Raw genomic sequence first — 144179 nt, 5'->3', positions numbered from 1 at the left:
AGAATAAAACACACAGGAACAACAAAGAAGAGATGAATACTACATAAAACTTGAATACTACACTGGACGACTAGATCACACTGTATAGAAGCAAGGACAATTAGCTGTGGGAATAATAATTAGATTTGTGCCGTGTGGTTGGTTTTGTTTTTAAATATAGTAATATTTAATTTAGACAAAAATTTTAAAGCACAAGAGGTACATAACATTAAATGAGAAATTTTGAAAACATCTTATGTGTAATCCTCACTTTTAAAATACCTATATGCTGTTACATATTGTTGGAAAATAGCAATACTCTGATGTCATTATTTTGTTTGAAAACAAAATGATTTGGTAATTTTTGTATACCTTTAGCACAGTATATAATCCTCATATAAAAGAAATGGATTTACCAACAGACCACTATAATTATTTTTTTATGGAAAAAATACACAGAAAATTAACATGATACAACTATCATATAACTACATAAGTTTACAGAGACTGAATATTTTTCTTTAGAAATTTCATGACTGGAGACTTATGTCATGAGGACCTAAAAGCATCAAAAGCAAAAACAAAGCTCACAGTTATTTACAAGAAAAATGTGCGTAGATAACTATTCTATGATATAATCAAATCAATGACAGCTACTTGCTTCCTGAAAGACAGCCAATCAGAGGTGAAAGCAGTTCCAATAAACGTGCCTCCAGTGCCCAGGTACTGGAAGAAAACCGAAACAGAAAAGTGGAAAATTTTTCATGTCTTGCAGGTAACAGGTGCTGGAAATCTGAGTTAGGATGACCAGGAGAGGCATTGCTGAGAAAGTAGCTTTTAAGTAAAGAACTGTAGGTGTAGGAGGAGCAACCAGGAAGCTGTCTAATAGAAAAGCTGCAAGTATAGAAGTGTGCATGGAGAACATAAGAAAAAGTGAGTGATTCTGTATGGCTGCAGTACAGCGAACGTGATGGAAAACACAAGTCCAATTCTGCGTTATAACAGGGGTCAGATCATGTATTGCCTAGAGGTGTTAGGAAACACTTTGGCATGTACTCAGTAAACAGGAGACCATTGAAGGTTCTGAACACAGGAATAACACCAGGTTCACATTGTTTGGGGCAGTAGTGGACTTTGAACTCAGGCCTTCTTGCTCACTAGGCAACTACTCTAGCATTTGAGGCATGTTTGGACTACAACAGCCAGAGACTTTATGGTCCACAAAGCCTAAAATATTTATTCTGGGTCCTTTGAAGAAAAGTTAGCTAATTACTGATTCAGCATATCATAGATCCTGTGAAGAAATTTTAATGGAGTTTACCCAATATATTGCAAAACAAATGGAACAGGGCAACCCATGTGAAATCACTTAATAATGCCCTAATTAATTTGGGTCCAAAATTTCAGCAGTCATACATTTGGCACAAAAACCAAGTGCTAGTAATTTTTTTGGTCATGATTAACAAGGTATTAGAGCAAATAGGTTCCTTTTATATCTCACCAGGTGTTACAAATATTAGGACAAAATTTGCTTAAGATGTGTCATCAAACCTCATGCTTAAATAGTTTTAAGTAGTGAGAAAATCAGTACATTGTAGCTCCAACTTCAGATGAAGTGTTTGCATACTACATTATTTTATGGATATAATAATTTATCTACTTGCTATTGATGACTACTTGTACTATATATAACTTCATGATACAACAATGCCATAATAAATGTTCTCAACAAATATGTACATGCCAAAATTATCTATATAAGTACCCTCAACATATATTACATATCCTTGATTACATTTTATATACCTTGAAGTATATTTATAAACATTTTCTTATAGTAAATATGTACATTAACTATTTTATGTTTTACACAATCATGATAAATCTATGTGACATGTATATATATGTGTGCAAGTCAGGTTTTCTGATTCAGAATGATCCAGTCCTGCCTCACTGGTGGGAATGATATATTTGACTTTTTAATACATGCTATAGAACTATCATTCAAAAGCATTTACCAATTTTATTTACTAATGGTGCACAGAATGTCCTTTTCCCTCACATTCACCAGCCCGCTTCAGTATTTTTCATAAAAAATTATCAATACAATTGCAAATGATGATATGTTACTCTTTATTTACATTTGTTGATATCCATGAAAGCATAAAAATTGTGAGTCATCAATATTAGAGCAAACTATAACTTATTTCACAAGATGAGAGTGATTATCTATTGTTAGAGATCACCATGGTTTTACCTGTCGTGTTCTTCACATTTGTTTACAGGAGCTTGCTGGTTATGGCCTTCCCAGCTCTGTCTTTGTGCAGTTAGTCCATCTTCAGCAGCAACAGCAACAGTGGCACCATCATGTGGGTTTTCTGCCACTTCCATTCCATATCCTTTGTGCCTCATTTTCTCTGCAAACTGTAACAAAATTTTGATGCCAAGGATAGATGATACTTTTTAATAAAAAGAACTTTATGGCTTTCTTTGACTGTCATTTGATTCAGTTCTACTTTCATGATTTTAGTTTGCAATATCTATTTTTTGCTTAGTTTAATTTTGTCATTACAGGTCATGGGAATTTTTGTAAATTGTGCTTCATTTTTGTTCAAGTGAAAGAAACGGTTTTCAAAATTTCTGAAATTTTGAAATTTCTGAAAAACTGAAGAGAACACCCACAGAGTGGGAGAAAATATTTGCCAACTATACATCAGACAAAGGACTGATAACCAGAATATACAGGGAACTTAAAAAACTAAATTCTCCCAAAACTAATGAACCAATAAAGAAATGGGCAAGTGAACTAAACAGAACTTTCTCAAAAGAAGAAATTCAAATGGCCAAAAAACACATGAAAAAATGCTCACCATCTCTAGCAATATAGGAAATGCAAATTAAAACCACGCTAAGATTCCACCTCACCCCTGTTAGAATAGCCATCATCAGCAACACCATCAACAACAGGTGTTGGCGAGGATTCGGGGAAAAAGGAACCCTCTTACACTGTTGGTGGGAATGTAGACTAGTACAACCACTCTGGAAAAAAATTTGGAGGCTACTTAAAAAGCTGGACATCGATCTACCATTTGATCCAGCAATACCACTCTTGGGGATATACCCAAAAGACTGTTACTCCAGAGGCACCTGCACATCCATGTTTATTGCAGCACTATTGACAATAGCCAAGTTATGGAAATAGCCAAGATGCCCCAGCACTGACGAATGGATTAAGAAAATGTGGTATCTATACACAATGGAATTTTATGCAGCCATGAAGAAGAATGAAATGTTATCATTCGCTGGTAAATGGATGGAATTGGAGAACATCATTCTGAGTGAGGTTAGCCTGACCCAAAAGACCAAAAATCGTATGTTCTCCCTCATATGTGGACATTAGATCAAGGGCAAACACAACAATGGGATTGGATTATGAGCACATGATAAAAGCGAGAGCACACAAGGAAGGGGTGAGGATAGGTAAGACACCTAAAAAACTAGCTAGCATTTGTTGTCCTTAACGCAGAGAAACTAAAGCAGATACCTTAAAAGCAACTGAGGCCAATAGGAAAAGGGGAACAAGTACTAGAGAAAAGGTTAGATCAAAAAGAATTAACCTAGAAGGTAACACCCACGCACAGGAAATCAATGTGAGTCAATGCCCTGTATAGCTATCCTTATCTCAACCAGCAAAAACCCTTGTCCCTTCCTATTATTGCTTATACTCTCTCTACAACAAAATTAGAAATAAGGGCAAAATAGTTTCTGCTGGGTATTGGGGGGGGGAGAGGGAGGGGGCGGAGTGGGTGGTAAGGGAGGGGGTGGGGGCAGGGGGGGAGAAATGAACCAAGCCTAGTATGCACATATGAATAATAAAAGAAAAATGAAAAAAAAAATTAAAAAAAAACAAAAAAATAAATAAAAATTACTTTTCATTCTACACCTTTCTTTCCATTCACTCCTTACTACCTATCATTGTCACTCGCTGTATGACTAGCAAAAATAAAAAGACACAAAGATGTCCTCTTCTGTCTTTACTACTGGATTTTACACTAAACAGCCAGAGTTAGAGAGGTGATATTGTGGATAGGAGGAGTTCCCCTTTCTGCACACTGCCTTTTCTGCTACTGCCTTTTCCAATCATTTTTCATATGAATACTGAGCTATCAGAAAAGTAAGGCACTCACTGAAATGTATGGACCAAATGATTGCTTCTTAACATAAAAGTCCCTTTCCAGAGAGTAACATTTTCTTCCAATGTGCAGTAGAGTTAGTTTGGTGACACTATTCTCTTCCTCAGCATACACACAGAAATCAGTAAAAGATCAGAGGAAAAAACTAAACCTTTAACATTAGCATCACTGCATGGTAATATGAAACCACAAATTTGAGCCATGAGGAGTGATCACTATTCAACAAGAGTACAACTCAGTGGCCATCACTGTTTTATTGTTCAAATTTCAATCACTCAACCATAAGACACATATTTGAACTGACTTTTTTTTATCATGTAAGGAGGCTATGCCAGGGGAAGTACAAGCAATATTCAGAAAAGAAATTGCCTCAATTCCATGGAAAAATTTAGCTGTTTGTTACTGCAAAATATAAAATATTTTGTTTTGTAGTTCGTTAAAACTTAGACTTATAGATTTAAATTATGCAGTCTACAATTAAAAATGTAGAGCTAAACATTTAAATTATGATCTATTGGCACAAAGGGCTAGACTGAAAGGTGATTAGATTTGACCTAGTAATGTTATCAAAGCAAAGAACACAATGTTAAAGCAGAAGAAATTTACATTAAAGTTTTACATACCTGCAGCTCATTATTTTCAGGTCTTTTCTGATCTTTCCCTGATACCACTCCTATGTCTGTTTCTGCTGACAAATTCATATATTTAGTTAAAATATGTAACTTGGAATGTTTTTATAAAAGTGATAGTTTCTATAGAAATAGATAACAATAAAAATGGCAAAATAATTTGTTTGTATTACCAGAATTAAGCACTTAAATGAAATTTAGTCTTTTCATCCCTGTATATTTCTTGAAAAAACACTTTTAATTACTCAAAACTTCAGCAACTCACTTGGAAAGACCCTAGATGTCACCAGGTGCAAGGTAAACAAAGAACCTACAGGCTGATGCACTAAATCATGCACTGAAAAGAAATGAACAGACCTTCAGAAACAAAATCCTGAAATACCGTAGAAATTCATAGTTTCAATGATTTTCTACCTCCTAATGATAAAATTTTAACAACCAAGTTCCCTGTTTATCATTAACGTTTCCAAAATCACTGTTACTTTTGTACCTTTACCTCTGAACACTGTGTATCTTTAATCTGAAATGTTCCTGTCCACTGCCCTGACAAAGCTGTTTTCTCCTTTTAAGACTAAGTCTGTTGTGTGAGGTTTCCCTTGCCTATGAATTTGCATAGAAAACTAGAGAAAGAGGTGTCTCTCTTTGGCGCTCTTAACAATTTTTCTTTTGTAACTTTAATACTTGAGCTGTGTATTATTTTTATATGTCCAATTATTCTCCTGGACTGAAGGGGACAATATTTTAAATTATCATTGTTCAATCAGTTATTATTTCTTTTACTTAGTAATCACTTACTGAGTTTCAGCTAAATGCTAGGCAGTGGGACTGAAAAAGTGCGAATGAAACTTGTCAGGAATGGCTTTTCTAGAACTGATGCCCAAGGTGACACTTGAGGAGTAAGTTTAGCCAGATTAGAGTAGAAAGGGTGAAGGACCGTAAGGAAGTAGGGTAAGATAGAGGGAAAAGCATTAGGTGGTGTATGAGTCAGTCTACAAACATGGGGAGTTATGAAGAGGACATCACCAGCAGTTTATTAATGACAGAGAAATGGGCAGACAGAGGAAAGGACTGAAGATGGAAGTCAGATTGTAAATGTTTTCTATGCAATTGTAAGGTGCTTGAACATAAATGTCTTAAAGAGTGACTCGCGTGCATGTTTGCAAAGGAGGTAGATCACTTGGCTTGTGCAAGGATGAATGTGAGGGCATATGAATAAATGCAGGACGTTGTTTAGTAGACAGCAACAATGCATAATAAAGCTGATGGAGGCTTAAGGTAAGCAAATGATTAAAGAAATGTTTAGGACATAAACTGTTCAGTATAGAAAGACTTTTTCTCAAATGAGTAATTGTAAAGATCGGGAACCCTGCAGAACTAGGCTGTGCTGATCATGTGACAAAAGATACAAAACGAGATATGAGTTGAAATACATGCAGTGTGTTTCAAGTTCCTTGAATTTATTTTGTCAGTTCTCTGCTTCACATCTTCCTAACTTGAGAAAACCATTTAGCTGTTTTCTTTGAAATGCACCATTTCTCACATGTGCCAAGCTCATGAAGAAATACAGCAGGGCAGAGGTGCAAGGTAGTGGTGGAGCATGTGATTAGCGTGTGCAAGGATGGCTGTAATCCCCACACCCACAAAGGAAAAGAAGGAGAGTCAGGAAGAGGAGGAAGAGGAGGAGGAGGAGGAAAGAGAGGAAGTAAGATTAGAGACAAACAAATGAAAAAGAGAGGAGAGAGAGAGAAACAGAGACACAGAGACACAGAGAGAGAAAGAGAGGAAAAAGCAAAATAACAGTAAAAAGTTACTAAAGTAACATTGGATTCAAATCCTGAAAGCATTTTAAAGGCAATGTACAATACTCGATTAAATACAATGTTAACTCTACATGTAAAAACGTACTAGGCTACGGTATGCCATGTTATATTATATCATAGTGCATTGTATGACATTTCATTACATTGTATCATATATCATATCAGCACATTTACTGTTTGGCTTCTTGCTAACACCTAACTATATTGGTGCTTAGCACTGAGTTAATTAACTGATAAAAATTAAAAGTAATGTGCTGGGTGTGGCAACTCACGCCCAGATCCTCACCGCTCAGGAGGCAGAGATTGGGAAGATTGCTGTTTGAGGCCAGAATGGGCAAAATTTTTGCAAGATCGTATCTTAACCAAAAACTGGATGTAGTGGTATATACTTTTCATCCCACCAAGGTAGGAAACGTAAATAGGAGAATCATGGTCGAGGCTTACCCAAGAATAAACACGAGACTGTATTAAGAAAACACCTACAGTAGACAGGGCTGTGGAGAGGCTCAATGGCAGACAGCTGGCTTGGCAAGCACAAGGCCCTGAGGACACACCCCAGTACCGCCAAAAATTTAAACACATTCTAGATGCAGGTAATTAATAGAATGGGTGTCTTAGAAGAATAAATATACATATTCTGTTCTTTTATTAGACACAGTGTCTTGCTATGTCACTCAGGAAAATGCCAAACTCCTGGGATAAAAGGATCCACAGGTGTGGATCACTATGCTTAACTCTCTGATACATAAATTTTACACCTCTGAAATACTTTATAGTTTCACTAATAACTTCTGGAAATCTCTAACATGTGTGGGACTCCAAACCTAGAAACCTAGAGTATTTAATCATGAAGACAGAAACATCTGAGTTAACGCTTACATTAAAATCTTTTCAGTAAACCTATAAATAACATTTTTTGAAATATCAGTATCAACAGGAATCAGAGATGATGAGCATCTCAGTTATTTAAAGTATTGCTTAGCAGAGTAAATCATATGGAAAAATTTACCTGATTTGAATGTCCGTGCATCCTTCTTTGCTAATGACTTAGCTGGAATAGAGCCTTCCCTTTCAATGGTAGGCTGGATGGAATTTGAAAGAAGATAATTAATAATTATTGTGTATTTCATATAACATGATGTTACTGATCTGGGATAAACATATTAAAGGTATTACCTTTACATGAGGTGTTTCTTAGGAGATTCCAAGAGGCCAAAGAGAGACATATAATCAATTGTGCATACACAGACAAAACCAACTACACATTCACGCACAGTGAATGTGGAAATGAATTATCATGGATAGCTTTGAAAATGTTTACTCAAGGTTTTGGTTTGGGGGTATTTTTAGTTTGATTTCCTGTTTGGTTTGGTTTTATGATTAGGACAGCTTTGTGAAAGAATCCTAGTGAAGTCAGGCTCTGGTGACTCATGCCTGTCATCCTAGCTACTTGCGAGACTGAGTTTGAGAGAATTGTGGTTCAAGGCCAGCCCTGGGCAAATAATTTTTGAGGCCCCATCTCCAAAATAAGGAGACCAAAATGGACTGGAGATGTGCCTCAAGTGGAAAAGGGCCTGCTTTTCAAGAGTAAGGTCCTGAGTTCAAATCCAATTCCACCCCCTCCATAAAAAAAGAAAAAGAAAAATGTAACTGAATGAAGAAAAATAAGACTAAGTAAAATTAAAGTGAGCATTTCCAACATAAGAGTCTGTTTCCAAATAACTTAGCTAAAATACAAAAGGCACACATACCAATGTGAACATGCTGATGGATAGAGAAAAACTGACCACAGATCAGTGGAGAATACCATAACCCTGAGAGGATATTTGAACTGTCAAATATCATGACAGAATGGAAAACTATACCTTTTATGGAATACTTCAGAATAATTTATGCCACTACAAAACAAGAATTTGTCATTCTCGCCATTTCAGTCTATGAATTTGGAAGTGCATGGTGCTGATAACAATTCAGTGAGATGTACAGTGCATTTCTTTGAAAAGTATTTTCCCTTTGGAATACCTATGTGGGGTACTGGTACATGTACACTTCATTCTTTCTCTGATTTAGCCATCTTAAATGTTCCTAGTCCACAAATGTGAGAAGGTATATGAACCATATCCATGAAATAATGTGCAGCAAGCTTTTGGTATCAAAATACCATTATCAACACAAAAAATAAACTGCATTTTCTGATAACTATTGCATTTAACAACTTACTTTGCTCCCTGTTTTGGTGGTCCTGGGGATTTGAACTCTGGAACTCACACTTACAAGGTAAGTGCCCTACCACTTAGACATGCTCCCAGCCGTCTTAGCTGTCGCTACTTTTTGGATAGGGTCTCACACTTTTGCTTAGATCTTGCCTAGGACCACAGTCCCTGACCTATGCTTCCCGTGCAACAAGGATTACATGCCTGATCCACCACATCCAGTTTGCTATTTGAGATGCAATCTTGCTAATTTTTGCCTGGGCTGGCAACAAACTCCAATCACCTCAGATCTCTGCCTCCCAAGTAGCTTGTGCCCAGCCTGTGCTACATTCCAAATCAGTGTAATTTTTATTGTAAGTAAAAGTTTGGGTACTCAAATAATGTCATCTCTTACAATGTGTTTTGTTTGCAAAATTACATTGGTTTGGTATATTATTATTATCATCGTCATTATTATTAGGTCCTGAGTTCAAACTATAGTGTGATTAAACAAAAAACCCAACAACAGTGTTGTGGAAATTTTCTTCTTTTAAGACCCATTCTAGTATGTGAAATCTTCCTTAATGATGGGTTTCTTTCCCTAGATAAGCAAGTCTAACTTTCTTTGGGGCTACCTTAGTACTTCTAGTTATCTAGAACTTCAGGATATCCCTTGGACAGACTCTACACGTCACCAGGTCCAAGACATAAAATGCCTCAAGCATTCATCCACAAACCCACCCACTCCATATGAGTGAACATTCAATCAGAAATAAAAATTTTAAGTGCCACAGAAATGAATGAATTCATATAGCACTCAGTCCTCTACTTCATAATTGTAACTTTTATACAGCCTGATATAAGCAATTTTTACATGAAAATTACTGCTACATTTTTACAGCTTGACTTGAGAACACTATGTTCCTTACATCTAAATGCTTCTGTCAAATTTATTTTCTTATTAGACTCAGTGTACTATGTCTAGTCTTTCCTCATTGTGGCTCTCTTTCCCTAAGCAAGACTTGCTTTTCTTGAGGCTACCTTAATATTTTATTTTTCACCTCTATATTTATCACTTGAACTGTAAATTACTTAAGTGTTTATCCTGTTTGCTCCTAGAATGGAACAAGCAATCATTTTACTGAATGTCTAACTATATACTGTATTCCCGATATGCACTGGCACTGGAATTTACTGTAAATAAAAGGTGTCAAAGTGACTTTTCCCTTTCTAATGCTAATCCAACTTGACCTTAGGTAGATAATGAGAAAGAAATTGTGAGGGCATGAAAGGCAGTAGCAAGAGAGGAAGAGAAGTATTAAATAGTGAATGTGTTTGTCAAGAATGCAGTGGTTGGTAAAGAGGACATCACCAGCAGTTTAGTAGTGTCAGATAGAAGAGCAAACTGGGGAAAGGGCTAGAGATGGAGAGTTGCACAGAAGTCAGGTTATGATAGCCCTCTGTCTCTATGATGCAGTGGTTCATGTTCGTATTTATCTCAGAGATAGGTTACTCTAAATGTGGTGGTAGGTGAATGTGGTGGGGAATGTATAAATGGAAGGTGAATTAGTAGAAGGCAACAGTGAGACTAAGATTGATTGAGGACTGAAGTGAGGAAATGTTTTCAGGAACGGTAGGCCATAAAGTAGTCAGTGCCCATTTAACTTTTGTTAAATGAAACGTGTTCTCAGAGAACTAGACTCTGGTTATTATGTGACCAAAGGTATCAAATAAGACATGAAAGTAATTTCCCAAACTTTTACTTGCATGTGTGTATTTGTTCATTTTCTATTTCACACTTCAAAGTCTATGTAACTAATTTTGATGTTTTAAATGTTTGCCTTCTTGTTATTTTGTGACCAAAGAGATCAAATAACATGTGAAAGAAACTACCAAAGCTCTTAGTTGTTTGTATGTATTCATAGATATTTTATTTCAACTATTTAAAAATGAGGAATCTCACTTAGATGTTTGAACTTCTGGTTTCTTGTTTCTATTTACCTCATGAAGAACTAAGCGTAGGCCCAGGGTGGGGGTGCTGAGTGGAAGTGTTTTTTCGTTAGTGTGAGCAAACCAAATGACTCTGGGCTCTATTCCAAAACCATATGAAAGAAAGAAAAAAACAATGAAAAAGGAGGAAAAAAGGAAAAGAAAGAAGAGCAAACTAAGTACTTTTACTTGCAAATAACAGTAATTATAACTTATATTTACTATGTGCTATCTTCATTGATTTACTCTTACACATTAGATTCATGCCTGATTAACATCACTGAATTAAATGGTACATGGAATAGGAAAAAGTGGCCCTCTGTGGCCTAGTGTAGTACATAGAATATTTTTAAAAGGTTGGTTCTTGTTATGTGTGCAGGCTAGTCCAGACTTCCTGTACTCATGGAGCCTATTGCGTTAGCCTCCCATGTACTAGGGATTACACTTGTGTTCCTTGGCATCCAGAAATCCAAAAAGCATTTTAAACTTCAGCACATTCTCACAAGTTTCATCACTGTCTTGTATAAATCCCCAACTGGGATGTTGAGGATGCTGAGCATCTCATTTGAACCTGACACTCAAAAATTTTTTTTTCATGTGCTTATGAGTAACTTTTTGAAACACGGATGATAACATTGACATTGGCATTGTGGCCTTATTTATGTCAAACCACAATCAAATTTGGGAATAAAGAATAGGGAACTGGAGGACTAGAATTTCAAATATTTTAATGCCCTTCTTTTCAGAGTACTTTCATTGCAATTTTACCTGGGATGAATGGTTGCACCTCTGCCATTTGTTCTGTGGAATCAATTGTGTCCACGGTAGGCTGGATGGATTTTGAAACAAGATATTTAATAAATGTAAAACTCAAACAATATGTACTTAATAATCCAAGAATAAACATGAAAGTTTTGCCTTCAAATGAGGACATTCTTCAGCACATAAAAAGCAAAAGGGAATAAAATCAATGCCCTGTATGACAATGCAAATAACACATTCATAAATAGGTAGGACGGAGCTGAATTCTCACTCTTAGATTTCAAAATCATCACTTCAGGTTTGAGGTTTTGGGTTTTTATTCTTACTAGTAGGACAGCATCAAGACAGAAATATATTGATGAAACAATGATAAAGAGTAAATAAAACATGAAGTTAAAATTTCAAAAGTAAGGTGATATTCCCAATGACTGTCACTAAAATAGAAAAGTGTTAATTAATATGCCAAGGTAAACATGTTAATTTACAGAGATAAAAAGTGATGTCCAATCAAAGGAGAAAATCATGACCCCAACAAGATTAAGAGTCAAAGGTGATAGAATGAAGCAGCATACATCTTTAGTAGAACACATCAGAATCATTCATACCATTATAACAGAAGAATTCATCACATTCTTCTCTTTGTCCAGAACTAATTAAAGACAAGACCTAGTAGAATGGAATTTATAATTCACTTTTCATCAAAGAAAGATTTCTGAGTTAATCAGCTTTGATATATACTCAGAAAAATAGTTCATAAAATATTAATTTTTTACATAGCCATTTGTGTGTCCATATTTCTGGTAAACTCTCTTTTTAGCACCAATACTTATTTGCTTAGTTGAATACAAATATTCTGAAGCCTTCTATAAAAAATTCTCTCAATTCTTCTCATCATTAACTCAACAATTACCTACTGAAGGATATCTTCTTTCCTCTTTTTGCTAAAATTGTGCTCTTCTTTTCAAAAGTAATCTCTAGACCTGTAATCTTCAATTACATTTTCTATTTATTTTTCTCTGCTTCTTCCACTCTTCTAGAAAGATGCACATGAATGAACCAGAATTTATGCTTTTCATAGTCCTCTTTTGTATCAAACAATTATCCAACAGCTTTTGCCTGGATGTCTCTAAAAGTATCAAATTGGTACATAGAGGGTGATCCTAGGCTTTACCATTGCCTGAGAATTTGTTAGAAATGCAGAGTCCTTGACCCATAGTCTTCCAAATTCCTATACCTTATCTTCTTGGATTCTAGCCTCAAATCCCTCCTTTTCATGTCTCTCAAGTTGAAATGTCATTAGAAGCCATAACATTTCTGATAAACTTTTTATCTAGCACTGGCATTCCTCACTACTCCATTACTCATCCTATGATGTTCTTCTTTCCAATTCTCTTATTTTTGCCTATATGTGATATGATCCTGTGAAGAAACATGTTTTATATGACATTAACTTATATGCATATTGTGCTGACCATGTATGTTTTTTACTATGGTAAAGAAAACATAGCTCTGCATAATCAGGAACTTCCAACCTTAATGTTTTCCTAACAGTGAGGAAGATAGGAAGCATGGAAACATTTTGCCCTACTTCTCAAGATGGCTTTGGTACTGGAAGCAAACTTTATCTTTTTTCAACTATGCTAAAACCCTGTCCTTTCTTTTTATAAGGACTTTGTTTTCTCACTCTCCACTACACAGAACTGTCTCCTTTTCCTTCATTTATCTCTGTTCTCTTTCCCTTTCTTTTTCTCCATCCTCTATTCTATTCTTTCTCCTTGCTTATTGTCTAACTTTCCTGGGTCTGGGAATATCTTGAAATGGCACTCAGCTCCTTTACTGACACTCTGTTTAACATGTTGGTGAAAGTTAAAGGATAGACACCTTAATAGCATTTCACTTCTCATTTCCATTAGGGTACGTCTAACACATGGGTTTTTGTCTGTTAGAATAGAGCAGTGATGCTGTTGTAAAGACACTCAGTCAAATAACTTTTAAAAATAGAATATAGTCATTACCTTCCATTTATCCATTTATTGAATTTTCTGTGTGACCTGCTGTTCCAGGTAAATGATCAACACTCTTTTCTGAAATATTCTCAGACAGTATCTATAAAATTATTATCAATAATGAGTTGGACATAGTTTCCCTTTTTCTAAATTTTCTATCTTGAAATCAAGTAAACTTAAAAAGAAGGATGTGTTAAAAATCAGAATATTGCAATAACGAACCTCACACATGCTCTCTAGATCAAGCCAATATTTTCATTTCATGTGGTACTGAGTCTATAAACCAATGAGGATGTTAACAAGAAACATATCCATCAACAAAATAGAAATGTGCATATTTCAACAAAGAAACTAACAAAATCATTACTTATATACCAAAATTGTGAAGATATCTTTCTGTAAAAATACATACTTAAACAAATTCTTAAAAATACATTTGGCACAATAAATCATTAGTCATTTGTAATATTTCCAAAGATTCAAATTGCTTTAGAGTGAAATGGGAAGAGAATTCATAGTTGTTCATAGGTAAGTTAAACTGAACATGTTAGAAACTGCTTCATTTAGATAAACAAGAGCTTAGAAAAACTCATATTTTTTGAAAAAAATTACTGATAGGAAAAATGTTTGAAAAAATAATAAACTTTAAGAAAACATTTTCTTTTGATTGTGTATAAATCAGAGCATGAAACTGGCACTGGTGGCTCACCCCCATAATTCCCTATCTGGTCTGAGATAGGGAGGATCATGGTTCCAAACCAACACAGTGAAAAGGTTTATAAACCCCATTTCTCAACAGAAAAGCTTCACATTGTGGCACTTACCCTAGGTATGACAGGATGCATAACTGGGAGAATCACAGTCCAGGTAACAAAAAGCAAGACACTATCTCAAAAGTAAACAGAAACTCTCCATAAGAAAAATGCGAATGAAAAGACTATATATGGTGGGTAACTCTTTCCTAATTAGGAGAGAACTACATCAGTGTTTAACAGGCCATAATAAGAAGGGGAACATACAAACATTAATTTATTTTTGATCTGAAATGCACCAGGCACTTTATACGCATATTGTCAGTACATTGCAAGAAGAAGGATGAGCCTGGTAATCAGCATCTTGCTTCCTGCTTCCTGGTCATTGCAGGACATTAAAAGTAAAATTGAGAACACAAATAATCCACTCTTCTTTCTTTTCAGAATGTGTTCCTCCTAGACTTCCATATGGCTCACTTCTGAATTATACTCAGAAATTGTTCTCTGACTAGATTCTACATCTATTCCCACAAACATCCTACTATAAACTCACTCCATAGTCTTTAAATATTCCCATATTCTGTTTATATTAATCACCTATAGTGATTTATTATTATTTACAGTCTACTTCTTTTCTTTCTGTTTGAAAACTATACCATAAACCTTAATCTGGTTTTTTGTTTCTTGAAGTCTAGTTAATCCTGCTCACAGAGTGTATTCAACACCAGAAAATTATTTGAGTCCAGGTATTTAAAATCTCATTAGCAATGTTCAAGTACTAAGGCACTATATTCCTGGAGGATATTTCCATGAGTAGGTTAGTGAAATCTGCCCCAATCCAAATTAGAAATCTCATATTAAGAAAAACAGGTCAAACAATAAAAATAAAGACAAATGCAAATAGTTGGAAACTGAATAATTCATTGCTTAATGAACAATGAGTCATTGGTGAAATAAAACAGGAAATTAAAAAGTTCCTAGAAGTCAATGAAAATGAAAACGCAACCTACCGGAACCTATGAGACACAGCAAAGGCAGTCCTGAGAGGAAAGTGTATAGCCATGAGTGCATATACTAAAAACACTGAAAGATCTCAAATCAATGACCTAATGATACATCTCAAACTCCTAGAAAAACAAGAACAAACAAATACCAAAACAAATAGAAGGAGAGAAATAATAAAAATAAGAGCTGAAATCAATGAAATAGAAACCAAAAAAAATACAAAGAATTAATGAAACAAAAAGCTCATTCTTGGAAAAAATAAACAAGATTGATAGACCCCTGGCAAACCTGACTGAAATGAGGAGAGAAAAAAACCCAAATTAGTAGAATCAGGAATGCAAAGGGGGAGATAACAACAAACACCATGAAAGTTCAGGAAATCATCAGAGACTACTTTGAGAACCTATATTCAAATAAATTTTAAAATCTTAAAGAAATGGACAGATTTCTAGATACTTATGACCATCCAAAACTGAACCAAGAGGAAATTAGACACCTGAATAGATCTATAACACAAAATGAAACTGAAGCAGCAATCAAGAGTCTCCCCAAAAAGAAAAGTCCAGGACCTGATGGATTCTCTGCTGAATTCTATCAGACCTTTAAAGAAGAACTGATACCAACACTCCTTAAACTGTTCCACAAAATAGAAAGGGATGGAAAACTGCCTAACACATTTTATGAAGTCAGTATTACACTTATCCCAAAACCAGGCAAATACACCTCCAAAAAGGATAACAATAGGCCAATCTCTTTAATGAACATTGATGCAAAAATCCTCAACAAAATAATGGCAAACCGAATTCAACAACACATCAAAAAGATTGTTCACCACGACAAAGTAATCTTCATCTCAGGAATGCAGGGGTGGTTCAACATACAAAAATCAATAAATGTAATAAAACACATTAACAGAAGCAAAGACAAAAGCCACTTGATCATCTCAATAGATGCAGAAAAAGCCTTTGATAAGATCCAACACCATTTCATGATAAAAGCTCTAAGAAAATTAGGAATAGAAGGAAAGTACCTCAACATTATAAAAGCTATATATGACAAACCTACAGACAGCATTATACTTAATGGAGAAAAACTGAAACCATTCCCTCTAAAATCAGGAACTAGACAACAATGCCCACTATCCACTCCTTTCAACATAGTACTAGAATTCCTAGCCAGAGCAATTAGGCAAGAAGAAGGAATAAAAGGAATACAAATAGGTAAAGAAACTGTCAAAATATCCCTATTTGCAGACTACATGATCCTATACCTTAAAGACCCAAAAAACTCTACCCAGAAGCTCCTAGACACCATCAATAGCTACAGCAAGGTAGCAGGATATAAAATCAACATAGAAAAATCATAAGCATTTCTATACACTAATAATGAACAAACTGAAAAAGAATATATGAAAACAATTCTATTTACAATAGCCTCAAAAAATTCAAATACCTAGGTGTAAACCTAACAAAAGATGTGAATGACTTCTACAAGGAAAACTATACACTTCTGAAGAAAGAGATTGAGGAAGACTGTAGAAAGTGGAGAGATCTCCCATGCTCATGGATTGGTAGAATCAACATAGTAAAAATGTCGATACTCCCCAAAGTAATCTACATGTTTAATGCAATTCCCACCAAAATTCCAATGACATTCATTAAAGAGATTGTAAAATCTACCATTAAATTTATATGGAAACACAAGTGGCCACAAATAACCAAGGCAATACTCAGTCAAAAAACAATGCTGGAGGTATCACAATACCTGACTTCAAACTATATTACAAAGCAATAACATTTCATGATTAAAAACTCTTAGAAAACCAGGAATAGAAGGAAAGTACCTCAACATTATAATAGCTATATATGACAAAGCTACAGCCAGCATTATACTTAATGGAGAAAAACTGAAACTATTCCTTCTAAAATCAGGAACTAGACAAGGATGTCCACTATCTCTACTCCTATTCAACATAGTTGGAATTCCTAGCCAGAGCAATTAGGAAAAAGAAGGAATAAAAGGAATACAAATAGGTAAAGAAACTGTCAAAATATCCCTATTTGCAGATGATATGATCCTATACCTTAAAGAACCAAAAAACTCTACTCAAAAGCTCCTAGACACCATCAACAGCTATAGCAAGGTAGCAGGATATAAAATGAACAAAGAAAAATCATTAGCATTTCTACACACTAATAATGAACAAACTGAGAAAGAATATATGAAAACAATTCCATTTACAATAGTCTCAAAAAAAATCAAATACCTAGGTGTAAACCTAACAAAAGATGTGAATGACCTCTACAAGGAAAACTATAAACATCTGAAGAGATTGAGGAAGACTATAGAAAGTGGAGAGATCTCCCATGCTCTCTAGAATTAGTAATAACTAGTTCTAGCAACAGAGACTCTCAATAGTCATACTTTGAGAAATTTAACTACTGAAGTCTCTGGATTCTTGTTTCAAAAAGTCTCCTCAGATTCCTTGTACCATATTTTAACGTTTCAAATTTTAGGAGATTCTGTACTAACTATTTTAAATATTCATTTGAAGCTCCTGCATCATTATGAGTTACAGGAGGTTAGAAACCTGTTTGTGAGCTCCTAGATAAAGGTTTTCCATGTCTAAAGGATTTAATAAGTTTGAATGTAAGTGAATAGATAAATGGAGTGCTATAATGGATACTATGCGTAACACAACACGCTTGATACATCTAGTAGTTAAGTCTATTGAATTTCTAAAATTATGGCTTAAATTTATATTACTTTTTAATATTTGGGATACACAAATTCAGATGAGTTATCCTAAAGAAATAAATCATAATTAGGTAGAAAAATGTCATAAGTAGGAAAAGATTTACACTATATTCCCAGTATCTTCCAACTATGGTCACAGGTTTTTAGACGTAAATTTCTGAAACTTTAGTCTTAGCTGATGTTTTTTTAAACATGTTTTCAAGCTACAAATCACCCTTTACAATTCTGATTACTGATTCTTTTTCCAAGCAGAGATTAGAGGGAACATTTCTCTTACTATTTTTCTTTCTCAGTATTAATAACATTACAGCTTTCTTGTAGTAGTAAATAAAATTAAAGTTTAGTAATATTTACAAAAATGTTTGTAGCACAGTAAAACCAGTCTTAAGGATAAGCTAGGAGGAAAAGCCACTGTTATATTCCTTTGCATATCTATATTTGTTCTGTTGGGATTCAAACCCAGAGCCATATCCACTATGGGCAAATACTCTACCTTTGAGTACTAACCCACCCTTGTCCAGATTCTTCAATTCGGTCCACCAATCAAGAAAGTAAATTACAAACTTTCACATTCTTAAAGAAAATGTGTAGAAATTATTTGTTTCTGGAACGATTCTGATTTACTTTTTTTCTAGTAGTATTTGCAGTCAATGGACATACATATAGGCAAGGAATGAAGTCACAATTTGTGATTTGTGATTTTTTTCTGATATTACCTGTTTACATAAAATCATATGGAAGGAAAAATTTCCAGTGGAGTATTCAAGCTTTTCTACTTTTTAAAGTATCTCCAACAATGAAGACATTTCATATTGTTCTTAGGTTACTTTAGTAAATTAATTACTCACAACTGCTTTGTTGTTAGAGGGGTTTTTGAAAACATTTCCTTGTTATGGTCCTAGGGATTGATCCCAGGGCTGAATATATTCAAGATAAGCTCTCCGACACACCTAACCCCCAATGCCAATATTCACAGTGCTAAATCCAACACATGAATACTTAAATATTGGAAACTAGTCATTCTGTTGATAGAGATCTTTAGTCCCCTTTGTCATGTGAGTATTGGGTTCAGATGGACAGGCTTTACAACTATTGAAAAATGTTTGAAGAATTTACATTTTCTGCTTGGATTATGGTAGTTTTATATTTTTATTCTAGATATTAGCCCCAATTTTAACTGCCATTCTACTTGACATAAATAGGAAATTAGAACTATTTGTATGCCATTTATAGGGAATAGGAAATTCATATGGATTTTAAAATAAGGTTTTACATTTCCTTATTATATCATATGAATAATTTTAAATGCCTAATTCCATATTCTCATTAGAATTTCTCTGCTACAACTTTTTTTTTCAAGCAGTCTTGATATGTTGCTGAGGCTACCCTCCAATTCCTGGGCTTAAATGTTCCTCTCTCCTCAGCAAACCCAGTGGCTATGACTATGAGCATGTGCCACAAATCCTGACATGTAATTTAAAACTTTTGAGAACGGTTTTTACTCTGAGTGTGCGGGAAGCTGTGGCAGGATTACAAGTTTGAAACTGGCTTGGGTGACCTAGTGAAAGACTTTCTCAAAATCCCAACGGAATTATTTCTGGAAAGGAATCTTCTTGTAAGTTCCGGAGCTATTGCTTTTGAACTAAATCTTTTCATTTAGTGTTAAAATGCATACTACATTTTTAATAGAAAGAATAGGATCCTATTATGTATGGAGGTATTATTATATTTGGGTTGCTAAGTACCAGTCTGCAAGGATGTTTTGGGAAAAGTAAAGTGAGGAATTTCAACTCTGTGGAATGAAAATAATAATTTGGTTTCATGGTGTTTTATTAAATAGAAATCAACTTCACAAAAGAAAAGCATTCAAAACCTCTATGGCATCCATGCCTGCAGTTCTGTAAATACAAATAAAAATGACCAATTAAAATGGTCTCTGTGCAAGGACAGAGGCAGGACCTTAACTCTTAAGAATACTGAACTGCAACTCAGGAGTATCAGCACATTAGTTGAAGGTGAAAATCTTATTAGAATACTGGTAATATCATTTAATGTATATGGAAACACGGAACATTATTTAACCTGTTTGAATGTTATGGACATATATAATACATATATGTATTATAACCAGAATTAGTTCATCCCCTAGTTGACCCACAGTCAAACCAAACCTTGGAATGGGCATTGCTTTCCAATGTTAACTTTCCAGTCATTATTACATTTTTTCAAGGGCTCTTTTTCAAGAGCTATTAATGAAGGTGACAGTGAATAAGGTCAACATCTCAGAAAATCTGATTAAGTAATTGCAGAAACAAAATTTAAAAAGAGCATCTGACCAGGCACAGGTGACTCATGTCGCTAATCCTAGCTACTTAGGGTCGTGGTTTGAGGCCAGTCTGAGCAGATAGTTACAAGGCCCCATCTCTAAAATAACAGAGCAAAATGGACTGAAGGAGTGTATCAAGAAGCAGTGCAGTTGGCAAAACAAACATTAGTTGTTTGATTTGTTTCCCAAAGCCTGGATGAGGGAATGCTGTAGATTTCATTAATTTATTTTGATTTAGTTCAATGCCTTCTGGGAAGCTAAAGAGGGGAACGGTACTGGGTGACAAAAGCGATTGACCAAAGTTCTTAGAATTAACATTTAAGTTTTGTTTTTGTTTTTTGAGACTGGGTCTCACTTTGTAGCCCAGGTTGGCCTCAACTAAAAATCCTCCTGCCTCAGCCTCCAAGGTGCTGGGATTATGACATGTGCCATCATGCCCAGGTTAGCATTTTTTCCACCTGAAATTGATGATATTTGGCATTACTTAATACTTTACCAATACTTACTAATTTGTCAACCTATAAGACAGGATCTATTATTGTCATTCTCATTTTACAGATGAGGAGATTGGTACATGAGAAGGTTAACACCTATGTAAGAATGTCAGTTGGTAAGCAGCCCAGCCAAGACCCAAGTCCAGACTTGCATCCTGTACTTAACTTCTGTACTATGCTGCTTGGTTAAGATCACAGAATTTCATTATAACAAGTGTAGCTACCCAAGGTCAGCAGATTATAAAGTAGTTCCCTAAATAGATGCAGCAAAGTCTCCTATACTCAAAATAATTCACAGGCTCTTTTTGTTTGTACAATTCTACATTAGGACAAGATGCTATTTATCATTTGCAATACCTCTGAGCCATTAAGGGGATTTCTAACCTCTCCAGCTGCCAGATAGTCATAATAACAGTGGTTACACTGTACAACGTGGAAGAACTTTGAAAATATTATGTTAAGAGAGAGAAGCCAGACAAAAAAGACCAATGTATATGGTTCAATATATATGAGTTTGCTAAAATAGGCAAATCTATAGGAACAAGAAGTAGATTAGTGACTGGTGAGAGGGGAATGGGTAGTGTGTAATGGAGCGATGAAAATGTCCTGGAATTATGACTATTGCAACTCTTTGTGAATATATTAAAACCCACTGAATTCTATATTCTTAAAATGGTAAAGCTTATGGTATGTGGAATGATATCTCAATTTAAAAATATGTTTAGGACTGGGGACATGACTCAAGTGGTACAGTGCTGGTTTAGCAAGTGTGAAGTTCTGAGTTCAATTCCCAATACTGCTAATATGTATCCATATATACGTACACAAACATACATACAGATGTATGTTTTTAAATATAGTCTGGGACCACTGGGGAGCCTGAGCTCAAAACTTCTTTGTTATAATACTGAGACACCATATGCCTTTCTGGTAGTACTGAGGTTTGAACTCAGAGCTTCATGCTTGAGAGGCAGGTGCTCTACTGCTTGAACCACACCTCCAGTTTGCCTTTCTTGTTCTTATTTGTTCATGAGCATATAGTAAAGCTTTCCAGAGGTCTTCACAGGATCCTGTAGCAGATTATGAATATAGAAATAGATATGAAAATCTACCTTTTTAAAATTAAGCTAAGCATTACAGAGACCAGCAAAAAAAAAGTAAAGCCATGCTACTAGTCTAATTTTTTAAAAAATATGGCTACTTTTCAAAAAACCTATAACCTATGTTAACATGTTGTAGCCATTGTTATTAGTGAATGCATAAGTCTTTTAAATTTGTCTGAGTACTCATCTCTAATACTAATGTAAATAAAATGCATATGGTCAAAGGTCTCTGGAATCTGGAGTCGTTTCCAAGAGTGTAAGTGGGCCAAGCATGAGAGGCTGAGTCAGAAGGATTAGGAGTGCAAGTCCAGACCAGGATACCTGAGCAAGACCCTGTCTCAAAAAAGAAAAAGAAGAAAGTGTAAAGGGTCCCTGAGACCAATAAGTTTGAGGATGGTGAACTAGGGTACTAGCAATAGAATTGACCACAGTGGTTGGATTCAACATCCATTTTGAGCAGAGACTCCATTGCTGGGGTCTACATTTTTTAAACAAAATGTTTAAAATAAAATACTTTCTTCATCTATCTATCTATTTGCAGTACTGGGGATGAACTTGAGGCCTCACACTTGTTAGGTAAGTGCTCTACCACTTGAGTCAGTCTTCAGTCCAGGGACCTACCATCTTGAAAGTAAACAATCAAGAATGACCTGTGGCTCAAGCAGTAAAGTGCCTGCTTTGCAAGTGTAAAGTCCTGAGTTAAAACCCAGTCCCTCTCTCTCTCCCTCCCTCCTTCTTTCCTTTCTTCCTTCCTTCCTTCCTTCCACAGTGTTTAGGATCCAACCCACAACCTTGCCCATCTAGACAAGCTCTCTACCACTAAGCTACACACCAGCCCTCCTTTTTTTAAATTGACTCCTAAAAGCCAACACATATTTTTTACTACGTGATGTTTCATATATTACATATTGTTCAAATCAGTGTAAGTATGTCTGTTTTCTCACATATCATTTCTTTGTGGGGAGAAGTTATTTTCAAAAGCAGAGATGCTGGCACCCAGGTTAGTGGTTCACACCGTAATCCCAGCTACTACAGAGGCTAAGCAGGAAAACCTCAAGTTCAAGGCCAGCCTGGGCAACTTAGCCAGACTGTCTCAAAACAAAATTTAAAAAGCTCTGGGTATGTAGCTCAGTGGTAGAGAGCTCACCTCCCACACACCAGGCCCTGGATTCCACCCCCAGTTCTAGAAGAAAAAATGCACAGAGAAGCTGGATTTCAGTTTTGCTGTTTCTTATCCTGCAAACAATCCATTTGCTATATCTGTAGTCCCATAAAATCAGCAAGTTACCAGACATGTGAGTCTGAGTTTAAGGTATCAGATATTCATTTTAATGAAATTTCAACAAAACAGAATAACTTGGTATCACATGGAAAATATTAAATACCAGAATTCCAATTCCTATAGAAATTAATCTGAAAATGATATGTATTACTGCTAAACATTACCTAAGCTCTGTAACTATAAGATTTTTATTATTACTGACTGTATATTAGATTATATTAAAGTATTTTCTTGTAGGTTTGACACTGACTTTATAATTGTGCTTTGAAAAACAGTCTAAATCTCTTAGATGAACATACTTCAGTGATTTCTGGTGAAATGATTTGCTATGATATCCAACAATTGATTTTTAATTTTTTTTCTAAGTCTATTAACCTAAGAGTATTTCGTCCCTTATTTTTTTGTGATACTGGGCCCTGAACCCAGGGCCTCATGCATGCTAGGTAAGCACTGTACCACTGAGCTACATCCCAGGCCCCAGCAGTTGATTTTAAATAATCAGGTATGGAGGGAGTGGGACTGTGTGTAAATGAAATAGAACGGATAAATGTTAACAAACACTGTATCTGTGTAATAGGTACATGGGGCCTCATTCTATCCTATTTCGTGTATTGTGGAAATTTCCAGAATAGAAAGCTAAAGTAAAGAGTTTAATATTTAGCCAATGTTTGGAGCCGATGGCTGCTGTTCAAAATCACACAGGATACAAGATTATAAATTGTTTTCCATATTTCACTTGCTTTGGGGGTGACTTTTCTTAAAAGGATTTTGTTAAATTGAACATTTCAAGATGAATATAAAAAGTAGTGTGTATTTAACCATAATCTCCTCTAGCTGGTGCTTTCTATATGCTCCCAATCTTTGCAACAAGAGTAAATAATTTACCATAATTTGGCCTTAACACTTAACTGCTGTGGCACTAATTGCTATCTTTGAGTAGTTGCTGCCTGCCTGAAGCCTATGATCACATTTTAAAGTATGTTACAAGACAGGCAACATTTTAGTGTCTAAATTCAATATTAGTTTAGCAAGCTTTCCACTTTTCAGTAACATTTTTAGTAAAATGTTTAATAGAATTTAGTAAATTTCTGTTATTGACTTAGTTCCTTATCCTTCCATAGATTGCTTTATAAGGGTCTCTAGAACTCACTTTTACCCAACAATGTTGAAAAGGGTAGTTCTGCAATATTTTAAAATTTCTAGCTATAAATTATATGGTACATGTCCCTAAGATAGCACTAATTCTTTTCACTGGTAATTATAGTTACAAAATGGATTCAGTTTATTAATAACTAATGGATTTATAGAAAGGGAATTTATTAAAAGACTTAAATGAATATCCTAAGCTTAAATTTTTATGTTCTTGACAATTAAAAACTTCAAAGCATGTATGTCTGAGAGTTACTTTTTCTTTTCTGTACTCATTTTTTTTTTCACTGCTGGGAATTGAACCTGGGGCCTCAAATAGGCTAGGCAAGCACTCTACCAGTGAACTACACTCCCAATGACCTTTACCTTTTCTGTATGTGTGTGTGGGATTGGGCTTTGAACTCAGGGCCTCAAGCACCACTTGAGCCATTCCACCAGTCCTTTTTTGTATGTTGGATATTTTTGAAATAGGATATCACTTTTGGCCCAGGCTGGCCTTGAACCTGGATCCTCCTGATCTCTGCCTCCTGAGTAGCTAGGAATATAGGTATGAGCCACCCAGGGCCCCCTTTACTTATTTTAAAAGCTGAAATACACTATTCTTTTTGTTATTTCTTATGACACATATACTAATGTTATTTTTATGACATATATAATAAGAATTTAATCACAAAGTGCTACACATTTAAAGACATTTATTAAATCTGAGGAGATTAGCAAAGATGTCTGAAATGCGTTTTAACTTTCTCCAGTCCTTTCAACCTGGTGTTTACTAGTGGAAGAAAAGAATTAAAATGTATAATCTGAATGATAAGTTACCTTTGAGAATAAGATTTCATGTTTGAAATGTATAGTTGCCCCAATTTTGAGACCTACAATATCAATTTAAATTGAAACTACATTTTTGTGAAGGGTCCTTTATTTTACAAACCAATCTCTTAGTGTTTTATAATAAGTAGTCAACAACTTTGTGAAGTGATCAAAAGTTTGCTTATAATTTAAGGACAGAAAAGCTAAATGCAGGGAGATAAAGTCATTTTACACATTTCAAACCTTGAAGAAATGAAAGTATAGATAAAAAATAGTTGATTCATGTTCCTGACTATTCCCTGCTAGATAATGCCCACTCCTACTCTTTTAACTGTTTTCTTTTTTGATTTTTTTTTTATGTTACTGGGGTTTGAACCCAAGCTTCACGTTTGCTAAGTATATCCAAAATTAAGCATCTTATGTTGCCCTGGATTGTTACTTTAAATAAGCACCCACTAGATTATAATTTTTACTTGTTTGAAGATTGTTAGAGTCTAATCTTAATTTTTTCCTTCTTCCCCCGCCAAAAGAATCACAATGGGCAAGCTGGAAGTCAAACAATTACTCAGGATAGTACAGTTAACTTGGCTTTTCTACAGACATTTTTATTGTTCCTTCAATTATTGTTTGAGTCTAAAGTTAAAGGAAATTGTCATAGGAAAAGAATTCACAAGAGAGAGAGAGAGAGATATGAATTTATAGTTTCCTTAAAAAAGAATGATGTACTTTTCAAAATGTTTTCCAAAAACTATTATATAAGCTAAAATTGCTCCTTAGAAATAACGCCTGTGGAAGAGCTGTGAACTTGGAAGAGGATGATTGCTTAGGAACTAGCTAAAGAAAATAACCATCCTCAAATTTCACTGTAAGATTTCAAGTCTAATTCAATGATGGAGTTGTGGTTAAATTGCTAAACTTCAAATAATTGCTTCATGAATAGTGATATTGATTATGACTGAAAAGCACAGAGAGAGGTTGTGTGTTCTATTTTTAGTTTAGATATATGCTCTTTGTTGAGGAAGCCAAGATGAATTTGGTCAATCAATTCTCTGAAAGTATAAACTGTGTGGTGTGTGGATGTGAGGAAAGAGAGAATAGTCCTGGCCTTTGGAGGCCAGGAAAAAAAATAATGTTATAATCTGAGAGTTTAAGTCCTTCTAAAATTCATATGTTGAAATCCTGCGCCCACTACACCCCAAGGTGATGGTATTTGCGAGGTGAGGCCTTTGGGAGGTGACTGGGATTCTTTCCTAATGGGATTAGTTCCGTTATAAAAGAGGCCCCAGAGGAGTAGTTGGTCCCTTCTCACATGTGAGGACACAGCAAGAACACATAGCCTATAACTAGAAGGCAGACCTCACCACATAGAATCTCCTTGTGCCTAATCTTAGACTTCACAGTCCCCAGATTGTGAGAGGTGAAATCCTGGAGTTTGCAAGCCATCTAGTTTATGGTATTTTGTTGTCACAGCCTAAACAAACTAAGACAATTCATATTCTTGGAATAATTAATAATATAATCCTAAACTACATGGGACTAATTATAAGTGCCTATGAATTTAGAGTGGGAGAGAATAGATGAGTTGAGCATTCTATGATTGATTTAAAAGAGTTGTTAAAAGCTGGGTGTGGTGGTGTACACCTGAATCCCAGCTATGTCAGACACTGGAGATATATATATATATATATATGGAGAGAGAGAGAGAGAGAGAGAGAGATTGTTAGAAGTTGTATGGCAAAATCTGGAACAGAGAACTCAGGTCCAATGACTTCCTGTAATTTTTATTTAATAGATATTTAATACTCTCTTTTTGTGGCCCTGGGGTTTAAACTCAGGTTATCACACTTGTTAAATAGGTGCTCTACCATATGAGCTACTCCACCAGCACTTTTTTGTGTTGAGTATTTTTGAGATAAGGTCTGAGCTGGCCTTGAACACAACCCTCCTGAACTCTGCCTCCCTAGTAGTTAGGATTACAAGCATGAGTCACCAGTGCCTGGCATTTATACTCACGAGACTATTTTGGACCTATATATGTATCTATAGGACTTTCATTTACTTATGACATATAGTAGGCTTCAATAAGACATGTTGAGGTCATGCACTGGTGGCTCAGGCCTATAATCTTAGCTATTTGGGAGGCAGGGATCAAGAAAACTGTGTTTGAGGCCAGCCCAGGCAAAAAGTAAGACTCTCTCTCAAAAATATTCAACTCAAAAAAGGGCTGATGGAGTGGCTTGGGTGGTAGGCTACCTGCCTAGCAAGTGTGAGACCCTGAATTCAAAACCCCAGTACCACCCTCCCAAAAAAAAGAAAGAGAAAGAAATTGAATAGAGAATGAATTTTCATACGTATGAGGAATGTACATGTAGCCATTCAAAATAGTCCTAGGAATGTCCTTATAATAGCTGAAGTTTAAATTATATGTAAGAATAACCATGATTTACAATGCTAATCATCTCTTCTCACAGAAAAACATGCACACTTAAAAAAGAAAAATTTTTAGGGGGGTGAATTTTATCAAGGTGCATTATATGCATGTGTGGAAATAGCACAATGAAACACCTTGTACAATTAATATGTGCTAATAAAAAGAAAGGAAAAGCAGGTTTTGAATTACAGAGCAATAGATGTCTATTGTAAAATTTTAATAATATAGAATACAAAAAACAAAAAGTGAGAACCTTTCAGGAATTTTTATATATGAACATATGTATTCAATTTACTTTTAACACAAAAATAGGATCATATTATAGATATTACATATATTGTATGTGTGTATATTTTATATATATATTATATATGTTGTATATATATTATATATATCTCTACTCTTTAAATATCATATATATATATATACATACACACATATATAATCTCCTTTGCTTGTGTATTTCTGTACAAGAGGCTCTAAAGAAGAAGAATTGATTAATCGGAGGTGTGAGTATTCTGAATTTTTGTAGGAAAATTTGTATTCTAATTGCTTTTCCTAGATTCTTTTTGTTGTTGGTGGTGGTGGTAGTGGTGGTGGTGGTGGTGATGGTATGAACTCAAAGCCTCCTACTTGATAGACAGGTGCTCTACCACTTGAGCCACTCTGCCAGCCCTATTTTGTTTTGGGTATTTTCAAGATAGGATCTTGCTTTTCTTGCCCAGGCTGGCCTTGAACCTAATCCTCCTGATCTCTGCCTCCCAATTAACTAGGATTACAAATGTGAGCCACTGGCACCCAGCTTTCTAGATTCTTGACTTAGGTTTAACAAGAAAGGGCCTGGCCATTCCATAAAAATAAATACCTTCTTCAAAAGACTGCTAAGATTCCTTCCTTCCTCCCTCCCTCCCTCCCTTCCTCCCTTCAATTTTGTTGTTGTTGTTGTTGTTTGTTTGTTGTTTGAGCCAGAGTCTCACTATATTGCCCAGCTGGCCAGCAATTCCTGAGTTCAAGCAATCCTCTTGCCTGAGCTTCCAGACTAGGTGGGATTACATACAAGCATGTGCTCTCTTCATGTGATAGGCCCTGATTCCCAGAGAAACCTACCCTGATTACCTGAAGCTCTAGTGATATAACATTGTCACATCCTTAAGAAGAAAAAGCACCAAGACTTTCTTGAGAATACAGAATTATGTATTTCTTTCTCTTTTTTTTAAAGATGTAAAACATGCAGTCATGTATTTTTTTTTCCTGGAAGGAAACTTTGAGATCAAGTATTACCCTTATTTTAGGGGAATACTTCAGTTTTGAGGTAAAGAAAATAACTCAAAGTACCTGAAACAATAAAAGGAAGGTATTGGCTCACATTAACTGACACATTCCAGATAATGGACAGGCTTCCTGTATGATTTGATCCGTTCGTGACACAATTTACTTTTCTATGTGCTGGCTTTATCCTTGGGGTGGATTTCCTTGTGAAATTATTAGTAATTCTCAGGACTGTAACCCCCTTATTTTCATCCAAGATGACAAAGCAATGATGCTTTCTCCAACTGTCACCAAAAGTCCTGAACCTCTCACCAGCTAGACCAGCTTGGGACAGTTGTCCGCCTGAATCAATAACTCTTTCAAGAGGCACAGGGTACAAAGCCTCACTTCTAGAGCTAGCAAAATAAATGAAATTCCACTCAAACAATATGAATGCTAGTCGATGAAGGAATGGATAGTCAGGTACTCTACCACTTGAGCCTCTCTACCAGTCCTGTTCTGTGGTGGGTATTTTCGAGATAGGATTTCTTGAACTATTTGCCTTGGTGGCTTTGAATTGTGATCTTCCTGATCTCTGCCTCCTGAGTAGCTAGTATTATAGACATGAGCCACCAGCACCTGTCTCTCTTTCTCTGTCTCTGTCTCTTGTCTCTCTCTCTCTCTCTCTGTCTCTCTCTCTCCCTTTCTCTCTCGATATATATATATTTTTGGAGGTAATGATGTTTGAACTCAGGGCCTTGCACTTGCTGGGCAGGTGCTCTACCACTTGAGCCATGCCCCCAGCCCTCCTTTCCTTTCTCTTATAAGACATCAGTCATTGGATTTAGGGCTCACCCTAAATAAAAGGCATTTCATATCTAGCTCTTTAACTTAGTTGCATCCAAAAACACCCTATTGCAAATAAGGTCACATTTACAAGAACAGTGATTAGGACTTGGACATAATTTTGAGGGGGACACAATTTAATCCAATATGCCCTCTCCACAGTGCCCTCCTTGTCTACTACTTCTCTTCCTTCTCCTCCTCCTCTTCCTCCTCCTCCTCCTCCTCTTCCTCCTTCTCCTCTTCCTCCTCCTCCTCCTTTTCCTCTTCGTTCTCTTCCTTCTCTTGTGCAGTGCTGGGTATGGAACCCAGGACAAGTGCTCTTCCACTGAGCTACACCCCCAGCCCCCCACTTGACTTCTTATAGACTTCCTGAGGCTATTTGCCCAGACTTCTGAATGCCACCTGCATTGGATTCTTCCTTTGGTCACAATTTTTATTTGCTTTTGTTTTGAGACAGGGTCTCACTATGTAGCCCCAGCTGGCATCAAACTAGTGATCCTCCCACCTCAGCCCCTCTGAGTGCTGGGAATGATTACAGGCACGCCCACACCTGGGCTTCTTCTGCCACTTTTTGCAACAACAAAAGTTTATGACCACTTTGATGACGATTGTGGCCTACTTTGGATGCCAAGCTGACTGGCACATTCAGCTTTGCTGTCAGCACCAGCACAGGTGCTCTCTGACTCACCCTACTCTCCAGTATTTATCACATCTCACTGAGTGGCTCCCTGGCTAGGGTCTGGATAATCTCTACTAGTCCTGTACTCTGAAGTGCTACCCAAGAAGTTCCTTAACCTTTTGGACTATTCACTAACAATTTCAAATATTTATAATATCCTACACTTATTTTTAGATACTATAACTTCTGGTAAAAGTTGAAAAATGAGATACTGTATGTTAAAATATTTAGTTCAGTGGCTGGCACATAGAAATAATAACTTAAACATATTGAACACTTTCTGCATGTCAGGTACTGGGCTGAGCACTCTATAATCTTTTTTTTTTTTTTGGTGGTACTGGGGTTTGAACTCAGGGCTACAAGCTTAGTAGGCAGGTAGGCACTCTAGCAGTTGAGCCACACCTCCAGCCTTGTATCCTCTGATCTCACAACAACCCTATTTTTATCTCTGTTGTTAAGATAAGGGAATTAGAGCTCCAGTGACATTAAGCAAGTTGTCTAATAGATTCTAAAGGAGGAAATGAGAGTTGAACCCAAGTAGTGTGATTCAGGAGGCTGTCCCCTCCATCAGCATAATGCCTCAAAACCTGCCAGCTAGCCAGGTGTCAGTGGCTCACACCTGCAATCCTAGCTACTTAGGAGTCTGAGATCAGGAGGATCAGGATTCAAGGCCAATCAGGGCGAAGAGTTTGAGAAACTCCCATCTCCAAAATAACCACAGCAAAAATGATCTGGAGGTGTGGCTCAAATGGTAGAGTGCCTGCTTTGCGAAGCCCTGCGTTCACAACCTTGTCCCACCAAAATAAATAAATAGGTAAATAAAACCTGTTAGCTGAAAGAAAACTAAGAATTTTCTAAGAATTTGAGTCAGACCTTTGTTAATCAGCTAAAATGAGTTAGAACCTTAGGAAATGTGAAGTTTTGAAACACAGGATGCAATTAAAAATTGATATAAATCTTTTGGTTGTCTCATTATAAATACACATTTTGAAAGATATTGTATGGTAAAATGCACTTATTTTAAGAGCACAATTGAATAGGTTTTGACAAATGTATCCATCTATAAAATCACCATCACAATCAAGAAATAAATTTTCCATCACTCCAGAAATTTCCTTTTTTTCCCCTTTGGTGGTACTGGGGTTTGAACTCAGAGCCTCGTACTTGGTAGGCAAGTGCTTTACTGCTTGAGCCACATCCCCAGTCCCAGAATGCTCCTTTTGATCACTTTTGCAGGCAATTACTCCCATATACCCACACACTCTCCTGCCTGGCCCCAAACAACCACTGATCTGCATCTGGCTAATTAGAATTTCATATAAGCAGAATATCACACTGTGGACTCTTGTGTTTCGCATCTTTGGTCAGCATTATTTTGACAGTCATCTACCTTGTTACACACATCAGCAATCTGTTCTTTACTGTTAAGTAGTATTCCAGGGTCTGAGTAGACCAATTTACCTCTCCATTCTCTGTGATAGACATTTGGTTACACGTCAGTACTGAGACAGAAACCAGTAATTTGAACAGAAAGTTTAACATAGGAGTTAGCTAGTACAAGGTGGTTAGTAACAACAAAGGATAAAAGGGGACTCTAAGATGTCTAGAAGTAACAGATAGAATGGGGGAAGGTGAGCCCTGAAGGAACTGAGGACTTGAGAGAGGATACTATAAAAGGGCATGGGCTATCATAGGCATGCACAGCCTGCTTGTGTCAGTGGGACACAGCTGTCTTGCCAAAGGACATAGGCTGGGCTGGCCCACAGGCGGCTTGTGGTTTCCAAATGATTTAGGTTGGTTTGGTCTATAATCACAGCCTGAGTAGGAAGGGTGAGGTCTCAGACTGTGGCTAAGCTTGTCAGCGAACACTGTAGAGGTGAGCACCTGCACTGAATGCAAATGTGGGAGAAGGAACAGAACCTGGAAGGCAAGTACTTTCCCATCAGTATGGATTTACAGGGTCCTCCAGCACTTTCAATTTGACAGAGAAGTGTTTAGAGTCTGGTTCCCGTATCACAAAGCAAGGCAAAGAAGGGTGAATCTGAATCCAAGAAACAATAAATCAGTAGCTAGCATAAGTCATTTCTACTTGGAGACTGTTCATCCAGAAGCTGTTATGACTATGGGCGGTAACAAGTCTTTTTGTGGTCACATGCTTCCATTTCTCTCAGAAATATATGAGTGAAGTTTTCTGGGACATAAGGTAAAATGGATGTTTAACATTATAAGAAACCTTCATCTGTTTTCCAAATTGTGTATTTTGTTGTTGTTGTTCCAGTGCTGGGGATCAAATCCAGCTTGTGCTCTACTACTGAGATTCATCCCTAGTCCTTAGTCTTTTCAGACAGGGTCTTGATATGTAGTCCAGGATGGCCTTGAACTCTCAATCTTCCTGCCTCAGCCTTCTGAGCACTGGGAATAAAGTCGGGTACCACCATCCCCAGCTCAAGTTACATCATTTTGTATTTTCACCAACTATGTATAAATCTTTCCTAATACTTAGTATTGTCTTTTTTTTTTAATGTTAGCCATTGTGGTGTATATGAGGTAGTATCTTTTTGTAGTTTTATCACCCCTGATGTGGTTTAGTCATTCTTGATCTTTTCCTGTGCTAATTAGCCATTGAATATTTACTTTATTCAAGTGTTTGTCCAACTACATATACTTTTCTTGAGACAGGGTCTTGCTATGTTGCCTTGGCTGGTCTCAAACTCCTGAACTCAAGTGATCCTCCCACTTTAGCCTTCTGAGTTGTTGGGATTACAAGCAAGTGCCACCATATCCAATTTATCCAAATATTTTTCCCAGTTAAAAAATTGGTTTGTTGGGTATGGAAATGTGACACATTTGCCTAGGGTAGGTAAGGCCCTAGTTTCAACCCCAGAAACACACACACACACACAATTGGATTATTGGCTGGGGGGTGTGGCTCAGTGGTAGGGCATGTGTCTAGCATGCACAAGGCCCTGAGTTCAATCCCTAGCACAGAACTGGGCTGTTTTATAATTGTTACAGTAATTTGCACAAAAATCCTTTGTCAGCACATGTATTGCAAATATTTTAACATTACATTTCTTTGTTTGTGGAGTGGGGAATCAAACCCAGGGCCTTGAGCATACTAAACTAATACTATACCACTGGGCTATTTGCCAGTCTTGACATTAAGAGTTTTGAATACAAAACACAAGTAAGTTTGTTATATTTTTGTTAGCTTGTTTACTGTTTTTGTTTTTATTTATTCAGTTCTTTTAAATTTTTTTCATAGTTCATGATATTTCTAATACAATTTTGATAGCTTTTCAGTAAGTAGACAAAAAGTACATTTAGCTTTTTTTTGTGATACTGGGATTTGAACTCAGGGCCTACACCTTGAGCTACTCCACCAGCCCTTTTTTGTGATTTTTTTTTCGGCGGGGGGTAGGTAGGGGGGTTAGGATCTCATGAACTGTTTGCCTGAGCTGGCTTCAAACTTTGGTCCTCCTGATTTCTGCCTCCTGAGTAGCTAGGATTACCGGTGTGAGCCACTGGCACCCAGTTATTTTGAAGTCTTTTGAACTTAGAGTTGGGTGGATGGTGAGAGTGGTCTTTCTAACTTTCAGCTAAAGGCTTTGTCCAATTCTTCCTATTGATATGCTCCAGGTCAAGTCACACATATGTATTTCCTTGGCCTCAAGTGCCAATTTAATTAGCACAGGCAAAAAAGGCAAATTCATGGCAAGAATCTCCATGTCTGTTCTGTGCTGAGAGTGGCCTCATTCTTTTTCTTCACTGCAGATGAGGTAATTGGTGTCTCCTGAGCTTTTTGACTCACAAGTTAAAACATTCACGTGAGAGTATGGATAAGATAAGCAGACATAATCATATATATTGACAAATGTTATGAAGTGCTATGCCTCATTTACTGTAGTAAAAAACAAATAGATGGAATAAAAACGGCACCATTAAATATTTAAATATTTGAAATTATTCCTTTGTAAAAAGAAAAAAGAATAATCAAATTTCAAAGAGAGTTTTGGAAATGAAGTTGTGAGAAGTATTTAGGAGAAAGATTAATCAACTAAGTAAAGAGATTTCATAGACTTTTTATAGGCATGGGAACTCAGGGCGCCTTTGAGCTGTCCAGCCTGGTAGGCTTTGTGTCTAGTTGTCACTAAAAATTTGTGCTAATCACCAAAATTCTGTGAGATTTAGATTATTTTATTTGTAAAATAAGGAGACTGGGTTAACTGATCTCAAATATTCTATAGTAATCTCAGAAAAAAATCTAGCTAAGAGGCAAGGTGTATGTAGAAAATCTCTTTCCTGTCAATTTTGCTATGAACCTAAAACTGTCCTAAAATATTTTTAAAAAGAAAAGCAAATAAAATGGTGAAGTCAATGTCCCAGGTTAGCCATGTAGGCAAAAGGTTATAAGAAAGTCAGTATAACTCCTTTTGGTTAGCACTCAAGTTTCTTCTTGCATGGCCCCAACTGTCCTAATCATTTCAACTGTGCCTGGAATGTCTTCACTCCCATTCCTATCTGACAAAACCCTGTTCCTCTTGTAAGACCCATCTCAAACATTACCATTTTCATGTTATCTTACTAGATTCCTTTACAAGATTTGATCTCTCTGCTCAACTAATTCCCACATTACTTTTCTGAATTTGTCATGTGGAATACAGTATACAACATTTTACCTTTTACTCTCTTTTTTGATATTTAAATTATTTCTGAAAAATATGTTCCTTCCTACTAACCTGTAAACTTCTAATGGAAGAGGGATAATGCCTTATTAACTTTCATATTCTCAAGGCATTAGTAAAATGACTGGCATATAGGAGATTCTTGATAATAATGGACTCCTATAAAGTAGAAAGTGATTTAGGCAAAATTGCCAGTCAGCTGTTGTGCTACCAAATTCCTACAGGCATAAACTAACCTTTTTTCTGCTAGGCAAGTACTCTACCACTTGGGCCACACCACCAGCCCTAACTAGCCTTTCTGAAACTATGATTAGGGAATATGGCTATTGATTTTTCCAATTAGGTTTTCGTTATTTTTCCTAGAAAGCTAAGGCCCTGTTAGAAGGAGATGTCACTCAAGAGTTCCTTTTATTGGAATTGTGACAGTTTGGTGTGCTTTCTGCTACTTAGAGGTTAAAGGTGGGATTATTGACTCCATTGAAGGTTCTCAATTTCTTCAGCAAATGCACAAAGAAGGACAGCAGAATGGAAGACAGCATTCTCAGTGCCTGAGCAAGGATCTCTTCTCTCCAAAGGACTCTGGTAAAACCTCCTCATGCCAGAAAGGCGTGGCATGCAGGGAGTAGCTGAGCTCTGCTAGGATCTGCAGAGGAGTAAGGGATGAACAGAGCTCTGGAACCTGCTGGCCCATGGTGACTCTGACTAGTAAGTGTGGGCAATAAACATTTTGAGCTCTGAATAGTTACATTAACAATCCCTTCTCTCTTGGTTGCATGTGTGAGATGATGTGGTGATGAGAAAGGTGTTGTCTTAGCATGGGAAAAGGTCATGGCCTCTCCCCTCCTCAATGCTCCTTCAAATCTTGCAAGACTTAAGTCATTTTTGTTCACTTGGCTAATTTACTTCTATGTCATCATTTTAGAGAATATGGATGCAGTTCAACTTTCAACTTTGGCTGATTGCAGCTTAAAGCAGAATATACCTACACAGTGTCATCCTGAAATAGTAATTAGGAAAGTGCCCACATATTTTCAAGCTACTGTTTTATATTGTAATGTGCAGTTCTCCACACAGAAAAGTCAAGATTACAAGAAAAAGGACACGGTGCAATAGGAGCTAAAGGTCAATTGCCAAAACTATGACTTGCCTTTCTTTCCTTCCTTCCTTCCTTCCTTCCCTCCTTCCCTCCTTCCTTCCTTCCCTCCTTTCTTCCTTCCCTCCTTCCTTCCTTCTTTCCTTCCTTCCTTCCCTTCCTCCCTCCCTCCCTCTCTTCTGTCGTTTCTTTTTTTTTAAATCTGTATATTCACTTACATTTATATTCCAAAAAAGCATGTACAGAAAATATAAAAATTATAATTTGTCCCCCAAGGCTTTTTATATGTTTATTTTCTATTCATTAAATGTAGTTATTAGGCTTCCACCATATATACAGTAACATAAATGGCACTGAGATTGTCTAGTGTCACTGAATTAGGAAAGTGAATAATAAAGTGTAAGACAATGGAAAACTGCTAAGACTGCAATGAACTAGACCAATGTGCATGAAAGCTAGAAAGTTCTAGGTAAGTACAATTTATTAATATAAAGTGAGTTTAAAGTAGAACTTTTGAAAGCATCTCTATTGGATTGAAGAACACTTATTCCTTCAGTAAGTATTGAGCACCTGGATGTATCTGGCACATAGTGCACGGTGATTGAAATGGCCTTCCTGAGAAACACTCTTGGCTTACATGTGGTTTTATTTATTTATTTATGTTAAACATTCACTCATTTATTGTATGTCTTTACATTAAAATTAAAATAGGTTTAAAGCACTCCCAGGAAACTAAGAGCTTTACTACTTTATAGATATAGATACATAGATGTATCAGGAAAACCAATACAAACATTTGTTAACTGCATTCAAATAGGTTTTACACCTCTGTTAAATTTCTTCAAGGATTGCATATTTTTAGCAAAATATTCACATCTGTAAAATCATTTCTCTTAGGTTGTTTGTTTGTTTTGTTTTTTGAGCCAGGTTCTCTAAGCAGTACAGGCTGGCCTCCAACTCATGATCCTACCACTTTAGCCTCCTCAGTGCTAGGATTAGTGTGAGCAACCACATCTCTGCCCTGATTTCTTGATTCTTCTTACATTTCAAAACTGAAGAAAGTGAGGATACAAACAAGCTACCTTAAATGATAATACATAAGTATAAAGTATCTTCAAGGAAGAACTTTATTCAATCAAGTAATAGAAGTTCTCCCTGGAAGCGGGGGTTGGGGGTAGGTGGCCCAAATAATGTATACACATGTAAGTAAACGTAAAAAACGACAAAAAAAAAAGAGAAGTTCTCTCAGTCCACCTCCCTGGAAAGAAGGTTAGCTTCGGTGCTTGCCCATGGTGTTCATCACTGTCCTCAGCGCCCCAAGCCGGGAAAGTGATGGGGAAAGGATGGTCATGTGAAAACGTACTGGATTCAGGTTTGCATCGTCTAATGGAGTAAGAAGTGACTAGCGAGCTCCTTCTGCAGAGCAAAAAGGAAAGCGCAGGTAAGGGAGCCCTGCCCTTACGAGGAGCAGAGTTCAGACTCTAATTCCAGTTACCTTGTCAGCCGCGGGTTACACCCGCGGGAAGACCTGTCACTTCAAAGCAGCACGGAGCTGCTGTGCCCTGACCTGGAGAGCGTCAGGACAAATCACGGGACGGGTGCTTTGTGGATGTTGAGTTGTTTTGTGTTGGTTACCGACTGACTGAGGAAGGGTGGCTTGTGAATGCGGGCGAGGGCTTCGGGGACGATCCAAGCCTAGACATCAGCACAAGTCACAGTTTCAAAGAAGGTTCGGACCCTAGTGAGGGATGGTCTCGAGCAGCTGCTCACCCTCTCCAAAGCTACAGTTATTATTTTAAATTAGGGTGAGTGACATTCCCAGGGGAAGACTGAACCTGGTTCTACCGCCTGCGTCCTGGTGAGTAGGCGGGGGCTTGAAGGGTGTGTCCCTAGTGTCGCTGCTGTGGCTGGCATGCACGCATCCTGCCCGCGCAGGGAGCTCCCGCCGAGCCCGCGGGGCGCGCGCCCGCTCGCGCGCGCCCCCGCTTTCTCTCAGGCCCGCGCCCGCGCCCCCGCCCGCCCTGCGCCTTGCGCTCGCGCCCTCGCGGCCGGAGCGGCGCTCAGCTGACCCGCGGGCGCCAGACGCCACGGCCGGGGCTGACGGGCGCAGCTGCGGCGCAGGCCTCACGCCGCCACTCCCCCTGCGCACCCCCTCCCCCACCGGGGCCGGGACACCGAGCGAGCGAAAGAGCCAGCGACCGAGCGTTTCCCGGCGCCGAGCGAGGAGCCAGGCTGCGCGGCCATGGGTGCGCCGGGGTTACCCTAGGGCCGGCGAGGCACCGCGGACCGAACGGCGGCGCCGCTGCCCCCGCACCTCAGCGAGCCTCTCTCCACCCTCAGCGAGCCTCCCCCGGCGGCGGCGGCGGCGGCGGCGCCGCGGCGCCCGGTCCGGGCTCGGGCTCCTCCCCGGCAGCTTGCCGCTTCGCCCACTACTTTGTGCTGTGCGGGATCGACGCCGACAGCGGGCTGGAGCCCGACGAGCTGGCGGGTAAGGCCGGGCTGCGGCAGCGCGGGGCGGGCTGCGGTGGGGGACGCGCGGGAGGTGGGGCAGGCCCCGCGCGAAGTCCGCTCGGCCGGCGCTTTAATGACATTGTTATTTATTCCGCGCTCAGAGGCTGCCCTGCCGTAGCCGCGGGCGCCGGCGTCCCGGGCGCGGGGTTGTTAATAACGCGCGCGGGCGGCCTCGAGGGTTCGGCCCCCGCGGGGCGCACGGAGGCGGCCGTGACTCAGGGGCGCGGGCTGCCCTGCCCGCCGCGGCCCCCCGCGCCCCCCGCCCCGGCTGCGAAGTTTGGCCCCGGCACGTGACGCCGCTCAGCCTTTGGGGGCCGGCGGGTTTGCGCCCACCCGGCGAAGGGGGGGCCGCGCGAGGGCGGAGGCTCTTTGGACTTCATCCTTCCCTTTCCGTCCCCTTGGGTCTTGCCTGCGATGGTGGCCGAGTCACCCTTTGGAATCCTGTCGATTTGGCAGTGTCACCTTTGGACGCTCTGGACCCTGCCGGATGCTGTGTTAACACTGACCACACCGCTCCGAGTTGAAGCTGGCGGGTGCCCTGTAGGTCACTGCCTTGGGTTTTCCTGGAGGGCACTGTCCTCCTGGACTCGATGGCGCAGTGCAGGGCTGAGCTGGGGAACCCACGCTGGGAAGGGGTCGCTAAAGAATGCTGGGGGTGGGGAGTGCGCAATGTCTAGCCCAGGCTCGGGAGAGCCACTGATGGCATTTTTCACGCCTGTTTCCCTCTGCTTCACTCCTTGGGATCTGAGGCTTGATTTTATTATTTTTTTAATGGGTGAGACAAGTGACATCTACCGCCTGAACTTTATGTGTGTCAGTGCTAAACACTTAGGTCATAGCCTTTCAGAATAGCTGCTTTTGGATAGAGCATTCCTTATTGATTGCACCAACATGGGTTCTCTCTCATCCTTTGAAGGAAGGACTGGGAAGAATATATTAAGTAATAAACAATAGTAAACAAAACTGTTCAGCCTTAAAATACAGTACCCATCATCCCACGTCCTAGCTAAGTATCTTTTGATTAAGTCAGCATCTCAGCAGAACGTTTTCAACAAAAACTGTAAGTCTTTCAGTTAAAATTTTTGGAAAAAAGGCACAATAGAGTATTGTTTTTCCCGTATCTGCAATTATGTAATCATAGTGTTTCTTCCGCCAAGATTTCATATACATGTTAAAAATAACTTCGTTAAGGGATATCAAGTTAGGGAGGAAAAAATCCCTTTGTAGAGGTGTTTGGAGACAATTCTCTTCTGGGCTGGTGAAAGGATTATCTTATTTTTCTAGGGTCAGTTGGAGGCCTGCTAACGGTGACTGATAAGAAAAAAGCCTGCATTTTTCCTTCTCTCTCTCTGCCTTGTAATGTGAAAACAACACCTTCTACACATGACCTGGGACTCTTCAGTGCAAATGGCTTAACAAAATTAAGCAGGAAAAATTAGATTTGAATGTATTTTTAAATCTTCTTTCCTTTTTAAAGAAACAAGTAGAGAATGAAACAAACTGATTTCTCTTTCAGCAATAATATGTGATGGGCATTTTTGCTGTTCATAATATTTGGTATATTTGGGTAGTAATGTATTTTGGTAACATTTCAGTATCATTCAGTCAGCAAATGGTTTTTGAAAAGCCTTTATTTAGACTATATCCTAGGCACTGTGATTACCTGTGAACAAAGCAATAAAAAAATCTCTGCCATCATGGAGCTTATATTCTATAGTAAACCAGTAATGACAATAAAGTTTACCAGATGTTAATAAAAGCTATAAGGAAAAATAAAGAAGGAAATAAAGCCAGGCAAGGGGGCTCACACCTGTAATCCTAGCACTTGGGAGGTGAGGCCAGCATGAGCTAAATAGTGAAACCCTGTCTCAAAAATATTTTTTTCTAAACAGAGAAGTGGGATTAGAAGAGTGACAGCAGAACGGTGGGATAGTGGAGTTGTGATGTTATTTTATGTTGGTACTGGGGGTTAAACCAAGGCCTTGAACAGGCTAACCATGCACACTACCACTGACTGTCCTCCCTCCCCCAACTCGGGTTAGGGAAGGTCTGATGGAGAAGGTGACATGTGAACAGACACCCTGAGGGAAGTGAAGAAGCAAGTCACATGGATTGCCTGTGGGAACACATTGAGTATGAAGACCCTGGAATGGGACAGTGCCTAGTTTGTGTAACAGCAAGGAGGCCAGTGTGGCTGGAGTTGAGGGAGGGAGAGAGTAGTAGGTAAGACCATAGAGAAAGGATAGATGAGACTCTGGAGACCATCACAGACAATTTTTTTCAGGCTTTTACTTTGAGATGGGAAGCCACTGGAAGGTTTTCAGCAGGGTAATGACAAGATCTGATGGACCTTCCAAAAGGATCGCCATGGCTGCATGTTAAATAGATTGTGTGAGTGCTAAGGGTAGAAGCAGGAAGCCAGTTGGGATGCATTTTCACTATTTAAGGGAAAGATGGTGGCAGTTTGGTGAAGTGGCAGGAGAGGGTCAGATTCTAGGTATATATTGAAGGTAGAGGCAACAGAGGTTGCTGTTAAACCGTATGAATGTGTACAAATTCTCTTGCTAATCATAGAGAATGTGATCGGAGATGATGCCAAGATTTTTAGCCTGAATGATGATAAGCTTTTGTACTGAAAAAGAAAGACTAATGGAGAAGCAGTCTGGGGATTAGTTCAGTTTTGGAAATGTTAAATTTGAAGTGCCTATTAGACTTACAAATGAAAATGTCAAATAAGACATCTGTCTGGGAGAGGTCCAGACTGAAGATGTAAATTTAAAGCCATGAAATCACTCATGGAGTGAGTAGGTAGAAAAGAGAGGAGACTCAGGATTGAGTCCTGGGGGTGGTCACACTCTGGCTTGGCTGAATGGAGAGTATGAGGAGGAAAAGCCCAAGGAAATAAAGGAGTGCAGGCACAGTAGTTGGGAGGAAATAGTCTTCTTGACTATTTCCATAGAGGTACATTTGGCGATCAGGAAACTATTAGTTTTTGTTACTATAATAAAATATGAGAGGCTGAGTATTTTAGAAAGAAATAAGGTTTATTTTGCCGTGGTTTGGAGGCTGAAAGTCCATAATTCGTGCAGTCACATCTGTATTGCCTCTGGTGAAGATCTCTGATGGTAGATGGCATCAAAATGGTAGAAGTGCTTGGAGAGAGATCTCGTAATGAGTCAGGAAGCCAGAGACATTCAGGGGCCAGGTTTGCTCTTTTTATAACAACTTGCTCTCCATAACTAACTGGTCCCAGAGAACTATAGTAAACCCTTCTGTGGGCAGTGTCCCCAGGGACCTTGTTACCTTCCATTGGAACTCCCTCTTAAAGAGTCCACCACTTCTCACCATTGCCACGTTGAACACTAAACTTCCAGCACATGATACTTTCCGGACACACTCAGACTTTATCCAGACCACAGCACCAAGTTAGGCAAATTTAGTCAGAAGGTTGTTTCATTTTGCTGTATTAATTTCAAAGTTAATGATAATTAAGTTTCTGTTTTGCTTTTATGGATCTATTTTTATCCCACTGTTTCTTAGCAAATTGTTACCCTGCCTGTAGAAGTCTTAATTGACTTTTATTAAATGTAAATTCTACCAGTTGTTTTTTTTCTAAATATATATGTGTATGTATAGATTTCATACTTTGCAGGCAGTGGGACACTGTAGTCAAATTAAGGACACAGATCATATAACTAAGTAGCAGTTAAATAGACTAAGGTCTTATAAAAGTTATCAAAGAGTTAGGTGTGTTCTCAGATTCTCGCCTCAGTAACACCTAACTTTAACAACCATGGAAAAAACTTTGTAAATTGTAAATAGATCTCTTAGTAGCTGAAAGTAATAATGTGTGTGTGTGCTTGTGCACCCTAGTAGTTTGATGGAGGAATACATACTGAATTTATACTGATACACTGATTACCTTATTGTCCTTTATCTGCCACATCTTAACTGTTGTTTCTCTTATTTGCTGTATATTTTTGAGATACATCTTGTTCATAAAAATACTTTAAATGTTAAGAAATGTTTAAAATTACTTTAAATATTAAAAATAAGGAAAAGTTTTCCAAATTGCATTCTTTATTGGATACGTGAAGCGATATAAATGGAGGTCAGTCTTGCAGTCAGTTGATGTGAACACTGATGGACATCATTTTGAGATTTTCTTTTGTGGCCCTCACTTCCTTTAAGACCTGTTTGTAGGAATACACATGGCTTTATTTTCAGCAGTGAATCTTTCTGGGCAATGGAAAAAAGAAGGACATGTTTAGACTTTTATTTAAGTAACAAAAATATGCAAGTCCCTAAGAGGAAAGAAATTTGCCTCTCTTTCATTGTACCTTATACATAGTATACAATGTTTAATAAGTGAATGAGGGCTAGAGGTGTAAGCCTGCCTAGCATGATGGAGGCCCTGGGTTTGACCCCCCAACACTGCAAACAAAAAAATGGGAATGCAGCCAGGCATAGTGGCACACCTGTAATCCTAGCTACTCAGTAGGTAAAAGTAGGAGGATCTCAGTCCAAGGCCAGTCCGGGGGGAAAAGTACAAGATGTTATCTGAAAAATAACTAAAGCAAAAAGGGCTGGGAGTGTGGCTCAAGTGGTGAGCTGCTGGGTTCAAATCCCATTATCACTCCGCCTCAGAATGGGGGCAGGGCATGAATACAAGTTTACTACTATAGAAAAGATTCTATAAATTATGTGATGATCAGTATTTACACACACACACACACACACACACACACACACACATTTTTTTTTGATGCTGAGTATTTAACCCAGGGAGGGTCTCCTTACACATGCTAAGCAAGTTTGAACTACACCTCCAACCCCAAAATATTCTTGAAGTGTTCCCTGGGCAGGATTCAGCCCTGCTACTAGCTCTTGAAGTCTTATGGATGAGATCTCTGCCACAGACCTTTGTTTAGCTCTCTTTCTTGGTGTCTAGCTAATTTTAGCATTGGTTGTAATTGGGTGTGGTTTCTAGAAGAGCTTAGAGGCTGAGGAGATCATGATCTAAACTTAAGTATAACTTTTTTTTTCAGTGTTATTTGGGGTTGAACTCAGGCTTGAGCTTATAGGCAGGTGCTCTATCATTTGAGCTATCTGCCAGCCCCTGAACTTAAATACAAAATTTAGTTGGTACTGATAGTATCATGTCATCATAATTCTGGAAGGAACCTTAGGTGTAATTTACAGTGAAGAAAATGAGGCTAAAAGATTAAGGGCACTCTCAGATCACATTTGATCAGCAGTACATACCAGAGTAGCACATGATTGTTTTAGTTTATCTATTTATTATTATATGTATTTTTTGGTGGGACTACTTGCCAATCAGTCGGTCTACTGCTTGAGCCACACCTCTAGTCTATTTTGCTCTGGTTGTTTTGGAGATGTGGTCACAAGAACTATTTGTCTGGGTTGGCTTCGAACCTCAACCCTCCTGCTCTTAGCCTCTCAAGAAACTAGGATTTCAGATATGAGCCACCAGCACCTAGCTGTATATTTTGTTTAAGTTCTGAAAAAAGAAGAATTTGGCTCAAGTTCATCAAGCATTTCAATGTTGCCCTTGTTGCAGATGGAATGTCATAGTCAAGACTACTGAAGTATGCCTTTAAAAACAATGGCCATCCCTACAGGCTTGGTGAGGTTGATTGATTTGTCCACCATTGGTACTTGCCTCTGTTAGCCTTGTTGGCATCCTTGACCTGTGATAGATTATAATTGGGAATTTGGAAGGCTTGGCCTGGCAACTAGGTCCTTGGGAAGGAGTAATAGGGTAGCTTACTAGTGAGGCCAAAGAATATTTAAGATCTAGTTGTTGTGGTATAATGATAATATCTTTTTTGTGGGGTGGGGGGAACTAGACTGGGGATTGAACCTAGGCAAGTGCCCTACCACTTGAGGCACACCCCCAACTTTTCCCCCGCCACTTTTCTTCTTTGAGGCCCAAGCTGGCCTTGCACTTGAGGCCCTCGTTCCTCAGCTTCCAGAGTGCTTGGATTACAGGTATGTACTACCACACTCAGCTTGATTTTTAAAATCTGCTGAAACTACTCTCTGTGATAATCCCAGGTTTCAGTCCCATGCTCATTTTGTTAATGCAGGATACATGAGCATAGAGAACTCAGAAGAACTCAGAGGGTAGAGGCAGTTCTGTGTACAATGCTTTAGGAAACATGTACCCGGGTCCTTAACCTTTTTGCTTAATAATGACCTAAGTTTTTGCCAGGCTGAGGCAGGAGAATCTTGATTGTAGCCTGGACTACATAGTGAGATCCTGTCTCAAAAAATAGTGCTCACTTCAGCAGCACATGTACTAAAGTTGGAACAATACAGAGAAGATTAGCATGGCCTCTGCACAATGGACTAAATTTGGTTTTCTGGCAAAGCTATAACTAACTATTACATTTTGGACTAATTATTTAATGTTAAATGCTTATAGTATGCAAGGTTGCGGAATATATAGGTGACAGTAGCTGCTCTTTAAGAATAAACAATGAAATAATGATAAAAAGATAATACTTATATAGTGCTTTCCACATGCCTGGCAGTCATTAACTTTATTTAATCCTGATAGTAACCTTAAGAGATAAGCAGTTTTGTGTGTTTTACAGATGAGGAAACTGAGGTTAGAAAGTTGAAGTTACTTCACTCAGGTTCAGTTTTCTTTCTTCTTTTGGTGGGAACTTAGGACTTTATACTTGCAAAGTAGGGTCTCTGCCACTTGAGCCACACCTCCAGTCCTTCTTGCGTTAGTTCAGAACAAATGAGGTTTTTTTGTTCAGGTTCAGAACAAATGAGAAACCTGGGTTAACAGTCTGTCTGATAGAACCACTGCACATGCTGCCTCTTTAACAACACATGCTCACATTGTACAGATTGTAAAATCTACCAGTCTGCAGATCCGAAGTAGGTAACTTTATAGTCAAATGAGATTATCTTTTAATTCCTTTATGATGTAGGAAAGAGATTAAGGGGATACTACTTGCCTATTGCATGCATTCCTTCATTCATTTGTCAAAAAAAAAAATAGAAGATTTAAGGCTGGAGGTGTGACTCAAGCAGTAGAGCACCTGCCTAGCAGGCACAAAACCTTGAGTTCAAATCACAGTATCACTAAAAAAATTGGAAGAGTATACATGTGATGTTGCTTATTTTTTGAGACAGGGTCTTGCTATATATAGCCCATGGTGGACTTGATCTTGGACGACTCCTGCCTCAGTGTTCTGAGAGCTAGTATTATAGTCATGTGCTACCATGCCTGGCCTACTTTTGTTTTTATAAAAATTTTTTTGTGGGGCCCAGGATCTAACCATGGGCCTTAGATATGGCAGATAACTGCTTTACCACTGACCTATGCCCTCAGCTCTCAGTATTTATCAAGATAAAATGTTATTGTGGGGTGTGGTGATGCATTTCTGTAATCACAGTACTGGGGAGACTGTATAGGAGGATCTTGAGTTGGAGACCTAACTGGTCTACATAACGGAATCCTGTCTCAAAAAATATATAAAATAAGATAGGATGTTGTACATAAATATAAGGTTTTTATGACATAAGTAATAACCTGTTTCAACTTTTTGAACCCTCTTTTTTTGTTGTTTTGTCATCTGTCTTTTCTTAACATAAATTGTAACCTGTGAAGTTCTTAGTTTTGAAAAGAATTGTATGGTTGCCTGTAAACCCTGGCTGGCAGGGCGGTAAGACAGCATTTAGAGCTGCATGCAGTGAGACGGTGAGACTCTAGTCTTGTTCAGTCACTTAGACAGCAGTAGACATCCGTGTTCTCATCTGCTTCAAAGGAAAGGTTTCAATGCGATGAATGATCTTCCAGTATTCTTTTTTTGGATGCTGTGGATTGAACCCAGGGCCTCATGCCTAAAGGTAGGTTTTTTTTTTTTGTTGTTTTTTAAAATTAATCCTAACTGACGTAGAATAGGAGAACATATACTATACCATGTAGGCCACATAAAGACATATTGACAAATCACAACATCAGCCACAGGAAAGGGAAAAAATTAGTCTATGTGGTACCCTTTACAGAAAAGCTACAATTTTGAATAATCATTTTGCAATGTTAATATCAATTTGTGGACTTCTATTTTTTGGGAGGGTGGGAATGGGGTAGTACTCAGGTTTGAACTCAGGGCCTCACATTTACTAGGCAGGAACTGTACCACTTGAGCCATGTCCCTAAATGCACCCCCCACCTTTGCTTTAGTTATTTTTCAGATAAGGTCTTGCATTTTTGCCCAGGTTGGCCTTGGACCTTCATGCTCCTAATCAGGCCTTCCATAGCTGGTATTACAGATGTGCACCACCATGCTAACTTGTTGGTTAAGAATAGGGATGTCTGACTCCACAGTAGCCCTTTTCTATTAGTGTCTCTTTGCGTTTTTTGGACCACCTGTTCTCAACTGCCTGGGTAGCGGTACATTAATGAGCTAGGTCATCATACTGAGGTAATAAATGATTACATTTTACAGTGAGTGAAATGGATTCGAAGTCTTTCCTCAGATGTCTTTTTCACTCAGCTCCATTCCTATGCGCTTTTATTGGATGGAAGAGAAGAAGGTGGCATCATGTGCATCATACCAGTAAATGTGCACAGCCCCTAAGGGGAAAGCTTTTCCTTTTTCTATGGTACTGCTAAGCAAAGTTTTTCTGACACAGCTGTGGATAGTTTCCATGCATTCATAAGGCCTTTTAGAGCTATCACTGATTCCTTGCCCTCTAGACATTTAAAATATTTTGCTATTGTCTGAGACACCTATGAGACTGTTTCCCAGTACTTACACCGATTTAGATTGTTTCTAGATATTTTTTTTCAGTTACCAAATGCAATGGTGTTTTGGAAAGCTTTTAAACTATAGAGTATAGTAAAAAATAAGATGAATTATAATTTCAGGATTATAGACTCTTTTAAGTTCAACCCAGCTCTGTTGACTAAAGTGCTGAATCCTTAAGTATAGCTTGTGGACCTCTAGAGCTTGAACTGTGAATCCCAGAGTAAAGATATTTTTCACATAGAACAATGAAACCTCTTGCAATTGCTTTAAGTGGGGCGGGAAGGGGATCAAGGGAGAGAAATTGTAGGGCAATCTAACCAATGTACTATGTAAGCCTATTTGGAGTTGTTGCAATGAATCCCTCTCTATAATAAATATATCCTAGTAAAATTTTTGTAAAAGATATTTTTCAGTAGTCTGTTTCCTATACCTCAGAGACTTCTGCTGAAAATTTGTGGTTTTACATAATTTTCTCTTTCCCACACCTGGAGTACAGGTTCTGCTTTGAAGACTCTGTTTTTTTGCCTGTCCTTTGTCCTCTTTTCTGGTATGGCACACTCATTCATTTATTTAACACAGGAAATGATGCTGTGGTTTGAGGAACCTTTAGTGTTGATGGTTCAGTAGAGCTCAGCATAAGATTGCTCACTGGGCATTGGCACTTCTTTTCCCTAATCCTTCCTTCCAGATCACCTTTATTTTCACCTTTGTCTTCATAAAGTCACCTCCTGTTGTTCTTTTGGTTTTGTGCCAAAAGACAACCAAATATTCTTTTGGCACAAAGTTCCTGTATCATTACAATCTCATAGTGAAGAAACTCTAATATCTATCTAAATTCTCCAGTTAGTGAACCTTCATCCTGAGCAGAAATGGAAAAGTTTCTTGGGGCTTAATACTTGCTATTTCTAGCATCTCTTCAGTTTTTTCTTCCTTTTCCTTCTTTTGATGTCCTTTGAGAAAACAGGGATAATCTGCTAGACCAACAACATTCTTCCTGAATTAAACCTAGATCACTTTTTTTCTTTTTGCCATAGATTAGGACTAAAAGGGCAAAGAGGTATTGTTTCTTCTGGGTAGTTGAGAAATGAATTCATTGTTTTTGTGGGGGGGGCAGTGGGGAGCAGGTAGGCCTTACATTGTTTTTATGTGGTTCTGGGTATCCAACCCATGGCCTCACACATGCTAAGCCTGTGCTCTAACACTGAGCTATACTCCTAGCCCCCATATTACTCTTGTATAGTTCTCTGACATGGAAGTCTTCTTATCATAAGAGCACCAGCACAAGAGTTGAAATTCCATGGGAGTGAGATGCTGACTTGGTTAAGTCTGAACAGTAGGAATTTAGAGACTGTTACAGGCTATGCCTTGTGGATGACTCACATTTAGGACCACAATGTTTTATTTCCTAGGTTAATTTAGGTTTAATCATAACTTTTAAGGAAATTTAAATGGCTGTGCTAACAAGATAACAGTGCTTAAAAATGTTTTCCATCTCCTGACTGAAGTGTATTCTTTTCCTTATTAACTCCCACTCTGTGGGTGTTCTCTTCAGTTTAGAGACCATTTCTTTTGATGAACAGAAGCTTTTTAGTTTTATGAGGTCCCATTTATCTATGCTATCTCTTAGTTGCTGTGCTGCTGGGGTTTCATTGAGAAAGTTCTTACCTATACCTACTAACTCCAGAGTATTTCCTACTCTTTCTTGTATCAATTTAAGAGTTTGGGGTCTGATATTAAGATCCTTGATCCATTTTGAGTTAATCTTGGTATAGGGTGATATACATGGATCTAGTTTCAGTTTTTTGCAGACTGCTAACCAGTTTTCCCAGCAGTTTTTGTTGAAGAGGCTGCTATTTCTCCATCGTATATTTTTAGCTCCTTTGTCAAAGATAAGTTGCTTATAGTTGTGTGGCTTCATATCTGGATCCTCTATTCTGTTCCACTGGTCTTCATGTCTGTTTTTGTGCCAGTACCATGCTGTTTTTATTATTATTGCTTTGTAATATAGTTTGAAGTCAGGTATTGTGATACCTCCTGCATTGTTCTTTTGACTGAGTATTGCCTTGGCTATTCGTGGCCTCTTGTGTTTCCATATAAATTTAACAGTAGATTTTTCAATCTCTTTGATGAATCTCAAAAGAAGAAATTCAAATGGCCAGAAAACACATGAAAAAATGCTCACCATCTCTAGCAATAAAGGAAATGCAAATTAAAACCACACTAAGATTCCACCTCACCCCTGTTAGAATAGCCATCATCAGCAACACCACCAACAACAGGTGTTGGCGAGGATGCGGGGAAAAAGGAACCCTCTTACACTGTTGGTGGGAATGTAGACTAGTACAACCACTCTGGAAAAAAATTTGGAGGCTACTTAAAAAGCTGGACATCGATCTACCATTTGATCCAGCAATACCACTCTTGGGGATATACCCAAAAGACTGTTACTCCAGAGGCACCTGCACATCCATGTTTATTGCGGCACTATTCACAATAGCCAAGTTATGGAAACAGCCAAGATGCCCCAGCACTGACGAATGGATTAAGAAAATGTGGTATCTATACACAATGGAATTTTATGCAGCCATGAAGAAGAACGAAATGTTATCATTCACTGGTAAATGGATGGAATTAGAGAACATCATTCTGAGTGAGGTTAGCCTGGCTCAAAAGACCAAAAATCGTATGTTCTCCCTCATATGTGGACATTAGATCAAGGGCAAACACAACAAGGGGATTGGCCTATGAGCACATGATAAAAGCGAGAGCACACAAGGGAGGGGTGAGGATAGGTAAGACACCTAAAAAACTAGCTAGCATTTGTTGCCCTTAATGCAGAGAAACTAAAGCAGATACCTTAAAGCAACTGAGGCCAATAGGAAAAGGGGACCAGGAACTAGAGAAAAGGTTAGATTAAAAAGAATTAACCTAGAAGGTAACACCCACGCACAGGAAATCAATGTGAGTCAATGCCCTGTATAGCTATCCTTATCTCAACCAGCAAAACCCCTTGTTCCTTCCTATTATTGCTTATACTCTCTCTACAACAAAATTAGAGATAAGGGCAAAATAGTTTCTGCTGGGTATTGAGGGGGGGAGCGGGAGGGGGTGGAGTGGGTGGTAAGGGAGGGGGTGGGGGCAGGGGGGAGAAATAAACCAAGCCTTGTATGCACATATGAATAATAAAAGAAAAATGAAAAAAAAAAAAAAAAACACAGGCATTGGTGGCAGTGAGGTGATTATGCCAAAACAGGTTGTTTTGTTTGGTTGTTCTCACTCCTGTCTGGCCGTTATTTCTTCATTGATAGCTCTAGCTGCAATTTGATTTTAATTAAGTATGTGAAAACTGTGTGTGCCAGAATGTGAAGTCTTTATAGTGAAAGGACTGACAGGCCTCATTTACTATGAAGAATTTGCAGTCCCTGGGGAAAGGGCAAATGGGGAAACAGTTAAAATGGGTGAAAGTTGGTAGAAAGCAAATTAAAAATCACACCTGATACTCTGCAATTTTCTTTTCCTGATACCCTTGATAACCCTGGTATGGAGATACCTAGACAAATGCCCTAGACCTAGAGCTCCCACAGATTTAACAGCTTACTGGAGAAGTCATGGAGCCATTGCAGAGGTCTCCTGCACAGAATGCTGAGCCTGCTTACTGGTGGTTTAACAATTTCTCTAGTGAAATCTCTAAGCAGGAGTAAAAAGTTAGCTTTTTGTGAATTGGGCATTAGGGCACAGAGTAGACATGCATTGTTGAATCATTAGGGAGTAGAAGCTTTGATATGAAATGCCTGTTGACATGCATGCATATTTAGTGTTTATTTCTGTACCTTATTGAACTCTGCTGAAGAAATTACTTGACGGCTATTAGCTAAAAATCTTCGAAGGACATTGAAACAGTGGTGAACGGGAAAGAGCTTGGTGTTCAAATGTAGGAGAAAACAACTTTTAAAACTCCTCGCTCTTAAAAATACATTCTTAGTATTCCAGTTTGCCTTGGGACTTAAGGTGTAAAAGGCTGAATTATGTTAATAAACCCAATTTACAGTTTTCTAATGTCTCTGAAATAATGAGATGGTTTTCTGTCAAGGATGGGAACTATGGTGCACTATGTTCCCTGACCTTTGCCTTTTGGCCCTGCTGCTCTTATCATGAGATTATGGGCCTTTGAGTTTTTCTCCAGTGTGCTCAGGTTTCCTTAGACAACAACATAAAGCCTTAAGCTTTCTTAAAAGATGTCCTTAGAATTGAAGAAAACACTCAGATTAAATTGTGGGCATGATTTTTGTAAATATTTTTTTCTTTAAAAATTTTTTCTTCCTTAATGCTTTCCTGTCTAAAATATCTATTTAATTATATTTTCTAAAAAGCAACTTTAACTTGTTTTTCATGTGTATGACTAAGTATGTTTTTTTTTTCTCTTAGGAGTAAAAGATTCTTGTAAAGTTTCATAAAGTAAATTTGCTTGTTTAGGGAGGGGCTAAAGGGCTTTACAGGAAAGGGAGCCTAAGAGAGACCTCATTATTTATTCCCTATTGTTATCTCTTCAGTTATGAGAAATTAAAGGGTTCAAGGGGTGTCATACAGGAGCAGCAGACTGAATGTTTTCAGAATCAGTACTTTACCCTTCTTATAATAAAGAAAATGATACTTTTTAGACAGCTCATCAGATGTTTAAAATAGTCGGAAAAGAAATGGACAGAGAAAAGGAAATGAACTCATTTAGCTGGCCTACTTGTTTAGTAGCAGCATAGAAGTTTTTTGGCAAGAGTAAAATTGGTGACAAAAATAAGGCCCTGGGGATTTTCTAGGTATTTTATTATTGTTTTACACCCCATCTTCAAGTTTATCCAGAAAACTAAGCATTTGCTCTGTTCCAGACATTTAAAACAATTGTTTTGGTAGTACTAGAGTTTGAACTCAGGGTTTCATGCTTGCTAGACTGGACTTTACTGCTTGAGCACTCAGCCACTTGTTCCAGATGTTTTAATAGGACTTTCTGAGAGATCTGTCTTACATACCATCAGACTTACATTAGTGAAACTTTTTGGACTTTATTTTATTCACATGGCACTTTCTTTCCTTTTTTATTTTTTAGATGCAGGGGATTGAGCTCAGGGCTTTGTGCATGCTAGGCCCTACCACTGAGCTACGTCCTCAGAACCTAGTAGTTTCTTTCTTATTACAGTAGGAATGGGGATAAATAAAATAATTGCTTTGAAATAATAAAAGACAATAAGTGCTTTAAAAAAATGTGACTTTTTCCGGGCACCAGTGTCTCACTAGGCGACCGCATCTCCAAAATAACCGGAGTAAAATGGACTGGAGTTGTGGCTTAAGCAGTAGTGCACCTGCTTTGCAAGCACCAAAGCCTGAGTTCAAACCCAGTCTCATCAAAAAAAAAAAAAAAAAAAAGGTGGCTTTTAAATTAGAAAAGTAATATATATTCACTTTTAAAACTGGAGATATAGGATTACATTAAGGAAACTAATAACCACCTATTACTCCACAGAGGCAGAATTGAAAATAAAAATAGAAGTTCTGATTTCTGCTTAACTAGAAGCCACTTCATTGTGGTTAAATGACAGCAATAATTCAAAATCTAGTAAGGTCCCCCCCCCTTGGTCTAAGCCATTGCCATTAGTTTAGTATATGACATCTGTAAATAAAATCCAGTTGTTGATTGAAAGGCTAATGGATAAATCAGGCTTGGTAGCATATGTCTGCCAAACCAGTGTTTGGAAGACTGAGCAAGAGGATTGAAGGATTGAGAATTCGAGACCAGCCTGGGTTACACAGTGAGTTCCCGGCTAGCCTGGGTTCCATAGTTACAAATATAGATGTTTACTTTGGGAGAGAGAATTTAAATCCTTAGTACTTGCAATACATTTTCTTTTTTTTTTTTAAAACAAAATTCTTCAATCAGTAATTAAAATGGAAAAAGAAAGAGTAGCTTTGAGTCTCAGGAGCTTAATGCTAAAATAATCTACTTAAATTTTTTTTCTGTAATGGGAAAGAAAAGGGAAAACACTAGTAACAAATGAAATGGAATGACAGAAAGAAGCTAGAAGGCAGAAGAGGCACTTCAATAATAAGATAAACTCTTGATCTCCATCTTGCTGGGAATATGACTTATTTGTTGTCACATAACCAGAAGAAAAAATGCTAAGGTGATACAAGAAATCTCTGATGGAAATCCAGCTGTCTCTCTGCAGGTTGCTGGGGGAGAGTAATATTTTAGGGAGGCCGAATCCAGCAGCAACAGCATGTCTGACACTTGTCCCTCATAGCTCCCTTCCTGTCTCCCAAGTAAGGGCTCTGTCAACATTTCATGGCCAGTGCTGGCACTAGCAGTAGAATTCAGGGAATGCCTGCAGCTTCCCTTTTCATGCTGCTGAACAATAAGAACAGGGACAATCTTTTGAGTGTCTTGCTATGTTTTGGCTGTTGGTGCTTTTAAAATTCCCAGACTATGTTGCTCTAAGAAAGTTCAGATTTCTGACCCCTCCTGTGAATAACTTTACTCTTACAACACATTTATCGTGAGTTTCACATGTTTAAAACAAAAAAAAAACGTGAGGATACCAAAGAAGGGATATTTGTCATAGTAACTGGAAAAACACAAGGACAGATGTGTGTTTCTCATTTTCTTTAAACCTATCAATTTACTGAAAATAAAGATAATTTTTGTTGGTAATGATAGTACCTTCTAAAAAATTTTTGTCTAAATTAAATAAAAGTCCTAAAAAGAGGAGGGGAAAAGCATTTTAAAAAAGGAGCAAGAAAGCTCTGGTTAATTCCCATTTAGAGTGGTATTTGCCTTTTTTTTGGCGATGCTAGGGAATGAACTCAGGGCCTCATGCTTTGCTAGGTACGCCCTCTACCACTTGAGATGTGCTGCCAGTCCTCCCAGTGATCTTTAGGTTATTCTTTTTTCTTTCTTTCTTTTTTTGATGGTACTGGGGTTTGAACTCAGGGCTTCATGCTTGCTAGGTAACTTGAGTTATTTTTTAGGATGAATTGAATGGAAGTGAATTCTAGTTGTTCTTAGAAACTGTAACTGGCATGGAGAAGAAGGGTCTATTTATGTCCAGATTTTGCTACTACTTTTCCTACTCCACTCCTGACTCCATGTCATAAAACAAAAATCTGGGTCTTTGCTATGATTATACCACTTAAGTGTCGACTTCATTAGGCCCAAAATAGCAAATAAAATGGAATTAAGCTGATTGCTTAGAGATTAGTTTGGGATGAAAACCCAACAGGGCAGCTTCACAATAGAAGAGGAAGGGAAGTGGCTGATGGAAAGGAAGCAATCTCAATACTCCCATGATAGACTATGAAGAGGGACTTTTCTTTGAAAGGCATAAAAGAAAAAGAACCCCTGAAAGGTTTTGAACGGGGGAAACCATGCTTAGAACTATGCTTTGGAATGGCACTTGTGTTGGTGAACGGAATTCAGCGGGGAAGAGATTTGAAGTGGGAAGCCAATTAGGAAGCTATTCTTTAATAGTAGAGGGCTAGGGTCAGAATTAGAGTAGTGGCAGAGGGAGTAAGATAGGGATGGATGTAAGAGATAGGATACACATACAATTTTAAACTTGGTTACTTTACTGTATGTTGGGTTAAAGGAAGAAATAAGCCCTTATGACTGAGTTTGGGTTCTAGTCAATAGGATATGACAGTGTGCATTTGTACAAGGAAGGAACACAAAAGGAAATAAGGCAGTGGATGTTGAGGTCAGTTTTGAATTTGTGATAGCCATGGAACTAGTATAACTTTATTTTCCTTTATAGCAGGGAGAATCTCGACTACTTTTCTCCACTCTTGTCTTGATAGTGGTTGACTGTGTTAATATATGTGTATACAAGCAAGTGTTAGAACTAGAACTAAAATTCAAGACTTCAGACCCAGACTTCTATGTTTTTTCCATTGTCACACCTACTTCTATTTATATACATAACTTGTGCATTCTTTTTCCTTCCCTCCTCTCTCCCCTCCTTCTTCCTTTCTTTCCTTTCCTCCTCCCTTCCCTTCCTCCTCTTTTTTATCCCTCTTTCTTTTCTCCTTTTTCCTCTTCTTCCTTCTTTCCGTCCTCCCTCCCCTCCATTCCTTTCTTCCCTCGCTCTTTCCCTCCCTCCCTCTTTCCTTTCTTCCTTTTCTCCCTTCCTTCCTTCTTCTTGGTACTGGAATACAGTTTGAACCCAGGGCCTCAAATTTGCTAAGCAAGTGCTCCAACACTTGATCCATGATCCAGCCCTTAACATTTCTTTTCTCTTCTCTTCCTCTTCCGGGTCTCACTATCTAGCCCAGGCTGGCCTGGAACTTGTAATCCTCCTGTCTCACTCATCCTCCCAAGTACCACCATACTGGGTTAATTTTAACATTTCAAAAGTTAGGTTAACGTGTAGATTTTGAAGAATCAACCAGTTATTGAAAGTATTGCTTTTATTCTAGCTTTTAATTAGGAAATCTTAGGATGTCCTTTCTTTTAATACTTTGTCATAAATAAACTTGCCATTAGGGCTGCTTGACTGTATTAGTTTACCATTGCTTTGGAACAAATTATTCCAAAATCTACTACTAACACAAGCATAAGCTAAGGGTATGGCTCAGTGGTGGAGTCATGCTTAGCATGAACGAGATCCTGAGTTTAATCCTCAGCCCCACACCAACCAAAAAACAAACAAAAATTCCCACCCCCATCCCAGCAAGCTTTTTAATCTCACAGTTTCTCAAGGTCGGCCACTGGGGAGTAGTTTGCCGGGTGGCTCTAACTCAGAGTCTTCTACAAGTTTGCGGTTGCAGTCATCTCCGGGCCTGACTGTGGCTGTAGAAACTGCTTTCCTCACCACTTAGAACTCTCCAAAGGCTATGTATGTCTTAATGAAATAGCTGCTGGCTTCTACCAGAGCAAGTGATGGGAGACACACACTCCCCAAAAGCAAAAATTGTTTATAACTCAATCTCAGTATCTGCCTTTTGCTATTGGTCACATTGTGAGAGGCCACTACACAAAGCTATGACTATGAGGAAGCACAAATCTTTGGGAGTCATTTTAGAGACTCAGTACCATACTGATTTTGATAATGTTAAATAAAGCCTTTAGCCCTCTGATTTAGGGCTCATAGTCTTCAGCAATGGTTTTATTAGTATCCCTTTTTTTGGGAGGGGGGAGGGAACTGGGATTTTGAACTCAGGACTTTGAGCAATGGTTTTATAGAGTATAGTAAAGCTATAATTGTATGTGGGATTTTGAAGCAATCTGTATTTGAAAGAAATAATACAAAGATGGGCATGGTAGAGTACATCTGCAATCCTAGCTGAGACAGTTGGTGTGAGATTGAAGATACCTGTAGCTACCTAGTGAGACCCTGTCCCAAAAAATAAAAACAAAATAAACAAAAAAGAAATAATACAGATCTGTAGTCTTTAGACTTGCAGTATGGCAGAGCTTTTGAGAGTGTAGTTTCTGCCTGGTACCAGTAGCTCACATCTGTAATCCTAGCTACTTGGGAGGAGATGGGGAAGTTTGAGGCTCAAGGCCAGCCCAGGCAAAACAGTGAAGAAACCCCATCTCCAAAATAACCAGAACAAAGACTGGAGCTATGGATCAAGTGGTAGAGCACCTGCTTTAGGAACACAGAGTCCTGAGTTCAAACCAGCGTCTCATCATAAAAAAAATAATAATAATAAGTTCTAATGTCAGACTGGACAAGGAACTTAAATTCTTTTCATCTGTTACATTAAGGGTGAAATGCTTATTGGATGCTTGTACTTAGAGCAGTGCCTAGCACATAGTAAATGCTCAAGTGTTCTTTGTTATTATTGTTATTAAAAGAACTTGAGAACAGGAGCAAACTCAGTTGCTTTTGTATGTGGAATATTGCAAGATGAGGCTGGAAAAGGTAGACAAGTTCATATACTCTGGCAGGAATAAGCTTTTACTTCTGTTAAGCGGAGTCAATTTGTATTTTTACTGTTGCTAATCCTTGACAATTAGTGTTTATTTTAAACTACTTTGTTTAAAAAAGAATAGCTGGGCTTTCATAGCACTTTATTTGTCTATTTTTGCTTCAGTAACAACACCTCGAATCTCATGTTTCAGACTTAGCTGTACGGGCACACAGGTGTTCTTCTCTTTTCTTTCTTTCTTTCTTTTTTTTTTCTTTTGTAATGGTCTCAGTGAAGGAGAAGTGATGGTGATGGTATTGTTCTTTTTAAAAAAAGGAAAAACAAGAATGAGAAGAGAAGGGTAATAGTAGAAGGGGACTGAAAAATGTTTGATAAATTAAGGAAGGATTTGCTTTGGTCAGAAATTTAGTTGTTAGCCAGCTGCAGGCAAACCCATCTGGCATACTTTTTCTTATTCTTCTGAAATATTCATGGGCTCCAACAGCCCCTGCCTTGTTTCCATGAGATCCTGTTATACTCTCTTGCTAGCCAATGTGGAGTCACAGAGGGTTGTACTTGTTTCATTTCCATGCCGCTGAGGATATAATCAATAAAGAGTAGATACTCAAAGAAAAGTTTGTGGATTCTCAAATTCTTTTGCAAAATAAGCTGTGGAGCAAAGTAAATAACGTAACTTTTGAAGAGAGCAAATGATGGCTAAAGCAATTAACCATAGTTAATTATGCTTTTAAAAAATATGTGTAATACTTTAAACATCTCTGAATTATGAATATTTCTGACCATGAAATAGTACCCTTCATTTTCATTAAAGTCATTTTATTTTTTATTTAGAGAGTATATAATTAAAAATAAATTTAAATTTTTTTACTTACAGAAGTTTACATGTTTCATGTTAATTTTTAGGAGGATCGCTTAAAATTATTGAGGATAAAGATAGATCAAAAGAGATCTTAAGTAATCCATTTGTTACAAAAATTATCTTTTTTCAGACCAATACCAAGCTTATTATCTAGTATTAAAATTTTTTTTCTGAAAATTTGTCTTATGAAATCCTCTCAAAACTCATGAGACTGCTTTATATGGTGGTTGGTGGTACTGGGATTTGAACTCAGGAACTCACACTTGATAGGCAGACACTCTGCCACTCTACCATGCCCCCAACCCTGAGTCTGCTTTTTTTTACTGACTAGATACTTGAGTGTTGCCATTTATCACCAGGACCTGTGTGATTGGAGCCAGAAAAGATGAGGGGACTGTTGAGTTGTGCTCAATAGCCACTTTATTGAAAAAACATTTGTGTTTTTATAGGCTGTTTTAACACTGACAGCATATGGTCAGGAAAAGCATGCCAAGTATTATATGTAAAGGTTACATTAATACAAGGAAGCACAGTTACTATTAACTCTATCTTTGTTATGTCTCCATTGCAATGGGAACACAAAGACGTGAAAAGCACACAGTCAACATAACCTTCTTATTCATATCTGAAGGATATGAAGCCATCTGGGAAACCTTAAGCACTGTTGTTTTTCTGGACATCTGGTCCTGAAACCTTTGCCTCAGTTCCTTGGAGTTTTCTCACAAGGACAAATGCCAAATCACACAGGCAAGGTGCCACTGCTGGCTCCGACAGTTCCCCCTTTTTTATTTTTTAAGTGTAGCAATCCCAGTGCAACTGTAGCTCCAGAAGTTTTGTAAGATTTTAATTGTCGTTGGAGACAGGAGTATCCTATACAAAAAATGAAAAGACAAACAATAAAAGTAATGCTAGCTCCTGATACATTATACACAATTCTTGGAAACCAAGACCTAGGACTGGACATGCTTGTCGGTTTTCCCTGGGCCTAATGTTCTGAAGAGGAACCCATAATGTTTGGGGGGATCTATGGACATCTGAGGAAACACAAGTGTAAACTTTGCCCTTTTTAAGTAAGAGCCCAGTTAACCAAGAGTTAAAAGATGTATACCAAATCAGAATTTGTATGTCCATCAAAGAGGGAGGTTTGCCAAAATGTTTATCTGCTGTAGTCAAAATATCACCCTGAGGTAAATTTTAAAAATTTGAAGTGAAAAGTGTTAATGCTAAAGAGTCTCAGAGAGTTCCCCCTTTTTTATTTTTTAACAATTGTGTTTTTAAAGTTCTATGTGCCCTTTCAATGATAGCTTGTCCTTATGGATTATAAGGCAGGCTAGTGACACGAACAATGTTCTACTTCACACAAAATTATTTAAATCGGTGGCCTGCATATGCAGTCCATTGTCCATTTTAATTTTAGAGGGCTCTCCCATAACTGCAAAACATTGTAAGAGAGAGGCATGAACATTTTCATGACGTTGAGGAACAGCCCAAATGAATTTAGAGTAAGTATCAATAACAACATGTAAATATGGTTGCTGTGGAAAAAAGGTTATGTGAGTCACATCCATTTATCATAATTTTTTAGCACATAGACCTTGAGGATTAGCGCCGGATGGATGAGATCTACAATGTAAAGGAGCACATGCAGGACAAGATTTGATGATAATCATGAGCACTATGAAGAGGAATTTTATAATGCACATGTAATCTGTTGGCATTAGTATGTAAATGGTGATGTTCTTTTTCAAGGGATGAAAACACTGTACATGTAAGTTTATTGCAATATCATTCCCTCATGCCAAAGGGCCAGGTAGATTAGAAAGAGCCCTAACATGAGTAACACATAAGGGATAAATGTATCAGATGCTGTAATGTAGATAATTATGTTTTCATGATTATATGAGAAGTAGAAATAAGGGCAGTTTCAATAGCAGGAAAAAGTCCTACTACATAAGCTGAATCTGAAACGATATTTAATGGTTTATCTGTAATTTTTTGTAATAAGTAAATCAGAACTGTTAATTCTTCCTGTTGTGCAGAAGAATAATTGGCTTGAGTAGTTTTATGTAAATCAGGTCCATCTTTTACCAGATGATGCACTATCTATGTAATAAACTGAAGCATGAAATATAGGATTTAATTTTACTATAGTGTTAATAAAAATGGAGTTCATTCACCCCATAACTTACCTATCGGGTAATGATTACCTATATATCCATAGTAATTGCTTATACTGTTACTTAAATTATCATTAAGGGGTAACAAATTTTCAAACTGCTTATTAGTAAGGGGTAAAATAATGAGTTGTGGATCAAATCCCAGAATCTCTAGGCATCTTGTTCTTCCCTATATGATTAAAGAGGATATTAGATCAATATATGAAGTTAACACTTTAGGTTCTTTATGTTTTAAATATAACCACTCTAAAGGAGAGTTCTCTTGAGCCAAAATTCCTGAAGGAGAATGTGGAGAAGGAAATATTAACAAGGAAATAGGTTTTAAAGGATCAAATCTTGTTAGAAAGGCAGTCCGTAATCATGACTCAAAAAATTGTAATTCATTTTCAGTAGCAGGTGTTAAAGTTTGAAGGCTGTCTAGGGCGGTATCACCTTCTAAAATAGAAAACAAATTAGTAAGTTTATAATTTGGTATACCTAAAGAAGGGCGAAGCCAATTAATGTCTCCCAATAATTTTTGGAAATCATTTAAAATTTTTAATGAGTCTCTTTGTATGGCAGATTTTTGAGGATGAATAGTGTCACTCAACTGTGTGACCCAAACATTGAAAAGGAGTAGTAGTTTGTATTTTTTCAGGGGCTATTAGCAATCCTCCTATTTGTAAAGCTTTTTGTGTGGTTTTAAAATTTTCATATAATTGTTTAGAACGTGCATGAGAGATTAAGATATCCATATAGTGGATGCTATATGCATCAGGAAATGTCACTCTAATAGGTTGTAATATTTTCCCTACAAAATATTGACACATAACGGGGGAATTAGTCATACCCTGTGGCAGCACTGTCCATTGATATCTCTGTAAACGTTCTTGTTGATTTAAATAGGGATGGAAAATGCAAACCTTTCCCTGTCTTTAGGATGTATAGCTATAGTATAAAAGCAATCTTGTAAATCTAAAACCACCAAAGGCCATTCTTTAGGAATACATACAGGAGTAGGCAATCCAGGTTGTAAAGCTCCCATAGTTACTGTAGATGCATTTACATGGTGCAAATCTATAAGAAGTCTCCATTTTCCTGATTTTTTTTTAATAACAAACACTGGGGAATTCCAAGGAGAAAAGGAATGTATGTATATTCACCCTTTTCATAGTTAAACTGCTTCGGCCTAACTACAATCCAACCATCATATATGTTAGTTGAAAGTTTGAATGGACACTGGTTGGGATGAATATCAATATCATTTGGATAGGGAATATCAAGGGTGGTACTCCCAGCAGTAGTGGGCTTTAGAGATGAAGTAGTTATTTGAGATCTGTCTGGACTGGGAATAAAGTAGCATTCATATTTGTTGGGGCCTGAAGGTGGCCCCGTCGTTTGTTTCCCGATTGAACATTTTTTATTGGTAACTGATTACCTTCTCTATCCAATTTTGAGCAACATTCTTTGGCCCAATGTTGTCCTTTTTTACATTCTGGGCATATCCCAGGAAAGGAAGGGTTACCAGGTTTGTTATAATTATTATTTTGTGCTGGCAATTTGTGTTGTTTTTCATATGTCCTGGTTTACCACAATTAAAACATTTGGCTGTTTTTTGTTTTTGTATTGCCATGGTTTCTAAAGCAGTAACTCTGGCTTTATGTTTAAAGGTGCCTACATTATGACAGGCCTTTAAATAGTCCATAATATCACCATTCTCCGGAATTGGTCAAATAAGACTTTGGCAGTCCTCATGAGCATTATCAAAAGCCAATTGACACAGTAGGATTTTTTTGTGTTTGATCTCCCCTCACCTGTTTTTTTATGGATTCCTCCAGTCTTCCTATAAAATCAGAATAAGGTTCAGTTGGCCCTTATATTTTTGTATAACTTCTTTGATATTCTGTTCCTGTGTTAATTTTATCCCATGCCAATAAGGCAACATCATGCACATGAGGCAAGGCAGCAGGAGGCATATTTCTGACTTGATGATTTACTGAGAGCCAAGCACCTGTGCCAGTTAACATTTCATATGAAACAGCACCAATATTACCTCGGTGACCTAGGGCTCTAACCCTCTCGTGTGCTTCATCAGATAGCCACATCTTCTATTGTAAGAATTCTGCTGAGGATAGTGTCATCTTTGCTATAATATGGAAGTCATAAGGAATCCACCTACATCATTGCTCCATCCAAATATTCTTTACAAAAAGGAGAAGCAGGGCTATAGATTGCACAAACTATTTTAAAGTCTTTCATGAGATTCATGTCAAGGCCCTGATAAGCATTTATTGCCATTCATATTAAACATAACTGGGAATAACAAATACAGCTCATGTGTTCATGGAGGAATGTAAGCTGTTAGTGGGTGATCATTCTTTGTTCTCAAGTCCTTATCAGGGCGATTGTGCAAATAGCGCATTCCATTCTCGACATTTTCCCCATCAGGGGGCCTATCCCATTCCTCATCCTCTGGAAGAGGGGAATAAAGGTGAATATTGTGTATTGGAGGAGCTGTTGCTATCGCCAGCACAGCAAGCTGTGGTGGTGGTTTACTTTCAGTTTCCTCTGGCACAGTAAAACTGTGACTAAAATATTTTTTGCCTTCTTTGGCAATTTTTTCCATATCCCCTTAACTAACTCATACTCATGAAGGGAGGCAACAGTACTTTTTCTAAATTTTCTTCCCTTCTCTCTCTCCCAAGTATAAGAATTACAGATTTAACCAGAGCCCATGTTATCCAAAACTGAGTGGGTATCTTTTCTCCCTGTCTATATTCCTTTTCAACATTTTTTCGTGCTCGCTCCCAGACTTCTTGATCTGAAGTACCTTCCTCAGGAAACCTAGGATTATATTCATAAATGACTTCTAAATAGTTTTTTAACTGTTGTTTGGAAACTTGAGCTCCTCCTCATAATACGAAATAATGCACAAGTGAAAGAAAAGGCTGAATTCTGCACTGTATTTGCCCTATCTTGAATCACTTACCTCCTTCTGTGGGGGTCTCCGCATCACTATCAAAATTGTCCTTCAGGACCCTGTTCCAGGAGCCAGATGTTGCTGTTTATTGGCAGGACCTGGGTGATCAGAGCCAAAAAAATGAGGGGACTATCGAGTTGTGCCCAATAGCCACTTTATTGAAAAAATATTTGAACTTTGATAGGCTGTTTTAACACAGACAGCATATGGTTAGGAAAAACATGCCAAGTATTATGTGTAAAGGTTACATTAGTACAAGGAAGCACAGTTAATATCAACTCTATCTTTGTTATGTTTCCATTGCAATGGTGTTAGGAAAAACACCGCTCACAAAGAAAGCTCATGAAAAAAGTCTCACATCCAAGAGCAAGGTTTAATGGCAGGCTTGAACTGCCAGGCTGGCTGGGGAAAAGATGGCACAGCCCAGACTCTGGGCTAGGTGTGGCTTTTATAGGAGAGGGAAGTTAAGGAAGTTAGCGCATGCACGGGAGTCTCGGTAGGGGTGGGGCTGACTTAGAGCATGGGAATTTCTGTTTAAGGATGGGGCTGTTGTTGGGAGTGGTTCCATTTCTCAAGTGACACCTGAGGATTAAATGGCCGCCGATTTACAAAATGGCAACATTATTGTTTCTTTCATTCCCCCATTTTCTCTTTAATAATGATGAAGGTAGGGGCTGAGGATCGGGAATTGGGACGAAGTGTCAGCCTCTCAGCTGCTTCCTTCTGTCAGGGGGCGTGGTATGGGGCAAGATCCTCAGACTCCTGTGGTGTCCTGTGGGGGCCCTCACAACAGTCCTCTGGGTGGTTTTGGAGAGGGTGATATCCCTGGAGGTACAACTGGTTATGATACAAGGGAGGAAGCTTAAGAATAGGAGAGCAAGAAACATAGGCTTTAGGAAGGGCATTGGCCAGGAGAACCACTGTGAAATGTCACTCCCTAGAGGATTCCAAGAGTCCTCCAACTCCTTTCTCCATTTTTCTAACTGTTCCTTGAGAGGTGCTGCCACTGGGGGATCCCATTGAGCGTGACAGCAGTGGGTGTTGTGAGAATGACCAGATGAGGGCTGGTCCATCAAAGTCCCAATGGAGACTTTGTTTTAAGGAATTTATGATGGGCATAAGGCCTCATCATCCCTCAGGCTTGAGGGGATATTGTTTTGGGTGTGAAAACTGAGGAATATTTGAGCTTTATTTGAATAAGGAGGGCTGTCCTGGCTCGCCCTACACTCATCTCATCAGTCCACACTGTGGAATCTATTTGTTCCTGAAGGAGGGGGCAGCAGAAATAGCTGCCTGGAGGGAGGAGAATTTGAGCTTTTAGTTGAGATAGTAAATCCTATTCCAGCAGGGACACTGGAGTTTCAGGAACTATGAGGAAAGAATGACAGAAGAGGAGGTCTCCCCAAGACCAGGCCAGAGGCTGGATAAACTAGTGCTTTAAGGGCTGGTCAGATTTGCTCCAAACTTTGTCATTGAACCGGGGACTGGGAGAGAAAGGTAAGACAGAGAAATGAGCTCCACTGTCTAACAGGAAAATGACCTTTTGCTTTTTGGCCATTATGGCTGCCTCAAGGCTCCTTAATATCGATATTAATAAGTGGAGCATGGACAGGAGGCCTCGGGACCAATCAATCCATAGGAGGTGGCACCCTGCCTTTCATCTGGAGAGGGGTGCACTTAGACCTCCAGTGGTTACCCTTGCAGAGAGGGCAGGGTCCTGGAGGGATGCGGGGCTGTCTCTTGAGCTGTCCCCCTTAAGCACTCTCTGCAGAAGTACCCTTTCTGTCCACCATGGTAGCAAGTTCAGGATGCAGGCCTCAGCTGGGTGGGGCCCTCTCTGAGAGCAGCAATGAGGTCATGATGTCTCTTATGGTTTTCTCTCCTGTTGGTAAGGTCCCGGACATACAGACATACATACATAGCTATAAATACAGACATGGCTAGCTGTATTAGTTGATCCAGTGACTTTTCTCCTTCAGCCACAGCCTTTGAGTTTTTTTACGAATATCTGGGGCTGGTTGTGTTAGAAATTTATCTTTGAGGAGAACCTCTCTCACCTGTGACTCTGGGTCCCCTATGGTATACTTTCTGATAGCATCCTTAAGATGCTGCAGAAAGGTAAGGGTTTTTTTTCCCCCACTCAGTGCCTTGCTGTACTACAGTCACCTGGAATACTGTAGAGGTTTGATTTTGGTCTTTTTTTTTTTTTTTAGCTCTTCCACTATAAGGTGGATTAAGTGACATTAATGCCATCTATCCTCCTCACCATTTTTTTTTTTTTGATTTAGTAATGCTGGGGAATTGAGCCCAGTGCCTTGCACATACTGGGCAGACTCTCTCCCACTGAGCATTGTCCTCATCCCCAAATATTTTTTTTTCTTTCTCCTTGGCTGTCTGAGACATAAACTCAGGACTTTATGTCTGGAAAGCAACACTCTACTGCTTGACCCATACCATCAGCCCCCTTTAGTGTGGATCTGTCAAGGGGACTGCCTGTACCCCTGTAGGTAGGCACATTTATCCCCACATTTCTAGGTGCCACAGGTATTGGGGCTCATTGTAAATGGTAATCATTTCCAACCTGAGTGGCCTGGGCCAGAACCCATTGCTTTTCAAGTGAGGAAAGAGTCTGGTCTAGTAGAAGCATAATATCCTCTCATGGCATTTCAAAGGTTTGGATCACAGAGATAAAGGCTTGGATGTATTTGTCTGGACATAAGTATAGCTGTCCAGATGTTTTAAAATTTCCTTTAGATCTGATAACTGGAAGGGGACATAGACTCGCCCTCTTCCTAGCATTACCTGTTGAAGGCGGAAGCACCCATTAGGAGGTTCTGAATATTAGGGTGGCTTAGAAGGTAGGGCACAGGGTGGAGCAGTAGGGGTGGGCCTTGTCATTGATAAGGGGCTTTTTTGGTCCTCCTTTCCATGTTTATCCTGTGGCTTACAATGAATGACCAGTGTTTGAGTACCTAGATAGTGATTATGGAGCCAATCTGGGTGGTCTCAGAGATGAAAGAAAATTTGTATAGGGGACCTCAGTTTCCTTTTTTCCCTTTTACAGACCATAAGGGGTGACTAGTGGTAATATTTGGAGGGAAAATTTATGCTGAGCTCAAAAGTATAGAAAATTTTAAATGAGAAGTTTAGAGACCACAGTAATGCCCATTTTGCTGTTCCTGGAACTATAACCTTGAGATAACAATTGGCTTACAAGGGGTGGGTCTGGGGGCCTAAGGCATGAGGTGGTGTTGGGAGGAGGGCTTGAGCAAGGCGCTACTCCCCCCCACACACACATGTACATACACCCGGGAAAAGTGAGCCTGACTGCCTAGGCCTGACCCTGTGGCCTGTCGCCCTTCCCCCCTTCCTGTGTACTTGCACCTGCCTGTGTTTATTCTAGGGGAAGTGGTGGTGGGCCGCAGCCATCGCCATGTGCGGCTTGTGGCCTAGGATGTGTGTTGGGTCCTCTCTATGGATTCTCTTAACTATGCCAGGCATTCCCGCTTGCCCAGGGGCTGGCATCCCTGTGCATGAGCGTGCCTATTTCATTTCACTCCTCCCTTTGTAGTGGCAGAGTTAGGGCATGAGCATGGCAGCTGCAGTTTTTTTTTTGTAAGTACTTTTGCCTCTCCGGGTGCCTAGCAGCTGATTTAAAGTTGCTTTAGACTGAGAGGCCTGGCAAACGAGTTGGAATAACTTAAGTCACAAGGTATCATGCTACAAGTTTCTCATGGGAGGCAGGGTCCCAGTAAGCCCAGGTAGGGGAAGGCAGACAGAGACAAAGGACACACAGTGAGACCATGGAGGAAGCAGAAAAGGTGTCCTGACATCTTAGGTAAGGGAGGGGAAGGCAGAGCCTGGAGGTATGACACACACCTGAGGGATTAGCCATCACCTGTACCTTTAGGTCGCTCCCATTGACTGGTACTGGACCACTTTCAGCAACACAAAACCTCCACTCTCTGGTTACTGTCTCAGGCAAAAGAGTCATTAGATGGGGGGAAAAGAGAAGCAGTCATCAGATGCCATAATCAATCAGGACTGCCCCAATGTAGCATGAGGCATACCTGAATAAATCCCAGGCTTGGTCTCAGCCCACAGGGAGGGAGCATGAGCTCCCCCAGAACTGGAATTGCCTTGAGGCCAGAGTTGGCAAGGAGTGGCTGGCTTGACACCATGATGGAAAGTCCCTTAGGAAGATAGGAAGAGACAGGCAACATGAGCAGTGCAAGGAAGTTTTCTTACATGGGAAGGAGGAGATTCAGGAGAGTATTTGGTTGTTGTAGATGCTGGTTTAGAGGCTAATAGAACCTGCACAGGGGAACAGGAAGTACAGAAGGAGGATTTGGTGTGGAGATAGGAAAAGGATTGGGCATAGGGTATTTACTTCCGTTTACCACCATGCTCACAGAAATTGTATAAATCCCTTAAAATATTGGGTTTGAAAGTGCCGTTAAGTAGCCATTTGGAGGCATTGTCTAATGGGTATTGGGGCCATACCTGATTACAGAGAAAAATGAGCTTTCGGGGCTTAAGATCAGGCATTAGGTGAAGAGGCCCAAGGTTGGCCAGGAGACATCCCAGTGGGGAGTCTGAAGGAATTTGGGATGGTCCAATCTCCATAGTGAGGCCTGAACTAAGGAGAGGATATGATGGGCATCCCCGAGATATCAGTTCCTCAGGAGAGAGTAGAGGTGGACCTCCTGGGATGGATGTCTCCATCACCAGGGGTCCACAGTCCTAGGGTATCCAGTCCCCAGGGAAGAGAGCGAGCCAAGACCTAGCACTAGGATTTCGAGGAAATGAGAAAGAGATCACGGCTCTGTGTGTGAGGAGGACTCATCAAGAGAGGACCCTGAGCGAGGATTGGCTGGTGGTCAGTGGTGATTGGAGGCACTCTGGGGCAGAGGAAATTTCCGGTGATCAGGGAGGGAGTGGAATTTTCTAGGATCAGGGGTCCCAGCAAAGCAGCTCAGATCCTGGAGGAAGGGAATGGGAGTTGAAAGAGAGAGAGAGAGAGAGAGAGAGCACGTGCGGGATGGGGTGGGGGCAGCCAGGAGAGAGCAAGGTCAGTGCTGGGAGCGCACCCCAATCTGAGTCACGGCAACAAAATATTAGGAAAAACACCGCTCACAAAGAAAGCTGATGAGAAAAGTCTCACGTTCAAGAGCAAGGTTTAATGGCAGGCTCAAACTGCCAGGCTGGCTGGGGAAAGATGGCGCAGCCCAGACTCTGGGCTAGGCAAAGCTTTTATAGAAGAGGAAGGTTTAGGAAGTTAGCGCATACGTGGGAGTCTCCGGTACGGATGGAGCTTGTTTTAGAGCACAGGAATTCCTGTTTAAGGGTGGGGCTGTCATTGGCTGCATTTCTCAAGTGAGGTCTGAGGATAAAATGGCCACCGATTTACAATATGGTGACATTATTGTTTCTATCAAATGGTAACACAAAGACATGAAAAGCACATGGTCAACATAACCTTCTTACTTATATCCAAAGGACACGAAGCCAATCTTAAGCACTGTTGTTTTTCTGGACATCTGGTCCTGAGACCTTTACCTCAGTTCCTTGGAGCTTTCTTACAAGGCCAAATGCCAAATCACACAGGCAATGGCCCACTGCTGGCTCTGACACTTGAGATTCACTTAATTATTTCTACTGCTGTTTTGAGAAGAAACTGCCACTTCATCTCCAGTTTTAAAATGTGCTTTTCTTATTTGACTCCCTGTTATACAGGGGAAGGGAACCCTAAGATCCCTAAGATGATGCTTTTTTTTTTTCCCACCCCAACCTAAAGGAGGTTAGTGTGAGTTCATAGTACAGCTGAGGTTTTACCTAGTTGAGAGAGAAAATTTTGAAAATAGTGAGGTCAGAACTGGTGGTAGTACACACATATAATCCCAGCACTCAGGAGGCTGAGGCGGGAGGCTGAGGCAGGAGGATTGAGAGTTGGATTCCAGCCTGGGCTACATTTCGTTTTTGTAGGTTAATGTTGTGAAGGCAGGGGTAAAAACCAAAGGCTCAATGTGTCACAAGTGTGTATGATAAGGTCTTTCATGTTTAAGTCTAATCTTCCTTTTGGCTTCTTTTATTTTGGGTTTGGTTGTTTGCACTTACCTTACAAGATGACAAAATGTGGCTTTATTAGGGTCAGTGCTTCTCAGAAAACTGGCTGACTTTGGTGGTCAATAGGACCCATTTCCCACATTGTAAACAGAAAGATTTGGAGGCCTTATAGGCTGTCCATCTGTCTTTGAAGCTTGGTGCAGCACATGTGCAAAAAAGTTTTACTAATGCCTTAGGAGGCCTTTTTACATAAGTATTTAGAATCTTAAAAACAAAACAACAAAACCAATTTCTAGTGAAATACTTGAAATGTCATTTTGTTGGTTGGGGATGTAGCTTAGTGATAAAGCACTTGCCTAGCATATACAAGGTCATGGGTTTGATTCCCATTACTGGGGTGAAAAAGGTATTTTCTTATGTGCTTTATTACAAATCACCTGTTTTTGTTACCATGTATTAAGAAATGCATTGGATACACTTAAAGATCTTGTTACTAATGTGATTAAATGGAACTTATTACTGAGCAGAAAAGAAGCTAAAAATTAGTCATTACTTGCTTTCATTAACCTAGTATTCTTATGTATTATTTTTCTTGTAAAACTAGAGTTACATGATCATATACAATGGGCATTTATTTATTTATTTAGTATTAAATTTAGTCTGGGGTTATGGCTCAAGTGATTGAGTGCTTGTTTAGCAAGTGCAAGACTGTGAGTTCAAGGCATTCTTTTTTTGTTTTGTGTTTTTTGTTTTTAGACAAGGTCTCACTATTTGTAGCCCAGGCTGGCTTAGAATTTGCTTTGTAGCTCATGCTGGTTCAAATTCAGATTCCTCCTCCCTTGGCCTCCCAAGGGCTGGAATTACACATGGGCACCACCATGCCCAGCTGGCAGGACTTTCTCTTTGTCACTTTATGTTATGGTAAACAGATTGAAGTTTTACATGTGTTTTTTGAAAACTGATATTGTAAACTCAGATGGTTAAATGTCAGTCAGATTTTAAAATGGTGGTTTTTTGTTTTTAGAACAAAACATCAAGTCTTAGATAAGTCCCCTTTCTTAGAGACTGTACAAGAAAGTACTAAAACTAGAGGGAGTGCTCCTGTTGAGAAAATGGAGTAGGAAAATGCCAGTTATGTTTAGGAGCTTAAAAACAGAACTCCTTCTATGCAAGGGATGAAGAAAAGAGTTCAGTTACCAAAAAGGATCTATACTCAGACACCTTATCTGTGTCACAACTACACAACTGTGGCACATCCACAGAGACTCAAAGGAAAAAAAACCCCCACAACTTAAAGCACAGCAAAGCACTTACTTACCCATATGCAGCAAATGAGAAACATATCCTTAGAGTTGTACAGGCTTCCGTGGATCAAGCGCTAAAGTTTAGCTTGAGTCCCTGGATTCAGTCACCAGCACCAAAAATAAATAAATAAAACATCAAAAGCTAGGAATTAATTTTCTTTTATTGCTGTTCTTTTGGTTGTGCTGCAGTAATGTTCAGGGGAAAACTGAGAACTCATATCACTGTGAAGTCACCAATGCAATTTCCTCTTGTTCCAAACCTAGTTCCTTTTCCTTTTCCTTTTCTTTCTTGTACCCAGCATTGAACCCAGGGCTGCACGCATGCTAAGCAAGTAGTTTACTGACTGAGCCATGCCCCTAGCCCTTTTTTGTAAATTTTGTTTGTGAGATAGGATCTGGATAACTTTGCCCAGGCAGGCCTCAAGCTTATGATCCTCCTGTTTCCACCTCCCAAATAGCTGCAATGTACCATCATACCTGGCCCAGATTTCATTTTTGAATGCATATTGCCAATTTACTTTTCTACGAGTGTTCTTGAAGGGAGATTATTGGCTTTGACTCTTTTTTTAAACCTCCACTGTATATTTTTTTAAGAAAACAGCACCCACTTTCCAGAATCTCTTTATTCTATAAACAGTGGATTCTTTTTTTTTACTTCATTTTATTGTGTGATATATACATATAGATATACATACGATTATATGTAGACATAAACATGGCCCATTATGTATTTGAATATTTACTAGTCTTTAAAAAATAGGGAAACTGTGTCATTTGCAACATGGTAAACCTGAACAACTTATGTTAAGTGAAATAAGTCAGAAAGGCAAACATGGCATGATCTCACTCATGTGTGGACTCAAAAACAATTGAACTTCCAGAAGCAGAGAGCAGAATGGTGGGTACCAGAGACTGGAGATGGGAGGCAATAGGTTCACAGGGGGAAGAAGCAATAAATGATAAGCTTTTAAAATGACAGATCTATTAATAAATGACTCACATTATATACAAATATCGTAGTATCATTTTGTACCTTCTCCTATTGTCCTCAGTCGCTTTAAAGTATCTGCATTAGTTTCTCTTCATTGAGGGCAACAAATGCTATCTAGTTTTTTATTCACTCATCAGATATTTAGGTTAACTTCATAATTTTGCTGTTGTGAATAGTGCTATGACAAGTGTATGAAAGCAGATATACTGATTTTTTATATATACTAGATACAGGTTTGCTGAATCATCTGATAAAATCATTTTTAGTTTTTTGATGAGTTTCCATTTTTTTCATAGCAACATTAATTAATTAATTAATTTTTAATTTTATACATATGTACATACAATGTTTGGGTCATTTCTCCCTCCTTCCCCCTGCCCCCTCCCTTCCCCTGTTGCCACCTCCTTTACTCCCCATCCCCTCCCTTACCCCCCTAACCCCTTACTGCCAGGCGGAAACTGTTTTGCCCTTATCTCTAATTTTGTTAGAGAGTATAAGCAGTAATAGGAAGGAACAAGGGTTTTTGCTAGTTGAGATAAGGATAGCTATACAGGGAGTTGACTCGCATTGCTTTCCTGTACATGTCCGTCTAAGTTAATTCTTCTTGAACTAACCTTTTCTGTAGTTCCTGGTCTCCTTCTCCTATTGTCCTCAATCACTTTAAAGTGTCTGCATTACTTTCTCTTCATTGAGGGCAACAAATGCTATCTAGTTTTTTGGGTGTCTTACCTATCCTCATACCTCCCTTGTGTGCCCTCACTTTATCATGTGAGCAAAGATCCAGTCCCCTTACTATGTTTGCCCTTGATCAGAGGGAGAACATACGATTTTTGGTATTTTGGGCCAGGCTAACCTCACTGAGAATAATGTTTTCCAGTTCCATCCATTTACCTGTGAATGATAACATTTCATTCTTCTTCATGGCTGCATAAAATTCCATTGTTTATAAATACCACATTTTCTTAATCCATTTGTAGGTAGTGGGGCATCTTGGCTGTTTTCATAACTTGGCTATTGTGAATAGTGCTACCATAAACATGGATGTTCAGGTGCCTCTGGAGAAACCTGAGTCACATTCTTTTGGGTATATCCCCAAGAGTGGTATTGCTGGATCATATGGTAGACCTATGTTTAGATTTTTAAGAAGCCTCCAAATTTTTTTCCAGAGTGGTTGTACTAGTTTACATTCCCACCAGCAGTGTAAGAGGGTTCCTTCCCACCCCCCACCCCCCCTCAACCTCACCAACAACTCTTGTTAGTGGAGTTGCTAATGATGGCTATTCTAACGGGTGAGGTGAAATCTTAGTGTGGTTTTAATTTGCATTTCCTTTATTGCTAGGGATGGTGAGCATTTTTTCATGTGTTTTTTGGCCATCTGAATTTCTTCTTTTGAGAAAGTTCTGTTTAGTTCACTAGCCCATTTCTTTATTGGTTCATTAATTTTGGGAGAATTTAGTTTTTTGAGTTCTGTATATATTTAACACCCCACTATCATCAGTAGATAGGTCATCCAAACAAAAAAATCAATAAAGAAATCCAAGATCTAAAATATGCAATAGATCAAATGGACCTAGTTGATGTCTACAGAACATTTCATCCAACCTCTACGCAATATACATTCTTCTCATCAGCCCATGGAACCTTCTCAAAAATAGATCATATCCTAGGGCACAAAGCAAACCTCAGCAAATACAAGAAAGTAGAAATTATACCATGCATTCTGTCTAATCACAATGCAGTAAAAGTAGAACTCAACAACAAATGTAAAGACAAAAAACATGCAAACAGCTGGACACTAAATAATTCATTACTTAATTAAGAATGGATCATCGATGAAATAAAAGAAATTAAAAAGCCCCTGGAAGTCAATGAAAATGAAAACACAGCCTACCGGAACTAATGGGACACAGCTAAGGCAGTCCTGAAAGGAAAGTTTATACCCATGAGTGCATATATTAAAAAGACTGAAAGATCCCAAATCAATGACCTAATGATACATCTCAAACTCCTAGAAAAACAAGAACAAGCAAATCCCAATACAAATAGGAGAGAAATAATAAAAATAAGAGCTGAAATCAACGAAATAGAAACCAAAAAAACCATACAAAGAATTAATGAAACAAAAGTTGGTTCTTTGAAAAAATAAACAAGATCGATAGACCCCTGGCAAACTTGACTAAAATGAGGTGAGAAAAAACCCAAATTAGTAGAATCAGGAATACAAAAGGGGAGTAACAACAAACACCATGGAAGGCCAGGAAATCATCAGAGACTACTTTGAGAACCTATATTCAAATAAATTTGAAAATCTTAAAGAAATGGACAGATTTCTAGATACTTATGACCATCCAAAACTGAACCAAGAGGAAATTAATCACCTGAATAGATCTATAACACAAAATGAAAGTGAAGCAGCAATCAAGAGTCTCCCCAAAAAGAAAAGTCCAGGACCTGATGGATTCTCTGCTGAATTCTACCAGACCTTTAAAGAAGAACTGACACCAACCCTCCTTAAACTGTTCCACGAAATAGAAAGGGAAGGAAAACTGCCGAACACATTTTATGAAGCCAGTATTACACTTATCCCAAAACCAGGCAAAGACATCTCCAAAAAGGAGAACTAGAGGCCAATCTCCTTAATGAACATTGATGCAAAAATCCTCAACAAAATAATGGCAAACTGAATTCAACAACACATCAAATGGATTATTCACCACGACCAAGTAGGCTTCATCCCAGGAATGTAGGGGTGGTTCAACATATGAAAATCTATAAATATGATAAACCACATTAACAGAAGCAAAGACAAAAACCACTTGATCATCTCAATAGATGCAGAAAAATCCTTTGATAAGATTCAACACCATCTCATGACAAAAGCTCTAAGAAAACTAGGAATAGAAGGAAAGTACCTGAACATTACAAAAGCTATATATGACAGACCTACAGCCAGCATTATACTTAATGGAGAAAAACTGAGACCATTCCCTCTAAAATCAGGAACCAGACAAAGATGCCCACTATCTCCAATCCTAGTCAACATAGTAGTGGAATCCCTGCCAGAGCAATTAGGCAAGAAGAAGGAATAAAAGGAATACAAATAGGTAAAGAAACTGTCAAAATATCCCTATTTGCAGACGACATGATCCTATACCTTAAAGACCCATAAAACTCTACTCAGAAGCTTCTAGTCATCATCAATAGCTATAGCAAGGTAGCAGGATATAAAATCAACAGAAAAATCATTATCAATTCTATACACTACCATGAGCAAACTGAAGAAGAATGTATGAAAACGATTCCATTTACCATAGCCTCAAAAAAAATCAAATACCTAGGTGTAAACCTAACAAAAGATGTGAAAGAACCTCTACAAGGAAAACTATACACTTCTGAAGAACGAGATTAAGGAAGACTATAGAAAGTGAAGAGATCTCCCATGCTCATGGATTGGTAGAATCAACATAGTAAAAATGTCAATACTCCCAAAAGTGTTCTACATGTTTAATGCAATTCCCATCAAAATCCCAGTGACATTCATTAAAGAGATTGAAAAATCTGCCGTGAAATTTATATGGAAACACAAGAGGCCAAGAATAGCCAAGGCAATTCTCAGGGAAAAGAACAATGCAGGAGGTATCACAATACCTGACTTCAAACAGCATTACAAAGCTATAAGAATAAAAACAGCATAGTACTGGTACAAAAACAGACATGAAGACCTGTGGAATAGAATAGAAGACCCAGATATGAAGCCACACAACTATAACCAACGTGTCTTTGACAAAGGAGCTAAAAATATACGATGGAGAACTAGCAGCCTCTTCAACAAAACCTACTGGGAACACTGGTTAGCAGTCTGCAAAAAACTGAAACTAGATCCATGTATATCACCCTATACCAAGATTAACTCAAAATGGATCAAGGATCTTAATATCAGACCCCAAACTCTATAGTTGATATAGGAAAGAGTAGGAAATACTCTGGAGTTAGTAGGTATAGGTAAGAACTTTCTCAACGAAACCCCAGCAGCACAGCAACTAAGAGATAGCATAGATAAATGGGACCTCATAAAGCTAAAAAGCCTCTGTTCATCAAAAGAAATGGTCTCTAAACTGAAGAGAACACCCACAGAGTGGGAGAAAATATTTGCCAGCTACACATCAGACAGTGGACTGATAACCAGAATATATAGGGAACTTAAAAAACTAAATTCTCCCAAAACTAGGGAACCAATAAAGAAATGGGCAAATAAACTAAGCAGAACTTTCTCAAAAGAAGAAATTCAAATGGCCAAAAAACACATGAAAAAATGCTCACCATCTAGCAATAAAGGAAATCCAAATTAAAACCACACTAAGATTCCACCTCACCCCAGTTAGAATAGCCATCATCAGCAACACCACCAACAACAGGTGTTGGTGAGGTTGTGGGGAAAAAGGAACCCTCTTACACTGTTGGTGGGAATGTAAACTAGTACAACCACTCTGGAAAAAAATTTGGAGGCTACTTAAAAAGCTAAACATTGATCTACCATTTTATCCAGCAATACCACTCTTGGGGATATACCCAAAAGACTGTGACACAGGTTACTCCAGATGCACCTGCACACCCATGTTAAATGTGGCACTATTCACAACAGCCAAGTTATAGAAACAGCCAAGATGCCCCACCACTGACGAATGGATTAAGAAAATGTGGTATTTATACACAATGGAATTTTATGCAGCCATGAAGAAGAACGAAATGTTATCATTCACTGGTAAAGGATGGAATTGGAGAACATCATTCTGAGTGAGGTTAGCCTGGCCCAAAAGACCAAAAATCGTATGTTCTCCCTCATATGTGGACATTAGATCAAGGGCAAGCACAACAATGGGAGTGGACTTTGAGCACATGATAAAAGCTTTAGCACACAAGGGAGGGGTGAGGATAGGTAGGACACCTAAAAAACTAGCTAGCATTTGTTGCCCTTAATGCAGAGAAACTAAAGAAGATTCCTTAAAAGCAACTGAGGCTAATAGGAAAAGGGGACCAGGAACTAGAGATAAGGTGAGATCAAGAAGAATTAATCTAGAAGGTAACATGCACACACAGGAAATTAATGTGAGGCAACTCCCTGTGTAGCTATCCTTATCTCAACCAGCAAAAACCTTTGTTCCTTTCTATTATGGCTTATACTCTCTCTACAACAAAATTAGAAATAATGGTAAAATAGTTTCTGCTGGGCATTGAGGGGGTGGGGGGATGATGGAGGGTGTGGAGTGGGTGGTAAGGGAGGGGATGGGGGCAGGGGGGAGAAATGACCCAAGTCTTGTATGCACATGTGAATAATAAAATAAAATAGAGGTCTGATAGAATTCAGCAGAAATCTATCACGTCCTGGACTTTTCTTTTTAGGGAGACTCTTAATTGAAGCTTCAATTTCATTTTGTGTTATATATCTATTCATGTGATTAATGTCCCCATGGTTCAGTTTTCGATGATCATAAGTATCTAGAAATCTGTGCATTTCTTGAAGATTTTGAAATTTATTTGAATATAGGTTCTCAAAGTAGTCTCTGATGATTTCCTGGACTTCCATGGTGTTTGTTGTTATCTCCTTTTTTGCATTCCTGATTCTACTAATTCGGGTTTTTCCCTCCTCATCTTGGTCAGGTTTGCCTGGTGTCTTTCAATCTTGTTTATTTTTTCAAAGAACCAACTTTTTGTTTCATTAATTCATTGTATGGTTTTTTGGTTTGTATTTCATTGATTTCAGCTCTTATTTTTATTATTTCTCTCCTATTTGTTTTGGGATTTGCCTGTTCTTGTTTTCTAGGAGTGAGATGTATCATTAGATCATTGATTTGAGATCTTTTAGTCTCTTTAATATGTGCAGTCAGGGCTACAAACATTCCTATCAGGACTGCCTTTTCTGTGTCCTATAGGTTCTGGTAGGCTGTTTTTTCCTTTTCATTGACTTCCCGGAACTTTTTAATTTCCTCTTTTATTTCATTAATGACCCATTGTTCATTAAGCAGTGAGTTATTCAGTTTCCAGCTGTTTGCATTTTTTGTCTTTATTTTTGTTTTTGAATTCTAGTTTTATTGCATTGTGATCAGATAGAATGCATTGTTAATTTCTATTTTCTTATATTTGCTGAGGTTTTCTTTGTTCCCTAGGATATGATCTATTTTCGAGAAGTTTCCGTGAGCCGCTGAGAAGAACATATGTTGTGTAGAAGTTGAATGAATTGTTCTGTAGACATCAACTAGGTCCATTTGATGTATTGTATATTTTAGATTTTCATTTCTTTATTGATTTTTTGTTTGGATGACCTATCTATTGATGATAATGGGATGTTAGAGTCTCCCGCAACCACTGTGTTGGAGTTAATATATGCTTTTAGGTCCTTCAGGGTATGTTTGATGAAATTGGGTGTGTTGACAATTGGTGCATATAGGTTGATGATTATTATTTCCTTTTGGTCTATTTTCCCTTTTATGAGTATGGAATGTCCTTCTTTATCTCGTTTGATCAATGTAAGTTTGAAGTCTACTTTGTCAGAGATAAGTATTACTACTCCTGCCTGTTTTCAGTGGCCATTGTGTTGGTAAATCTTCTTCCAGCCTTTTCATCCTAAGCTTAAGCTTATTTCTGTCATTGTGATGGGTCTCCTGGAAGCAACAAATTCTTGAGTCTTCCTTTTTATTCCATTTCATCAAATGGTGCCTTTTGATTGGGGAATGAAGTCCATTAACCTTAAGTGTTAGTACTGATAGGTATGTGATGATTCTTGTCATTTGGTTGTCTTAGTTGTTTGAAGGTTTGATTGTGTGTACCTAAATCGAGGTTACTCTCTACTTTCTTGCTTTTTCTTTTCCTGTAGTTTGGTACTGCCTGCCCTTTTTTGGTTATTTGGGTTTCACTTTCTATGTGCAGAATTTCTTGAAGAATCTTTTGTAGTGGTGGCTTTGTAGTCACATATTGTTTTAGTTTCTGCTTATCATGGAAGACTTTCATTGCTCCATCTATTTTGAATGACAGTTTTGCTGGGTAGAGTATTTTAGGATTGAAGTTATTTTCATTCAGTGCCTAGAAGACCTCACCCCAAGCTCTTCTTAGTTTTAATGTTTGTGTTGAGAAGTCTGCTTGATTTTGATGGGTTTACCTTTGTATGTTATCTGTTTTTTTTCTCTCTTACAGCCTTCAATATTCTTTCTCGAGTCTTTGTACTTGTTGTTTTAATGATAATATGCCGTGGCATAGTTCTATTTTGTTCAGGTCTGTTTGGTGTCTGGAAGCCTCTTGCACCTGTATGGGCATAGATTTCTCTAGATTTCAGAAATTTTCTGTTATTATTTTGTTGAATATATTACACATTCCCTTTGCTTGCACCTCTTCTCCTTCTTCAGTGCCCATGATTCTCAGGTTTGGTCTTTTGATGGAGCCAGTTTGTTCTTGCATTTTCTTTTCACAGGTCTTGAGTTGTTTAACTAATAGTTCTTTGGTTTTTCCTTTAATTACCATTTCATCTTTGAGTCCAGAGATTCTTTCTTCTGCTTGTTCTAGTGTGCTGGATTGGCCTTCCACTTTGTTTTGTATTTCTCTTTTGTTCTTTTTTCTGAGGGTTTCCAAATCCTGAGTCCCTTCCTCTTTAATATTGTCTATTTTTGTCCTCAGTTCATTTATCTCTCTATTTATCGTGTTCTTTGTTTCACTTTGTTTACAGTGCTTCTATAGTTTTTTATATTTGTTCTTGTGCTTTCTCAAATTTTCTGTTTTTATTGTCTTGGAATTTCTTGAGTGTCTCCTGTACATTTTGGTTGACCATATCCAGTATCATCTTTATAAAATTCTCATTGATTACTTGCAGGATTTCTTCTTTCAGAGTGTTCTTGTGGGCTTCATTGGGTTCTTTGGCATAGTTTATCTTTGTTTTGTTGGAATGTGGATCTGAGTGTCTGTTTTCTTCATTTCCCTCTGGTTTCTATACTAATTTATTACTGGGGGAAACTGGTTTCCCTGTTTTTTCTGTCTTCCCATCATTGCCCTTGCTATTGTTACTGTCCCTGTACTGTGTGCAATTAAGTATTTTCTAGCTTGTAATAATAACAATGGTGATATCTAGAATGGGAGGGTGAGAGGAGAGGGAAAGTATAGAAGGTAAAGATAAAGGGAAAAACAAACAAACAAACAACTAAAGAAAACAAAACTAACAACAACCAGTGCCAAAGAAATAAACAGGGAGAGATAATATACTAATCAACAGTAAGCTAAACAGGTGTTGGAGAGACAGAAAGAAGATTAAAAAAAATCCCCATGTTCAAATGCAATAGCATTTCCTTCTTAATAATTTTGGCTTTAGTCCCTCAGCCTCTAATCCTGGAGATGGTGTCTCAGAAGTAGTTCTGTCATTGTCTCATCAAAGGGGAAAACACCCCCAAAAAACAAAACAAACAACAAAAGAAAACCAAATATCCCAAGTTCAAATGCAGTACAGTTTCAGTTAGACCTTCAACATGCAGTTCTAGTTCAGTGGTTGTCTCATCAAAGGAAGAGAAAAAAACCCAAAAAAGGGTCTGGAGACAGTTCTGTGAATGTCTGTCTGAGGCTGTGGCTCACCTGCCCACTGCTGTCAGCCAGCTGTTGCTGGAGGCATTATTGATTGCAGATCTCAGGAGTGAGCTTAACACTCACCTAGGCCTGCAGGCTTTGTTTACTTAGAGTTCTCCTGGGTGCGACCGCCACTGCTACAAGTTTTCTTCTCTCCAAGCATACTTGGGGAGTTGGCGCTACACCCGCCTTCTTTGGCCACCATGTTCATTTACAGTTCACATGGAAGTGTCCCTTCCCCCCTCTCTGGTGGAGCTTTCCTCACTCCACCACTTTTACAAGCTTTCCTGCCCTGAGCTTTCTGGGCTGGGGCCGCCACTCCTGCCTTCGCTGGCCAGCTTGTTTATTTACAGTTCCATGAGGGATTGCCCTCCCCCCGTTTTCGGTGCTCAGGGCACCCCACCCTCTTTGCTATGTGTCTTTTGTTGTTGTTGTTGTTTATTCAGTTTGTTTTTTTCCTATTTTCCCTGGATGGGGTTCATTCTGTCCAGGGGGCTATGCTGATCTGGCCCAGGGTTGTCTGTGGGAGTACCACGTGCCGCTTAGCTCATCTGGTTGTCTGCTTCTCTCGAGCTGGTAGGAGCTGGCGTCTGGCGGCGTGGGAGCCCTCCTGGTTTCTCTGTTTAACGTGGAGTGGGGATGCTGTGCGCGGGCAGGGGGTGTGGTGGTGTTGAAGTTTTGCCTCTTCTTGGTGGTTTTTCCTGTAAGGTGTATCTCCAGAGTCTCTCCAAAATTTTACTTTAGATAGCATGATTTCTGCTTCCTCCCTCTAGTCGCCATTTTGGACTCCTCCAACAGTGGATTATTAAAATATTGTTCTGCAAAGCTTCTGGAGTTCTCAGGCATCATAAAATCCTCAATGAAAATTTATGAATAGCCTTTTATGGAAACTCCTATGACCCAAAAAAGTAATAATTTTCTAATGAATAGTAGAACCATAATTAAAATATTTGTCTTTTAAAATAATTGAAGATTTTTTCTGCTGGTGGAGTAGCTCAAGTGGTAGAGCACCTGCCTAGCAAGTGTGAGACCCTGGGTTCAAACCCCAGTACAACCCCCCAAAATTAATAATAAAATAATTGTTAAAAATCTTAATTTTAGGTTTCGTTCACAATCCTTCCATCCATCCTTCCTCCCTCTCTCCCCCTCTCTCCCTCCCTTCCTCCCTTTTTCCCTCCCTCCCTCCTTCCCTTTGTCCCTCCTTTTTTCCTTCTTGTGTTGCCCAGACTAGTCTGGAACACATATTCTTCTTTTTTCATTTTTAAGGTGGGAGAGTTTATTGAGATAAAAAAGTATGAAACAGGAGAGTAATGTCTCCAGAATTGGTAAAGGTGGGGGTCCAAAGAGAGGGGTGCCCCCTTGCAATCCTTCTGCCTCATTCTCTTTGCCTCATTGATTACTGGCATGCACCACCACTACTGGCTCATTCACAATTTTTCTTTAAAAAATCATGATTCAGGTAGGTGCCGTGTCTCATGTCTATAATCCTAGCTACTCAGGAGGAAGAGATCAGGAGAATCATAGTTGGAGAGTAGGTCAGGCAAATAGTTGGCAAGACTGTTATCTTGAAAATACCCAAGACAAAAAAAGGGGTTGTGGAGTGGCTTAAAGCCTTAAGAGCACCTGCCTAGCCAGCATGAGGCCCTGAGTTCAGACCTCAGGACTGCCAAGAAAAAAAGAATCATGATTCTGGGCTGGAGTTGTGGCTCAAGTAGTAGAGCATTTATCTAGCAAGCACAAAGCCCTGAGTTCAAACCACAGTACCTCAAAAAAAAAATCATGATTCCATTTTTTAGATTAAGGGGTGGGGTGCAGAAACAGTTTTTTTTTAATTTTCTTTTCCATACCTGGGATTGACTCAGGGCTTTGTGCATAAGCAGTCTACTACTTGACCATGCCCTCATCCCTTTTATTTGTATTTTGTTTTTGAGACAGGTACTCTACTTTGCCCAGGCTGACCTCTGCCTCTGCCTCCTGAGTAGCTAGGATTACAGATGTGCACCACCACACCTGGCTAAGGCAGTACCTTTTTAGGATAATCAGAAGACTTGGTTATCATTGTCAATTGGAGTAGATGGTGCATCTTTTCTTATTTTTTTTTTATTTCTGTGCTGGGGTTTGAACTCAGTGCCAGAAGCTTACTAGGCAGGCAGGTGCTCTATCACTTGAGCCACTCCATATATCTCATATCTGAACAAAGGTTAGATATTAGAAAATGAGCTTGACTATCAGTACTGGGCTTATTGATTCTGTACTAAAGGCTTGTTTTCAGTTGTGCCCAGTAATTTGTTCTCTGCATTAGGAGGCTGTGGTACTGACTTTTGAAAAAATACATAGCTATTAATTAATTAAGTTGGTCCCCTTGAAGGCATACTTGCTGAATAGGTTCATCCTTTTACTCAAAGTACAAAGTTGATTAACTTATAGATTCTACTCTAGAATATAATATAGTGTATGAGAAGATATCAGGCTTTGATGAGTTAAAAAAATTACTCTGTGGGTAATTCGTTCACTTGTTAATTGAACTATTTTCAAGTGGGGCATGATAATGCAAGTCTGTAATCTCAGCACTGGGGAGGTGAGTAAGGAGGAGTGCACAGTCCAGCCAGCTTCCAACATAGAGAGGAGATCCCGTCTCAACACCCCCAAAACAAACAAAAAACACCTGGTTTGAAGAAGGAAATGAAAACCCAAGAAGGATATGGTGAGAGTCCAGTTTTTCAAGAGGCAGTGTGTCACATGAGGACCAAGCACCTGGTCTCAGAGTCTGGCACATTGGGTTCTCGTTCTGGTTGGGAGGCCTCAGTTTTTTCAGCTGAAAGGAGTAGACTCAGTCCAAGACTCACAGATTATAAGCATACCAATTACCTGGGTATCATTAAAATGTAGAGATTGGTTCAGAAATTCTGGGCCTAACCTGGAATTCTTCAGTTCTAACAAGCTCCTGGGTAATACCAGTGCTGCTGGTCCAGGTATCACAATTTGAGCAGCAGGGAAATAGATGTTTCCTTCTAGCATAAAAATCTGATTCTTTGATCAGTGCTAGACATCAAGCGTAAAATCTTCAATTTTTCAATATTTTTAGTACCTTAAGTTTTAAGGAAAGAGGACTAGTGTCTTTACGGCTTTTAAGTTTGCTAACTAGGTCTGGGGATGTAACTTGGTGGTAGGTTAGCATATTTAAAGACCCTGGGTTCGATCCCCAGTACTGCAAAAACAAACCAAAAAAAAAGTTAAATTTGCTAGCCAGAAATTTTTATCTGACCATTTCGAAGATTTGTTTTAAAATACTCCAGTGACCATATCCTCCCATAAAAAGTTGGGAGAATAGACAAAATAAGAACAGTAAAATAAGAATAATTGTTAAAGCCCCATTCAGTAACTTTTTTCACTAGTCCATGGGTCTTACATTTTATTTATGTATACATGTATGTGTTTGTGTATATATAAGTGTGTGAATGACATGGTCTTGCTGTAATCCTCTTGCCTTAACTTCCCAAGTGCTGGGATTACAGGCATGCACTATGCCTAGCCCTCCATCAGTCTTTTACATGTAGGGTTACATAATTTTTTTTTTAATCCAGAGTAGTTTTACACTCTGAAATAAAAACTTGATTCCCATTAAATATGTGTTGTGGGAAGAGTAAAAAAACAGAGAAAGAATGTTGCTGAGAAAGCTTTGGTTTTGGTATGGATTTAGGGAAATGATAAGAAAATGGTTATAGAATAACACCGTTTTAGGGAAACAATATTTTGATATGGCGTAAACAAATAAGCTCTAATACAAAGCTCACTTATCTAATCATCATGTAGGCTATATATATAGCTTTTGGTTTGAGAATATTTTTTAAATCTCAAATAAAAAAATAAAACAAAGAAAAAGTGAAACTGTGGAAGTACAAACCCCAGCTACACTATTATCACTGTTCACTGTGCTTTCTTATAGTTATTAATGTTTTTTCTTACCATGTGTTGTACATATATATATTTATGCTCTTTAATCCTGATTTTCTCTGTTTCATTATTACACTTTTTTTTTTGACAGTATGTGTTTGATCTTGACAGTATGTGTTTGAACTCAGGGCTTTGTGCTTGTGAGGAAGGTGCTCTACCACCTGAGCCACGCCTCTAGTCCTAGTTATTTTAGAGATGGATTCTCAATCTTGCTTGGGCCAGCCCAGATCATTTTATGCTTCCTGCTGTAGCTAGGATGACAGGAATGCAGCACTGTGCCCAGCTGTTGGTTAAGAATGGGGTCTCAGTAACTTTTGTCTGGGCTGACTTTGAACTTCCGTGCTCTCAATCTCTACCTACTGATTACATGCATGAGTCACAAAACTGGCCAGTGGTTTTCTTTTTGATGTGTGGAAAAAGAATTTTTTTGGCAGTACTGGGGTTTGAACTCAGGGCCTCATGCTTGCTAGGCAGGCACTCTGCCACTTGAGCCATTCCTCCAGCCCTAACGTGTGGAAGTTCTAACTTAGTTGAATTAATATTTTCCTTTTTTTCCCCATTGTTATTTTAGTGTAACTTTGTTCATATTCAGAGGTTTGATAAAATTGTTGATGATATCTTTTAAAATAATTTTGATTTGACTTTTAAAATGTTTTATATATGTTAAAGTTCCTCATATTAAATAAATATAAATTATTAATTATCTTTATTACTATAATTATATTACTTATAATTGTCTTTATCAATTATAATTGTTATTAATTATCTTTAATTTTTTTCTTTTTTATTAGTGTATTTTAATTGTACAAAAGGGTTTCATTGTGATATTTCCATGCATGCATACAATGTACTTTGATCAAATTCACTCATTTCTATCTTACATAGAGTAGATACAGAGAAAGAAGTCTGGAATTTGTTTTACTGTAAGGTACAGACTCAGTAGAATTATTTTTTAAAAATCAGCCAAATGTGGTGGTGAAGGCCTCGAATCCCAGCATTTGGGAGGCTGAGGCAGGAGGACTGCCATGTTTTGAGGCCAGCATGGGCTATGTAGTGAGTTTGAGACCAGTTTGGGCTACCATAGTGAGACCCTGTCTCAAAAAAACAAAGAAAAGTCAGTCAGATGAGCCAGTCCCTATTTATTGAACAGATATCAGTTTCTCATTGTTTTTGTGAGGTTCTTTTTATTATATGCTGACAACTTACACATCCTAGTGTCTTATTTGTGAGCTTTCTTTCTTTTTCTACCAAAGAAATTGTGACTTGTTAAAGTCAGACTTCCATTTGAAATGGCAGAACCAGAACTTGATCCTACATCTTATGGTCCAGTGGTAGCCTTTTCTCTTATTATATAAAGCCATATTCAACTAGTGACACATTTTTCAACATGTCTAAGATGGAACATGTTCTCTTTTACTTCAGACCAGATTTTCTGTCACTTCCCTTTTTTAAATAAGCTAGACCACAGTCTTATCTAGTTGCTAAAGCCAGAAACCTAGAAGTCATCCTGAATATTGTATTCTTCCCCATATTCCATATCTTAATTTTATCCTTAAGTCCCATTAATATTTTTCTTGGTGGTGCTGACATTTGAACTCAGGGCCTCATGCTTGCTAGGCAAGCACTTTACCACTTTATTCCCCCAGCCCTAGGTCCTATCAGTTTCATCTCCTATATAAATCTCAAATCCATCTATTTCTCTGTGTTCTATTCTGACCTTCCCACTGCACTACTGCACAACTGGCTAATTTTCTCCTAGGTCCGTTCTGGCTGACCTCCAGTTTGTTCTCCACGCTGAAGCTAGAATGGTCTTTTCAAAATTAGGACTGTTTTCTCCCTCTGCCAGGTTTCTTCTATAACACTGAAACCATTGCAAGCTGGGTATGGTGTTGCATTCCTATAATCCCAACCTCAGGAGGCTAAGGCAGGAGGATTATAAGATGGAGGTCAGCCTGGGCTTCAAAGTGAGACTTTCAAAAATATATATATAAAAGAGAAAGAGAGAGAGAGAAACACCTCAGTGATTGCCCAATGCTTTCAGATTAAACCCTATTATTCTAAATAATACCAGCAGGCTCTACTCACCCTTCAAGTGTTGAACCCTGTCCCTCTTCCTCTGTCTTTGCATTCCAGACACTTTGGGCTTATTTTGATTTTGGAATACTCCCTATCTACTCTCTTTCTCCTCAATCTTTGCATAGTTATTCTTCCAATCCTGTTTCAAGCATCAGAGAAACCTCACTCAGAGAAACCTCTGACATTCTAGAGTAGACCATGCAACCTCTTATTTTAATCAGTGTTAACTGAGCTGTCTCTTTCCTTCCAAGAATTATCTCACTTTATTATATGCATACATTCATAATTGTAATCCTTTGATGAATGTCAGTCTTCTTCCCAAACTGTAAACTACAAAAGAGCAGGCATCTATTATTTTATCCTCTATTGTGTTTTTAGTACTCAGCACAGTGAGTGACTCCACATATATTGTGAAGGAAATATTTCTCTGTCATGTCTGGGTGAATACCATGTCCACAAATGAGTAGTCTAGAAGTAGCTTTCTATTCAGATTTATTTTTAGGCCAGTTCCAGGTTGGCTGTCACAGTGAGTAGAATGGAGATATGAGATCACTTTCTGCTGGAGAGAGTAGGGCATTTGCAGGGTGCATCCAGTACTTGAGTGAGTTTTGAACTGAATGAGATTTTTAAATTCATCCTGGAGAGAATGTAATCTGTGTATTAACTATAGCTCCAAGAGGCTCTTTAGTTCAGACCTGTGATAGTTCTGCTGCTGGGAAACAGGACTTCTAAGGCTTTTCTTGTGGAAGTTATGCTGTTGAATCAAACCTCAGGGTAAAAATTGTGGGGATTTATGTACACACTACACTGCATATGAATATACTAGTAGGTTTTTTTCTTTTTCTGATGTAACTAAGGTTTGAACAGTGCCTTGTGCTTGCTAGGGCAGCACTCTACCACTCGACATACACCCCGTAGCCCCCATACTACCAGATTTATTGGGGGGTTTTTGGTTCTTTTTTTTTTTTTTTTGAGACAATCTGTGTAGTCTGGGCTGGCCTGGAACTTGTGATCCTGTTGCATCAATCTCCCAAGTGCTGGGATTACAGGAGTGCACCTGCATGTCTGGATTTGATGCTGGTAGTTCTTGTCACTCCAAGGAGTTTTATCTCAGGAAAAAAAGTAAGTTTGCTATAGTCCTTCAGGAAAAAAAAAAAAAAAAAACAAAGATTAAATGAGTTATATAAAACAAGTGCTGCAAAGTTTGCCTAGCATATAGCAAGAATATAAATGGTTGCTGAAGATAATTTGAATCAACTTTTATGTCTAATGTTAAATGTATTAAGAACTTTTTAATTTGGGAAAGGTTTTGGGGATTTTTTTGTACTAGGGTTTGAACTCAGGGCTTTGTGCTTGCTTTACCACTTGAACCCATGTTCTCAGCCCTAATTCAGGAAAGGATGAATTTCTTTTAATACTGCATAAACTGAACTGAGTTGAAAATAATGATTTAGCTTGTTTCTCCCTCTCCTTCCCTTTTGTGTTTACGACCTTCCCTGGTTTTACCCATTCCTAGTATTTTAAAAGATTTTTAGATCCTTTGAATAGAATAGGAGATGAATCTTAGCTGATTACTAGAACAGAAGGAATTATCTAATAATCTCACTGGGAACTTTGGAGGTAGTAACTTAAACTCGAGGTCCTAGTTTGGGTTCCTCTAAGGTTTAAAGCTTTCAAAAGAAAGTGTTATTATTCTATTAAGGACATTTTTTGGAGCCTCTTCTCAGTAGGGAGTTCATCATGTCTAAACATGTCTTGAACTTGACACATTCCCTTATTTTCAGTATGATTGTTTTGGGGGGCTGGGTAGAGGAACTGGGGCTTGAACTTGGGGCTTTCAGCTTATAAAACAGGCACTCTACCACCTGAACCACTGTCCATTTTGCTCTGGTTATTTTTAGAGATGGAGTCTTGTGAACTATTTGCCTGAACTGGCATTGAACCATGATTCTCCCAATCTCAGCCTCCCAAATATCTAGGATTACAGGTGTGAGCCACTGGCATGCAGCTAATGTGATTGTTTTTAAAGGGTGAGAAAATGTGTATTTTATTTTTAAATTCACTATTTTTTTTCAAATTTTGATACATTCAATTTGTGATTTATTTTGATTTTTATCACTTGATGGGTATTTGTGTTTTTTCTATTATAAATAATGCTCCTATGAACATTTGTATACTGGCTTTTGCATGTACATGTGTTTTCAGTAACACGTGTTATTGAAATTGCTGGGAATAAATTGCTGTGTCAATGTATTTAAGTAGTTGAGAAGTTAGCAGATGATTTTCCAAGGCATGTATAATTACATATAAATGCATGTTATATTTTCATTTATCTGTACCATTTTACATTCCCACCAGCAGTGTATGGGGATTCCAGTTTCTCTACATCCTAGCCGACATGTGTTAATGTCTAGTCTCTTTTAGTCTTGCTAGTGGATGTGAAATGATGGATGTGGTTTGGATTTGCATTTATCTGATGGCTGATTATGTTGAGCATCTTTTCCTGTGCTTATTGGCGATTTATATATCTTCTCCTGAAGTACTGAATTTTAATAGATGAAGAAAGGGGAAGAGAAAGAGATAAGAGAATGGGAGAAAAGACCTAAGAAGTGGTGAGAGAATCAGTAAAACTAGAAAATAGGGTCTCCAGAGGAAGGAAGTAAGAGAAGACAATGGAAAACTATGTCTGTAAATCTATTTTTTGATGTGTCAAGTTACATTGTCCTTTTTATCTCAAACTTACACTGCTCAGATTTCAAGAGTGTTCCTTCTTTTATAAATGTCAGAAAGTGTTGTGTCTAGCCCATTTAATTGATTTATTCACCCTTAAGTAAATAATTATTGAGGGCCTACTCTATTCCAGGCATTCTAGGCCCAGTTAGGTCAAATCACTGTGCAAAACCAGACCAGGTCCTTTATTTTCATGTAGTTTATTTCCTAGAGGGGATGATTTTGTATAAGTAAAAAACTGATACAAACTTTATTTAAGCATTTCAGTATTTGATGAACAAGTCCAGGTCTACTTTGTTTGTGCTGTTAGTGACTTTATTGGGTTGGGCCATAATCCCTTTCAGCTTTCACCTTTTTAGACTTAACATTTTAATCTTTAATCACTGCCTTTCCCAGCAGCAGCCTGTTATCTGTCCTTCCTGCCAGTCTCATTTTTCTTCTCTTTTCCCTCCCTCCCTTCCTCTGTCACTTCCTTCCTTCCTCCCTCCCTCCCTGCTTTCCTTCCTCCCTCCCTCCCCCCTACCTACTTAATAGAGTTTGAACTTTTTTTTTTTCGAGCTTGCTAGCCAGGCACTCTACCACTTGAGCCACTTATTTCTATAGTTGAAGTCTTTTTTCCCACTGTTGTCCTTACCTTAATAAAAAGTCAAACTATAAAGAAAAGTTGCATGCTTATTTAAAACATACTCTCTTATATACATGTATATGCTTCTATCAGTCTTTCTTTTCTTTTTTTTTGGACTAAGGCTTTAAGTATCTGCCAACTAATTTTTTTTGTAGTCTTCCTTGCGTAAACCCCACCAATAATCATCTATAATTTTTAGTTTCTGTTTCTTTGGAGAAGGATGTGCACAACCTTTCTAGATTTTTATTATTTCCTACACTAATTGTTAGTTTTCTACATCAAGTTAGACAGAAGTTTTATTATTTTAGCAGCTTAGCTATATACATATTAAGTTTCATTTTCATGCAGATTACAGTTCTTAAATTATATTTCATAGGATTCCTTAAAGTTAATTAAGTTATATATTTGTTATCATGTGCAACTGCATAAACAGGTTGGAATTGACTCTTGGCAAACAAATTCAAGTAGAGGAAGCAGAACTGCTATTGGACCTGAGCATTTGGTTTCCTGTGGCATACCAGCCATTGTGTTTTACAGGGATGAAATTTAGTGCATTTGTTGGTTAAAGAGAAATTGGTTAGGAAAGCTACATATCCCAATTTAAATATGCTTTCACTGTGTTCTCTGAGCACACTTTTGATGCCTCTTTTATGACATTTATTCACTAGTCTAATTGCTGTTTTCTTTTTTTTTTTTCCTTTTGGTTCTGAGGATTGAACCCAGAGCCTCACACATAATAAGCACATGCTCTACCATTGAGCTACAACCCCAGTCACTAGTCTAATCATTTACTTGTTTATCTTCATTATGGAATTTTCAGTCTTTGAGGACAGGAACATATTCTTATTTTTGTTATATTCCTAGATCCTAGTACATATATACTTGACATATAATTTTATATTTACTTTAAAAATAATTGACTACAGCTCAATATAATCCTATTCTATGATGAGGCTGTCAAACATGAAAAAGTTTAGTATGCATTTTTTTTTAAGTACTGAGGTTTGAACTTAGAACCTCATGCTTGCTAGGCAGGTGGTTTACCACTTGAGCTATTCCACCAATCCTTTTGGCATTGGTTACTTTTGAGATAGGGTCTTGCTTTATGCCTGAAAGGGGCTGGACCACAATCCTATTTGTACTTCCCCATGTAGTTAGGATGACAGATATGCACCAGCATGCTCAGATTTTATTGGTTGAGAAGAGGTTTCTTGAACATTTTTGCCCTGGAAACTTGATCTACCTGATCTCTACCTCCCAAGTAGCTAGGATTCCAGGCATGAGCCACCAAACCCAGCCATCATATGGAATCTTTTGTTTTGCTTCTTTAGCTCAACAAAATATCTCAATAGACATCCATCCTGTTTTTTTTTCCTCTCTCTCTCTGTTTTTATAAGTGTATATTAATGGTACAAAGGGGTTTCACTGGCTAGGCATGATGGTTCAAGCCTGTAATTCTACGTGCTTGGGAGGCAGAGATTAGGAGGATCATGATCCAGGGTCAGCACCATCTCCACTCCTAAACAACATAGTACTGGAATTCATAGCCAGAGCAATTAGGCAAGAAAAAGGAATAAAAGAAATACAAAGAGGTAAAGAAACTGTCAAAATATCCCTATTTGCAGATGAAATGATCCTATACCTTAAAGACCCAAAAAACTCTACTCAGAAGCTTCTAGACATCATCAATAGCTATACCAAGGTAGCAGGATATAAAATCAACATAGAAAAATCATTAGCATTTCTATACACTAAACTGAGCAAACTGAAAAAGAATATATGAAAACTATTCCATTTACAATAGCCTCAAAAAAATCAAATACCTAGGTGTAAACCTAACAAAAGATGTGAAAGACCTCTACAAGGAAAACTATACACTTCTGAAGAAAGAGATTGAGGAAGACTATAGAAAGTGGAGAGATCTCCCATGCTCATGGATTGGTAGAATCAATATAGTAAAAATGTCTATACTCCCAAAAGTAATCTACATGTTTAATGCAATTCCCATCAAAATTCCAATGACATTCATTAAAGAGATAGAAATATCTACCATTAAATTTATATGGAAACACAAGAGGCCACGAATAGCCAAGGCAATACTCAATCAAAAGAACAATGCTGGAGGTATCACAATACCTGACTTCAAACTATACTACAAAGCAATAACAATAAAAACAGCATGGTACTGGCACAAAAACAGACATGAAGACCAGTGGAACAGAATAGAGGACCCAGATATGAAGCCACACAACTATAACCAACTTGTCTTTGACAAGGGGCGCTAAAAATATACGATGGAGAAAAGACAGCCTCTTCAACAAAAACTTGCTGGGAAAACTGGTTAGCAGTCTGCAAAAAACTGAAACAAGATCCATGTATATCACCCTATACCAATAATAACTCAAAATGGATCAAGGATCTTAATATCAGACCCCAAACTCTAAAGTTGGTACGGGAAAGAGTAGGAAATACTTTGAAACTAATAGGTATTGGCAAGAACTTTCTCAGTGGAACCCCAGCAACTCAGCAACTAAGAGATAGCATAGATAAATGGGACTTCATAAAACTAAAAAGCTTCTACTCAACAAAAGAAATTATCTCTAAATTGAAGAGACCACCCACAGAGTGGGAGAAAATATTTGCCAGCTGCACATCAGACAAAGGACTGATAACCAGAATATATAGGAAACTCAAAAAACTAAATTCTCCCAAAATTAATGAACCAATAAAGAAATGGGCAAGTGAACTAAACAGAACTTTCTCAAAAGAAAAAATTCAGATGGCCAAAAACCATGAAAAAATGCTCACCATCCCCAGCAATAAAGGAAATGCAAATTAAAACTACACTAAGATTCCACCTCACCCCTGCTAGAATAGCCATCATTAGCAACACCACTAACAACAGGTGTTGGCAAGGATGTGGGGAAAAAAGGAATCCTCTTACACTGCTGGTGGGAATGCAAACTAGTACAAGCATTCTGGAAAAAAATTTGGAGGCTTCTTAAAAATCTAAACATAGGTCTACCATATGATCCAGCAATACCACTCTTGGGGATGTACCCAAAAGAATGTGACTCAGTTACTCCAGAGGCACCTGCACACCCATTTTATTGCAACACTATTCACAATAGCCAAGTTATGGAAACAGCCAAGATGCCCCACTACTGATGAATGGATTAAGAAAATGTGGTATTTATACACAATGGAATTTTATGCAGCCATGAAGAAGAATGAAATATTATCATTCACAGGTAAATGGATGGAATTGGAGAACATCATTCTGAGTGAGGTTAGCCTGGCCCAAAAGACCAAAAATCATATGTTCTCCCTCATATGCAGACATTAGATCAAGGACAAACACAACAAGGGGATTGGACTTTGATCATATGATAAAGCAAGAGCACACAAGGAAGGCATGAGGATAGGTAAGACAACTAAAAAAGTAGATAGCATTTGTTGCCCTCAATGCAGAGAAACTAAAGCAGATACCTTAAAAGCAACTGAGGCCAATAGGAGAAGGGGACCAGGAACTAGAGAAAAGGTTAGATCAAGAAGAATTAACCTAGAAGGTAACACACATGCACAGGAAATTAATGTGAGTCAGTGCCCTGTATAGCTATCCTTATCTCAACTAGCAAAAATCCTTGTTCCTTCCTATTATTGCTTATACTCTCTGTTCAGCAAAATTAGAGATAAGGGCAAAATAGTTTCCGCCTGATAGTGAGGGCTAAGAGGGAGTGAGGGAGGGGAGGCACATATGAATAAAATAAAAATTAAAAAAATGATTCAGGGCCAGCCTGAGGATAGGAAAAAGTTCAGGAGGCTCCATCTCAATCAGTGGCTGGGCATGGGTGGTGCATGCCTGTCATCCCAACTACCCAGGAGTATTTTGGGCATAAAGCGAGACCCAGTCTCAAAATCATCCAATGTTGGGCTGGCAGAGTGGGTCAAGTGGTAGAGTACCTCCCTAGCAAGCATGAGTCCCTGAATTCAAACCCCAGTACCACCAAAAAAAACAAAAACAAAATAAACAGTGTACAAATGGTTGGCATAGTGGCTCAAGTGGTACATTGCCTGCCTAGTAAGTAGGAGATCCTGAGTTCTGACCCCAGTACTGCAAAAAAATGGAGAGGAGGGTAAATGTGATGTTTCCATATATGCATATAATGTACTTTTATGAAATTCACCACGGTTCATGTTGGTTTATTCTTTTTATTGCTGAGTTCTATTGAATGAACATACTATAATGCACATATCCATTTGCTGATTAGTGAATATTTGGGTTGTTTCCAGTTTTCTGCAATTCCTGTGCAGATTGTTTTTAGTATGGGAATTGTAGTTGTCATGTACATGTTTAACTTAATAAGAAGTTGCTCAACAATTTTCTGAAGTGGTTTACCATTTTACATTCCTGCTATGATTTTCTCAAGAAGAAAAAAAATCAGCTGAGTAATTTTAACTTATAGATGTTAATTAAGGTTCATTTCCATTAATATGTTAGAAAGAATGTTAGAATACACTTTATTGATGAGCAAAATGAGCTTAGTCACATCCAAATAGTTAAGTGTTCTGACATTATAATCTGTTCTTTTAGAGCCCATCACAGCAGTCTTAAAATTCAAGATCTATTCCTGGGTAGCATTATGGAACCAAGTGTATCATGCACACACAAGTGAAGGAAAACATAATAACCTTGGTAATCCTGCAACATTTCACTTGTCATTACTTTTTCTTTTCATTTTAAAAATGAAGGCAAAATGAAAATAACATAAACTTTTTGTTTGAGCCAGGGTCTTGTTATGTTGCCTTGGCTGTAAGCTTCATTCCTTCCCCCTAAGAAAAGAGTGATATTTAAATGGTCTTGTCATTGATGCTTTCCTGGCATGATATAAGAACTGAAGAGGTAAGTAAGTTGAAAGAGTTAAAGATTTTTTTTAGTTTTTTGAGAGACAAGGTTTTGCTGTGTTGCCTTGGCTGGCCTAAAATTCATTATCCTCCTGTTCAGCCACCCAAGTAGCTGCGATTATAGGTAGGCCCCACTGTGGCTGGCTAAAGATTTCTTTTTTTTAAATTGTCCTATGTTTCCTCACACATCTATTGCCATCTCACTTGACCTAAACATGTGTGGAGGGAGAAAAAGAGAGGAGACATCTGTGAGAAAGAGTCTTTCCAAAAGAACTGATCCTTTCAACATCCATCTTGATGATTAGGATGGGATAGAATGGAATAGAAGCAAGAAAATTAAAGAGAAAAATGACTTCCTTAGAGAGTAGTACCACAATGATTATTTTAAATAAGATGATGCTGATGATTATAGAACATAATGTTAATAATCTTACTAGTTTAAAGTTTCTAACTGTTCACAACCTCTTTGATATTTCCCTCACTTAAGAAATCAGGTTCTGGGTTGGGAATGTAATTCAGTGATAGAGCACCTGCCTGGCGTGCTTCAAACTGTGGGTTCAATCTCCAACACGACATGAAAAGAAAGAAATTAGGATCCGCCAAACTCCCAGAAGAGGGTACATGCATTTAGGACTGCAGAACATAACAAATGTAGTTCCCAATATGGCCATGTTTTCCTAAATTTTCTGAAGGTAATTTGACTCTGATTTTAACCTTACTTTACTGCACAATGTGATACCGATTTTATAAATGGTAATTTAGAGGAATTAATCTACTTTTAAATAGGGGAAACTTGGAGAATGTAACACTGAACTAGTAGCAGATGTTTGCTAAATGGCAGGGATTGAAGGGAGGATATTTTAAACTGAAGGAAAAAACATTTGTAAGGGCAGAAAGGGGTGAGAATATGACAGCAAGTAATTTACTGCAGCTAATCTAGAAGAGAAGAGGAAGAAGGGTAGTAGCTAGAATTTAAGAGGAAATCAGAGGCCAAATGTAAGTAAGTTTTATACTACAAGCTAAGGGATTTGGATTTTTACTCAGCCCATAAAGAGCTGAATAGGGATTTTATGAAGGGGATTATAATGGCAAGACTAGAATATAAAGAAGATCATTTGGGCAGCAGTAGGGAGGCTGGTAGACAAGTGACTAGGTAGGAGTCTGGAATAATCTGGATAAGAGTTGAGGACCTACACATGAAGAGGGAGAGGAGACTGACACCACATGTGGTTACTTAAATGGGGAAAGAGTAGCAGGAGAAAGCAAGTCTCCTTTACTAAGTGAGTGATGGGCTTGGATGGTGGTAGTCTTTACTGACACAGGACATATAGAAATAGATAAGCCATTAAGAAAGCCCCACATATTTCTTGTTCTTGTAGGGATCCTTATAGGATAGCCTGATAAAAATTGCAAGTGATTTTTAAATTTAACTGGAAAATATTCACTAATTTTTTGATGAACATTTTACCTAACCCTGTACAATTTAGTCTACAAAAATAAGTATTGCTAGAATTTTTTACACTAAAGTGACGTTGGCATATCCTGTAGAATATGCACTGGAATTCTAAAACCTTATCTCTGAACTTAGTATACATCACATTAATAGAGCCTACCCTTTTGTCTTTGGTGGTTATTTTATTCCCCCTTGTTATTTTTTATATCCGTGGGATCCCCTATGATGAATTGAAAGGGAACTTAACTTCAGTGATCTAAGGCTGTGCGGCTCAGTATGGGAGCCATTTAGCTTCATATGGCTGTTGAGCACTTGAAAGTTGCCTGGCCTAGACTGAGGTATGTATGGGTGTAAAAATACCACGTTTCAGAGACTTAATATTGCACTTAATAGTTTTGCATATTGTTTACATGTTGAAATAATATTTTGGATATACTGAATTAAGCATTAATTTTTCATGTTCCTTTTTTAATACTTTAAAAATGTGACTGCTAGGAAAATTTAAATTCCATATATGTCTCACAATATATTTCTGTTTTCTTCTTTGTTCACTAAAATTATTTCAGCCTGATTATCTGCTTTTATGCTAGCTGTTTGATTAGAAAGTGTTTCATTTGCATTCACCTCAGTGTCTAGAAACTACAGTAACAAAATGTTTTTCTGTATTTTGGAAACAATGTTAAAAAGCTCTATAGGACTGTTACTGTTGATTTTATTAGTAAGAGCCTCAGCACAGAATATCTGCAAGAAATTGGTCAGATAATGTCATAATTCATTTTGAAATACATAAGTAAGATAATGTTTATATACACTTCTACAAATAATTTCTACAACTAGTTCCCAAAAACAATTTTGTGAAAATATTTTTTTTTTCTTTTGCAGTAGTGGGGTTGGATTCAGGGCCTCATGCTTGTGAGGTAGACACTCTGCTACTTGGGCCATGATCCCATCCCTTTTTTCTCTGATTTTTTTTGAGATAAGGTATTGCTTTTTACTCAGGCTGGCCTAGATCTTTATCCTCCTATTTTAGGCTTCATGCCATAGCTGGGACTATAGACACAAGCCACCAGGCCCAGCTGTTGGTTGAGATGGGGGTCTCACAAACTATTTGCCCAGGCTGGCTTCAAACTGTGATGCTATCTTAGCCTCCCAGGTAGCTAGGATTACAGGTGTGAGCCACTGGCACTTGGCTGAAAAACATTTTTTGAGTCTTTTTATGTTTGAACTCCAAAAAATTTTTTTTCTTGACAAAGGCCAAGAAATGTCTGCATAGGTCACAAGCACATCTAGCAATAAGACTAGCTTCCATGTCAGAAAGGCTTTGCTAATTGGTGCAGGGTTTCTTTTTAGAGGGATTAAAGTGTTCTAAAATTCGATAGTGCTGATGGTTGCATATTTCAGTGAATACTCTAAAAATCACTGACTTGTGTACTTCAAAAGGGCACGTGTAAGCTGGGCACCAGCAGCTCATGCCTGGAATCCTAGCTACTTGGGAGACTGAGATTGGGAGAATCTTGATTCGAATAAATTGTTCGTGAAACCGTATCTACAAAATAACTGGAGCAAAATGGACTGGAGGTGTGGCTCGAGTATAGCGCACCCACTTAGCAAGTGTAGAGCCTTGAGTTCAAACCTCAGTCCCACCAAAAAATTTAAAAAAATAAAAATGGGATGTAAAAGGAGATGTAGAATGTATCTCAAAGCTGTTGTGGAAATAACCCTCAGTTTGCACATGCACGTCTGTTGCAGTTACTGACTTACTAGTCATTTAATGAAAACTGTATGAGCAAATGCACAATAAGCAACCATTATTTAACAATTACTGTGATCAGACAGGAATGAACTGTCCTTTTTGACTTCTGTAGTAGCCCCACAGATCTAGTTGTATGTTAGGGAAGCATGGTGGCCTTTTTTTGTGGGTACTTGTGAAGTTCCCAAACAATGCATATGAAGCTAAATGGGATTGAAAGATTGACTGAATATTTTATCCTCATTCAAGTTCTAGTACAGAAGGGACATGATACTCACCTAGTCCAGCAGGTGAGTAGGATTAAAAAACACCCAATTTTGATCTTTTGATGTTGAGGAATTTAAACTTTACCAAGGTTTTTAGACAGAGTTGTTTACATATTCTCTGGATCTTATTAGGCTTGTATTCTGTTTCTCACACTTGAGATTCATCCTGTATAAAATGTCAGAATGTAGCTAAGCATGCAGATTTCTTTCTTTCCTATTTTGCTACATTTCCTGGCTAGTTACCAAGTACCCAGAAAGAAAGAAATGCAGTTAATTTGGTGCATCTCTTTTCTCTAATACCCCCTTTCCAAGTCATTTCCACAGGAGAAATAGCAAAGCACAAGAAGAGAAGCTGGGCTCCAGTTTTACTGTCATGACCAAAACTCTTTGCATAGATTTTTACACAGCTGCTGCATTTGTCTTCATCTCTCCGGAATACCCTTGTTACTGAGGCCTTACTTGCAGCAACCTCTTTGACACAGGTTTAATGCTGATTATTCCCAAAACAATGCCAGGGCAGGGCTCCCTGCCAGGATAAAGAATGAACGAAATTGTTTTGCACACAGGCCAGCTGCAGTTGTCACAGCTCATGTCTGTCACATGAGGACCATTTTCCTGTTTACCAAGATGAGGTTAAATTAGCACAGCATGAAGCAAAAAAAAATAAAAGTAGTAATAGTAACAATTATAGTACAGTTTTTAAAGAGAGAAAAAAAGAAAACTAGTTTAGTAGTTGGTCATGATGCAGTGAGTGAGAAATTTGGGTGATGTACGTCATTTTGAGATGGGAAGGTAATATACAGTACTAAAGGCTTGATAAAAAGTCACGTGAAGCCAGGCACTACTTGAGAGGCTGAGATCGGGAGAATCACCATTCTAGACCTGTCAGCCCAGCTACTGTGGAAGCATAAATAGGAGGATTGCATTCCAGGAAGGCCTGGGCAGAAAGGGCTGGAGGTATAGCTCAAAGGGTAGAGCGTCTGCCTAGCAAGTGTAAAGCTCTGAGTTCAAATTCTAGAACCTCAAAAAAAAAGGTCATGTGAAAGATTTGTTTACTAGTAATTCTGGCAAAGATGGTATTTGAATCGTGCGTTAAAGCTCACAGATTACACTTGAGAAACATCACTTGGCCTGTATGTATTGAGTGTGTGCCTCATGCTTAGCCCTGGGCCTGCATAAGGATGCAGGGTGGACATTTAATAGAGGAGGACACCATCTTTGTGTTTCTGAAGACTTCTAAATTCAAGCCACAGCTTAGACCTTAGAGCTTAACCTTAGACCACAGAACTGAGCATTGGTGTTCTCTTAAAGAGATTATGTAATCTCTTAAAGATTAGTCAAGCCTAACATTTTATGAATTATTCATTTATACAGTGTTATCTTCTAAACTATGTGAATCAGATTTTATGTGTTTCTAAAGCTATCTCTGATAGAGGAGCTTCCAGAAGTGAGGAGGAAGTAAGAGTAACCATGTAATTAGAGCACTTGAACCTAAGAGGTTTCTGCTTCACAGAGCTTAAGTTTATGAGGCTCCTTTGCTCTCTCTCTCTCTGCACTGTTCCCATTGTGGAGCTTGACCACAGATCCTCTCTTAGGAACCCCATGCTTCTAACCCAACAGTGCAAGGCCGAGTTGAGGGAAGGTGGGTCCCCCTATATCCTGCAGGAGCAGAGTAAATACCCAAGGGTATGGAGGAAAGATACAAGAAAGAAGGGAAAAATACAGAGAAGATAATGTGAAACAGAAAGGTGCAGTAAAGGATCACTCCATTGTGACACTCCCTGACATCTCTGACTTCGTAGACTACCAGAGCCTTAGTGCTTCACGTCCCAGCTGATCATGAGCTCTGGATTTAAAAGTTTCTGAACTTTGGTCTCTGACCCTCTCTCCCTTCTGACCTTCTCTGATCCCCATTTTGATCATTAAAAGCACCTTTACTAATTTGGGATAGAGAGATAAAACTCAAGCATCTTATAACATTGTTCTTGTGGGAAGTGAATTCTTTCCCATTTTACAGACTGTTAGCTTTGTGTTGGTGTGATAAAAATACCCAAGAAAGCCAACTTAAAGGAGGTAAGGTTTATTTTGGCTCATAGTTTCAAAGGGTTCAGTCCATGGTCTGTTGGCTCCATTGCTTTGGGCCTAAAATGAGGCAGAGTATCAGCTGTGGGTGCATATGTCGAGGCGGATGTTCACTTCTTAGTGGTCAGGAAGCAAAAGGGAGAGAGCAAGCAACTGTTGATAAGATATACCCTTCAGTGGCACATCCCAGTGACCTGTTTGCTCCAACTAGTCTCTACCTCCTAATAGCCCATCAGGCTAAAAACTGGATTAACCCATTGATGAGGTTGGAGCCCTTATAATCCAATCACCTCTCAATAGAGCCACCAGCTGAGGACCAAGCCTTCAACACATGAGTATGTGGGGGAATATTCCAGTTACAAACTGTAACACAGATCAATCTCTGAATGACCATTATTAAAGCTATGACTATTAAACTGAAGTTTGTGTGGTTTTAGAGAGGTTCTTCTTTTGTCAGTTTATATTTTTATGCACATCTGACTCAGTATTGTACTATACTTTTCACTGCCCCACTCTTCAGCTAAGATTGTTTTGCCTATGTCTCAAGACAAAGACAACAACAGCTAATACAGAATTAGGACATGAGCAGCATAGTCAGTGTTAACTACTCATAGTCCATTACATGGGTAATCTGTACACCTAGTTTTCACACCCATAAATCTTTGTGAAAAATAAGTGTTTTTTTTAAGACAAAGTCAGAGCAATCCCATATTCTTTTGAGTAGCCCATGTAAAAAAATTAGTCATTTACTCTTAGTTCGTTCTACACCAAGCACTGTGTGGGATGTGGGGATCTAGTAGTGAACAGGATACAATCTCTACCCTCAAAGAGCCAAAGGTTTCTCAGATAAAATGACTATAAGCCTAGATCCGAAGGGTGGCAAAGAATTTGCAGGTGAGATGGGGGAAATACTGGAAGAAATATTTGCAGCAAACAGAACAACACGCGTAAAGGCTAACTAAGTTGAAATATAGCACATTTGGTGAACAACTCGTAATTGCATGGTTCAACTACAAAGTGTAAAAGATATGAAAAAGCCTGCAGGAAGGATTAAGACACAAACAGATCATGAAAAATTTTGGAACCATGTTAAGGAATTTAATATTTGCTCTGAGGAATACGAGGAACCGTTGAAGGGTTTTGAATGGGAGTAACATCAGATGTGTATTTAGAAAGATTTCTGAGCTGCCTTAGGGAGTAGGATTCATTGGGAAGCAAGCCTGAGGGTAGGTAGGACAGGGATGACATAAAAATTCATGAGCGATGACATTGGTTGGACTAGAGCAGTGGCAGTAGTGGTGGAGAGCTTGGACAGAATTTTTAAACTGGAGGTAAAATCAGTAAGATGAAGTGAACAATAATTAGATGTTGGGAGTAATCAGTACTTAATTGTAGATTTGTGTTAGTGAGGTTTTTGGGGGTTTTTTTCTAGTGAAAAATTGATAGGGGTAAATGCAGAACTAACCCTGTAAGTCAAGAATACTGTTATGCATGCTTGCTGTCATGCTCACTTTTTTTCAAAAAGTACTTTCATAACATTTGGAGGAAGTTTTCAGAAATCACCTTTATAGAAGCTGGTGGCCCATGCATATAGTTTCAGCACTTGAGAAGCTGAGGTAAGAAGCTCACTTTAGAACAGGAGTTAGAGACCATCCTGTGTAACATAGTGAGATCCTGTCTTTAAAAACAAAAACCAAAAAACCTTTTGTAATATTTACTATTGTATGACACAGAAATTCACTCTTTGCCATTTTCCTTCCTAGAAAACACAGAAAGACTTAAGTAGCTTACCCACAATCACATATAACTTAGTCATATATATTTATGCTCTGGAAATGGAAAAGCTACAATTCATTTTCCACATGATGAGACTATTTAACCATCTTTATCCCAGAAAACACTTTGTTTGCTGTGAGGGATTTCTTTCATTCTAGCTCATTTTCCTCAGCTTCTTGCAAGAAAAAGGAGAGTCAAGTAAATGCCACTTTTTGACTGGTGACTCTTGGTATCGTTAACTGGCCCAGGGAATAGAGGAAGAGATTGTCTGAGAAACATATAAGGGTTCAATTTAGGATACTTTGAGTTTTGAGCCTGTGGTAGAGGTTTCCAATAGGCACTTGGAAATGCTGACCTGAAAAGTTTTACCAGGATAGAAATATATATTTGAAAGTACACACTATTAATATGAGTAATAATGAAGGTGGTGAAATGTATAGAGTAAGAAGACACAAGCAAAGACAGAACCCAGTGGAACACAAAAATACGTACAGGGAGCAGAAGAAAAGGAGAAACCCCTGAGATGACTGACAAGCAAACTCCCTTAATAACTGCCCAGTTAAGTGTTTAAGAGTTGGCAGAAAGCAAAGAACACTGGGGTAAGGGTAGCTGCACTTTCTAATTGCAGATCTTGTTACCAAGATTCACCTCTGCTTGGGATCTCACCAATCTGCTGCTTCCACTGTGCTGGGCTTCGGGAGTACAGCTCCTTTTTTTTTTTTTTTTTTAACCTCACTGGGCTTTACCACACTGACTTCTTTACATCCTTACAGCTGAGAAGAGTAAGGCTTCATAAGGCACTTAGAGATAACAGAAGAAAATCATAAGTAGAAAATAACATAATTTAGGAAAATATTTGTGACTGCTTTTATTTGCACCTAGAACCACCTGGTCTTTTGGAGCCCTTTACAGAGTTCATTGTTCTTCACATAATAGAATTGCCTTTTTGCTGGAAGCAAAATGGTATAGATTCTTTTTTCTCTCACCAGTGAGGAAAGTCATTAAGTATATTTGGACTGTCTGTGGTCTGGGCTTGAAGAAATGAGATCCAGAGAGAAGAAAGTTTCTTCTTTATACCAGTCTAAGCTCCATCTTTCACAGTTTCCTTTCATGTCATATAATGTCTTTTCCCAAAATTGTTAACAACAAGAATGGTCACCTCCTTCAGGGGAGACAATACTCTTTACCCATACTCTATGGACCCAGATGGACAACAATCTCAGAATACATTTCTCCAGCAAAGGAATTAAGATAAGCTCAGACTACAGCAGGGAGGTTCTTAGAATGATGATTATGATGAAAGAGTTTATAGGGAATAAGAGTCAAGTGTCAAATACTGTAGAAAAGTCAAATAGAGTAAAAGCTGAAAAGAAATAGTATTCAGAATTTTTTTCTTTCTTTAGATTTTTAAGTTAAAGAGTTGACACAAAATCAAACATTTATCTGGCATTTATATAAAAAGCTAAATAATGACACAGAATGGTAGACATGTGACTTCTAATGGAAACACAATCACACCAATGAAGTAGTCTTGCCCCTCCCCAAAAGAAACAGCAACAAAAAAGTTAAACCTCAATCTAATCAAGGCTCTAAGTCAATACTGTCTAATAGAACTTTTTGTTGTGTTAAACTTTTGATTATCCATTGTCCAGTATGGTAGTTACCAGAAGTATGGTTAATGCAGCTATATATTTTAAACTTTATATAATTAAAATTTAAGTTTTGATAAATACACAGTAATAGTTCCTTTACTGAACAATGCATCTTTCTATTATAGTATCAGGTTTTAGGGAATACAGAGACAGAGGAGCATGTTAGGGCTGTAGTGGGGATGCAACATGAAATTCCGAACAAGGGGAAAAAAGAGGTGGAAGGAAAACCCTAAGATTAAGAGAGACTCAAGCATACCAACAAACCATAATATATGAACTTCATTTAGAATCGTGATGCAAACTGTTACCAAAAAACTTACGACACTTATGAGATAACTGAAAATTGAATAACTAAATATTTGATATTAGGGAATTATTGCTTATTTTTTTAAGTGTCATAATGATGTGAAAGGGAGGGGAAGTCCTTATCTTTTTTTTGGTGGGGACTGGGGTTTGATCTCAGTCACTCTGTTGCTTGAGCCACAACTCCAGTTCCCAAGTCCTTATCTTTTAGAAAGTCATATTAAAAGCCAGATTTGGTGGTCATACCTGTAATCCCAGAACTAAGGATGCATAGGCAGGAGAATCATGAGTTTGAGACCAGCTTGAGTTACATAGGGAGACCTGCTGCAAAAAATAAAAAGACTTTGAGATGTTTACTTCCTGCTGTCTGAAGCCAGGCTTACATACTAAACTTATCATTAGTGACCTATTTTCTTTTGGTGTTAAGGGCATTTTAAAGAGTTTTGTTGTTGTTGTTTTGTTTGAAAGTCTCTCTATTGAATCAATTTGGGTTATAATATACTTGTGCATGGAAGCAATGCTAGGAATCTCTCTGTATAGCTATCCTTTACTAGCAAGAATGCTACGTCTGTCTTATTATTTCTTATGTCTTCTCTTCAACAAAATTGGAGAAAAGGACAGAACAGGTTCTGCCTGGAAATGAGGGGGTTGGGGGAGAGAGCAGGCCTCAAACTCATGAATCCCCCTGCTTCAACCTCCCGAGTACTGGGATTACAAACATGTACCACCACTCCCTGATTAAAATTGTTTTTTTTTTAACCATACATAATAGTTGTATGGGGTGGGGGGGGGGGTTAGTCCATTTTCTTTTGAGCACAGACAATAGTAGATTAGTACAATGAACCCCCATATGCCTGGTTTTTTACCTTTCAAACATTAATTCATGGTCAACCATCTTTCTTCTACATTCCATTCCCCCCCATATTATTTTGAAGAAGATCCTGAACATCATCTTGCTTTATTTGCAATACAGTTAGCCCACCTTATCTGTAGATTTATTACACATGGTTTTGACCAAGCATTGTAAAAAAATAAAAAAAGTAATAAACCAAAAGAAATTTCAAAAAAAAATTTGAAATTTTAAATTCCCATACATGTTCCACAGCTCAGTGGATCAGAGAAGCTCTCAGTCCTGGATTACCGTCATTTGTTTTGAAATCATGGGATCTCTGAGTGTTCCTGTCCTTGATTCTGTGAAAATAGAGTTTGCCTTCCAAACAGCAAATGTTGCCCCCAAAACAGGATAAAATTGAACATGCTAACTTGAGGTGGTTAAGTGAAAATCTGAGGTCTATTGAAGGCAGCGTGTCTTTAGCAGAAGTTGAGTGGTATGATGGAGAATGATGAGGTCTGTTGAAGGCAGCGTGTCTTTAGCAGAAGTTGGGCGGTGTGATGGACAAAGAATCCAGCATCCGCAGCACAGCACTGAGCTCTGTGCATCCAAGCATGCGTGGTGTTTTCTCAGTGGTGGGTTCCTTGGAACCAGATAGCTACAAAAACCAAGAGACCACTGTACTTAAATATATATCTGTAAGAGATAAGACCTGTTTGTTTATATTACTCTATTAATAATTATTGCACATTAAATTGTTAAATAATTCCTTAATATCATTAGATTTCTATTTAATATTCAAATTCTCATTTATCTCAATTTATAGTTTACATCTAAGTAACTAAACATGACAATTCTATGAGTAAACCAAGTTATATAATGCATTTTATGCGCATCAACAGTCATTTAATATAAACCAAATACTATATAAAGTTATTAATTATAAAAAGGGTTACCAGACCTCTGTGAAAGTTATGAGGTAAGATAACCATAATTTGTTAAATTGATAAATAACCTTCTTGTAAAGATTTGGAATGTAAAGAGAAAGCTTTTTTTTTTTTTTTTTTGAGATGGGGTCTTGATATGTAGCTCAAGCTGGCCTCAAACTCGTGTTCCCCCACCTCCATCTCCCCCCACCTCCATCTCCCAAGTATTGGAATTATAGTGTGCACCATCATGTCTGGCTGTTGTAATGGGAAAACTTTTTTTTAGAAAGTCTACTATAAAGCTGTTTTCAGGAGGGCAATTTGAATCATAAAGTTCTTGAGAAATTAAATAACAAGTACACAGGTAGGGACACAAAAATGGGGTAAGGTGAATTCATCCATAAACTGCAAAAATAATTTACCTTTTGATTGTTTCTGAAAGAACATAGTAAAAGTAGATTGTGACCTTAGGAAACAGGAAATATGCATATGTGGGGATTCCTTTACAATGCTCTCCTATATAATAAAACTTAACTCATTTAGTATTTAAAAGATTTCACACTAGTTCAAAATAAAAACTTCTGAGAAATGCAGTAATTCTGTGGACATGTATAATCACAGTTCTTGGACTGAGACAAATGAGATTCATGAAATCTTTTTAAAACGCAATATGGGGTAAAGTTGCTTGTGTTGAGTTTGACCTACATTGCAACTATATTTGTACACAAAGCTTACAAAATCAGCAGCTAATATGTCTGTAAAAATATTCTTGATGGCTTTTCTCCAAAGATTAAAACAGAGGCACTATAAACTACATCTCGTGTTGCCCCTGCACGTTGAGAACTGAGGAATATGTGGAGTGGTAGCACAGTGGCAGAATGCTTGTCTAGCATGCTCTTGCTCTAGGTTCAGTCCTCAGTACCAAGATGCTAGCTGTGAAATCTGGGATTCAAAGCAAATAATTAGGCTGGATAGTACAAGTGCTTGCCTAGAATGCACAAGGTCCTCTGTTTGATCTCCAACTCTACCAAAAAAAAAAAAAAAATTCTGATCATATATCACCATGATGGATAAGATATACCCAACACAAATTACTAAAGAAATAAATAATAGCTTTCTGATGAAAACAGATATTTTTATTCCTTCAATTATATTTCAGTTTATATTTATATAATAAAGGTTTTGAAATGAATCATTTTCACAGCTGCCAATATTTTAAATAAGTCTTACAAATCCTGAAGTAGCTGTATAATTCTTAGCTAAGCATACAATTTCCATTCATCTATCTATTTACTCAGCAAACCTATGTTATGTGCCAGGCACAGTATTAAATAGGTGTTGATGATGTAAGTATGAATAATATTGAAGAGCTTAAAGTCTAAAGGAGGATATAGAATTTAACAGTTTAATGCAGTATAAGTAGATAGCAATGTGTGTAGCAAATTAGGACAGTTCTACAAAGTTAACATTTGTTTCCCTTTTTTTTAAAAAAAAGACATTGTGTTTTCTCTTGCTATAACAAAATACTTGATGCTGGGTACTTTATAAGGAAGAGTGGCTAATTAAGCTCACAGTTTTGGAGGCTGAATGCTGAAGATAAGGCAGCCCCATCTGTGCAGCTGCTAGTAAGGACCTCAGGATGGATGGTTGTCACAGTGGCTGCTTCAGCTTTCTCACTGGATTGGGCCAGGCTCTAATGGCACACTTCCCCCTAAAACAGCTGGAACCACATGGCATTTTTAGTGACCTACAACATCATTTCTCTACTCTTGTTTGAGACTGTTACGAAGGACAGGGGTCTTTGATTGCACCTTCTGTGATGGAGTTTTAGAGGAGCATGTGGGACAAGAGCTACTGTTTGGGCATATTTGGAAGTTACATTCTGCTATTTTGTGTCCTAAGAGCTTAAAATAGGGTCTTGACTCATGGAGTTCTTTAAATGCTTGATGAGTATATGAGTGGATGAAGTGAATAGGTTAGATGAGTGCTATATGTGACAGGAAGACCAGCTAGTAAGGACATTCTGAGCCTGACTTGAATAAAAATGGAAAGGCTTATTTGAAGAGACAATAAGAAGGTGCAGATTAACTGTTTGAGTATGGAAGGAAAGGAGTGGGACCTGAGTGAGAGGAGAAAAATTTAGAATCTCAGTCAGAATCTAAAATGACTCCCAGTGATTCAATCAAGTATACCAGATAGGTGCTAGATAGTACTCTAAGTGCTAGAGCAAATCCTGTGAATATGAATCCTTTCTTACTAGAATTACTTTTTTTTTTTCTTCTAGTACTGGGGCTTGAACTCAGGGCCTCACACTTTCTAGGATTACTAGGCAGGCACTCTGCCACTTGAGCCACTCCACCAGCACTGTTTTGTCTTGGGTTTTTTGAGATAGGGTCTTAGGAAGTATTTATTTGCTTGGGCTGGCTTTGAACCATGAACCTCCTGATCTCTGCTCCTGAGTAGCTTGGGTTATAGGTGTGAGCCACTGGCACCCCGCTTAACAAAATTCCTTTAAAAAAAGAAAAAAAATAGAATTACTTTTTAATGTTAAATTAGTCTCTTTTCAGGGCTGAAATTGGTAGATATATTAGATGGCTTAATGAATTGTGGCACCAATGTCAGGAAAAGCTTTGAGGAAAAAGGTGAGCTTAGTTCTGAAGTGTTAAAAGTGGAGGCTGTTGGTACTGATCTTGGTGGTAAGAATCATCAATTGAACTCAAAGGTAAAGATCATCTTGAGAATTTTCTTTTCTGTTTTTGCTGGTGGAAGGAGGAAGAATGACTGTTTTTCCTGTACAACAGAGGGAAAATGTGATCCTCTTCCCCCTATTTTTATCCTTTTTTTTAATGTTCATTTTTGAAAACTTCAGAAAATAGTTAAAATGGCTTTTCTCTCAACAAAGGAGACTTTCTCTTTTAAATACATAAGATAGTTCTTGGGAATCACAGTCTCTTGTGAAACTGGAAAGATCTTAGTCACACAGGTCACTTTGTCCTCTTCCTAATGTATGAGGAGCATAATTTTACAGGTCTATGTTGTACCTGAATGCCATTTTAAAACCTGGGTCTTCTAGCTAACACTGAGCATATTAGAGAAGGTCCTTGAAAGCTTCTGGATAAAAGGACACACTGATGCAAGAAACTCAGAGACCATTTCTTCTTAGCAAAACTCACATCAACTGAGCTGTTCTAACTACTAACAACTTCAGGAAATTGTTGTAATAATAATGCTTCTGTTTGATTCTTACAGGAAGATTGTCTCCCAGTGACTTGTTACTAATATAGTTCGCTTCACTTTGTAATGTAATAATTTAATAGAGGATGAATTGGGATGTAACAAAATTTTACATGAGTAAAATAATTTTCTCCTTCTCTTCTTGCTATTTATATATTTATATACTTTAGGGAATCAACTTTGTTGATTTATTATTTTTTTTCTTCCAAAGAGGTTAAGAGGAAAAAAAGTAGTATTCTTTTGTAATTAGATGAATATATGTATAGATAAACTAAACTGGTTACTTGTGTTTTGACTCCTTATAAAATTTTGGGGGGAGAGTGTTGGCAGGAAAAAGTAGTGAGGAGAATGGAAAGCAAAGGCCTACCTTTGCTTAAAGCAAATGACTGCTTCTTTGAGTTACACATCAGGAGAGCTTCAGTTTAAATCATCTTCTAACTCTAGCTCTTGCAGTGTTACTTGTCACTGTAATGCTTTAATGATAAGTGACCTTCTTTTATTCCCAAAGCCAAAAGATTGCTCTCTTGATGTCTGTTTAGCACAGTACATTTGTTAGCAATAGGGGAAGATTGTCTTATTATACAATCTGAGTGCTACATTAAGTTCATCATGTAGATGATGATTTGATCAGTCATGCCTCTGTGATACAGCTCCAGTAAAAACTCTGGATATTGAAGCCTAATGGTATTTCTGGGTTGGTTGACACGTTGGGGTGTGTGTGTGTGTGTGTGTGTTGGAGTGGAGGTGGGATGCCCTAATTCCACAAAAAGAATGGAAGCTCTGTGTTCTCTCTAAGATAACGTCCTGTGTGTCGATTTGGCTGGTCTTCCTGATCTGTATCCTTTGTAATAAAACTATAATAATAAGTGTAAGGCACTGCTGAACAAAGACCACGCCACATGTAGAAAAGAAAGAAGCACAGACTGCTGGGCTGCCTCCCTCAGGTTTAGAGTGCAGCAGCATGGCTGGAATGGGTAGTTGGCTTCATATGAGGGGCCACACCACAGGGAGGGAGAGTGTTCCTGGTATTGTATAATCTGTGAACACCAGATGGAACGGGTCAACATGCCTACCTAGTTGAGAGACTGGAGGTTTTGCAAGCAGGGAAACAAGCAGGGGAGTTTTGCAAGCAGTCATAAATCAGGGGTTCTGGTTTTGATGTTAGCCTTGGGACCCTCCGCCCGCCCCAAGAATGCCAGGGACCTAACAATAAGTATAGCGCTTTTCTGAGTTTTGTGGATTATTCTAATGAATTTTTGAAACTGTGTGGCTTATGGAACCCCCCAAAATTTTAATCAGAATACAAGTAGCCTAGGGACCCCCCCCAACACACACCACACACAAAATTGTTGCTTGGTAGTTAATGACTGATAGTTTTAGATTTTGTTTATTTGCTTTTTGAGACAGAGTTGTCTTATGTAGCCCAGGCTGGCCTCATGCTTGAAATCTTCCTACCTTAGCCTCCCAGGTGCTGGAACTACAGTTGTGCACCACCATGCCCATCGTAAGGGTGGTCTTACTACATAGCACACCCTTTAACTTGTAGGGTCTGCACTAACTCTGGTTAGTGAGAGAATTGACTTGCAGTACACTCAGCTGGGATTGAAACAGAGTAACTGTATTGTGTACTCTTGGTTCTTAGTGAATAAACTTAAGTAATGGAAATGTATTTAATGTTAAACTAAATGTATTATGACTGTTGAATTTTGATGTAATGAACAGGAAAGATAACTGTGAATCTCCTAATTCTGAACTTACTGGATCAATATTGATGTTCTGTTACTAAAATTTTAATTAAAACAAACTTTAAGAATGCTGGGATCCAATTTTCTTTCCTACTGAATATTCCTCAGTAGAGTCAGTGGATTTTCAGAGTTCTCACCAGGTTCTTGTACTTGATTCCCTTCATTATCAGCAGGCCAGACTTGGAAGATTACTGACTGGTTTGGAGGTTTAAGTGTTTAGAAAAGGTTAATAGGTTCATTGTGGATTAGGACATGTGGTTTTGATTAGTAGCTTAATAATGGGTACATGATTTCTAAGAAAGGTAGAAAACTTCCTATTTGAAGAATAGGAAACACTCATTTATGTGTTTGAACAATAGTAACAAGCAGTGTAAGACAATTACTGAGGAATAGATGGTACAATACATAATCAGAGTCAGTATTATAGTCCAGAGGTCAGAACTTCTCAGAGAAAAACTCAGGCTACTATGGAAATGCATAAATACCTAATTGCTATACAACCCCAAAATATCAGTTGTTGAGAAAATAAAAGTTTATTTCTCATTCACATTTTGTCTAATGTAGGCCAAGGGTAAGGGGCTCTACTTTGCTGAGCCATTCAGTAACCCAGATTTCTTCCATTTTGTGACCTTGCATGGTGAGGCCTCATTGTCATTTCCATTTAGCTAATGGATGGCATAGGAAAGACAGATTGTATGTCTTGACTCAGAGATGGCACACATCACTTCTGCTCACATTTTGTTGATAAGAACTCATCATTTGCCCCTACACAGCAGCAACAGTGCAGGGAAGAAGAAGAGAACATGGATATTGGTGAGTACAGATTTGGAACTAATGAAAGTTATACACTGATGATAAGATAAGAGAGGTGGCTTGTCCATTTGAGAATGGTTTGTGACAATTTCAGAGGAGTTCCATAGGAATAAAAGATAAACTAGAAAGAACTAAGCATTGAATTTGTGGTGGGCTCAATGTTGTAAGTTGTGTGTTGAAGATAGGAGTGTGGTTACCTGAGAAGTACAACCTGTCAGAACTACAGGGTGTGAAAGAGCAAAGTCAGTTCTTTCCATAATAGAATGAGGAAGGCAAGGCAGGAGAATGAGAGATCCTTAGAGGATTAATCCTAAGCATCAGTCAATAGCCTGGCACAGTGTAGACATGCTATAAATGTTCCTTGAATGAGTCAGTAGTCCTGTCTTTAAAGAAAAAAAAAGAAACAAAAACCAGACCCTTATCCCTATATTCCTCCAATATCATTATTTCTCTTCTCATCTTTATAGCCAAACACACTTCAGCAGAGTTATTTATACTCTGTGCCTCTACTTCCTCTCTTTTCATTCTGTTTTATTCTTTAAATACTTTTTTTTTTTTTTTGGTATGGTGTTTGAACTGAGGGCCTCATGCTTGCTAGGCAGGTGCTCTACCACTTGAACCACTCCACCAGCCTTTTTTTTTTTTTTTCCTCTTTGTAGTACCAGGGCTTAAACTCAGACCTTTGTGCTTGGTAGGTAGGCTCTCTACCACTTGAGCCACCTCTCCAGACCTTTTTGCTGTGGTTAATTTGAAAGATGAAAGAAACAGAAGAAAAAGACAAAATAATTTCTCTGTAGGCAAATAGAAATTTTTGTCAGCATATTTCAGGTTAATTGCCTAAACTTACATTTAGGTCAAAATAAAGTAGAATATTTTACAAATTAGAAATAACTTTCTTTGTACATTTTTGTTGTTTTTGACAATTCTGTTCACTTAGAATATGTACAAACAGTCCTAACTGTGATGGTTCAACTTAGTGATGATTCAACTTTACAACAGAGCTGCTTTTTCAGTTTTACGGCAGCATTCAATAAATTGCATGAAGTATCCAACAATTCATTATAAAGTAGGCTTTGTGGCAGATGATTTTGCCTAGCTGCAGGCTAATGTGGATTAAGGTTGGACAGTTTAGCTGAGTTGTTTGGCAGGTTAGGTATATGAAAGGCATTTTGAACTTACGGGGGCTTATGGGGGCTTACTACCCTTGTAAGTCAAGGAGCATCTGTACGGTCTTTTGTGCATGTTACTCATACATTCTCTTACATTTTAGTGATGGAAGAATAATCCTTGGTGCTGTGGTTGAAGCCCAGTTGTGTGATAATCTTCCATAAGTTGTGTATTATTGAATGTTTTATAACTGAGACTTGAGAAAGATGGTCTGTAACACTAATGCTAATCAGTACTAACAGCAATTGAGGTGATAAATTCATGGATAAGCTAATGGGGCTGTAATGATTGGCTGGAGGTGGAGGGCTGTGATCCCTGTTCATAAAAGAAAAGGAAGGGAAGGAGGGAGAAGGAAAGAAGAAAGACTAATTTAAGCTGGGCACCACTGGCTCTCCCCTGCAATCCCAACTACTTGGGAGGCTGAGATTGGGAGGATCTTGGTTCAAGGCCAGTCCAAGAAAATAGTTTGCTGAAACTCTGTCTCTAAAATAACCGGAATGAAGTGGACTGAAGGTGTGGCTCAAGCAGTAGAGTGCCTGCTTTGCAAGTGTGAAGCTCTATGAGTTCAAACCCCAGCCCAACCAAAAAAAAGAAAGAAAAAGAAATACTCATTTATGTTTGTGTTATGCCTGTTTTGGTTTGGTTTGGTTTTGGTGGTACTGGGGTTTGAACTTAAGACTTCACACTTGCTAGGCAGCTGTTCTACCACTTGAGCCACTCCACCAGACCTTGTTTTCTTGTCTGTTGGGTTTTTTTGAGATAAGGTATCGCAAACTATTTGCATGGACCCCCAAATCCTCTGATCTCTGCCTCCTGGTAACTAGGATTACAGGTATTAGCCACCAGTGCCAGACTCATACCAGGTTTTTACAGATCTTTAACCTTCATTGGTTTTCATTTGAAGTTTAGTACTTTTCTTTTTTTGAGGCAAGATCTGACTTGTTATCCTCCTGCCTCAGCCTCCTTATATGGATGTGCCACCATGCCTAACTTTTAATTATTATTGATTGATTTTTTTTGCAGTGCTAGGGATTGAACCCAGTTCTTTAGCATGCTAGGCAAGTGCTCTACTACTGAGCTATACTCCCACCCCTATAATTCATGTTTATAGTGATTTGTGGCTTTGATTCTCGCAGAAAAGATCCCCAGAGAATTACATGATGGTTGGAAAAGCTGAAATGGGTTTTTGCACTTTCAATTTAAGAAACTGACTAACATGAATCTTTATCCAAGTTGAAGTCTGGATTAAATTAGGAAAGTCTAAAAAATATCAGGGAAGTCTATTTTGAGAGTGGTGCTCCAAGAAGAGATTGTTCCTTTTTTCACTTTATTTGGTAGTCAACACTTCTAGTAACTTACAAATATGTAAATAGAGGAGAAATGCTTTTAAAAGTTTGTGTTTATTTATATTATTCTATTTTTTAGGGCAGATTCATTCATTCATTCATTCTTATCCTCTTCTTCTCTCTGTCCCTGTCCCTGTCCCTGTCCCTCTCCCTCTCCCCCTCCCAGGATTAAACACAGGGCAGTCACTTGCTTAGTAAGCATACACTCTCACACTGAAGTGCACCCCCAGCCCTCTTTCTTTAAACAGCTCCCATATTTCTGCCTTTGGTTTTTGAGTAAGATCACCTCCAGCAGTGCATAACCAAATGCTAATTATGCAAAAGAGAATGTCCCTGGATATTTATAGCCTGTTGTGCTTTGACTAGAGCTATAATTTCTTTGCCAGGCTCAGAAAGCTATTTCTTTGTGAATGGGTAAGTGAAACTGTCTGTATTTTAATTAGAAGGATTAGATTTAGCAGTACATGAGTATTTTAGTAAAGTGTATAAATGCAAAGGACGCATCACTCATCCATGCAAGGGCTGGCGGAGTGGCTCAAGCAGTAAGAGCACCTACCTAGCAAGCATGAGGCCCTGAGTTCAATATATATATATTTTTTTTTTTTTTCTTTTTTTTTAAGGCTGGTGGAGTGGCTCAAGTGGTAAAGTGCCCGCCTAGCAAGCCTGAAGCCTTGAGTTCAGACCCCAGTTCTGGGCTGGCGGAGTGGCTCAAGTGGTTAAAGTGCTTGCTTAGCAAACATGAGGCCCTGAGTTCAAACCGCAGTGTTACCAAAAAAACCCAAATAAACAAACTCCAATTCTGTCCCCAGCCCACCCCCCAAAAGGAAAGAAGGAAATATAGAAGAAGGGAACTATGTCCAGTTGAGGAAACAAAAACCAAAACAGAAAAAAGAAAACTAATCCATGGAAAACGCTAATTAATTTTCAAATATCAACATCACAAGGATAGTTCTAAGTGTTTTTCTAGCCATTCTAACATGTGTTGGATGTTTAGAGTTATTGGCAAGACATTTAACCACCCCTGCTTTTAAAAGAACTTAATGTGATAATTTAGTTAAGCACATAAGTGACTGCCTGATTCCAGATTTTCTTTTCTTACCAGAAATCAACCCACACACAATTTTAGTTTCTTTATCTACTTAGAAATGCAAACATCACAGCCACTTATTTTTTTTTACCCTAATTATTATTGTTGCTATTTTTAGAACTTCAAGTCTGCAAAAATCCAGCAGCCTGGGCAACCTGAAGAAAGAGACATCAGATGGGGTGGGTTCTTTATTTTGAGTCTTACCTTAGCAACAAAAAATTTACAGATCTTCACTTTTTCCCATTTTTCAAATAAAAGTCTTAAGAAGAGTTTGTGGTTTCTCTAATGGGGTATTATTAACTATCATGGTACAGTTAACAGTAATTACTATGTATAAATACAAAGAATTGAAACCAAAAATTGAGACTTTAATAAAACTTTGTAGAAAGTAAATGAAACTTAAAATTCTGTATCTTAGAAGTGATGTGATCTTTTTCTTTTTCATGGAAGTATACATAACAAATTCTCAATATATAAAAAGAGTTCTTAAATGCCTTAAATATTGTCATTTTGAACAGGAAAATGGTCTATTCAGAAGCCTTCAGAGGAAATTTTTCTAACCAAATTAAAGTAAAAACATGTTTTTCACTATTATTGCATGTAAATTGCTTAAATGTTTTTATAAACTAAAATTCTCAGAATTCCCAAAACATGCTAACTGAAGTCATCCCTACACAAAGGTCAGCCACATTCTGTATACTTCCACATCTGTGAATATCCAGAATAGATAAATCCATAGAGACAGATTGCAGGTTGGTGGAAGCCAGTGGTGAGAGGAGGGAAATAGGGAGAAATGGTGCAATTGTGAGGGGGCTGGCTTTAGAATGATGGAAATGTTTTGGAACTAGATAAGGTGGTGATTGCACGTTATCAGTAGTTACTAAATTCCACTAAATTAACTAAATTAACTTTAAAATAGTTAATTTTTTGTTATGTGAATTCCATCTCTATCAGTCATGAGAAAACTGAACTCATGGTCATGCTACTTGATGATCTCAATGACCATACGAACTTCTCAGGCTTCACAGAAACCCCTTTTAGATGGCCAGTGGTTCATTTTATACAGTCATCGTCCATTTGGAGCCAGCATTGTAGTATTTGTAAAGATATCAGCTGCTGCTCCATGTCTTCTTTCCTGTGGTTTTCTACCATGACCCTTGGAAAGGTTCCAGTTGTATAGATAGGCTACTTCCAGGTGCAGTCTCTTGACTGTCAGCTCTTAGCGTCTGATCATTGCAGATAGAACTGGCAAAGCAGTCATGGAGACAGCTGTCACTAAGGTCCTGTTTGTCAGTGCAGTGAATGGTGAAAGGATTTGGCATCAGTGTTGAGACACAGCACTCTGTTGTGAGCAGTAGGTAATGTAGAGCAAAGTCTCCACCTTAAAGGCCTGTGTGCCCTGGCCTTTTTCTCCACTTCTGCAAAAGAAAGAAATAGAAAGCAGGCAATGTTAGGGAAATGAGAACATGCAAGCAGAAGAATCTCTGGGTAATACTCAAACATATCAGTATATCACCACAGTTACCGATTGAAGTCATCAGAAAGCTCAAAATAAACAGTTGCTGATTCTACTCTCATTATTCTTTGAGAACAGTGTTTAAAATAACTAGAGTAGAATGTCCTTATATTGCTAATGTAAAACTGGGTTAATTAATGCTAGCTTTATAAGAGAATTATGCCAGGCTTCTATTGATGTCCTTGTTACATAGACTGTGAACTGTATCATAGCTAGAAAAATAAGAAATTTGCTATTCAAGTTATGTAATATCTGTGCTTTTTGAGAACCGAGGCAAACAAAATTAAAACTTGAATTTCTGTATTTATCTTAAATAGTTAAAGCCTTAAGTACATTGATTATAGATTAATGATGGACATCTTTGTCTTGCTGCTGCTGGGGTTTTTTGTTTGTTTTTTTGCAGTACTGGAGATTGAACTCAGGGCCTCGCACTTGCTAGGCAAGCACTCTACCACATGAGCTGCGCTGTCAGCCCTTTTGCTTAGTTTGTTTTTCAGACAGGGTCTCAGCTAACTTTCCCTGGGATGGCTCCAAATGTGATCCTCCTGTACCCTCCTCCCAAGTAGTGGGGATTATAGGCCTGTACTACCACACCCAGCCCTCTGCTCCTGCCGAGGAGGTAGCATTTAGAAAGTTTTTTTAAACCTCTAATATGCCATTCGATATTAGGAATCAGTTATTCTCTTAAATAAAGTCGTCTCTGTAACATGCTGTAATGTTTCATGTGGAGCCTGACCTGCCTTGATGATTACACATGCTAATGCTCTTTCATCATTGTCACCTCTCTCAGGAAAAAGCTCCAGTAGAAAGTCACACGTTTGGAAGCCTCCCTCCCAAAGTCCCAGGACACCATGCTTCTGTGGATGACAACCCCTTTGGCACTCGAAAAGCCAGATCGTCCTTTGGTCGGGGCTTTTTTAAAATCAAAAGTAGCAAGAGGACAGCAAGTGCACCAAACCTGGGTATGTGTGGCCAAAATACCTGTGCTGTAATCAGCTGGAGTCCGATCCCTTCCCTTCTCTTACGCATCCACCTATATCTTTCTTTCTCATCAATGAAGGTGAATGACTTGAGGGAAAGTTAACAAAAGATACTTCATTGAGCTTAACTTAGCAGTGAAAAGATGTACTGACCTCGCTCTGACCTTCTCCCGTGGCATAGACCATGAAAAACCTAAAACCATGAATCTTTGCAGTTTCATTGTAGACAGTTTCCATCCATTCTGATGGGATAAGGTAACCCCGTGTGGACAACCCTGGTGGAGTCTGTGTGTAACCTCAGAAGCACAGTGCATGCCAGTCCTCCACTGTGTATTTCCTGAGGAGGAGTCTCATCTGTGTTTCATTTTGTCACCCCCCTGTGTTCTCTCCATTGGGCTGTGTGTGATTTTGTGCGTTGTTGGGATATCTGAAGATCGTAAATGAAGTGCCAGTGCACCTTCCTTAGGTATTGTACCCTGGCATGCTAGCCTTCACCAGTGCTGTGCTCCAAACCCATCTAATTCCCGCTCTTGACCTCTCTGATCTCTAGAAAGCAAGCTGGCAGCAATCGGAAGACATAGTTCTCTACTCCAGAGTGTTCCTTCCATCTTCTGCTAAAGCAGATGCCATATTCAAAGCCTTTGCTTCCAAATCTACATGCTGTTTTAAGCAATGCTGTTGACACCTTGTGAGCAACCCTGAGAAGCCCTTCAAGTGCCCAGCAGTCCGTGAAGTGTGGGGCAGGAATGCGCGTGCATCATACATCCCAGCCCTTGACACATAACATCACACATTTACTCTCTGATCCTTGCGGTCCCTTTTCCATGTGCTCATTTTCCCCATCCCCCCAAAAGAAATGTTTGAGCCAGGTAGGGAGGATTGTTGTCTTAGGAGAATATTCTTCTGACATTTTATTGCTTTGAGAGGGAGATAATATTTAGTGGTGTCAGAGGTAACTTTGTATGTTATCTAAGGAGTTGGCTCCAGAGTGGTTTTCCTCTTTGTGGGGCAATGAGCAGTGTAGTAGGGGGCAAAAAAGAAAAAAGTCCTCAAGAGAAAAAAGATACAATGCTTTTTAAATGAAGGTGAGCAAGGCAATGTTTTTAGAGGTACTCAAATCCCCTTAAGTTTTCCCACTAGGTGCTTATCACCTTACATAGATATCCACATATCTATTCATATGGAATAGCTAAGTGACATTACTTTCTTTGTGGCCTTATGTCTAGAATGATCACTGGATGCACACAATAAGCTGATTCATCCAGACAGCCATTTCCAAATAGTCTTCCGTCTTTGTAGAAGAATTGTTGTCCATGCTTAGAGGCAAATGCTGCTTACTATAACCTGTAATCACGGCCTGCTTGTAGAAAAGTCAACTTTTGCAACTGAGTATCTTGCTGAAACACTGACTCTGTGATTTTTGAACAACTTTTACTTTCCTTTATAAAACATAAAAGTCTTACATTGAGAAACATAGGAGCCCTTGTATTTGCTAGTGTGTGATTGTCCACTAGGGACAGCTAAAGGAACTCAAGTAATTCAGACTTGGAGATCTGGCAGTGCCAACTGGGGATATTCTTTTCTTTTTTTTTTTTTTTTTGGCAGTATTGGGGTTTGAACTCAGGGCCTCACACTTGCTATATAGGTGCTCTGCCACTTGAGATTTGAGACACTCTGCCAGCATGGGATATTATTTTTTTAAGGTAAAGTAAAAAAACACTAATTTTATATCAGAAGAAAAACATCTACATATCCAGTTCATTTTTTCTCAGTGCCTAAGACTTTCTCAGTTGGGATGAATTATTTTTGAGGGGACAGTACTGGAGTTTGCTCTCAAGGCTTTCTACTTCCTAGACACTTTACCACTTGAGACACACCACTGGCCCTTTTGCCTTAGTTATTTTTTGAAGAGTCTTGCTTTTATACCTGGACTGTGATCGACTTATTTATGCTTCCCCACTAGCTGAGATGATAAGCATGTGCCACCATCCCCAGCTTTTTATTGGTTGAGATAGGGTCTTTCTAACTTTTTGCCTTGCCTGCCCTCAAACTCTGATCCTGAGCTGGTAGGATTATAGATGTGAGCCACCACACTTGTCTGATAAATTTCTAAAATACAAAATTGCTAATACTTGGTAATTGATTGGATCTAAATGCCAAAGGAGAAGAAGGAATTAAAATGAGCTAGAGTTTGGATTGGAGCAACAGGGAGAATATTAATTAAACACCAAATAAGAAAAACTGAGACAGGAGAAGACCCTAAGGGAAACTGGATGCACTAGATGTTCCTGGCACATTCATTGGGAACATGTACAGATGTTTAGAAACTGGAGCTGGGAAAGAGGGACTGGAGTAATGGCTCAAGAGGGAGAGCACCTTGCCTAGCAAGTATGAGGTCCAGAGTTCAAACTCCAGTACCAACAACAACAAAAATGAAACTGGGAGAGAAATAAGGGCCAGAAATTTTGATGCACCTGCTTCTGAATAGTAAAGCTATCATTTGTGCCGAGCTTGGAGTGGGTGAGCTTGTCAAGAGATCCAAAAGAGGTGACAAAGCACCTGCCTAGCAAGCTCGAGGCCCAGAGTTCAAACTGCAGTACTGGAGTGAAATGGAGGAAGAAAACAGGATGCTACACAAAGAAGAAACTATCAGATGACATCTAAGAGGATGTTGTGACAGAAGCGAAAGGTGATGGTAATTTTAAAGGAAGTAGGAGGTAGTCAGTGGTACCAAGTGACCATCAAGATTGGTACCATCAAGATTGAGAATAAACTCAAGGAAAGCATATGTTGGGGCTGAGAATGTAGTTCAGGGGCAGAACACTTGGTTAGCTTGTGTCAGGCTCTAAGTCCAATCACCTAAAAAGAAACAAAAAAGGAAGGAATATGACATTCCTGTCCCACTTAATCTCAAAGAGAGTTTAAGTTAATTAACAACAGAAAACTCTAAAAAACACACATTTACATTCCATTTTTCATATTTACAGGGTGCTCTCTCTAATTCATTGATTTATAGACAATGGAAGAAGAATTCTTAACAATTGCGAAAAGTAAGAAGGCTAATAGCTAATCATGTTCATTCCATAGTTTAAAATTCATCAGGTCTTTTTTCTGTTCTTGGAATAGCTGAAACACAAAAGGAGACAGCGGAGCACTTAGATTTGACTGGTATATCTTCTCGGGCAAAAGACTTACAGGAGACCAGACCATTCCAGATGTCTCCACCATCTCCAGATTCCAGAAAGAAATCCAGAGGTATCATGAGACTCTTTGGAAAGTAAGTGAAACAGAGAACAAGTGGGGTGGTTCTTGTCTCACACATTGCTCAATGTAAGGGAACAAAGAAAATTGGCTGAAAATGGTTACTAAATTAGAAGTCTTTCACATTCCGTTTTTGTAACAAAGATTATGATTTGGGATTCTTAATTCATTGGGCCTTACTTAATGTTTAAATTGAAATATCTTCTTTAAAACATGTTCTGGGGCTGGCAGTGTGACTCAAGTGATAGAGCACTGTCTAGCAAACATGAGGCCCTGACTTCAAACCCCAGAACCACCAAAAAGAAAAAACAAAAAAGCATGTTCTGATTAACTGTAAAGTCTAGGGCTTGCTTAGGTCTAATTCACAGTCATCTATGTTGTGTGTTCTTCAGACTTAGGAGAAGTCAGTCAACTACATTCAACCCAGATGACATGTCTGAACCCGAATTCAAAAGAGGAGGGACAAGGGCAACTGCAGGGCCCTGACTGGGTTGGTCTCGAGATTTGGGACAGTCTAACAGGTAAGAACAGCCAAGTGAATGGACATCAGCATCTCCAAGGCCTTGTGAACACCTGCAGTATTGGGACTGTCTTTGGGTTAACTCATCAAGCCATGGCTTCCTGCTGTGCCCAGTGGAGAGTAGTGTGGTTTGTCAGTGGTTGATAGTTGCTATACAGAAGATGAGGCCTGTGTAAGCTATGTGAGGTGTCAGTGACATCTCTACTAGGATGATTCCTTCTGTAGCACTCTAAAGCATTGCCTTGGAATGGTACCTTAGCTTAGTGGGGTTAGGAGTAGGTTTGAGGCACTGGGGATATAGGTTCAATTTCCAGCACTGAAAAACAAAACAAAACATACAATTAAAAAAAGAAAAACCCCACAATGTTCTAGAATCAGATTGCTTAGATTTGGTTTTTAGCCAGCCACGTAACCTTAAGCGATCACTTCCATGCTCTATATCTCAACCATATCATCTTCAGCATCATAAGATAATTCTAAAGATTAGATGAGTCAGCCAGGCATTGGTGGCTCACACCTATAATCCTAGCTACTTGGGAGCTGACATTGGGAGAATCATGGTTCAAGACCAGCTCAGGCAAAAAGTGCTTAAGACCCTGTCTCCAAAATAACCAGTGCAAAATGGACTGGAGTATGGCTCAAGTAGTAGAAGCCCTAAGTTCAAACCCCAGTCCCACAAAACAAAAAAACAAAAAAACTTAGTTACTACATGTTAAGTATCTGGGGCAAATGATGACCATTCACTAAGCATTAGAGATTAATGCAGCCCTTGAAAGCACTGAAAGACAAACCCTGTCAGAATTCTTAGGCTTATCAAGACCTTACAATTGTTTACCTATTAGGACTCTAAGAACTTTTCTTATTCCCTTATCAAGGTGTAGATGTGGTTTAAAACTAAGTATACTGACCTACTGAGCATAAAAGGGTGGGGTTGGCAAACAGCAGTACAGGCCTTGATACTAAACCTTTTAAAATGACTATAAATACCTGTAAACACAGTCCCTGTCACACAGGCGGAGCCCTGGACTCAGGTTTCATTAAGGAGGAAATTCTTTCGCCTTTTTCAAATACCAAGTGGTCACATTTGCCATGTGTTTTCTTGGAACACAGTAAAGGAATTTCCTGTGCTATTAAAAGTATTTTAAGTTATGTTCATCTTCACTTTTTTTTTTTTAAACAGGAACAATGTTTTGTGTTTCAGCAAAAGAAAACAAATTTTACCTTGGTTTTTCTTCCCTCTCTTGGTGAGAGTGTATTATCCTCTTCCTACTGATTGCCAGTGAGAGAGAAACCACAGTTCTGCCAAAGTTATTCAAATTAGACTTGAATTTCCTTCAATCCAACTGAGTATTATCTATTTGGAAGTATACCCTTCAAACAGCATGGTAGGGTCTTGGTGCAGTGGCTTATGTTGGTTCAAGTTGGTATGTTTCTGTAGAATTTGTTCTTACTAATTCACATTGAATCTTTTGCTGTGTCATTTGAAATGAAGACAATGATCTTGAAAGGAATCTTTCAACTCTAGTGCTATCTGTTCCTCCTCCAAATATGTACTAAAAATTAAGCTTTTTATGGTCAAATGCATATCATCAGAGAATTTCCATGTCTATTGAATGTGTAGTTGTTCAGAACTGATAAGCCACAGGATAGGCTTCTAATTGTTTCTTATACCATCGTTCATTTTCCTATAGTGACTCGGATATGCCATTTGCCAAATGGACCAAGGAGCAGGTTTGCAATTGGCTTGCAGAACAAGGCTTGGGTCCTACCTGAATTCTGGCAAGCACTGGATTGCATCTGGCCAAACACTTTAGCAGGATTCTCAACAAAATCTAGAGAAGGTGACTATTTTATCTTTTCATTTACAAAATCCTGAGAGAAAGGGTATGAATATAAGATTGTTTTACATTCCAGAGGGGGATATGGGTGAGATCAGCATTTCTCCTCTTGAAAAAATTTGAGTTTTCAGCTGCTTCATGCTTATCTCATCTGACAAACTTAAAAGGAAGGGTTTAGTCTTAATGATTCTTCATGGTTTATCTAATGATATAGCCACAATAATAAACCTTAAGATCATATGTTCAAAATCATTTTATGGCCTTTTCACTGACTTATCTTTTCAATGTAACATATTGTCATTCAACCTTACTTTGCAAAAGGAAAAAGGCACCCTACATTTTGAGTCCCAGATATTTAATATTTTGTACAAAATAAATGAAATTCCTATTATTCATGCTATATTTCCTGTCTTACAAAGAAAATGAGTCACTAAAGTAATTGTGGTCTTAGCTGTCTAGCGGCCTCTTATTCAGCAGTTAGTATTCTACTTTAATGTAGAATGGATTTACATACATACCTAAGGTAGTATTCTAATCTAATGCAGAATTAGATCTTTAATGCTAGCTTCATTTAGGAGAAATTTGCATCTTTGCCAGTGGATCCAGTCAGTATAGATTAGGATTATAAGGTCAGTCTTTCTGTTTATTGTTTCAGGAACTTGGAATCAGGCATTCACTTCATCGAAAGAAACTGCAGCTGGCACTGCAAGCCCTGGGATCCGAAGAAGAAACAAATCACGGAAAGCTGGATTTCAACTGGGTCACAAGTAAGAGGTTTTCATGCTTAAAAAATAATAACTATTGCTGTTTTTTCTTTTTAGTCCCCAAACAAGTGTTTATAGCTCAGTAATGACACTAGTTTCTCTTCTTCAGGATGATTGGATGATATTGGCCTCCCCAGTGTAAGACCCAGTTTGATGAAGGACGGGTGGATGGTCGAAAGCTACATTACATGACTGTTGTAAGTGATTCTCCATTGGGGTTCGAAGAAGTAAATTTTTTTCTCTGAGAAACACGAAAACAGAGTAATCAAAAACTAATGTGTTTGTTCACAGGGGTTCCACTGGAGTTTAAAGGTTGAGGAGTGAGTAGGGAAGTCAAAGTCATAGGGCTTGGTGATTGTAACAGCTTTAGGATAATTTGAAACCCCAATGTAAGCTAAGCAAAACATAATTTAAACCAACCTCTTCAGAAGGTTGTTTTGGTTTTGTTTTTTTGGTTTTTCATGTGTTTTTGGTTTTTCCTTTTTGCTGTACTGGAATTTGAACTCAGGGCCCTGTGCTTTCTGGGCAGGCACTCTACAGCCCCAGAAGGTTGATATTTATATATAATAAACAAATTAAATATTGAAGTACACACCTTGGATGAGTAAATTTTACACACTCAGCACTTTTGGTTGTATATTGTTTTGAGACAGGTTCTTTGCTGGGGCTGGCCTCAAACTCTCAGTCTTTCTGCCTTCTCTTCCCAAGTAACTGGAATTATAGGCATGATCCATTAGGCCTGGCTTCATAAAGATAGTTCTGAGATAGAGCTAAAGGCTAGTGGCTCACAACTGTAATCCTAGCTACTCAGGAGGCAGAGATCAGGAGGATCATGGTTCGAGGCCAGCCTGGGCAGATAGTTTGCAAGACCCTATCTGGAAAGTACTCAACACAAAAAAGGGCGGGTGGAGTGGTTCAAGTTGTAGAACAACTGCCTAGCAAATCCAAGGCCCTGAATTCAAACCCCAGTACCACCACCACCACCAAAAAAAAAAAAAGATATTTCTAAGATAGAATGTGGAGCTTTGAAACTCTAGTAGTTTCTGTGTTATGTTTCCCTATGCAGTGAACAAGGCCTCCCTTTGACCTGATATCCACAAAGACTTGTCTTCTCCTTTCACTTTCCTTGGACACCTGTTGCTTGAAAAGCTTCTCCCTTTAGCGCAGTTCTTCCAGAGTAGGAGTTACTGGGGTAAAGGAGAACAGAGAACAACTAGATTTCTCCTTTAGTTTCTTCACCATCAGATATTTGTAGCTTCTAGTCAGTGAGCAGAAGTACAGCTGTGCTCACTTTAAAGCAATAAGAGAGATTGTTTCCAGGAGAACTTGGTTCTAGATTCCATAGTATAATTCATGTTCTACTGAGGATACTTTTATTTAACATTTTGTAAATGAGGCTATTAATACCACAGGTATCTTCTTTGGTAAATAAGTGGAAAAGTGGAAGTTTAACCAGATAACTTAGGTGGGAATTTCTCAATATTAAACAAATTTGAAGTTTGTTTTTTTGACTTTGTTTTGCAGTACTGGGGTTTGAACTCAGGCCCTCGAGCTTGCTAGACAGGCACTGTACCACCTGAGCTACTCATTCAGCCGATTTTCATGTTGGGTGTTTTTGAGATAAGGTCTTGCTAACTATTTGCCTTGGCTGGCTTTTAACCTCGATCCTCCTGATCTCTGCCTCCTGAGTAGCTAGGAATACAGGCGTGAGCCACTGGCTTCCAGCCAAATTTGAAGTTTAACTGGTGGTATTTGTTTTCTTTTATCATTGAACCAAGGTCCTTACGTTGTGTAAACTTGCATGAATAAACTCGTATGTTGTAGTATGTCACATACTTACTATTAAGCATTTTCCTCATACTGATGCTCAATTCTCAACAACTCTTTGAGTGAGTGCTATTCTTCTCTTTAGATGAGGAAACAAAGGAATCCAGACATTAGGTAACTTAACCAGGTTTACACAGTTAGTAAGTAGTAGGAGTCACTGAGTATTTCAAACAAGGCTGGTTTCATATCCCTCTCTTACTAGCTAACTTTTCTGCCTGGAACACATTCAGTACCTATTGCCCTGCCTATCTAGGTGTGAGTATGTTCCCCTGGGAAAGTGAGCAGATTCAGGGTTAAAATCAATACATATATGAATAGCTTTCATGACTAAAAATAATAAATTACCTTGGAAAATTTGACCACCCCCCCCAACTATTAAGTCATAAAATCTGTTTTAATGAGTTGTCCTGAAATGGATCCTGGAACACACACTGAAATATTTGGAATGGCTGTCTCATCTGAGGTTAAATACACTAAATGTTTTTTTTTTCTAATTTATCATATGATCCTACTTTTAAAAAAATCAATCCAGAGAAAGTTTCAGTTAGTAGCCTTAAAGATTTAAACTGCTAACATTTTTATGTTAAAAACATTTCCATAGTAAATTAATTTTTTCTTTTTTTCCATAAGAAATATGTTATCAGTGAGGTGTGCCTCAAATGGATATTTCCCATGTTTATTTTCTGGGTGTGTTTGGAAGCAGACTGGTGCTTATCTTGTCAGTGTGTCCCAAATCACCCTCTCTGAAACAGTTTGTTTGGATGTGTTGGGCATGTTTGCAGATGTTCCCAGTAGTCACAGACTGGTGGCTTGCTTGAAGGGTTGATTGTTGATATATGTTCACACTTATAATTTCTTCATTTCTCCTCTCCTTCTTACTAGCACCAAAACCTCTTAAGGTCAGGGAAATGGTGTACCCAGGGTGTTCCCTCTGATTTTCTCTGAAGTATGATGGGCTTTCGTTCAGAAAACCAACCCTGGATCATCAGTGAACATCACTGGCTCCCAGCTAGCTGCTGAAAGGAAAGGAAGAGGACATTTGGCCAGTGCCTTTAGCTGTGCTTAGGTGTCCGGATAAAGTTCTGGAACAAAGGGATTCTTTTGTTCGCAGAATGTGCAAATTAAAGCAAATGGGGCCAGGGTGTAGCTCAGTGATATAAGGCTCTGGGTTCAGTAGCCAGTAACCCACTCAAAAAAAAAAAAAAAAAAAACTGGGCTTGGTAGTATATACCTGATATGCCTGTAATCCCAGCAGCACTCAGGAGACTGAGGCAGGAAAATTGACAGTTTGAATCCAGCCTGGCCTACATAGTAAGACTCTATCTCAAAAACAAAAACAAAAAACCAGACAGATTATCTTCCATAGTGACCATGGGGGAGAAAGAAGCAGTTGGCAGCCAGCTTTTTTGGCAACAGCATTAACTTGGGGTCCTAGAGAGGATTTTGTTCAGAACAGGAAAGGGGTTCTATTATTAAATAAAAGCGTTGGACTCTCTGGTAGGCTCTTGGGGCGTATTGTTTTTAGTGGCTCTTCTGCTTTTATTCCAGTTTTCTGAACTTTCCCTAGGAGGGTCCTCCTGCTATGAGCCAGCACAGTGAGCACCAACTGTTCTGTTTTACAGGACGACTTACTGTCTTTGAAGGCTGTGAGTGTGCTGCATCATCTCAGTATCAAGAGGGCCATCCAGGTCCTGAGGATCAATAACTTTGAACCAAACTGCCTTCGGAGGCGGCCATCTGACAAGGTAGCATTTCAGATGGAGGCTTAGCACACGCACTGTCATGCGTGTGACTGCATGTGTACAGCAGGTCCGTGAGGCGCATTTCTTCTTGGGGCCTGCAGGCAAAGCTGGTCTCCTCAGGAGCCTCAAATCTAGCTTCATTTACTGCTTAGGCTTTGTTTTCCTGTATCTCTTCCTTTTCTCCCCATGGTGGTTCCACTGCATCGCTAAAGCCAATGGTTGTTTTTCATTTATGCTTCCTCCTTTTGATGGGTTTGTTTTTTCCTGTCTCCTTGATCCATGGAGTTAACTATCAGTATTAAAGACTCCTTTTCCTGTTTCTTTTCTGTGCATAAGAAAGATTGAGACTCTGTATATTAGTTCTTTAAAAGAGAACTCAAGTTAGCAAAGACCTTTTACCTTTCTTTAAACATTTCTTGGAATGTTGAGCAGCGGTGCTCCCCTGGGCAGACCTGTTAGACCGTGCCTGCAGGTTTAGTATTGAGGATCCTCTGGTCAACTGAAGCTCATGGAGTTTGTTCCTGCAGAATAACATCACGCCATCCGAGGTTCAGCAGTGGACCAATCATCGAGTGATGGAGTGGCTGCGCTCTGTGGACTTGGCAGAATATGCCCCTAATCTCAGAGGCAGTGGTGTCCATGGTGGTCTCATGGTAAAGCTGATTGAATTGAAAATTGACTTCTCGTTTTATTTCCTTTAGTTTAATGTGTAGGATACAGGATGAGGATCCCTAAGGAGGATCCGTTTGTTTGCTTGTCATAATTCTAAAGTCATATTTCCCAAGCCTCCTGCACTATTTCTAGTGAGTTTTACTTTCAGAGTATTTTTACTTAAACTGTAAAACTCTAGATCAGATTTAAGCCCATTTCTCTTTCACATTAAATAACATCCAGCTGCTGTCTCTCATATAATCGTGGTTTAAAACCCCTACAAAGATACAGATTGTATTTCTACACATCTGTGTTGCATAAGGGTTGGTGTAAGTGCTGCCATTGTAAGACCTGAAGCGTGGATTACAGCACCAGCTTCACCACTTGCTAACTCAGGCAAAATAAAGAAAAGAAATGTGAACTAGAGATGGAAGTTCATACCTTGGGCTGTCGAGAGAGTCATGGAGATAAATAACCCAAGTGAAAGCACTGCACAAACTGTAAAGCACAATGCAAACGTATGACCTATGGTACCTTTTAACAATCTTACTTTTTCTTTTTTTTTCAGTTACCAGAGTTTTTATTTAAACTACTTGTGAGAAAATCCAGATGCTGGTGGGGGTGGGGTGGGGAGCTAGTATCAGAAATTTATTGAATGTGAGTCAATGCCCTGCACAGCCACCCCCATCCCAACCAGCAAAAACCCCTGCTCCCTCCCATCACCGCCCACACTCTCTCCACAACAAAATCAGAAACAAGGGCAAAACAGCCCCTGCTGGGCACCGAGGGGGTGGGGGGGAGAGGGAGGGGGCGGAGTGGGCGGCAAGGGAGGGGGTGGGGGCAGGGGGGAGAAACGACCCAAGCCCCGCATGCACACATGAACAACAAAATCAAAAAAAAAAAAAAAAAAGAAATTTATTGAAACAGCCCATTCCTGGACTATGGTCTCCAGTTAGTATATATCTAGCCTAATTTTCTGTCCTCAGCAGTAATGATCATTAATACTCAGAATGATGGATTTGTTAGGTTTTTCTTATCATGAAAGAAAAAGTGACAAGAGTATTTGGGAAAGATTTTCTACACGGACTGATGAAAAATACTGTTTTTATCGTGTCCTCAATGAACCAAAAAATCAGCTAAATGAACGTTTATTTTCTTCCTTGTAAGTATTTTGGGGATGGGTTTCTATTAACAATCTTACTTTTTCTTACAGGTTTTAGAACCTCGTTTTAATGTAAAAACAATGGCTCAGTTATTGAACATCCCACCTAATAAGACCTTGCTGCGAAGACATTTGTCCACTCATTTCAACCTTCTGTTTGGTGTGGAGGCTCAGCACCAGAAGCGAGATGCCATGGAGTTACCAGATTATGTACTTTTAACAGCCACTGCCAAAGTGAAGGTGGGTTCAAGCTTATACCACTTAATAATTGCATGAAGTTTGCAGTGGCTCAGCTGAGGGAATATACATCTTTAACAGTAATTAAGAGAATACATTTTTGAAGGTTTCTGCTGATGTCATTTATTTTAGAGTTGACAATAATAAAGATCATGATGCTGGCTTCTATAATTAATGTATTGCCAATGCAGAGAGCCTGTGACCTGTGACTTGGGTCCAAATACTGATTGCAGTTGTTCTGTTTTTCCTATGGATATCAGAGGAACATTTGGGAGCTTCAGATATAACTCAGGGGTAGAATCCTTGTCTAGCATGTGCGATGCCTGGCTTTGACCCCAAGCACTACAAATTAAATAAATAGAGAGATTTCTACTTATACAGATTAAGCTTGTCTGTCTTATAATTGACCAGCCTTGCAGTTTAGGGAAAGATATGCAAGAAATGACTGTGGGCCTGGTCCACAGTCCCAGCACTCAGGAGGTTGAAGCAGGAGGTTTATGAGTTCAAGGCCAGCCTGGGCTACATAACAAGACTCTTATTTCAAAAAAGAAAAAAGAAATGATTCAAGGCAGACAGAAAGTGGGTGTTTCCTAATTTATCAGAATTCATGGGTTATACCAAATTGAGATTACTTTTTCTTCTTTTAAATCATTCCTACATTAACTCTTCCGAATATGTTGTCTTAGCCTCCTTAATGTGAAGGTAGAACTTAGGGGTTTCTCCAGAAATATATGGCAAGTTCTTTTTGTTTGTTTTTTACCCATTCTATCTTCCTTTGAGTCCCTTTCTCCTTTAAAAAAAACCTGTGGGACAGTGTGTTCTGTTTAAACTCAGTCATTAGCCTGATAGTCACAGGGACTGGATGGTGACTAAGATAGAGTTTCTCTTCTAAGTATCACTGGAAATTTTGTCTCCAAAAGACTGGGGAATTCATTTACCAATCACCAGTCCTGTTGTGGAAGCAGAGAGGCAAATGACATAATCATAGTTTCACCCAAAAAGAAAATGCAGTAAAGACCATTTTCTTTTGCTGATATGAGATGAAAAAACATGGAAGCTTGGATTCAGCCCTGAAAGTCCTGTGTCATCTAAACAAAGGACTTGGAGTGTTTTGCTTGCGACATTGACTGTCCAGTTAGTTGGTGTGAATAAGAAGAATAACATTAATCTTCTGAGATTTATGACGACAACCGTTAAGATATTTGGGTGCATCATTTGTATGTCCTTTTGTTACACAAATTTAATGATCTAGTTACGTTTCTCTGTGATGAATAATTAAATGGTACATGTTATCAGTTCTTTGCCATATAAATTTTATCAAACCCTTTGTTGTTTTTTGTTTGCTTTCAAAGCCAAAGAAACTTACCTTTAGCACTTTTGGCAATCTGAGAAAAAAGAAACAGGAAGATGGAGAAGAATATGTTTGTCCAATGGAATTGGGACAGGCGTCAGGAAGTACCTCTAAAAAGGGATTTAAACATTGTTTGGACATGGGCCTGTATGATGAAGATAATTTGGACCAGTTAGAGCAGGTAAATGCAACACCATAAACCTCTTTTAAATGCCTTCAGCCACTACGGGGGAGCTTTATACACAGTATCCACTAATCATGGATGTTCTCTTCAAATGCCTAAAAATAAGGATAATAAAATAACAGCGAACACTTACAGACTGCTTATGCTACTCCAGGTCCTATCCTAACATATAACAATGTTTGTGGTAATCTGAAGACTTAGAATTATTATCCACATTTGAAAACCAAAGCACCAAAGTGTTCTGTTGCTCCCACCCCATCCAGCTTCACTGCATCGTTTCTGCTTAGACTTTTGCTCATTTTGCTGCACTTTCCTTGAAATCATGAAAACGGGTATGGCATGCTGTGGTTTGTTCTTTGCAGATGGAAGATTCAGAAGGGACAGTAAGACAGATAGGTGCGTTCTCTGAAGGCATCAACAACCTTACAGTAAGTTAATTGAGATGTTACTCTAAAAGTTACCCCAGTGCTCTGCATGTACATTGGTGAATGTGTGGGTCTGAGCTCCGGACTCGCAATGTGTGACTCCCTATCTGCTTTCTTCCAGCACATGTTAAAGGAAGATGACATGTTTAAAGATTTTGCTGCCTGCTCCCCCAGTGCCAGCATTACAGATGAAGACTCATTAGTTTTCAAATAGTGTATACAAAAACCAACAGATTGTATATTGTTTCTTGTTCACACTTCTGCTCATTCAGAAGCGGAAATGGAAGGCAGGGGACTCATGCCTGTTCTGAAGTTGCCACGAAAAATGAGACACTGGTGAATGAGAGTATAATTGCTTTACTCTATTTAATGTAAAAATCTGTGAGGTATTATATTTAAAGCTGCATTTAAGATGAGTGTTTTACCATAGTGTTTCATTCACATCCCCAGTGTGGAGGGCTTGGGGAGCAGTAACCAGTATGTGAATGACTTTGTCACATCATTGTGTTACTGCAGTCATAGAAGCAGGACATCTGTGCTCTCAAAGTAATTCATCATGCAGAGTTTCCAGAAACATTCATTGTGCCTGCTAAATGCCAACTATACCTCTGCTTGCCTCTTACTGTCTTGTTTTTATATATTTTTTTAAGTATATGTATATATACCATACATAAAAATAGAACTTTTATTTTGTGACCTAAGGAAGACAATGAAAAGATCATATTAAAAACAAAAGCAAAAGAACAGTGATCTAAATTTTCACATAGCAGCTGATTTCTGAAGAGATCAGAATGGTCTTTCTTTTTCTACAACTGAATTTTTACAATGTTCATCCTTCAGACTAAACTAATATACATGAAATATGTGTCTTTGATGACAGCATAGAATTGTTGAAGTTTAAGAACTTCACCTTTACCAGGCATCAGTGGCTCATGCCGTAGCCTCGCTACTCCAGAGGCAGTGATCAGGAAGATCGCAATACGAGGCCAGCCTGGGCAAATAGTTTGTGAGACCGTATCTCACAAATGCCCAATGCAAGAAAAGGGCTGGTGGAGTGGCTCAAGGGGTAGAGCACCTGCCTAGAAAACATGAGGCCCTGAGTTCAGACCCCCGTACCACAAAAAAAAAAAAAAAAAAAAAAGCTTCACCATTAACCTTGGATCTATTTACTTTATAAGGAAGAACTTGAGCAACATTAATATACAGTTAACTTCAGTGATTTGGAAGCATTCACATCTCCCTCAAAAAACAGTTGTAGAAATAATCAGAAACAAAACACCTTTACAGTATTAAGGTTCTTGTTTTCCTCTTTGCTAAATACATCATTACATTCACATACTAACCGGCTGCCTAAACATATTAATTGTGCATTCCTCAGCTGTCAATAAATGGAGTTTTATTTTATTTCAATAAGAATTCAAATGGTCTGAGGCTGCAAAATTAGTTTTCTAATGGTTATTTTGTTAAGTATAGCTCATGGCTTCCGTTAACTCTGAACCCAAATATTCTTTATAAAGAAAATAGAAAACTGCAGCAAAACTGTTGCTGTGGGTTTTTTTTTTTTTAGTGGTATTGGAAAAATCTATTTTTCATTCAAGACTGCATTATTACTCATACTAGCCAGATGCAGAAAAGACAGGTGTTCACAAATTGGGGTGGAGGTGGGCGGTTCAGTTTATGCCAGTGGATTTGATTACAAATCATTTTTGAATGTTGATGGTATTTTCTTTTACACTGTCAGCAAGTTACCAAACTATTCATCAAGGAATGTATAATACCAGTTTTTCATAACTGAAATCATTTGATGGTAACAATGCTTTACTTTGAACTCTGTCATTTATTATTTGGTAACTGTATTGGATTCTTCTGGTACTGGGGTTTTATTTTAATGTGAATATACATCAGCATTTGAAAAACTCGATTTCTTGTTAGAACCTGGTTGAAAATACCAGGAAATTGTTACAAATGCCAACATTCTTTATTCAGGACACTTTAACATAGCTGATGATATATGATAAGTTTAAAAAATTTTGATGTATTTTATTTACAAAATATTATACACTGTTGGTATTACCTTATGAAAGAAAATAAAGTCAATTGATAATTGCCTCATGTTTGCATTGTCATTATTTAATTTCCCTTTATTCAAAGTAACAGATGGGCTTGGTTTCTGATTTAGAAAATAACACCAACTCTTTCTAGTTTGTAAACGTTTGTAAGTTTGTTTGAACATGTATCAACAGAGAAAGTTGAGGTTGTTGCTTTAGAAGCTTTGGTATGAAAGGGGGCATAAACAGCTGAGCTGGGGAGTGAGGAATCATGTCAGAGGGATGTAGGAAAAGCAAACCGAAATGACACACAAATTTGAAAAAATTAGTTGTAGAAAAGGTGTATGGACCTAACCTTTTAAAAAACTAACTTACTGTTTTTAACTTAACTGAATTTTGGAAAGAAGACACATATCTAGGAAGAGATTACCAAAGATTAAAAGTAGATTGAATATAACCTAGAGAAAAACAGATGTTTTGTGTGAAATTTAGTATCTGTAACTTAATAAACCAGCAGGAATCTGTATGAATACAACACACCCGGTTGACAAACAGGGAACCCTCCCATGTTTGTTTAGCTGTATGTCTATATGCTTAGCTACACAAAGGCACCTATAGAGTTGGGACACTGTGACCACATTAACTGAGGTGGCTTTGTTGCGGAACTTTTCCTCTCAAAAAAGCGATTCTGAACAACGCACACATGCTTGATATTTGAGGGCAGTATTGACCGGGTGTGAAAAAATGGGACAAAAAGCATCACAACAGTTGGCTCTGAAGGACAACAAAGAGGTTCTCGGTGTCTGTGAGGTGGTCAGTGAAGCTATAATCTACACAGCTCAGAGACTGAAGGAGTATCTTGGATTTGAATATCTGCTGACTAAATTCTGTCCTGCTGCCAGTACTCTGAATGAGATCTTCTTAATCCACTTCATCACTTTCTGCCAAGAAAAGGGAATTGGTGAGTGGCTCACCACCACCAAGATGACCAAGCACAAAGCCTTCCTGTTTGGGACAGATTGGATTTGGACCTTTTGGGGATCCAATAAGCAAATAAGGCTCAGCTAGCAGTTCAGACTCTGCGAATGGCTTCTCTTCAGCCTGTGGACTTCTCCAATCCAGAGTCAAGGGTAGAGGAGTCTTCCTGGAAGAAAAGTAGATTTGATAAGCTGGAAGAATTCTGTAACCTGATAGGAGAGGACTGTCTAGGCCTGTTTATCATCCTCGGTGTGCCAGGAAAGCCTGGAGATGTTCGGGGAGTTATCCTGGATAGTGTCAGAAGTGGGATGGTGAGCAGCCCTCTGCCAGGACACAAGGCTGTGGAACAGTTTGTCCTGGAGACGGAACATTGTGTGTCCATCAAAGAGCTGCTCGGAAACTATATGAGTAAGAAAGATGGGCTGAGAGAAGTAGGCAAGGTTTATATTAGCATCCTCTGAACTGCAGATGTGTGTTGTGACTTGGCCTGTAAGGTGAAAAGAAAAAATACTTTATTCTCTAAATCAAGCTCTTCTATTACACCATTCCATCATGGGATTGTTTCTTTTTTAAAAGTTTTGGGTTTTTTAACCCCATTAGTTGAAAATGATTACCTGGGTCAAAGCATACTAGTGTCACAATTAATGGAAAGAAAAAAAAAACTGGCCAGCCTTATTTTGGGAAAATGTATAATTTAGTTTAATCTTTATTCTTTATTCAATAATAACAATTGGAGAGGACAATAGTTTGATTTTTCATATAAAAAGTGTTTGTTTGAAATAGTAATTCTAATGCTCACAAGTATAAAAGATACTTTTAGCGGGAGCAGTAGAGGGGGTGAATTTAAGTATGATATACTTGATACATTGTAAAAACCTTTGTAAATGTGTATCCCACACACAGCACAATAAAAAATAATTTAGAAAAGATCTTTTTACTGCTGTTGGTGGGAGGTGGACAGGATAGGGTGGTAGTGAGTAAGGAAGAATTCAGAGCGGGTTTGATTGTAGTAATGATACCAGGTCCAATTCACGCCTCCTACGCAAAACTGCACACCATTTTTTCCCTCTGATCCTGGCCCCTACTGTGTCTTGATAGCAGCTTTCTCTGGTGGGATTTACTTGGGAATGCAATTAGTGTTAGCTTTACCGTGATTTAATAAAAGTATTCCTTGTTATATTTAGTAGCATTTGCAGTAAGGAATGTATACTCACATACAAAGGCCATTTTTTCTTAAAAGCCTGTGTGGGATTTAACAGTACAAAGGGGAATCACCATTATTTATTGAATGTATATGCCAGGTCTTGTTATTTACATACATGCCTTCAGCAATTCTAAGAGTTTCTAATTAAGAAAGAGGGTAAATAAATGTCAAGGTCATAAAGAAAGCTAGAGTGGCTCATAACAAAGTCTGCCCGGTAACAAAGCCCCAGTTCTTTTCCAGAGTCACATAAAGTCTTTGACTAAGGTACCAGAATTGTTGAGGCCACAAGGATGTTCAGCTGGCTGCCACTGCTTCTTTCACAGCCTGGCCTTATGCTGCAGCTGCCCCTCCTGCTGGTGACCAACCTGTTCCCTGGTGAGCAGCTTTTGCAAAATGTGAGCCAACAAATCTGAACTACCAAACTCTGAACTTGGTCCTTTCTGTGTTCTGAAATTTATGCAGGGCTCTTTCTGTGAGGCTGAAGTCATATGAGGGCAATATGGTATCAGGCAGTAAGTAATAGGGTATCATATCTTACGGGGCTGCTATCCAAAGAAAACTACATTTGTTGTGATCTGTATGATTGGAACTCCCAGGGCACTCCTATTTTCTGTTCCATATCATTGGTTTTTTAAATGCTCATTGGAAATCACTAAATTGGTATCAGGACACTTGCCAAACTTCTGCACTGATTTTTCTCAGTTTGGATCTCCCCTCCCTTCCCTCTCCCATCTTCTCTGCCTTGCTGGACTGTGACTACATCTTCCCTCTCCTCAGGTTTCCAGTCAGAAGTATGCAGACGAAAGAACAAGATCAGAGGACAGGGAGGTTGGGAATTTATTACTCTGCTCTTCCCTGTTTCATTACTCTGGGTTACTACATAGCTCCTGTCCATCAGTTGTAGGATGGCTCAGACAGAGAGACAGGGCACCAAAGCTTTTGGGAAGCAAGTTTATTAAGCAGGCTAGCAGCAACTCAGTGGACTCCAAAGGCTGAACCTGAAAATAAAGGGGACTTTCCTTATATACCATTTAGAGCAGCTTACAGAAATGGGAGGGGGGTACAGCTTGTCCCATACATAGCCACATATTATTTCATTGGCTAGTTTAACCTCTAGGGCAAGGTGACCCTTCTCTGGTCTCGCCCCAGGTGCTACTTGACATTCTTCAAATCTGGTTTTTTGTTTAGTTTTTGTTTTTGTTTTTTGTTTCTGTTTCACTGTTGCACTTATTATCTCTCACTATCTCCCTCACTGTCTCTCATTATCTCCCTTCCCCCTCCCTGCCTTCCTGCCACACTCCTTTTGGACCCTACCTCTTCAGGCCATTGACTATTCCCTGGGTGATATTAGTCCCCTGCCCCTGTCCCCAATCTGTAGACATTTCTTTTTGTAATTCAGTGAAACCTTTGGAGCAGTTTGACTTCTTCTGGATCCCAAATTCCTGGTTTTCCTATCTAAAAATTGAATGAGAGTGACAAAAACCTACGTTATAGGACTGCTATTAGTTACATAAAAGTACAAGTAATGAAAGTTTTGGTACAATTATCCTAATCCACTCTGATTATTTATCCTGTCCACACAGGGTTCACAGAGAACATGGAGTTGCATCATTATCTTCTATCTAGACTGAGCCTGAAGAGGCAGCTCCTATTTTCTGTCCAATAAGCCTAGTATTCTTCAAATTAGGATAAGCCTTACATCATTAGGGAACACCAGCCCCCAAATCCTTTGAGTTTTGTGATTCAAGCCCTAGGGGAAAAGGAGGAAGGGAGCTTCCACAAAGTCCATGATGCCTCCTTGCTTCAGGAAAGAAAGGGCACCAGGGTGCCTCAACCTTTTGTTTTACCACCTCAGAATATATATGCACCTCATAGCCCTCCCCCTGAGAAAGTCGGAAAAGGAAGAACACAAGCAGCCCCATAGTTGTGCTACATTAGAAATTTTTGTGTTTAATATGTCAATAAAGAAGTATTAATATGCATAATCAGGTGTTAAAACTTTTTTTTTTAGTGGGGCTGTGGATATAGCTCAAGGTAGAATGCTTGCCTAGCTTGGATCCTGGGACCAGGTTGGATCCTCAGTCAATCAATCAGTAAATAAATACAAAAGAACATGGGGATTGGTAGAGAAGCCCATTGTCACTTTCTATTGGCAAGGTCTCCAACAGCTCAGCTTTGGCGAATTATGCTATACTTTCAAAAACAAAACTAAGTGCTTGAAAGCATAATTGGAAGATAGGTTTACTCACACATCAGTGCCGACTGCCTATTATATATTAGCCCTGTTCTCCACCTTGCTAATCCAGCAGTGAAAAGAACAAGGTTCCTACTCATGGGGAGTTTCCATCTTGATGGTGGAAGACGTAAATATATGTACATATACTAAAAATGTATATTTAGAATTGACCAGGGGTGTTATAAAGGAAAAGCAGGGGGAAGAGGATGAAGAGTGAATGTGTGCTATTTTGTCTCAGTGGCATGAGGGAAGGCCTCAGTGAGGACGGGGCAACTGGCCAGAGATCTGAAGGTGGGGAGCCAGCCTCAGTGCAGGCATCTGGGGAAGTGCTGGAGGAAGAAGGAACCACAGAGGCCAGCCCCGAAGAGGAGGGACCTGGTGTGATCAAATCTCCCAAAGAGGCTGGTGTGGACACAGCACAGTAAGTCAGAGAGAGCTTTGGGAGATGAGTTGAGAGGAGTAGCCAGCAAACGTTGCATTGATCAGCTGCCAAGCCAAAGTATGGAGTCTGGATTTTCTTGAGTGGTTTGAGGAGAAGAATGCCTTGATCTGACTTCCACTTTAAAATCCTCACTCAGGGTTAGCCTGGCCCAAAAGACCAAAAATCGTATGTTCTCCCTCATATGTGGACATTAGATCAAGGGCAAACACAACAAGGGGATTGGACTTTGAGCACATGATAAAGGCGAGAGCACACAAGGGAGGGGTGAGGATAGGTAAGACACCTAAAAAATTAGCTAGCATTTGTTGCCCTTAACGCAGAGAAACTAAAGCAGATACCTAAAAAGCAACTGAGGCCAATGGGAAAAGGGGACCAGGAACTAGAGAAAAGGTGAGATCAAGAAGAATTAACCTAGAAGGTAACACCCACGCACAGGAAATTAATGTGAGCCAACTCCCTGTATAGCTATCCTTATCTCAACCAGCAAAAACCCTTGTTCCTTCCTATTATTGCTTATACTCTCTCTACAACAAAATTAGAAATAAGGGCAAAACAGTTTCTGCTGGGTATTGAGGGGGTAGGGGGGAGAGGGAGGGGGCGGAGTGGGTGGTAAGGGAGGGGGTGGGGACAGGGGGGAGAAATGACCCAAGCCTTGTATGCACATATGCATAATAAAATAAAAATAAATAAATAAAATTAAATCCTCACTCAATGGCTGAGTGGAGACTAGACTGTAGGGAAGAAAGAGAATGAAAGCCCTGGCAGGCAGCTTTCCAGTTGTCATAGTAATCCAGACAAGAAAAAAAGTTGGCCCCTACCAAGGTGAGAGAGGAGGAGCGATAAGTTGAGATTCAGGATATTGTTGAAGGCAAAGCAGACAATATTTGCTGATGGTTGCAAGTTAGAATACTGAATTTCCAAACTTTTAAGTAATGATGATGAAGGATGGACTGCAGGAGGTCCCAAAAGGTGATAATTGGCCAAAGAGACACTTCTTCTTCCACAGACATCTCCACCCTCGGGCAGTACAAAAAAACGCTATAAAAACCCAATTTCCAACCTGCTCCATGCAGCCTTTCTCTTCTCTTCTCTGCAAATAAAATCTTTCTGACCTCTGCTGCTGGAGTCTGCCTCTGCTTTCATTCTCAGAGTGGACCCAAGAACCCTGAACACCTGAAAATTCCTGCATGTCATCTGTATCGATATATAACCAAAATATGGAATCAATTAAGTGTACACCTACAGATGAATGAATAAAGAAAAATGTATATATACACAACTGAATAGTATTCAGCCATAAAAAATGAATGAAATATCACCATTTGTGGCAACATGAGTGGACCAGAAGGACATTAAGTAAAATAAACCAGGCACAAAAAGACAATTATTACATGATCTCCCTCATGTGGAATCTACAAGGTTAATCTCATAGAAGTGCAGAGTAGAATAGTGGTTAAATAGTGGTTATCAAACACTGAGAAGTTATGACAGGAGGGGAGCAGATAGGGGAGAGATTGATTAATAAGTACAAAATTGCAGTTAGATAGGAAGAATAAGTCCTGATGTTCTGTTACACAGGCTGAGCACAGTTAAAATTATATTGCATATTTTAAAATACCAGAAGATAGGATATTGAATGTTCTCACCACAAGGAAATGATAAATGAAGTGATGGATATGCTACGTACTCTGATTTGATCATTACTCAATGTAACGTATCAAACTAGGTCTATTAAAATCAAACTTAAAAAACTAAAAAGCTTTCATTCCCAGATTAAGGGAAAAAAGGAAAAGATGCAAGCGCAGAAAGATTTGTCACTGACATTTCTTCATCCCAAGAAATCAAAAGATCAAGAAAATCATTTTATCTTCTGTTGGTAAACTGGGCATGAGGTTAAGCAGTCCTTACTTATACTTTGAATGTTTACAATCACTTAATGTTTCCTTGGTGTAGATGACCCCTGTGTGCTGTGTAGAGTAAGCTGTCAAGATAGTGGTGTAGAGTACAAAGAATATGCATCTTGGAATCGGGTGTGAGTTTGAGTCTCATTCTCATAAGAACAGAGTCAAGTACCTTAACTCTATCAGTTTCTTACCTGTAAACTGGGTGTGACTTCAACTAAGTCAAAGCAGACAGACTGTAAAATAGATACTAAAATGTAAGCTTACCAAAATGTCAGAGAACCTAATACAACTTATAAGCATTCATGGTATTAACTGGAAGATACAAACCAAAGACTTGTTTTTGGTTTTACCCTAAGTGAAAATAAAAATGTGAAGTTTTTGCTGATTTAAAAAATACTTTATCCTTGGGACTGGAGGTGCAGGTCAAGTGGTAGAGGTTTGCCTAGCAAGTGTAAGACCCCGAACCCCAGTACCAGTGGACACCAGTGGCTCATGCCTATAATCCTAGCTACTCAGGAGGCAGAGATCAGGAGGCTTGTAACTTGAAAATATCTAGAAAATATCCAACACAAAAAAGGGCTGGTAAAGTGGCTGAAGTGGTAGCATTCCTGCCTTGCAAGCACAAAGCCCTAAGTTCAAACCCCAGTCCCACCAAAAAATTAACTAAGTAAAAAAACTACTGCATCCTCAATTTTTTAAAAGCTGCATTCTTGGGGTAAACAAAGTACAGAAGTGAAATTAAAGTGCAAAAGTGAAGTCCTCAGGAGTCACACCCATGTTAGACAACTTTGCATTGCTGTGACAACGTTCCTGGGTAAATAAGTGTGGAAGGACTTACTTGTGCCTCATGACTTCAGTCCATGGTTGCTTCTTGGAGCAGCATGGTGAGCAGAACAGCATGGTGGGCAGTATTATGGTGCAAAGTGGTCACTTATGGTGGACCAGAGGCTGAAAGTAAGATGAAGAGGGGCAGGAAGCAGGTATACCCTTCAAAGACAGGCACCTGGTGACCTACTTCCTCTAACTAGGCCCCACCCCCTAATTGTCCATTCAGCTATGAACTCATCAATGGGTTAACCCATTGAGGAAATGAGTTCCCTCATGGTCCAGTCACCTCTCAATAGCATCAGCCTGTGGGAATCAAGCCTTCAACACAGGAGCCTTTTGGAGACACTCTGTATTGAAACCTATTCTGGCCAATTACTGAGATGCCCTCAATTACTGAGATGTCAAGTCCAAATACTAGGACAATAGGAAACATCCTATTGTCCTACTAGTGCAAAGGACTTGGCTTCTTCCTCAACTCCACCTTCCTTGACCCCAGCTTTACATGTGTTTCTTTTCTCATTGTAAGTCTGGCTCAAAGCAGCCAGAATGCCCACTCCACAGCCAGAAATGGTGTGTTGCCTTGAAATCTCTACCACATAAAGGAGTCCAAAACCTTTATATTCCAGCCTCCTACAAAGTCTCAGGGCATGGACAAAATGTAGATAAGCTTTTTGCCAGAATGTGACACAAATGTCCAATTCCCAGTGGTCCTTATTTCCATTTAAAACCTCATGTGTTCTGTCTGAATTCCTAGTAGCATTTCTTTTTTTCTTTTTTTTTTTTTGGTGGGACAGGGTTTTGAACTCCGGGCTTTGTGCTTGCAAAGCAGGTGCTCTACCACTTGACCCATACCACCAGTCCATTTTGCTCTGGTTATTTTGGAGACTGGATCTTGCAAACTGTCCCAGCTGGCCTCAAGCCACCATTCTCCCAATCTCAGCCTCACAAGTAGCTAGGATTATAGGCATAAGCCACCAGCACTCAGCTTCTAGCAGCATTTCCTATACCTGGATATTTACATATTGTCTACAATACTTGTAAACAGACATACTTTGTACCCACATTTTTAATAAAGAAGTTTTAATTTAAAAAATTTAGGTTTTTTTGTTTTGTTTTGAGTAGGATCTTGCTGTGTAGCCCAGGCTGACCTCAAACTCACAATCCTCCTGCCTCAGCCTCCTGAGTGCTGGATTATAGGCACATACCTTCATATGTGGCTATAATTCAGGCTTTAAATACAGCCGAAAATAAAACACAACAAAGCAACAACAAGGAAAAAATAGTGGCAATTCAAGACATCAGAGAGTTTAATATTTAACATTGTTATATACAGGATTGGCTGCATGATTTGCATGGATTAATGTAAATAAGGGTGGAATCCCTTGTTCAAGTATTATTAATAACTTTAAGTTAGTTGGGCACTGGTGGCTCATGTCTGTAATTCTACCTACTCTGGAAACAGAGATCAGGATGATCAAAGTTCACAGCTGGCCCAGGCAAATAGTTCTGAGACCCTATCTTCAAATTACCCAACACAAAAAAGGGCTGGTGCAGTGGCTCAAGTGGTAGAGTACCTGCCTAGTAAGTGTGAGGACCTGAGTTCAAATCCCAGTACCACCAAAAAAAATACTTTTAAGTTTGAAATCACAGAGCATTATGTCACACACAGGGCCCTTCTAAGTGCAGGTCATATGCCCAAAAAGCCAGCCTGGTTTCTTTATTATGTTAGATTATTCATTCAAAAAGCCTGAAGAAATAGTTTTATCATAAGTATATCACAAGTGAGTGCAAAGCCAAGATGCTTTCCAATTAAAAAAATAAGTAATTCTTAGTAACTCCTATGTATATAAAACAGTATTATTATTGACTATTGGCAGCATTATAAATGAAATTTTAATTTTTAATGTAAAATGAACGTTACTGCACTTGATTCCAGGGAAAACAATAAAAAGAGTAAGGTACAATGTGGGACTGAGAATTTTGTGAATAAAATCATATTCTTTGTCACTAAATTTCTATGGTATAGGTCTTGTACACTATGTACTAATATACTCACTAAAATGCACAAATTTGAGAGCAGAAAAAAGAGACTACTGTATTGACCTTGAGCTTAATCCAGTGACCTCCATTTGTACTATGCCTTGTGAACCATATCCCACTTATCACAACCATCCTGAGGGAGACAGGCATTATTGTTACTTTTTCCTTGAATCTAAACTCAGAGAGCTTAAGGGGATTTCCCCAAGATCTTAAAGCCCCATATCCACCTTACTTTAGAGAGACTTGCAACTGCTTAACCCTCAGAGCCTTCAAAAGGAACCAACCCTGAGGACCCCTAGGTTTCAGACATTTAGATTCCAGAACTGTGAGAGAATAAATTTCTGTTCTTTTGGGCCACCCAGGGTGTGGTCTTTGCTACGGTGAGTCCTAGGAAACCAATGCCCAGTGCTTCTGCTTTGGAGCAATAGTGGGATGGAAAGAGGTCAGAAAAGATGAGGACAGTGATTAATGCAAATACATACATGTCATGCCATTTGTGCCCTGTGCAGGAACACACATACTGTTTGACTCTCAGGCATTGTGCATGCTCACAGCAAGAATGCCAGGCGCACTTGTGGTTCACATCTGTAATTACAGCTACTCAGAAGGCAGAGATCAGCAGGATCGTGGTTCAAATCCAGCCAGGGTAAACAGTTTCCAAGACCCTATCTCACAAAAAAGGGCTGGTGTAGTGACTCAAGGTGTAGGCCCTGAGTTCAAACCCCAGTACTGGAAAAAAAAAAAAAAAAAACTGTAGCATGCTTGCTGGATACTCCGGCTCTACCGGTTGTAAACGTACTGAAAGTTGTTGTTTTTATAATTTTGCATTTTGCTATAAAAACAGAGGGTAATTTTATAAAGGGGTGTATGTTAATCCACCCTACTCCTGGGCCAGCTGAGGTCCAACCCCCACC

At 38.6% G+C, this 144179-nt stretch overlaps 1 protein-coding gene, 1 non-coding gene and 1 pseudogene across 2 annotated transcripts; all 3 read left to right on the top strand.

Moving 5' to 3' along the window:
• Window positions 1-37519: 37519 nt before the first annotated feature.
• Window positions 37520-133697, top strand: LOC109679859 (liprin-beta-1-like). Its single transcript, XM_074084842.1, is given in 17 exon segments — window positions 37520-37559; window positions 38097-38718; window positions 115246-115306; window positions 117434-117605; window positions 120750-120900; window positions 121277-121405; window positions 123096-123160; window positions 123163-123245; window positions 123898-124009; window positions 124116-124142; window positions 124145-124203; window positions 127456-127578; window positions 128103-128228; window positions 129440-129628; window positions 130978-131157; window positions 131523-131588; window positions 131707-133697. Coding segments are annotated over 17 exon segments (2298 nt in total). The 3' UTR covers window positions 131800-133697.
• Window positions 45040-45148, top strand: LOC141426078 (U6 spliceosomal RNA). The gene has a single exon (XR_012435374.1). It is a non-coding gene; the product is annotated as a U6 spliceosomal RNA (small nuclear RNA).
• A 135-nt stretch (window positions 133698-133832) lies between the features above and the next one.
• On the top strand, window positions 133833-138243 carry LOC141425722 (rab15 effector protein-like; annotated as a pseudogene).
• Window positions 138244-144179: the final 5936 nt, after the last annotated feature.

Source organism: Castor canadensis, chromosome 8, assembly GCF_047511655.1.
Source record: "Castor canadensis chromosome 8, mCasCan1.hap1v2, whole genome shotgun sequence".
NCBI lineage: Eukaryota > Metazoa > Chordata > Mammalia > Rodentia > Castoridae > Castor > Castor canadensis.
This window is presented reverse-complemented; position numbering and strand designations above follow the sequence as displayed.